The sequence below is a fragment of the Spinacia oleracea genome, chromosome 5 (assembly GCF_020520425.1).
Source record: "Spinacia oleracea cultivar Varoflay chromosome 5, BTI_SOV_V1, whole genome shotgun sequence".
Lineage (NCBI taxonomy): Eukaryota > Viridiplantae > Streptophyta > Magnoliopsida > Caryophyllales > Amaranthaceae > Spinacia > Spinacia oleracea.
Genome location: NC_079491.1, coordinates 32,737,830 through 32,882,008, shown reverse-complemented (window position 1 = coordinate 32,882,008; position 144,179 = coordinate 32,737,830). Strand labels below are relative to the sequence as shown.

The 144,179-nt window shown below is 37.4% G+C and overlaps 9 protein-coding genes and 3 long non-coding RNA genes across 15 annotated transcripts; 10 read left to right on the top strand and 2 right to left on the bottom strand.

Moving 5' to 3' along the window:
- Positions 1-680: 680 nt before the first annotated feature.
- Positions 681-3,105, top strand: LOC130461916 (uncharacterized). Its single transcript, XM_056830214.1, has 2 exons — positions 681-2,533; positions 2,770-3,105. The coding sequence occupies exons 1-2, from the start codon at positions 2,092-2,094 to the stop codon at positions 2,805-2,807; spliced, it is 480 nt and encodes a 159-aa protein (XP_056686192.1). The 5' UTR covers positions 681-2,091; the 3' UTR covers positions 2,808-3,105.
- A 20,893-nt stretch (positions 3,106-23,998) lies between these two features.
- On the top strand, positions 23,999-27,323 carry LOC110799754 (uncharacterized). The gene is made up of 4 exons (XM_056829505.1): positions 23,999-24,310; positions 24,415-25,944; positions 26,136-26,484; positions 26,584-27,323. The coding sequence occupies exons 1-4, from the start codon at positions 23,999-24,001 to the stop codon at positions 27,255-27,257; spliced, it is 2,865 nt and encodes a 954-aa protein (XP_056685483.1). The 3' UTR covers positions 27,258-27,323.
- A 5,982-nt stretch (positions 27,324-33,305) lies between these two features.
- Positions 33,306-35,394, top strand: LOC130461193 (uncharacterized). Its single transcript, XM_056829183.1, has one exon. It carries the CDS (start codon positions 34,546-34,548, stop codon positions 34,987-34,989), a length of 444 nt encoding a protein of 147 aa, XP_056685161.1. The 5' UTR covers positions 33,306-34,545; the 3' UTR covers positions 34,990-35,394.
- Positions 35,395-44,730: 9,336 nt separating this feature from the next.
- On the top strand, positions 44,731-45,909 carry LOC110798234 (uncharacterized). The gene is made up of 2 exons (XM_022003409.2): positions 44,731-45,664; positions 45,764-45,909. Exons 1-2 carry the CDS (start codon positions 44,731-44,733, stop codon positions 45,907-45,909), a joined length of 1,080 nt encoding a protein of 359 aa, XP_021859101.2.
- A 5,536-nt stretch (positions 45,910-51,445) lies between these two features.
- Positions 51,446-67,199, top strand: LOC110798239 (zinc finger protein GIS2). Of its 2 annotated transcripts, none has more exons than XM_056829208.1 (4): positions 51,446-51,632; positions 51,907-52,549; positions 57,825-57,917; positions 66,101-67,199. In XM_056829208.1, the coding sequence occupies exons 2-4, from the start codon at positions 52,458-52,460 to the stop codon at positions 66,660-66,662; spliced, it is 747 nt and encodes a 248-aa protein (XP_056685186.1). In that variant the 5' UTR covers positions 51,446-51,632; positions 51,907-52,457; the 3' UTR covers positions 66,663-67,199. The 2 variants fall into 2 exon arrangements, with proteins under 2 accessions (XP_056685186.1, XP_021859106.2); XM_022003414.2 differs by having other exon boundaries at positions 51,447-51,632; positions 52,439-52,549.
- Positions 67,200-67,485: 286 nt separating this feature from the next.
- Positions 67,486-84,331, bottom strand: LOC110798240 (uncharacterized). The gene is made up of 4 exons (XM_022003415.2): positions 84,077-84,331; positions 82,897-83,008; positions 68,172-68,243; positions 67,486-68,012 (listed from the first exon to the last, which is right to left on the bottom strand). The coding sequence occupies exons 1-4, from the start codon at positions 84,241-84,243 to the stop codon at positions 67,932-67,934; spliced, it is 432 nt and encodes a 143-aa protein (XP_021859107.1). The 5' UTR covers positions 84,244-84,331; the 3' UTR covers positions 67,486-67,931.
- Positions 84,332-89,836: 5,505 nt separating this feature from the next.
- LOC130461411 (uncharacterized) lies at positions 89,837-90,385 on the top strand. Its single transcript, XM_056829504.1, has one exon. The coding sequence runs from the start codon at positions 89,837-89,839 to the stop codon at positions 90,383-90,385; it is 549 nt and encodes a 182-aa protein (XP_056685482.1).
- A 15,141-nt stretch (positions 90,386-105,526) lies between these two features.
- Positions 105,527-107,774, top strand: LOC110798242 (probable aquaporin PIP2-1). The gene is made up of 4 exons (XM_022003417.2): positions 105,527-105,929; positions 106,745-107,040; positions 107,132-107,272; positions 107,361-107,774. The coding sequence occupies exons 1-4, from the start codon at positions 105,632-105,634 to the stop codon at positions 107,478-107,480; spliced, it is 855 nt and encodes a 284-aa protein (XP_021859109.1). The 5' UTR covers positions 105,527-105,631; the 3' UTR covers positions 107,481-107,774.
- A 549-nt stretch (positions 107,775-108,323) lies between these two features.
- On the bottom strand, positions 108,324-111,592 carry LOC110798241 (putative Peroxidase 48). The gene is made up of 4 exons (XM_022003416.2): positions 111,120-111,592; positions 110,540-110,737; positions 109,293-109,458; positions 108,324-109,174 (listed from the first exon to the last, which is right to left on the bottom strand). Exons 1-4 carry the CDS (start codon positions 111,432-111,434, stop codon positions 108,702-108,704), a joined length of 1,152 nt encoding a protein of 383 aa, XP_021859108.1. The 5' UTR covers positions 111,435-111,592; the 3' UTR covers positions 108,324-108,701.
- A 16,911-nt stretch (positions 111,593-128,503) lies between these two features.
- On the top strand, positions 128,504-129,517 carry LOC130460827 (uncharacterized). The gene is made up of 2 exons (XR_008920936.1): positions 128,504-128,640; positions 129,319-129,517. It is a non-coding gene; the product is annotated as an uncharacterized lncRNA (long non-coding RNA).
- Positions 129,518-129,828: 311 nt separating this feature from the next.
- LOC110802984 (uncharacterized) lies at positions 129,829-132,876 on the top strand. Of its 2 annotated transcripts, XR_008921262.1 has the most exons (5): positions 129,830-130,353; positions 130,464-130,509; positions 130,632-130,729; positions 131,241-131,304; positions 132,261-132,876. It is a non-coding gene; the product is annotated as an uncharacterized lncRNA (long non-coding RNA). The 2 variants fall into 2 exon arrangements; XR_008921263.1 differs by having other exon boundaries at positions 129,829-130,353; positions 130,464-130,729.
- Positions 132,877-137,362: 4,486 nt separating this feature from the next.
- On the top strand, positions 137,363-140,236 carry LOC130461047 (uncharacterized). 2 transcript variants are annotated; one of them, XR_008921351.1, is made up of 4 exons: positions 137,363-138,068; positions 138,179-138,444; positions 138,956-139,019; positions 139,976-140,236. It is a non-coding gene; the product is annotated as an uncharacterized lncRNA (long non-coding RNA). The 2 variants fall into 2 exon arrangements; XR_008921350.1 differs by having other exon boundaries at positions 137,363-138,444.
- The last annotated feature ends 3,943 nt before the right edge of the window (positions 140,237-144,179 follow it).

The following is a 144,179-nucleotide window of genomic DNA, read 5'->3' as shown; positions in this document are numbered from 1 at the left end:
AAAACCTTTGCACCACTTGAAATTATCACAAGGATCACACTTGTAGTAAAGCTTTTGCGGATTTTTAGCCGTTTCCGAGCTCCTAATTGCAAACCTTCTCCCACAATTGCAGTTTTTATTTGGAACTCTTAGGTATGACAAATTTGGGATGGAAGAGGATCCGGTTTTTGAATTAGAACTCATGGCTATTTAGGAAATAGAGGGCTAAACATGGAGCAAGTCAAGTGAACAACAACCTTACTTATAGGCAGCATGAACATAACGGCTATATTGTATTAAAACTAGCCGTTGGATTCAAATTATGAAGTTTGGGTATTTGGTGCAAAGAACTTTACAAATAGGTGTATACTATGCAAAACCTTTATATTTAGGTGCATTTTATGAATTTTAAACATGACTTAACGGAGGACTAACGGAAAGTCACAATAGGGGTATTTGGTGAACAGTTTTGAGTAAATAGGGGTATTTTATGAATTTTGAAACGCGCAGGTGTATTTGGTGCATTATTGCAAACCTCAGGGGCATTTCATGAAAAAACCGTATTATTATATATATATAAGTCTCAGGCACCCATATTAGGGTAAGCCGTATCATTATATTCACATGGTATCAAGAGCGTAGGTTTTCCTATAGATCCTAACCCTAAAATCTGTTTTCTTGAGTATACAAATAATCACCGATTAATATCAATAATCACCGATTAACCCCATTCAGTTTTCTGGTTTTGTGTGCATAATCAATATCTCAAAAGTCAGATTTTTGCTTTGGTTTTCGTGAGAATTTCAACTCTCCAATCACATAATTGGTTTTGGTTTTTGTTTCGTGAAAAGTCAGGTTTTTATTTGGATTTTGTTTCTTTGTTAAACCCAGTTCTTTCGCTTCCGCTCATTAATTATGGAGAACACAACTCTATTATCAACCTCGGCCGTGGACATTCCGGCGACCCCTGCCACCCCTGCGCAAGAATCGACACCTTTGCAGCAACTATCCGGCAACCACCGGCCAATCCCTTCCGGTTCGCAGCCAACAACATCTACTGGCGCACCACCCACCTTCACCTGGAAGCCGGCAAACACCATGCCCCGCCGCCTATTTGAGGGAAACTCCATACAGACTGGTCACGTTGGCAATTTGGGTCATTGTCCTGTTACAGGAACAGGAAATTTGGGCTCCTTGAGTTTCGGTTCTTACGGAGTAGACTATGACTCTTATGGATTTTCTCAGCATCCTCCCCCCCAGGGTCACACGCAGGGTGCTTTTGGTGGACCCACATTCGTGGGCAGTCAGGGACTGTCACCTCCTGTCTCAACGCCGAGTGGTTTCGGCCCACCACCCGGATTTTATCCTTACGGTCCGACTTTGTCTCAATTGTCGGGAATTTGGTAACTTCAACATCTAATGTTAAAAATATAGTTACTACTGTTCTTACTACTGTTGAAAATTATTTACCTTGGCGTACGCAGTTTGAATCTTTTTTGGTTTCTCCTGGCCTGTTAGGCTTCATTGATGGTTATATTACTATGCCTAATATGTTTGTATTTGATAATCAAAACCGACAACCTATGAATCCTGATTATTATCATTGGCTAAGAATAGATCAAACTTTACGTTGTTGGTTATTTGCGACTTTCTCTCAAGATATGCTTGTTGAGGTGCATGAAGTTAAGTTTTTTGCATTTGCTTTGGGAGAGACTTCAATCTCGTTTTATGCATGCTAGTATGACCCGTTCTATGGAGTTGAAAACTTTGTTACAACATGTTGCTAAGCAAGAATATCAATCTATGGAGTCATATTTGCGTGAAGTGAAAATTCTAGCTGATTCTCTGGTTGCGATTAACTCTCCAGTTTCTACTCATTACTTGATTTTTCACACTTTGATGGGTCTTGGTCAAGATTATGATGCCATGACAAGTCAATTTCTAAAATTTAGTGGCCACATTCCTTTTACTGATGTTCGTCGGGCTTGTTAAGTCACGAGCAACTTATTAAAGGTCGTCAGGCTAGGGAACAAGGTTTTGCCACACATCAGGCATTCTTGGCTAGTACTCGTTCTGTCTCAAATCGATCGGACAACAACTCCACTTCCACTAATGCAAGGAATAATTCTGAGGGATCTCGTGGCAACAATGGGGGTCGTGGGGTGGAAAATTAAAGGTCGTGGAAAAGGTTGTGGTGGTCGTGGAAAAGGCCGTGGTGGGGGTGCAAACCAAACACAAGCCCAAACACAAAATTCAGGAGGTACAACTTTATGTAATTCTGTTTTGTCATCTGATTGTGTTGTTGTTGCTCTTGCGTCCTGCGGTACTAATAATTTATTTGCAGGGAATTCTAATGTAGAGGGTGTGTTTGGTCCTAGTCCTACCAATATAGTCTGTCAAATCTGTTTCCATCCAGGTCATTCTGCAATTGCTTGCCTATCTTGTTATTATCAGAATTCGAATGCCGCTCTGGCTAGTCTTCCCACAAGAGAGCATAATGAGACTACTTGGTTTCCTGATTCCGGAACATCTTCTCACATGACTAACGACCTCGGTATGTTATCTGACAAATCTATTTATGCTGGTCCTGTTCATGTTGAAGTAGCGAATGGTACTAAAATCCCAATAAAACATGTTAGCAAGGTCACATTAAACTCAAACAGTCGTCCTTTGGTTTTAAACAACGTTTATCACTGTCCCGATATTAAATTTAATCTAATGTCGGTGCAAAAGTTAGCTAAAGATAACAATTGTACTGTGAGTTTTAATGGTTCTCATGTTTTTGTAAAGGACAACCAGTCGGGGGAGGTGCTTCTCAAAGCTTCTAGTCAAGGCAGTGTCTATCCCATCACCCTTACCAACCAACCTAGGAGATCCGTGGCTTTTGCGTCAATCACAGCTCCAGGTCCTACGTGGCATCGTCGTCTTGGTCATTGTGGTGATAGAGTATTAGGTGCTCTTAAGAGCAATAAGGCAATTGTTTGTGCTAGTAGTAATGTGTTTGATTGTGTTTCATGTTGCTTAGGAAAGTCTCATAGGCTACCGTTCCAAGATGTAATACACTCGTTTGATAAACCTTTGCAATTAGTTCATTCGGATTTGTGGCAATGGCCTGTTTTGTCAAACCTTGGTTTTAAATATTATGTTTGCTTTGTTGATGATTTCTCTCGCTATACTTGGATTTATCCTTTAAAACGAAAATCGGATGTGCATGATCGATTTATGGATTTTCAAAAATTAGTTGAGAATTTATTTGACTGCAAAATTAAATATTACCAAAGTGATGGGGGTCGGGAATTTGATAATGCTCCTTTGCTTGATCATTTTCGAAAATGTGGAATATCCTTTAGAAAATCTTGCCCAGACACCTAACAACAAAATGGTGTTGCTGAACGAAAGCATCGACATGTAATTGAACTTGCTCGAACGATGCTCATTGAGTCTTTGCTTCCTGGTCAATTATGGGTCGATGCTGCGTATACGGCAACGTATATTATAAATCGATTGCCAACCCCAGTTTTGCAAGGTGTCTCTGCATTTGAAAAATTATTTTCAAAGCAACCTGATTATTCGTTCTTACGTGTATTTGGTTGTGAGTGTTTTCCGAACTTTATTGCGAAACCGTCAAATAAGTTGACTCCACGGTCAGTTCAATGTGTTTTTATTGGGAATGCTCCGGGCTACAAGGGTTATAGATGTTATGAACCAAAGTCGAGTCGTGTTTATGTGAGTCAAAATGTAAAATTTCATGAGTCGGTATTCCCGTACAGAAATCTAGTGTCGTCTCGTCCTTCGTCGTTGGTCAATTCTAGTGATACAGATCCCTCCCTCCTCCTATTACCATCGTCTTTTCCCACTAGCGTCGCCCAAGCACCGTCTAGCTATCCCGTTGCATTACCTATAGATGATAACCTTGCCTTACCTCGCGTTGGGTTAGACCAGCCTTGCCCACAACCTGACCGTGGCAAAAATAGCAATGCCACAGCCAGGCCGCGGCCTACTCTGACTGGCGTTGTTCATTCAAGCCTGCTGCAGCATACCTGTGGTGAGACAAGCCCAGCCACAGGCACACCGCGGCCCAGCCTGCCTTGCTCCATTTCTATGCCTTGCCAACAACTCCCAGGCCCAAGACAATTGGCCCAACTAGAAACATCATCAGTACCTACTCCACAACACCCACCCACGTGTTCCCCTTCCCCACACCAGCATGTCCCCACACCGATGTGTTCCCCTTCCCTACACCAGCGGGTCCCACTCCCTTTGCAGCAAGAAAAGGCATCATCTCCCTTGGCCCATTCCCCTCCCTTGGCCCAAATGCTTATGGACCCCATTGACCCATTATTGTCATCATATCAAATCCATACTACACCATCCCAAGCACCTCCTTCGAGTGGTAGTTTTCCGGCTCCTTCTACGAGCAATGTTCATGGCATGCGAACACGTGCTAAAGATGGAATTTTTAAACCAAAATCAATATTAAATCTCAGTACAGTTGAAAAAGAAAAAGCACCAACTTGTTTTTCAAAAGCTAATAAAATTCTGAAATGGCGTGAAGCTATGGCGGAAGAGATTAATGCAATGCTTGTCAACAAAACTTGGGATTTAGTACCATTTAATGCGTCAAAGAACTTGGTTGGTACAAAATGGATTTATACGATAAATACTGACGAAGATGGTCATGTGATTAGGCCTAAGGCTCGTTTGGTTGCTCGTGGGTTCGGACAACAAGAAGTTATAGATTATTCTGAGACTTTTAGCCCTGTTGTTAAATCAACTACTATTCGGTTGGTTTTGTCTTTAGCCATTTCCTCTAATTGGGACATTCGTCAATTAGACGTTAAAAATGCGTTCTTACATGGTGATTTAATTGAGGAGGTATACATGAAACAACCTGCAGGTTTCATTCATCCTGATTTTCCTAACCACATTTATCGTCTTAGGAAAGCAATCTATGGTTTGAAACAGGCTCCTAGAGCTTGGTATCTTTGCTTCAGCAGTTGTTTGTTACAACAAGGCTTCTTTTGTTGTCAATCAGATAATTCTATGTTCATCTTTCGTTGTGACAAATTCATTATTTATCTTCTTCTTTATGTTGATGACATCATTGTCACAGGCAACTCGGCTCATTTGATCACCAAATTCATATCTCTTTTGTCTGCCGAGTTTTCTGTGAAAGATCTAGGTGATTTACACTACTTCCTAGGAGTCCAGGCGATACGTACTTCCAAAGGTTTATTTTTGTGTCAAAAGAAATATGTCCATGATTTACTTCTAAAATTCCATCTCCACACTGCTAAACCTGTGCGTACCCCTCTTCCTAGTCGTACCACACTTTCTATTACAGGCGGTGATTTATTATCCGATCCTACTGAGTATCGCAGTATGGTTGGGGCGTTACAGTACTTGACTATGACAAGACCTGATATTACATATGTTGTGCATTTAGTTTCCCAATTTATGCATGCACCCCGCACATCTCACTTGTTGGTTGTTAAGCGTAAATACAGGTACTTGCAGGGTACTTTAGACTACGGTCTATGGCTTCGCCCCGCCCCAGACATGTCCCTCATGGTTGCCTACTCAGATGCGGATTGGGCAGGTTGTTCTAATAGTTGCCGTTCCACCACTGGTTAAGCGATTTTTCTTAGGGGCAACCTAATTTCCTGGCGCTCGAAGAAGCAACCCACTGTCTCCAAATCTTCCACGGAAACAGAGTACCGCGCTGTGACAGGCTAAATCGCACTCCTATCAAAGATAAACCTAACGTTCACCAACTAAAAATATAGTAAGGGAAGCAGGGATCGTATCCACAGGGAAACAATGTTCTTTCTACTATTAATTAACTAATCTAGACTACTGGTAACAAAGAGTTGGATTGGTTTGTATATTAATCTAAAGCAAATAATCAAATCGGAAAATAACAATATTAAAGGAATCTAGGGCAACAGTTCACCATAAATGCAGAGCGGGATTGGACAACGGACAATAACAATCAATGAACAATCATAATTAGGAAAACATGCATCTCTCGAATCTTATGAATTCCTTAGGATAGAACAACTAGCGGGCTCTCGATACGTACTAGAAATAATTCCTATCTAATAGCCACAGACCAAAAAACATCATATTTATACCTCTCGGCGCATAATCTAAGGTTAATCAAACTCAAATCAAAATAGTCCGGCCGAACAGAATTGACGAACAATAATAATAAGCTATAGAAATTATAATCAATCAATCAATTAATCAAGTCCACATATAATCCCAATCATGCATTCATGGATCCCCTAAACCCTAGAAATTAAACTACTCACTCATGATAATAAATAACAAAGCAATTAACATAATAGAAAACATGATCAAGCAATAAGATAAATTAAAGCAAGAAACAATACCGACTTGAAGAACAATGGAATAATAAAGCTTGAATCTTTGATTAAAATTAAAACTAAGTGTTTGGAGAAAATAGAGAGAACTAAAATAGACTAAGTAATTAGAAAACTAAAATAAAAGGTGTCACTAAAAATATAAGGGGCTAGTATTTATAGTTTGCCCAAAATAGAGCCCAAAATCGGAAATAAAATCTCGCGAAATACGCTGGAGGTTGGCGTGGCCCGATCGGGAGACGCTTCGCCCGATCGGGCGACGCTTCGCCCGATCGGGCGATGTGCTCGACAGTCGGCCCGATCGGGCGAAATTCCGCCCGATCGGGCGGTTGCAAAATGCCCAGAACAGCGCCCAGAATGACCGCCCGATCGGGCGCGTGTTAAACTGCACGATCCTCTATCTTCAAAACGTCATATCTCCTTCGTTATTCGTCGAAATTAGACGAGTGACAACTTGTTGGAAAGATATTGAAGTCTATAATCCAACCCAATTGGAATTACATCATTTGGAGTTGTATAACTTGAGTTATGCTTAAAATAGTGGACTATAGTCATTTTTGTACTTCCTTCGTTATTCGCTTTGCTTCAAAACTCTTCAAACTTAATGTTTGTGCTCTCGAAAGTATATAATCTCTTGTATTGATTCAAATAAGTAGGAAATGCACAAAAATATGTTAATTCCTACAATGATGAACCTGAAACTACAAACACACTACAAGGAGCACATTAGTACTAAAAATCGCTCCGAAGAGCTCATTTGAGATCAAAAAGTACTAAGGGACGGGGGTAAAAACTCTATATAAAACGCATATATCAAACTCCCCCAAGCTAGATCCTTGCTTGTCCCTAAGCAAGGAAATCATCGATGAATACAAGACCAACTTCACCCCCACCATATTTCAAAATGAAAAACATAATTCAAGGCAAAATCTAACGAGCATGCATCAATGTCAACCAATCAAATCCACCCAACCACAAATCCTCCCTAACAATCGTCACGCAAAGCGAACCACAAGTGCACAATGGAATTCAAGACTAGTGCTCACACACTCATCACTCATTTATGTGGCGGGTAAAAGATGTACCCGTTCGCTCTCCTCCCAACATATAAGTGAACAATGCCCTCACACTCGTGTGTCTAGAAAAACATACACTCAACCTAGTAGTCGACTTGAAATGTGTCATGTCATAACTTGCATTGATAAACAACTATTTTCACATAAGTACGACTCTATGCACAAAGGTCGGAAGGTCTTCAAAGCTTGAAATGTTAGGCTTAGGTATGGGTGCGGTAAATTTGGGTATAATGTGAGCTTTAAAGCCTTGGCTTTGGGGAGCATAAATCCTATAAACAACCGTGATCAATCAACATAATGACCATAATCTCCCACTCAACACATGACAAAACAACAAATAGCCAACACCATACTTTCTTGCATTTTTTTCACAATTGTAACCAATCACTCATAAGGATATGAATTTGCAGAACTTGATTGAAACAACACTTTGAACTTTTTTATGAGAGTAATAGATTTTTCTCTTTCTTTTCCTTTCCAATCTCTCTTTTTTTCTTTCTTTTTAGAAACCTTCACATTTGTTTTGTTCTTTCATCTCTTTTCATTTTCAACTCATTTTCAACAACAAACATGATAAGACGAACTCCTTTTTCAATACCTACTTTGTGCTCAAAATGTAGCACATTACAACTCCCTCACCTCACTACTATTAGCTCCCCCAAGCTAGGCTTGGGACTAGTAACCAATGGGGTTTTTCATGGGCTTGTAATATGGCTAGTCACCGAATAAAAGGGCACAAGCAACAACATGGGTAGAAAAGGAGGGGACAGATGTATCTAATTTTATCTGAAGGCTACCTAAATAGAAAAATGCCTTCGTCCTCCACAATGTGCATGTATATGAGTCATAAAACACTACTAATAGTTGCAAATCAATACTCAAAATCAATGACACACCAGGAAGCTATCACACATCCTAACCAAATCAACTAGTCAAGCACCAAGTCGACAAATAGTTAGTCGGAGTTGACTCATGTTAAGGCATCAAAGCAATCGAATATCAAATCATGGCTAACACATCTACATTGCCCATCATCAAATACCAAGAATCAAAACAATTTTCGTTCAAGGGGCACAGGGAAGCATGATATTGTATTCATCGGAACGTATTTTTGTATTTTTTTTTTTCAAAGCAATAAACTACTCTAGAAAACATTAAACACACCAAAATAAACACACAAAAATAAGTAAATGCAAAAATAAAAGGAAAAACATACCTAATATGTACAAGTGAGTGAAACACCCCCCAAGCTAAATCAGACAATGTCCTCATTGGCTCAAGGGGTATCATGAGGAAAGTGAGCAAACCGTGGCTTATTTGTTGCTGATTCGCAAATCGCCCGATCGGGCAGCAGATCGCCCGATCGGGCGAATTTCGAACCTTTCCGTTGAATCTGTGCGCGCCCGATCGGGCGCACCTCGCCCGATTCGGATCGGGTGAAATGCAATGCCTTGTTTTATTGACTTTTCTCAGCCCACAATCCTTCCTTGACCTTTCTACGACGTCATCATCAACCGCCCGATCGGGCGGAATTTCGCCCGATCGGGCATTTCACTAGCCTTTTGTGTGGATCGGGCAACCGTCGCCCGTTCGGGCGATTTTCCAATATTTTCCTTGAATCGACACGCGCCCGATCGGACGCTCCTCGCCCGATCCGGATCGGGTGAAACGCAGACTACTCCGTTTCAGCTTGAATTCAACTTTTTCGAACTTGGAGCCTTAGACCTGCACAGCATTAAACGTCCAAACCGTAAAATACCCTCTTCTCACCTCTCTAACACCAAAAACTACAATGAAACACACACTTGCTCAAAAATTATACTAAAACACACAAACAAAAGCGAAAAATACACTACGAAAAGCAATAAATGGATAGTGAAATACTCATCCCCTATTAGATTGATGCAATGTCCCCATTACACAATCTTAGTTTATGTACAGACAACGAAAGGAAGGGGATGAGAGCCACGACAACTCATCGAATGGGGGCACCAAAGATGGTGCCATCTGGTGTCGAATCAATTGCCTTGGATGAGCTATGTGGCGCGGGAAGTGACAGACCACGACCCCGATCATGAATACGGTGCCCACCGTTCACCGAGCGCGTGTTGAAACTGCACGATCCTCTATCTTCAAAACGTCATATCTCTTTCGTTATTCGTTGGAATTAGACGAGTGACCACTTGTTGGAAAGATATTGAAGTTTATAATCCAACCCAATTGGAATTACATCATTTGGAGTTGTAGAACTTGAGTTATGCTTAAAATAGTGGACTATAGTCATTTTTGTACTTCCTTCGTTATTCGCTTTGCTTCAAAACTCTTCAAACTTAATGTTTGTGCTCTCGAAAGTATATAATCTCTTGTATTGATTCAAATAAGTAGGAAATGAACAAAAATATGTTAATTCCTACAATGATGAACCTGAAACTACAAACACACTACAAGGAGCACATTAGTACTAAAAATCGCTCCGAAGAGCTCATTTGAGATCAAAAAGTACTAAGGGACGGGGGTAAAAACTCTATATAAAACGCATATATCACGCTGTTGCATACACGGTACAGGATACTCTTTGGATTCGTTCCTTGTTAGCTGAGTTGGGAATCGTCATTCGCGCATCCGTGAAGCTCTTTTGCGATAATATTTCTACATCCTATCTTGCGGTGAATCCGGTTCAGCATGATCGTAGCAAGCATATCAAAATAGATTATCATTTTGTTCGGGAGCGTGTTGCTCATGGTGATTTAGTTGTACGTTATGTCCCTACTGAGTTACAAATCGCTGACATTTTTACGAAAGTTTCATCTGGTTTGCGTTTTGAGTTTTTAAGGTCCAATTTGCACGTGGGTCCCCCTGCACAGATTGAGGGGGTGTAATAGAGGATACTAAGGGTATACTCGTAATTGTACTATTTTACGATATTATTATATATATGAGTCCCAGACACCCGTATTAGGGTAAGCCGTATCATTATATTCACAACTCTGTTTCTTAGTGGTTGGTGGTGAAGTTGTTCGCTATTGTTGGTCGTGGCTGTTGATCAATATCAAGGAGAAATCTTAAAAACTAAGGAGTACGTAACATTTGCATAAGTCTAATCCCGGAAAATCGTCTATTAGTTAATTTTAATATTTGCATAAGTATAAATTTAGTGACTTAGATTCCACTAATTTTGTTTTAGTTAAATAAAAGAAATAAAAATTTGTTTTTTTTCACAAAAATAAAATAAAAACGGAACTAAAAGGGGGAAAAGAATATTTTCTTTTCAAAAAATGATTTAAGTGAAAAAACTTTAGAAAACTTGAAATTTTAATATCTTTTATGCACCACAAAGACCATAATTTAGTTGCAAACTCACGTAAATTCCACAAACGGGCACCAATACTACACAATTTGCCAATGCTCACAATGAATTAAAAACCCCCAAATTGATTTCAAAAGTTAGGGTTTTAAATTCATGAACAAAACATGGTGAATATGGGAGATTGGAGAGGAGAAGAGAGGGCTGGTGGTGAACTGGTGTGCGCGGGGGGTGCGATGGTTGTGGGTGAGAGAGGACCGAACACGAGGGAGGGAGGGAGGTAGGGCGGCGCTGGTGGTGCGGCGCCGGCATAACTGCCGGTTGGGTGATGGTGGTCGGACTGGGCGAGAGAAGGTGGCAGGAGGGAGATGGTTGTGCGAAGGAGGCTGCGTGTGGTTGTGGGTGAGGGAGAAAGCGAGGAGGGAGGGGGGTGGCGCGCTGACTGCCGGTGGTGCGCTGGCAGGTGTGCGGGCTGGTGAGGGAAACAGGAAGGGGGGTAATTGTGATGGGGTGAGGGAAGGTGTGCAGGCTGGTGCGCCGACTGAGTTAGGCGCGGCAGTTCGGTGCCGGCGTAACGCCGGTGAGGTGATGCGCCGCCGGCTGTTGGGGAGTGGTTGAGAGAGAGAGAAGTCGAAGGAAGGAGAAGCGGGTGAAGGAAGGTGGCTGAACTGTGTGCGCGGGGGTGGTGGCTGGGTCGTCGGGGGAGGTGGTGTTCGTGTCTGGGGAGTTTCAATTTATTTATTTATTTGAATCAGGTGGGGGGCGGGAAATCCAGCGAGGGCGCTGGTTCGCCAGCGGGCAAGGTAGAAGATGCAGTTGTGGAGGGGAAAACGGCCAGCGAGGCCGCTGGAGGGACGCTGGCTTACGCGCTCAACAGAAGGGCTGAGCCAGCGTGGTCGCTGGTTGGAGCGCGATGCACATTCGTGTGCACAACAGATTGGTGATGCTTGCCGTTGTAAAATCGTGGCTCGCTAGAACTTGTCGATGCATTGAAATTTGCGGACTTAATTCGATCTTGCACCTACAAATCCCTAAGAAAAATCATGCACCACTAAACTCAAAAGTTAGAATTGTTAGTAAAATTAAACGCAAAAAAAATAAATAATAAAAATAAAAATAAATACGATGAACGAAAAACTAATCTAAAAATAAAAGAAAATTATGAATTCAAGTGAACTCAAAGGAAAATAATCGCTAGTAAAATTAAACGCAAAATAGATAAATAAATAAATAAATAGATACAATTAACGAAAACTAATCTAAAAATAAAATAAAATTATGAATTCGAGTGAACTCAAAGGAAAATATTTTTGTGCTTTTGTTGTTTTTTATATTTTTTTTATTTATTTTTCAATAGATTAAACATATAGAAATAAAATACTAAATTAAAATGGAAATAAATGAAGAAAATTGAAATGAAGGAAAGTTAGGAATCGGGTTGCCTCCCGATAAGCGCTCGTTTTAAGTCATTAGCTTGACTCCACTCAAATTGTTAATCAGAAGAATCCAACGCCTTGAGTAATTTATCAAATGCCCCTACAAACATGTCATTGAGCACTACGTATGGCTTGAGTAAAACCAAATTCATCCTCGCAAACAGGGTATTAGATAAATAAACATAAAAAATAAAACCAAAAGAAAAAGATTCAGAACTAGAGGAAAAATCAAAAGAAAAAGAAAAAGGAGAATATTTACAACTTCCCTCTAATTGCTCCTCGGGCAATGTAAATGTTTTAGAATGAGCATCAAGGTCGGCAAGGTCAATTGTATCATGGAATGGAGGCCTATTGATAAAGTACGAAAGACTTAACATGGGCGATGAAGGAACAAGATCAAGCCTCCGCGAGAACGGGACATAGGCGGGAGGAGATATAGGCTCAACATTAATGTTTTTACCTACAATTCCACCCTCGTGAATAAACTTGTCACTAAAACCTTCAACCAAACGTTTTGCAACCAATGGTTTCTCAACCATCGATTCTACAACCATTAGTGATTCTTTATCCTCCAAAGTCTCCGTTATATCCAACTTTTCCTCATCAGTACCAAAAGTCAAATGATAACCTTCCTCTAATTAACTAACATTCTCAACAAATCCATCATCATCATCATCATCATCATCATCATCATCATAATCATTATAAAGGATTTTCATGTCGCAATAAGATGGTTCGAGTTGAAAATTTTGCATATCAAATCGAAGGAAAGGGTTGACAGTACTAACATATGACTCGTTATAGGGAGAAAGAGAAGTATCATGGTCATGACAATGACAACAAGAACAATAATACAGGGGAGGGGGGGTGAGTTTGAGGAATAGGAAAAGAGAAATTTTGCAGAGTAGGTTCAACAAACATTGTCATCTCCCAGTCATATGTATCTCTAGCTAATTGCTCAATCAAATCCCAACACTCTTCTGGAGTCTTCTCCACAAATATATAACTACTCATGGAATCCAACACCAATCTTGTATCTTCATTTAATCCCTCATAAATCACCATACATAGTTCCCATTGTTCAAAAAGATGATTTGGACCAAGAAAATCTCCGAGCCTATAATAATACCTCCAAAATACTTCATTCTCAAATTGAGGAAAACAAATAGAAGCCATAAAATAAAAAACATAAAAAAATATTTATACACAAACGAAAAAAATATATACAATGTAGCCTGATATGTGTGTTTTATGTAGAGTTTTTACCCCCGTCCCTTAGTACTTTTTGATCTCAAATGAGCTCTTCGGAGCGATTTTTAGTACTAATGTGCTCCTTGTAGTGTGTTTGTAGTTTCAGGTTCATCATTGTAGGAATTAGTATATTTTTGTGCATTTCCTACTCATTTGAATCAATAAAAGAGATTATGTACTTTCGAGAGCACAAACATTAAGTTTGAAGAGTTTTGAAGCAAAGCGAATAACGAAGGAAGTATAAAAATGATTATAGTCCACTATTTTAAGCATAACTCAAGTTCTAAAACTCCAAATGATGTAATTCCAATCGGGTTGGATTATAGACTTCAATATCTTTCCAACAAGTGGTCACTCGCCTAAATCCGACGAATAACGAAGGAAATATGACGTTTTGAAGATAGAGAATCGTGCAGTTTCAACACGCGCCTGATCGGGCGGGCTTCGCCCGATCCGGATCGGGCGGTCATTCTGGGCGCTGTTCTGGGCATTTTGCAACCGCCCGATCGGGCGGAATTTCGCCCGATCGGGCCGACTATCGAGCACATCGCCCGATCGGGCGAAGCGTCGCCCGATCGGGCTACGCCAACCTCCAGCGTATTTCGCGAGATTTTATTTCCGATTTTGGGCTCTATTTTGGGCAAACTATAAATACTAGCCCCTTATATTTTTAGTGACATCTTTTATTCTAGTTTTCAATACTTAGTTTATTTCTAGTTTTCTCTCCAATTATTCAAATACTTAGTTTTTAATTTCAAGTAAAGATCCAAACTTTATTATTTTATTTGTTCTTCAATTCGGTATTATTTCCTACCTTAATTTATTTTGTTGCTTTAATCATGTTTTCCATTATGCTAATTGCTTTGTTATTTATTATCATGAGTGAGTAGTTTAATTTCTAGGGTTTAGGGGATCCATGAATGCATGATTGGGATTATATGTGGGCTTGATTATTGATTGATTGATTATAATTTCTATAGCTTATTATTATTGCTCGTCAATTCTGTTCGGCCGGACTATTTTGATTTGAGTTTGATTAACCTTGGATTATGCGCCGAGAGGTATAAATCTGATGTTTTTGGTCTGTGGCTATTAGATAGGAATTATTTCTAGTACGTAGCGAGAGCCCGCTAGTTGTTCTATCCTAAGGAATTCATAAGATTCGAGAGATGCATGTTTTCCTAGTTATGATTGTTAATTGATTGTCATTGTTCGTTGTCCAATCCCGGTCTGCATTTATGGTGCACCGTTGCCCTAGATTCCTTTAATATTGTTATTTTCCGATTTGATTATTTGCTTTAGTTTAATATACAAACCAATCCAACTCTTTGTTACCAGTAGTCTAGATTAGTTAATTAATAGTAGAAAGAACATTGTTTCCCTGTGGATACGATCCCTGCTTCCCTTACTATATTTTTAGTTGGTGAACGTTAGGTTTATCTTTGATAGGAGTACGATTTAGCCTGTCAAATTTTGGCGCCGTTGCCGGGGAAACGGTTTAATTTTCTGCTACTAATTTTATGATTTAGATTATTTTCTTGAGTCTCATAGAACTTCCTGTTCTTTGAGACCATGTATATATTTTATTTTCTTTAGTTTATTTTTTTATTAATTTTTTTTTTTAATTTTTTTAATTTTTTTTTCCCCTTAAAAAAATGGATTATTATTCTTTCCCTCAATTCTTAAATGAGCCCTTTTGGGTTTATTTCGATAGGCTAAATGATTTTATTGGTTACCACAATTTTAATCTTTGGGATTCTTGTGGTTTTTCTTATGGTGGTTTAAATGAGTATACAAGGAATGTGATAGAAAGTAGATTTAATGGTGATTTTCGAGCCTTGTCTTTGGATGATATGTGGGATTACTATATGTGGTTTGCAAGGGATTTGTATGAGCGTGAAATGGCGATTCATGTTACATGTGCTAATCCAAATTATGAGCATAATCTACATGTTTCTACCCCCTCTCCCTTGAATGCTTGTTATAATGAGGTGCATTCTAATGTTTATGATAATCATGTATATTCTAACGACTTATCTAACCCTTGCATGGATATCAATGTTTTGCCTCATGATTCCACTGTTGCTTCTCCCGTGTATTATTGTGAACCCTTGCTCAATCCTGTTCAACCCGAATCAGAAAGCAGAGATAGCTTCTTAGAGGAATTAAGAAGATTAAACTCCGAGATTGAGATTCAGTGTACTAGATCTCAAGAGGCTACTAATGAGATTATTAAAGCTAGTAAGGCTACTCTTGAGAGATTTAGAAAAGTTCAAGAAATTATTGAAAATAATGATTCGAGTTGTGTTGGGGATTGGGGTCAACTGAGTGAACCCATAGGCAACCAAGAGTGGGAGGAGCTTATAACAGAGGCTGAGGATGAGTGGGAGGATGATGATTTGACTGTTGGATCAATGGATGAAGGATTTGTTGAAACTGAAAAGCCATATGTCATAGAGCAAGTCCATGAGGAAGTTGAAGTTGATAAAACCCTTGTTGTTGTGTCAACCCCTACCCCTCATATTCCAAGTACAAGAAGGGTTATTCTTAGCCCCGTTTACACCGTCTCACTCCCCTTCTCTTTCCCCATAAAACCTTTACTTGAGGATCTTCCTCCTCCCCATGAAAATCAAAAGCCCAATGACCCAATAGAGTATGTTCCTCTTTGTGAATCTTTCGCAGGTACTTACAATACTTACAAAGAAGAGGTGGATGCTTTGCAGAGAGCTCTATATGGTGAAGAGCCTATCCACCATGAATTCCAAAACACAGAGAGAGCTATTTCATTGATCATTGAGGTTGAAGAATCAATAGTCCGTAAAAACAACTTCCATAAGGAGAGTATGCCTACTTTCTCTTTTCCTTCCTTTTCTTATTCTTCTTTTATTGTTGTTTTTTCTTTTTGTTCTTCTTCCTTTAGGCATCCTACTCCTTACTGGCATAGAGTTCATTCGGACTTTATGCAAATGTTGTTGTTGATTATCGTGCATGTCTTGTTGCACGAAAGTTGTGCGAGTGCGCATGACAAGCTTCTGCGTTCGTTCGTTGGTTATTTACTAACCAATCTCTTTGCGGGAGGCACGATTTGATGATGTTGAGACCCGAAAGGCCGAAAGCTCGGTGAACGGTGGGCACCGTATTCATGATCGGGGTCGTGGTCTGTCACTTCCCGCGCCACATAGCTCATCCAAGGCAATTGATTCGACACCAGATGGCACCATCATTGGTGCCCCCATTCGATGAGTTGTCGTGGCTCTCATCCCCTTCCTTTCGTTGTCTGTACATAAACTAAGATTGTGTAATGGGGACATTGCATCAATCTAATAGGGGATGAGTATTTCACTATCCATTTATTGCTTTTCGTAGTGTATTTTTCGCTTTTGTTTGTGTGTTTTAGTATAATTTTTGAGCAAGTGTGTGTTTCATTGTAGTTTTTGGTGTTAGAGAGGTGAGAAGAGGGTATTTTACGGTTTGGACGTTTAATGATGTGCAGGTCTAAGGCTCCAAGTTCGAAAAAGTTGAATTCAAGCTGAAACGGAGTAGTCTGCGTTTCGCCCGATCCGGATCGGGCGAGGAGCGCCCGACCGGGCGCGTGTCGATTCAAGGAAAATATTGGAAAATCGCCCGAACGGGCGACGGTTGCCCGATCCACACAAAAGGCGAGTGTAATGCCCCATCGGGCGAAATTCCGCCCGATCGGGCGGTTGATGATGACGTCGTAGAAAGGTCAAGGAAGGATTCTGGGCTGAGAAAAGTCAATAAAACAAGGCATTGCATTTCGCTCGATCCGGATCGGGCGAGGTGCGCCCGATCGGGCGCACAGATTCAACAGAAAGGTTCGAAATTCGCCCGATCGGGCGATCTGATGCCCGATCGGGCGATCTGCTGCCCGATCTGGCGATCTGCTGCCCGATCGGGCGATTTGCGAATCAGCAACAAATAAGCCACGGTTTGCTCACTTTCCTCATGATACCCCTTGAGCCAATGAGGGCATTGTCTGATTTAGCTTGGGGGGGTGTTTCACTCACTTGTACATATTAGGTATGTTTTTCCTTTTATTTTTGCATTTACTTATTTTTGTGTGTTTATTTTGGTGTGTTTAATGTTTTCTAGAGTAGTTTATTGCTTTGAAAAAAAAAATACAAAAATACGTTCCGATAAATACAATTTCATGCTTCCCTGTGCCCCTTGAACGAAAATTGTTTTGATTCTTGGTATTTGATGATGGGCAATGTAGATGTGTTAGCCATGATTTGATATTCGATTGCTTTGATGCCTTAACATGAGTCAACTCCGACTAACTATTTGTGGACTTGGTGCTTGACTAGTTGATTTGGTTAGGATGTGTGATAGCTTCCTGGTGTGTCATTGATTTTGAGTATTGATTTGCAACTATTAGTAGTGTTTTATGACTCATATACATGCACATTGTGGAGGATGAAGGCATTTTTCTATTTAGGTAGCCTTCAGATGAAATTAGATACATTTGTCCCCTCCTTTTCTACCCATGTTGTTGCTTGTGCCCTTTTATTCGGTGACTAGCCATATTACAAGCCCATGAAAAACCCCATTGGTTACTAGTCCCAAGCCTAGCTTGGGGGAGCTAATAGTAGTGAGGTGAGGGAGTTGTAATGTGCTACATTTTGAGCACAAAGTAGGTATTGAAAAAGGAGTTCGTCTTATCATGTTTGTTGTTGAAAATGAGTTGAAAATGAAAAGAGATGAAAGAACAAAACAAATGTGAAGGTTTCTAAAAAGAAAGAAAAAAAGAGAGATTGAAAAGGAAAAGAAAGAGAAAAATCTATTACTCTCATAAAAAAGTTCAAAGTGTTGTTTCAATCAAGTTCTGCAAATTCATATCCTTATGAGTGATTGGTTACAATTGTGAAAAAAATGCAAGAAAGTATGGTGTTGGCTATTTGTTGTTTTGTCATGTGTTGAGTGGGAGATTATGGTCATTATGTTGATTGATCACGGTTGTTTTTAGGATTTATGCTCCCCAAAGCCAAGGCTTTAAAGCTCACATTATACCCAAATTTACCGCACCCTTACCTAAGCCTAACATTACAAGCTTTGAAGACCTTCCGACCTTTGTGCATAGAGTCGTACTTATGTGAAAATAGTTGTTTATCAATGCAAGTTATGACATGACACATTTCAAGTCGACTACTAGGTTGAGTGTATGTTTTTCTAGACACACGAGTGTTGTGAGTTTGGGAGGGCATTGTTCACTTATATATTGGGAGGAGAGCGAACGGGTACATCTTTTACCCGCCACATAAATGAGTGATGAGTGTGTGAGCACTAGTCTTAAATTCCATTGTGCACTTGTGGTTCACTTTGCGTGACGATTGTTAGGGAGGATTTGTGGTTGGGTGGATTTGATTGGTTGACATTGATGCATGCTCGTTAGATTTTGCCTTGAATTATGTTTTTCATTTTGAAATATGGTGGGGGTGAAGTTGGTCTTGTATTCATCGATGATTTTCTTGCTTAGGGGCAAGCAAGGATCTAGCTTGGGGGAGTTTGATATGTGTGTTTTATGTAGAGTTTTTACCCCCGTCCCTTAGTACTTTTTGATCTCAAATGAGCTCTTCGGAGCGATTTTTAGTACTAATGTGCTCCTTGTAGTGTGTTTGTAGTTTCAGGTTCATCATTGTAGGAATTAGTATATTTTTGTGCATTTCCTACTCATTTGAATCAATAAAAGAGATTATGTACTTTCGAGAGAACAAACATTAAGTTTGAAGAGTTTTGAAGCAAAGCGAATAACGAAGGAAGTACAAAAATGACTATAGTCCACTATTTTAAGCATAACTCAAGTTCTATAACTCCAAATGATGTAATTCCAATTGGGTTGGATTATAGACTTCAATATCTTTCCAACAAGTGGTCACTCGCCTAAATCCGACGAATAACGAAGGAAATATGACGTTTTGGAGATAGAGGATCGTGCAGTTTCAACACGCGCCTGATCGGGCGGGCTTCGCCCGATCCGGATCGGGCGGTCATTCTGGGCGCTGTTCTGGGCATTTTGCAACCGCCCGATCGGGCAGAATTTCTCCCAATCGGGCCGACTATCGAGCACATCGCCCGATCGGGCGAAGCGTCGCCCGATCGGGCCACGCCAACCTCCAGCGTATTTCGCGAGATTTTATTTCCGATTTTGGGCTCTATTTTGGGCAAACTATAAATACTAGCCCCTTATATTTTTAGTGACATCTTTTATTCTAGTTTTCAATACTTAGTTTATTTCTAGTTTTCTCTCCAATTATTCAAATACTTAGTTTTTAATTTCAAGTAAAGATCCAAACTTTATTATTTTATTTGTTCTTCAATTCGGTATTATTTCCTACCTTAATTTATTTTGTTGCTTTAATCATGTTTTCCATTATGCTAATTGCTTTGTTATTTATTATCATGAGTGAGTAGTTTAATTTCTAGGGTTTAGGGGATCCATGAATGCATGATTGGGATTATATGTAGGCTTGATTATTGATTGATTGATTATAATTTCTATAGCTTATTATTATTGCTCGTCAATTCTGTTCGGCCGGACTATTTTGATTTGAGTTTGATTAACCTTGGATTATGCGCCGAGAGGTTTAAATCTGATGTTTTTGGTCTGTGGCTATTAGATAGGAATTATTTCTAGTACGTAGCGAGAGCCCGCTAGTTGTTCTATCCTAAGGAATTCATAAGATTCGAGAGATGCATGTTTTCCTAGTTATGATTGTTAATTGATTGTCATTGTTCGTTGTCCAATCCCGGTCTGCATTTATGGTGAACCGTTGTCCTAGATTCCTTTAATATTGTTATTTTCCGATTTGATTATTTGCTTTAGTTTAATATACAAACCAATCCAACTCTTTGTTACCAGTAGTCTAGATTAGTTAATTAATAGTAGAAAGAACATTGTTTCCCTGTGGATACGATCCCTGCTTCCCTTACTATATTTTTAGTTGGTGAACGTTAGGTTTATCTTTGATAGGAGTACGATTTAGCCTGTCATAGCCTCACCAAAAATAAAAGCTAAAAAGAAAAATAAAAATGTCTCCCCGGCAACGGCGCCAAAATTTGATAGGTTGTCGTACACCCGTCAAAAATAAAATCATAACGAAACCTCCTAACAATGTAGTAGGGTAAGCAGGGTCGAATCCACAGAGAGATGGCTATTTAAATATAGCTTTCAAGGTATGGTGAAACTAACAATGTCACGAAATTTAGGATTGAATGTTTAAACTAAAAGAAATAGAAAAATATACTAAAAGATCTAGGGCAACGGTTAACCATGTTCATAGTTCAGAATCAATCAAAACATCATCAACAATTCAAATATTATCTAGAGCATAAGTTAATCCTACGATCGGGTCTTAACACTCTCAATTCAACATATGCAGTACGATCGCTAACATAATCAGAAATGCTAGTTGTAGGTAAGCCTCTAAAATTCGATCTTTCGATTCTAAATCCTATTAGCATGATTTAATCAAACAATTGATCAGATTGCAAAGATTAACAATATAAACCTAGTCAACTAGAAATATCAACGAATAATCAAACCATCAACAATAATAGTAAGGACTCAATATAAACATGGATTCCCAAACCCTAGAAAGCAAACTATTCAATCATGAAATAATATGAAACTTAAGTCTAGGAATGCAAACATAATTAAAAGCGATAAATAAAACAAAGAGAAAAATCAATAATACCTCAAAGAGTTACATTAATGGAGTATGAAGAAAATCTAGGGTTCATGAAAAAGAAAAGAGAGAAAAGGAACGTGAAATAGAATTCTCAGGGAATTAAAAAAAACATTAAGAAAATAAAGCATAAGGGATAAAAGCATTCCCTTGGAGTATTTATATGCTTCCTAAATTCTAAACAAAATAGGAAAAAATAACAATTACATATGCTATGATTTAATTGGACAATCACGAAGACGAAAGAACGCGCGGAAATCACTTGGGCGTAGAAACCAGCGGGCCCACTGGTCCGTCGCTGGTTTTCGCGCCCAAGGAGTGGAATCGGGCCATCGTTTTGGGCTGCGGGCGAATTGGATAGTCGAGCCACCTCGTTTATGCCATAACTCTTGTTCTACAATGCCTATAGGGACGTGTGACCTATCGTTGGAAAGCTCTTGAAACCTACTTTCTAGCCCAATCAAAATCATCTCATTCTGACATGTAGAACTTGAGATAACATCAAAAGAGTAAACGCTTGTCCGTTTTTATGCTTAGAAAAATAGCGTTTAGCTTCGTTGTTGACTCAAAATTATCCCTAGAGACATGTAATGATCCTCGAGTCACCATCCCATCCGTTCATTATCCAAATCAACTCATAACACTCCGAAAGCATCCAAATAACCGTAAAATCACCTTTAACGTCAAAGAAAACACAAACGGGGCGTAATAGAGTACGACAACGATAACTTATGCAAATGTGACCCTAAATGCAACTAAAATGATATAAATGCCTAATAATGCAACCTAAATGTGCCTAAAATACCCTATACAAATATGATTCATCACAAAGCAAATGGCTAAAAGGCGACGACGGTTACAGGATGGAATGGCATGGCTTAAATCATGGAGCCGGGTCAATACATTTGTATTAATCATTGTTTTACGTTACAAGTTAGGTAATGATGTATAAATTGATCATTGTAAGGCTCGTTGTGCTCAATAATATGCTACTCTCATTCTCTCAACTTGCTTCTTGCCATCTTAGTGTATCTCGCTTGTTCAGATCGTTAGCACCTCCCCTCGACGAGTTCAACCCTAGGTAGAATTCGTCCAAAACACACACCCGTGAAGCTCTTTTGTGATAATGTTTATGCATCATATCTTGTTGTAAATCCGGTTCAACATGATCGTAGCAAACATATCAAAATAGATTATCATTTCGTTTGGGAACGTGTTTCTCATGGCGATTTAGTTGTACGTTATGTCTCTACTAAGTTACAAATCGCTGACATTTTTAAGAACGGTTTGCCAGGTCAGCATTTTGAGTTTTTAAGGTCCAATTTGCATGTGGTCCCCCTGCACAGATTGAGGGGGTGTAATAGAGGATATTAAAGATATACTCGTAATTTTACTATTATACGATATTATTATATATATATATATGAGTCACAAACACCCGTATTAGGGTGAGCCGTATCATTATATTCACAAATTGAGATGATGATGGCAATTTTACTTTGCGTGTGTATGTGCGCATTGGTGTAGGGGGCTGAGCTCATGAGCAAGTATATTAAATTAGAATTTGAGGTCCTGCGCTTAAGCCATGAAGTTACTACTTCGTACATACACATACACTATATTGTCCTAAAGTAGAGTAATCATAAAGAAGCCCATTAGTTACCCAAAACAATTTTGTTTTGTCCGAGTGCAACTGTGCTTGGAAGCAAACTAAGTTGGAAATAGCAGAAGGATTTGGAGTTCGGAGATTGTGTGGTTGAATAATTTAATATACGAAATTACGAAGTAATAAAACATGTAGAGAGTATGTAGTTGTACTAGTCTTTAGAGCTTTTATGCAAGTTTTTAGTTATAGTTGGACCGCAAAAGCTTATAGTTACTATAGCTATTATCTGTCAGCAATATAAAGATGTGATGTTTGTGTAGGCGCGTAGTTAATAATAATACGGATTTTTCATGAAATACCCCTGAGTTTTCACGAAATTCACCAAATGCCCCTCGACTTTCAGAAATTCACCAAATGCCCCTCACTCTCACTAAAATACCCAAACTACCCTTACACTTAACGGACGTTAAGTCGCCGTTAGCTGCACTTTACTGTTTTGCCCTTATTTGTCTTTTGGGCGCCATTACCCCTCTAACCCCACTCCCTTCTTCATTACAGTTCAAAAAAAAAACCCGATTCTCAAACTGCCCCTCTCTCTCTCCCCTGTTCTTCAACCTTCAACCACCATAACTGCATCATCAATCACTGAAAAAGCTTCAAAATTTTGCTGCGCGTTGTGTTGCTGAAGTTGTGTCCTGGGTTTTCAACCCCAACTGATTTCTTAGAAAGGGGGTTTTGCGAATTGCAGTAGGAAGTTGAAGAGGTGCAAGTCCAATTCTGAATTTCGTGTTCGTAGTAAACTCGCGCATCGTTTAAGGTATGTATTCACAATCGCACCTCATTTTTTTCGATTTTTCAAAGTTCTGTTGCGCAATTTTAGGGTTTAGGGTTTCTGACAATTTGATGTTGGAGATGAGTTTTATGTTTGTGTTTTGATGAAAATAAGTAGGAATTAGTTGTATGATGTTATGCATGTCAATTTTTTGATCAAAATTTAAGTTTTTTTCTTGATGATTTGCTTGTGGTAGGATGTCTGCTACCTGGTTGTTGCTTCATTATAAAAGTCATGACTTTGATGTGAGGGTGTTGGACACTGATAAGTGTCAATTGATTGATATATTTCTGGATATTTTTGAGGAGTCAAGGAAGCAAAATGTGTTTTTGCCTGAGAAGTTTAGGTTGTACACTGACTCACCCACTGGGAGGGTAGAATTGGTTGATGATAGTGTTATGATTAGAATGTGGGGGTGGAATATGGGCAAGGACACAGTAGAATTGTGGATAGAGGATTCAGATTCTCCAGGGCTAGCTTTTAGGTCTGCTGTAGCTCTACTTGATATGCAAAGGAAGGAGTTGGAAAAAAAGTTAAGGGAGAGACAGGAAGAGCTCTTGAGGATGCAAAGAGAGGCTGAAGAACAGAGGAGGAAAGAAGAGGAAAAGGAGAGGGTTAGGTTGGAACTTGAGGAACAAAAGAAGTATACAGTGGCTATGGAGGTCCCAGTGGTGGATGTTGAGAATGATGGGGTTGAGTATGTGAGGGTTATTACCACAGAAGATGCTGATGAGGTGTTTCCTGGCCAATCTCAACCACAACCACAAACACAAGACTCCCCCCCCCTCCAAAGAAACCTACAAAGTCTAAACCTAGGAAGAAATTGACTCCTAAAAAGAAGAAGACACCAAAAAATGCCCCCCCAAAACCAACTAAAACCACCACCACCCCAGAATCAACAACACAAACACCTCCACCCCCTCATGAGTCAAGACAACAAACACCTCCACCCCCTCCTGAGTCAAGACAACAAACACCTCCACCCCCTCCTCAGTCAAGACAACACACACCTTCACCCCCTCCTCAGTCAACACAACAAACACCTTCACCCCCTCCTCAGTCAACACAACACACACCTTCACCCCCTCCTCAACAAACACAAACTGAAAATGCTGCACCAACTGAACCACAGGCAAACATACCTGAACCTAGTGTTCCATCCAAACCAAAAAAGACAGGGAGAGCTAGACCTAAGGGGTTTAGGGTGGGAAAACCAACACTGGTAAAACTGGGAACATATGTTGCTAAAACCAATGCTAGTAAGGTTAAGAGAGGTGCTGGAAGGGCATGTAAAGGCAAGGGTGTTGCTGTGTTATCTGATAATGAGGATGATGAGGACAGTGAGGATGATGATTATGAGGGGGAGGTGAGTGATGATGACAGTGAGGATGAGGAGGACATAGGGGATTTCATTATTGCTGAGGAAGGGTTAGAGGACTTGCAGGATGATATCCCTGAGAAAACATTTGAGGATTGTCTTGATGGTAGTGCTAGGATGGACAGGAATTACAAAAATGGGAAGGTTTATGTTGAGCAACCATATGGTTCTATTAGGCTAGAGCCCTGGCTAATATTTAAAGATAGGGAGTCCTTTATGAATGTCCTTATGGACTACTGCATTCAGGAGGGGTTTGGCTTGAGTGTGGAGAAGTCAGACAACCTGAGATACACTGCTGTTTGTGCAATTGAGGGCTGTGATTGGAGAATTCATGCCTCAAAGATGGTAGACAAGTTCAGTTGGGCAATAAAGTGTATGAGTGGGGAGCACAAACTGTGTGGTAGGCTTGAGGTCAACCCAATAGTGACCACCAATTGGTTGGTGAGGAAGTTGTTGCCAGACATTGAGGCAAACTTAGAAATACCAGTGGTCACACTGCAGAGGTATGCTCAGGAGAGGTTCCAGATTGAGGTGAAGCTAAGGCTATTCTATAAGGTGAAAGCAGTGGCTAAGGAGATCATCCATGGTAGTTTTAGTGAGTCATATGCACTCCTACCTAGGTATGCAGAGATGATCAAGGAGACTAACCCTGGGAGTTATGCACTGGTCACATGGCATAGTGTTTCTGGGGATGTGCAACCAAAGTTCAAGGCCTGTTTTTTCTCATTTGCTGCACAGTTCAGGGGATTTCTGAATGGGTGTAGGCCCATTATTGGAATTGATGGCTCTCACCTAAGTGGGTATTTCAAGGGAATTCTTCTGGCTGCTTTGGGGATTGATGGAAACAATGAGATTTTCCTGCTAGCTTATGGAGTGGTGGACACTGAAAGTCAAGAGAGCTGGAACTACTTCATGAGGAACCTAAGGGCAGTGTTTCAGCAAGAAGGATGCAACAGGGATGACTGGACCTTCATCAGTGACAGAATGAGGGTAAGTTATTTCACCAAATACCCTCTTGCATATTTAAATTTCACCAAATACCCTCATAACATAAATTAATTTCACCAAATACCCTCATACCAAAATTTATTTTCACCAAATACCCCTATAATTAGCATGTTAATTTCATCAAATACCCTTTTAATTCACTGACTGACTTTGTTGTTTCATTCACTGATTAGGGGGTGGATTTAGCTGTGCATGAGAACTTCCCAAGGGCCACCAGAAGGTGTTGCAGTCAACATCTATACATGAATTGCAAAAATGGTGGTTGGAGTGGAGAACTTTTCCACAAGTTATTCTGGATAGCTGCAAATGCCTTCAACCCCTATGTTTTCAACAAGGCAATAGAGAAGATCGCTGACTTTGATCCCAATGCAACAAAGTACTTGGACACATATACTGAGCAGTGGTCCAGACATCAGTTTGACCCAGAAGTTTGTTGTGATCATAACACAACTAACTTTGTGGAATCATTCAATGCTCTGACCAAGCCTTACAGAGATTTACCAGTTTTGACCCTGTTTGAAGGTAATGCCTCTGTTTCTATTCTACTCTCCTTATTCTGTGTTTTTATTACATGGTCTCTGCATCTTATGATTCCCTGGTTGTTTCCTATTTGATTTACAGCAATAAGACAATGGGCTATGCAGAGAATTGGGGTCAGATTTGACAAAGCTGTCAACATGGAACCTCACCAATTAACCGAGTATGCCAGACAGGAACTTGAGCTCAGAGGTGCAGAGTCCAGGTTTTGCTACTCTACTCCTTGTGGAGGTGGGGAGTATGAGGTGAGGGATGGAAATGTGCACTTCCCAGTGAGGATTGACACCAGGAGATGTGGATGTGGGGTATGGCAGGTCTCTGGAATCCCTTGCAAACATGGTTTGAGGGTGATTTACAACCAAAGACTTAGCCCTGAAGATTTTGTGTCTGGCTATTTCAAGGGTGCTGCCTATAAGCAGACATATGCAGAGCATATGCACCCAATGCCTGACCCCAGTCAATGGCCAGAGTACTCCCTTCCCACCATTAATCCCCCTGGGATCAAGAGGAGTGCTGGAAGACCCCCTAAACAGAGAAAGAGGAATGCCATGGAAGCTAAGAAGAGGAAGAGGCATAGCTCAGTCAAGTGTGGAAAGTGCAAGGAAATGGGCCACAATGCAAGGACTTGTAAGAATGGTGCTGGAAGTTCCAAGGCTCCACCAAAGCAGAGAGCTCCTACAAAGAAGAGGAAGGCATCATCTGATGGTGCAAGTACATCCAAGGCACCACCCAAGGGGAAAAGGTCAAAGCAAGCATGAGGCAGTGTGAATTTTGGGGGGTAGAATGACTTTTTGATTTGGATTAACATAGAAAACAACAGCACATGTAAATGATGCACATATTTTTTGTAAAGTAAGCTAAAACAGGAATGCTTCCCAAATGTGGGTTTTTTGTGCATATGTAATTATGCAAAAACAAGTAGTTGTTCTTAGATTGTTTCACTTCATTATTACAAAAAGTAAGATTACAAACATCAATATTCCCATTTGAATTACAAGATTCACTACTTTCTGTTGTTGTTTAAGCTTCTTCTTCATTTGCTTCAATTCTTCTTGCATCTTACTTTTCCCCCGATTTTCAACACTTTCTCCTTCATCAATGTTTCCCCTGTTTTCTTGCTCAACTCTACCCTTACACCATCTAAGAATGTTGCATGGATCGCACTTGTAGTATAGCCTTTGTGGGTTGAGTGTCGTATCGGAGCTCCGGATTGCAAATTTCCTCCCACAATAACAAAATTGGTTAGGAACTCTAATATATGTGGACTCATTGTGTGTGGATGAAGATTTTGATTGAAAACTCATGACTAAAATGGGATGAAACTACAACAAACACTCAGACCAGCCTTATTTATAACAAAACAACAAGCAACGACTACTTTTCAAATCCCAAAACTAGCCGTTGGACTTTAAATAGCTATTTTTCAGTCTTGGGTATTTGAAGAATTAAGTTTATATTTAGGGGTATTTGGTGAATTCAATTAAAATATAGGGGCATTTGGTGAATTATAAAGTAGGCTAACGGCGGACTAACGGCGCGTTAGTAGTAAGGGTAGTTTGGGTATTTTAGTGAGAGTGAGGGGCATTTGGTGAATTTCTGAAAGTCGAGGGGCATTTGGTGAATTTCGTGAAAACTCAGGGGTATTTCATGAAAAATCCGATAATAATATGCCACATTGAATATTATTTGGGTCAAAAGTCAAAGTATTGACTCAATAATTATTTGAAAGTCATTAAAATTAATAATTTGGGTGCATAAATTAATTTAGCTCATTTTAGTTATTTTAATCAAACTCGAATATTTTTAATGGTTAAACATGACAAAATAGGTTAAACTGTTATAACCGGGTCATGACTATATAACCCAATTCAAGAAGCCCAAAGCACATAAAACCCTAAAAGTTCAACCCACTCCTATAAATAGGAGTTCCCTGCCTCACTTGAAGGAGGAGGAGAAATAGACGGCAAAACCTAAACTCTCAAATATTCTCTGTCAATCAAGTCATATAAAAATCTCTCCCTAGAAGAAGAACAACATGCATTCAAATCGACGTGTCGTTCCGTTCTAGAACATCAATATTGGACGAGATCAAGCCGGGGGCCCTTATTCAAGAAGATCAAACCGGTTCGTGAGCAACACCAAATCAACATCAAGTAATCCCGTGGAAGAAGAACAACAAGCATACAAATCTGTCGTGCCGTTCTATTTCAACATCAACATTCTTGAACCAGATCAACCCCGAAGACCCTCATTCAAGTACAAACCAAATCAGTTCGTGAACCAAGTCAAATTCAATTCAAAGTGGAGATCAAATCAGAGGAGCAAATATTAGAGATTGTGCCCAGAAACTTCAAAAATTAATAAAATATATTTTGTTAACGTATTTTGATTCTTTTATTTTGCAGACTTGAAATTTGGGTTTACAGCTTGTTTTGATGCAAATGCTTTAATAAAAAATATACACATTACAATCACTAAACTACTAATGACATAAGTGCAATCAAGCATATGTTCCAAGTAATCATTATCCATGAAGCACCATTTTCCACCATTTAACTATTTATTGATTTTAGTGTTCCCTTTTTTCATCTCTTTAATGATTTTAGCTATATCATTTGCGAGTTTCTTTTTCACTCGTTTAATATAGAATTCATTTTTTAAATGACAACTTTATTGGGAAAAAAATAGCTTGTGAAATTAGTAGAATATCTTAATTAAATGAAATAATGTAGTTGTAGTGAGCAGATTTGAGTGTTATGCGGTGGTTGTGATTTAATGAATTTCTAGATGTTATGTGGTGGTTAATGGTTATGATTGAGAGTGTTTGTTCATGTCAGATGGATAGGGCTAGCAATAATTGTATGCTGTCAGACATGGACATATATGGTTTGGATGAAATAGAGATTTATCAGTCCCCTGGGAAGGAAATAGATTTTTAATGGATCCAATTGTATGTCTCCGATGCAAAGTGGAGTTGTTGGAAGCAATGAAGTAATTAAAGTTCATGGTGAAGCACCGCAGGTGGGTATGGTGTTTAAGAGGTGGGAGGAAGTGGAGGTATTTTACAAGGGGTATGCAAGACAATAAGGGTTTGGGCTCCGTTTGATAGAGCGTAAAACGTTTTCATTGTAAAATGGTTTTTCATGAAAAACATTTCCAAGGGAAAACACAATTCCAAACTAGTTTTCCTTTGTTTAGTACCTTAAAGGAAAATGAGAGAAGATGGTGAAGATTGAGGGAAAGGAAAGGGAGGTAAGGAGGAAAGAAGGAAAAGTGGTTTTCCTCCCTTTCAAATGGAAAAGGGGTTTCCATCCCTTACCCAACCAAACAATGTAAAATGATTGAAAAGGGGAAAATCGTTTTTCATGAAAACGTTTTACGCCATACCAAACGGAGTCTTGGTGCAATCAGAACGCAAGGTGCATTTGATAAGAGTAAAACACATGTACTAAATGCAGTACAAAAATCCCTAGATGCAAAATCATTTAATAACTTAAAAATAATTACAAGATAAAAATACCCTTTTATATCGTTCCGCCTTGCACCCTTCTTCTTGTTTCTCTAATTTCACTTAAGTTGAAGATGGGTAAAACAGATGCTATATCAAATGTATCAATAATAAACATTAATAAACATAAACCTAGCACAATTACAATAAAAGAAGATTAAAACAAGTGCTAAAATTCAACAAATATTAGGAAATTCCCGGTGGTCAAACCAGTTTTTTGCCTAAATTTAGCCGACGGTTGATTTAGGGTGTCAGATTTGTTTTCCGGAGGTTGAAGAGAGGTGCCGATTATCAAGCGATGTGGACTAAATCATCCGGAGGTTCAAGCATTGTCGGCTAAATCATCCGGAGGTTGCCAACGACTGCCGGCTAAATCATCCGGAGGCCTAGAAAAACCGCCGGGTAATATATCCGGAGGTCGGAATCTGGCTCCAGATTTTATCTCTGGAGGTACTACATTGGTGCCGAATTTTTCTTCGGTGATTAACCAATCAATATCTACTTATCATTGCAGAAAAAAACTTTAACGTTCTGTAGTTCATAAATGTTCATCATTTTTTTTTTTAGGTGTTAGCACCCGGTTCACCCTTAGGGCTAATCCGGATTCGGGGTGAGTTGTGGGTGGATAGGTTTCAGTCCCCTCCCAATTGTTGTTGCGGGGGATCGACACGAGTTTTCCCTACCAAGTTCAGCCAAATCACCACCGAACCAACAGAGAATTGGTATAAATGTTCATTAATTTGTACGTAGGGTGAAAGTTAAGACTTATTAGCGTTGTCAATTTAGAAGTAAAGTGATTATTGAGCTTTTGAATGAAAAAAGATACTTCCTCCGTTTTTTAATACTCGCAACGTTTGTTATTTTCACGCATGCCAATGCACAATTTTGATCATTTATATCTTAAGTTCTCTTTAATCAAAAAATATAAAAAGTTGATATTTTGAAAATAAACATTGAGATGAATCTAACAAGATCCCACATGAATATGTTTTATTTTATTAATAAAATACCAACAATAATCAAAGTAGATTATGTGAATAGTGTAAAAAATCCAAACGTTGTGAGTATTAAAAGACGAAGGAAATATAAATTAAAACAAGGGCAATTAAGAAAAAATAATATTTAAATAACTTTAAATTGTTCTGTATTTAGGTAAAATATTAACTACATTTAGTACCACCGAATAAAAATGAGAGGATTCCCTCAAAAAAAAAAAGAATAAAAAGGAGAGGAGAGGTAAAATAAGAATCTGTGAAAGATATTTAGTAAGCCCCACCGCCCACAACCCAAACCTAAACCCAATCGATCTGTTGAAGTGTTTTAAGTGTTGAGCCGTACTTTGTATGTAATACCCCGAAATTTTAAATTCGATTTATTAAAATTAAAAATATTTATCAACTTGATTTCGTTTTAATTAAATTACGAATAATCGAATTTCGTTATTTTAATCGTTTTTACGATTTATTTTAAACGACGTTTATAAACTGAAATTATTTATTTTTCGTTAACGATAATTTATTTATTTTTAAGGAATTATTTTAATTAAACATTTTTATTTTTATCAATTTCTGAAAATTAATTACAATTTCTGAATTTTGCCAAATATTGTGAAATTATTAAAAAAAAAAAAAAAAAAAAAAAGAGAAAAATTCTGCTTTATTTCCTTGCTCCCCACGCACAAACCAGGAAGACAAAAATTTCCTTCCTTCCCTCAATTCAGTCCAAATACACTCCTTGGACCCCAAGCTATGCATCTTCTTCTTCACTCTTCTTGATTTTAAATCAGACCACCAATTCCCATTTTGTTTCCTCAACCAAAATCAATTCACAAAACTGAAAATTATTCCTCCTTGTTTCTCCATCGTTCGAACCACCACCACCACCAACAACCACCTCAACCACCACTACCACCATCACTTAACTTCGCTGCAACCACCTCCCGCATCACCCTGACCACCGCCCACCGCCACACACGCACCACCGTCCCTTGCTCTCCTCCTCCCACGCAACCCCTGCCTCTCCCCTGCTCCCTCTTTCCCTTCCCCTGTCTTCTCTCCTTCCTTGCTCGCTGCGCCACCAGCACCACGCCGCCACCACACCGCAACCACCTCACCACCTGAGTGGTAAATCCCGCCTCCACCTCTGCCTTGAACCACCCTGCCTCCGCCCAAAAATCGCCCCTTTCTCTTCGGCTCCCCTGTCCTTCCTCCCCTGTTCGCGGCTTCGCGCACCCCTCCCCTTTCCTCCTTGTGCCATCGCTGCACAACCACCATCACCGGCGCCTCCCGGCGAGGTTCCGGTGCTTCTGCGCCACCCAGGACCCGAGACCATCCGTCGCCACCTTCCCCCTCCCTCCTCGTCCTTCTCCTCTTCCCTCCCCCTGCCCGTGTTCTTTCTTCCCAGAAAACCCCAAAACAAAGTTTTAATTTTAAAACTTTGGTTTAATTTTTCTTAAAACCCAATTTAAGGATTGGGCCATTTTAAATTGGGCCTTTGGGTAAGTTAAATCTGAATTATAATTTTCAGATTTTCAATGTTAGCAATATTTATAATTTAATTCATTTTTATAATATAATTATTTATTAATAAATCGTTATTATTTTTCAGGTTTAATTATCGATTTTAATAAAGTAAATTACTAGATTTATTTAATAAAAATGGAATTTAAATAATATTCAGGACAAACAACTTATGAAATAAATATATATACATATATATTTTTTGATTGAAAATTTGATTAATATTATCTTCATTAAATTTTGAAATTATATTTTTATTAAAATTCGTTATTTATAAAATTAACTACTTATAAAATTTATTAATTATAAAATATCGATTTTAGATTATTTATCGTTCAATAACTAATTCTATGATTTAATATTTTGAAAGAAATTGGACTCGGAGCTCAGAACGAACGAACCAAAGAAAATCCCTATCGAATTGAGAAATGAGGTAACGGCTATTGCTAGTACCCGCAATCCACGTATAAATGTATTATGAAATTATGACGTTATGATTGAATTTATGAATTAAATGTTTTGATGTGTTTTATGGATTGTGGGATGAAATATGATTTGATTGAATTGTTTCCTATAATATGATTTGATTGAGTTTTCTCATAAAATGATGTTTATGCAATGCTATAAAAGAAATGATATTTTTATTGATCCCAGGATCAAAATGATGATTTATGATATAGAAGGAGTTATGTTATTTCAACAGAAATACAAGCCAAGGCTTGGTAAAATTACATACAACATGATAAATGAAAGTGAAAGACCTGGTTTGTCTGGCGGTATATAAACTACCATCTTCCTATCTATCGGTCATGCATGCACCACGGACACATGTCCACCCATGAATCACGAGCCCAGGCTCCCATGGTTTATGAGCCCAGGCTCAGGGCCCAGGCCCATGTTACGATGATGAGTCCAGGCTCTTATGGGCCCAGGCCCATTGGAGAATTCCTTCACGGTTCGTACTTGCCGACAACTAGCATGTTAAGTTGCAAAGTTTATGAATGAATTAAATATGATGTTTTATTGAATGTTTTACCCATTCTATTCTCCCTGTGTTATTAAATAAAATGAATTGAAATGAATTTACGCTGCTAGAATAGTTCGTTACTGAGTCTTCGACTCACCGTTTTCGTTTTCTGTTTTAGGTACTGATGGGGACGATGGACACGAGTAGTGGCGAGGAATTTCACGTGAATAATATTCACCTAGTTTATGCTTAAAGTTTTAATAGTTTTAATTAAAGACTTTTAGTAAGTTATGCACTTTTATTTTGATAATATAAAGGATTATTATATATATTTTGGAGTATTTAAAGGCTTATGATTGATGTTAAAGGAAGTTACGGCAGGTAATGTCCCGACCAATTAGGGTAATTCCGCTGCTAATTATGCTTTAATAATTGAATTAGAGGTCGGGGCGTTACAGTTTGGTATCAAGAGCAAAGGTTCTGGACCATAAGTGCTAAACCTTACGGGTTTTCGCACGAATAGAATTCATTAGGCTTTAAGTAAAGAATTTTAAGGAATGAGTTAAAAAGAATTTTCTAAAATCTTGCTAAGTTAAAATGAATATGAGGGTGAGTGTAGGAACGGGATCAAAGGGTTTATTTTATATTATTATTTCGCTTCAATCTGATAAGATATGTTATGCAAAATGTCGACCATTGATGCTATCAACGATGTTACCAACGGAGCTCGCAACGAGCATCATGTTCACGATGATAACGACATTACTCACGAGGAGTATGTCCATGTAAATGGCCACGAGGAAAGGATGGAATGATTGGAAAATGTGAGTGCAATGTTGGCCGAATTAGTCCATGATTCTCGGAAAAAGAAAGATGTTAGTGGGAACGAGAGCGCAACAATGTTCAAGAGCTTTTCGTCACTCAACCCACCATCCTATGATGGCAAGCCTGATCCAGTTGAGTTCGAGGATTGGATAAGTCGCATTGATTAGTTGTTTCAAACCCTGCAATGCCGTGAGAAATGGAGAGTTGATTTCGCAGTGTTTTACTTGATGGGTCAAGCAGGATTATGGTGGAAAGTTAACAAGGAACGAAAGAATGGGCCTGGATTTGGTTGGAACGAACTACAAAAGTTAATGAGAGACAAGTTTTATCCACCATCCTTGAGGAAGCAAAAAGAAGATGAATTTCTACACTTGCAACAAGGAACAATGAGCGTGTTGGAATACGCAAATAAGTTCATGGAGTTGTCAAGGTTTGCACCAGACTTGGTGTCGACAGAGCAGTCCAGGATGAACCGTTTCGAGCGAGGTCTGCACCTTAAGTACCAGGATAGGTTGTCCACTCAGAGGTTTACTTCATACCAGGATATGGTTGATATTGCAGCTAACGTAGAGCGAGTGGTACTGCTTCGAGAAGCGAAGAATGTTGGGTATAAAAGGAGAAATGAAAACCAGAGTCAAGGAGGAGCAAAGAAGCCTAACCAAGGCTATTAGGGAAACGAAAGGAGGAACGATGTTGGAAACAAAGGACAAGGTTATCGTGGAAACCAGAATAATAGGGCACAAGTGTAACGCCCCGACTTTTCGGCTCCTTAATTATCGGTAATTAACCGCACTTAGCTCATTATTAGCAGCGGAATTAGGCATAATTAATTAATCCTGGGACCTGTGGGTATGGGCCCACAAATAAAATAATCCTTAAAAACATTCCATAAATAATACAACTTTCCCATAAAATAAATATAAATCAATATTCTTATAACAACCTCAATAACAGGATTTCCTTAATAAAATTCTCATCTCGATATCCCCATAATAAACTACCAACTCCAGTAATAACTTTGACTTGAGCAACTTGAGCTCCTTAATCGAACCTGTACACCGTCATAAAAATAGAAAACAGGAAAAACACAGAAAAATCCAAAAATGAGTGGAAAACTCAGTAATATTACTCCAGCCCGTCAAAACGGTTTTATTTTGAAAATCATTTGGCACATAAATCAATCATTAGCATTTATTGTTCGGAAGTAACTAACTTAATTTCGTTATCTTGAAAACTGTGTCGGCAAGGAATCATTTCCTTTACAGCTCATTGGCAAGTACAGGCTTTGGCGGGACTTTTCTTACATCTTTTCAGGGGGGAACTGTTTCCCAGACTTTAACTTTAACATGGCCTCTACCTGTAACTTGCCCATTTACTAGTTCAGTTCACTTTTCCAGGCCGACAAAAACAACATCGTATTTCTTTAAAATAACTTTATAAATATCGTCATTATTCCCGAACAAGGGCTTTAACATCATAAAATAATAACATATTATCATAATCGTACTTTTAAACATTAAATCATACATCATGCCATTAGCACATAAATCACATAATAATCATATAATCATACATAACACACATACGGGCATATAAAGCTTAAATGCTGGACATAAAAATTATATAACATATACGGGCACATAAGATAAAATGCTAGACATAATAATTACCTCGATCGTAAATCCATATGGAACTTATGCTCTCGATTTCCATAATCCTTGATAAATATTCCACTATTTAATTAAACTCCAATATTCTCCAAAAATATATAACGTAGGAGTTAGGAAATGTTCACCAAGTAAATTAAATGAAATTACACCAATTAGAACATTCACCAACTAAAACACTTACTTAGTTTTCTTTATTCTTCAAAGGCCCACCATTATATTAGTTGACTTTGGCCCAACCTCATTAACCAGTAATAGCCCTATATCCCCTCTTTTGGATCATTTATACATAACATAAAATAGAACGCAGTGGGTGGTAGCACAAAACAACGAAGAAAAACAGAGGAAGCGGAAATCAACTCCACCTCAGGACTGAAAATGGCCGAAGCATTAGAAGCAGCACCGGTGCGAAGGAGCTCCGGTGGAGAAAGGTGGTTGTCAAGGTGGCCGGAAAACGAGGCGGAAACAGCAGGCCATGGCCGCCGCAAAAATCGCGGGTAAAGGAGAGAGAAAGTGAGCAATTCGGGTTTCGGGTTTTACAATTTACGGGTATTTGAATGGGTGATGTTTATGGGTATTTTCTGTAGCATTAGGGAGTTTATATAGCTTGGCTATGGCAGCCATAACTCAGAAAATGGAGGAGAAAAATAATGATAAAATACCCCATTAATAATAGAACACTGAGATTGTTTTTGTTGAAGATGAATGAACAATTGAGTGAAATTTATAGAATTTGTTGACATGGATGAGTCATGGAAGTAAAGAAATTTATCAACATTTGGCTTGCTTCAACCATAGACACGCAAAGGAGGGGAAGAAAATTTGACTTTGCAATGTATATAGACTGAAATGTGAGACAAAGAGAAGTCAAAGAGGTTGAAGACCAAACTCCTCCATTTATTCATTACACGTATGGAAAAAGAGAAATGAATTTTTGGTCTTTTGATTGATCAAGGGCATAACCGTAATTTTCAGAATGTAAGGTTTAAAAATAAGATATTGGAATATTATCAATTGGGCTTGATAAATGGATGGCTAAACCCACGTGAAACAATGAAATATGGGTTTAAATAATTTTTGTCACAAAAAAGCTTGACAAAATAAGATTACAATTATAATCGGTAAGAAAATTTTAGGACGTAATTACGTTAACAATCGTAATTACAGAATAATAAATCAGGCTTAAAAATACGGGGTGTTACAACAAGAATGTGTCAAGTGTAGGAGAAGAGGCCACATCGAGAGTGAATGCCGTGTAGGATCGAACACTTGTTTTCGATGTGGGAGCCATGATCATTACATCAGAGATTGTCCGAAGCAGGTAACCCCAACCACGAGATGACCAGTTTCAACTAGCAACGACCGTGGTCGGAACAACAACGCAGGAGGTTCAAGCCGCAACCCACCCCGACCACCGCCAGCTGGAAGAGTTTTTGTGATGAGACAGGATGAGGCAGATGAGAATGATAATGTTATCACCGGTACCTTCTCTATCCATTCTTTAGCAGCCCATGTTCTTTTTGATTCTGGAGCTTCACATTCCTTTATTTCTCCCTTGTTTGCAAAATGTTTAAATTTAAAACCATGTTGTGACTTTCATGCTATGAGTGTTTCCCTTCCTAGTGGAGAAATTGTGAAATGTAGAACCATGTATAAGGATTGCCCTATTGTAATAGAGAAAGTTGAGTTTCGAGCAGACTTAATAGCTTTTGACCTATCTGAATTTGATGTAATCTTGGGAATGAATTGGTTGACTAAGTATGAAGCTTACCTTAATTGTTCGAGGCAAAATGTGACCCTTAAAACGCCAGATGGAGATAGAGTTTCAGTCCATAAGTTAGTAAGAAAACCAACGATTCAAATTGTCCATGCTTTGAGAGCACGTAAAATGATTGAGAGTGGTTTATCTGGTTATCTGTGTAGTGTTATTGATCTAAATATCTCTGGACCTTCCATTACCGACATACCTGTTGTTTGTGAGTACCCACATGTTTTTCCAGAAGAAATACCTAGTATGCCCCCACCAAGAGAATTAGATTTCAGCATTGAATTAATTCCGGGATCCACCCCTATTTCTAAGGCATCATATAGAATGGCACCAGCTGAGTTACAAGAATTAAAGAAACAATTAGATGAGTTACTTGAAAAAGGATATATTCGACCTAGTGTTTCACCTTGGGGAGCCCCTGTCTTGCTTGTGAAGAAAAAGGACGGAACTATGAGGCTATGCATAGATTATCGAGAGTTAACAAGATTACCATTAAGAATAAGTATCCTTTACCTCGTATTGATGATTTGTTTGACCAACTTCGAGGTGCAAAAGTGTTTTCTAAGATTGATTTGAGGTCTGGATACCATCAACTTCGAATTAAACCTGAGGATATTCCAAAGACAGCCTTTAGAACTAGATATGGTCACTATGAGTTTGTTGTGATGCCTTTTGGGTTAACTAATGCGCCAGCTGTATTTATGGATTTGATGAACCGTATTTTTAAACCATACCTTGATAAGTTTGTAGTTGTTTTCATTGATGATATTTTGGTATATTCTAAGAGTAATGAGGAACACGAGGAGCATCTGAGAAAAGTGTTAGATATGTTGATTGAAAACCAGTTATATGCTAAGTTGTCGAAATGTGAATTCTGGCTTAAGGAAATATCATTTTTAGGTCATATTATCTCTGAGAAAGGTGTATCTGTTGATCTTGAGAAAATAAAAGCAATTGTGGAATGGTCTAGACCAACTAATGTACCCGAAGTACGGAGTTTTATGGGTTTAGCTGGATACTATCGAAGATTCGTTCAAGATTTTTCTAAGGTTGCCTTACCCATAACCCGATTAGTTAGAAAGAATACCAAATTTGTGTGGAATGATGATTGTGAATGTGCATTTCAAGAACTTAAGAAACGTCTCACCACTGCCCCTATTCTTACCCTTCCATCTGGGACTGACGAATTTGTAATCTATAGTGATGCTTCCAAGAATGGGTTAGGATGTGTCTTGATGCAAAACGGAAAAGTTATAGCTTATGCTTCACGCCAACTCAAAATTCATGAACAAAATTACCCTACCCATGACCTCGAACTTGCAGCTGTTGTTTTTGCCCTCAAAATTTGGAGACATTATTTGTATGGAGTTTCGTGTCAAATTTTCACCGACCATAAGAGTCTTAAGTATATTTTCACCCAAAAAGAACTCAACATGAGGCAACGTAGGTGGTTAGAACTTCTTAAAGATTATGACCTTGATATTCAATACCATCCCGGAAAGGCTAACGTTGTTGCAGATGCATTAAGTCGGAAGTCTCACTTAAATTCTATCCTAACTTTTTCCCGAGTCAACCGAGACGATCTACAAAAGATGGAAATTGAGTTTATCAAAGGAGATGCTTGCTTGAATGTGTTGGTAATGAAGCCAACTTTGATTGATGAGATTAAGGAAGCGCAATGTAAGGACTCACAATTGAAAAGAATAAGGAGTGAAGTGGAAAATGGGAAGTCACCTGGTTTTGTCATTCAAGAGGATGGCACGTTAAGGTTTCAGGGAAGATTATGTGTGCCTAATGATGAGAAGTTGAGAAAGAGAATTTTAGAAGAAGCTCATAGTTCACCATACTCGATTCACCCTGGAGGAAATAAGATGTATAAGGATTTGAGGCAAGTGTATTGGTGGAGCAACATGAAACAAGAAGTGGCTGAATATGTGGCTAAATGTTTAACATGTCAGAGAATCAAGATCGAGCATCAAAGACCAGCTGGTTTGTTACAACCTCTGGATGTGCCAGAATGGAAATGGGATTCAGTTTCAATGGATTTTATCATAGGTTTACCAAGATCAACCAAGGGAATGAATGCTATTTGGTTCATTGTTGATCGATTAACCAAGTCAGCGCATTTCTTAGCAATGAAGAGCAATTCGAGTTTAGATCAACTTGCTGAACTATATGTGAACACTATTGTGCGATTGCATGGAGTGCCTAGTTCGATTGTTTCTGATCGTGATACGAGATATCAATCAACCTATTGGAAAGAATTGCAGAAAGCTCTTGGGACGAAACTTAACTTCAGTACTGCATTTCATCCAACGACTGATGGACAAACAGAACGCACTAACCAAATTGTTGAGGATATGTTGAGAGCATGTGTTTTGGATTTTCAAGGGACGTGGGAAAATTTTCTGCCTATGGTTGAATTTTCGTACAACAACAGTTATCAGGCCACTATTGGTATGGCACCGTACGAAGCACTTTATGGAAGGAAATGTCGAACACCATTATGTTGGAGTGATATTGATGAGCACGTGTTATAGGACCAGAATTGATTCAAGAAACTACTGACAAGATTCGTTTAATCCAATCAAGAATGATGGCAGCACAAAGTAGGCAAAAGAGTTATGCCGACCAACGCAGAAGACCACTAGAGTTTGAGGTTGGAGATCACGTGTTCTTGAAAATTTCGTCAACGAAAGGAATAATGAGATTTGGTCAAACGGGAAAGTTGAGCCCAAGATACACCGGGCCATATGAGATACTAGAAAGAGTAGGTGCAGTAGTATATCGACTAGCTTTACCAACCGACTTAGAAAAGGTGCATAATGTGTTCCACGTGTCGATGTTAAGAAAATATGTTCCTGATCCTAGCCATGTGATTACACACGAACCCTTGTTATTGCGAAACGATTTGACTTACGAGGAGAAACCAATTGAAATTCTAAAACGAAGAGAGAAACGACTTAGAAGCAAAGTAATTCCAATGGTTAAAGTCTTGTGGGCCAATCACTTGACAACTGAAGCTACATGGGAGTCGAAGCGCAAATGAGAGCGAAATATCCCCAGTTATTCGTTTAGAAACGATAAGATGTATGAATTTTAATATGATATTTGAATGATTATGTTATAATGTTATTCTGCCATGTTTGTATAGTTAATAGAACGAATAAGTATGAATTGTATGATTTCTACGAATGGCTAGTTCTACTGAGCTCCAGTTTCGAGGACGAAACTTTTTCTAAGGGGGTAAGGATGTAATACCCCGAAATTTTAAACTCGATTTATTAAAATTAAAAATATTTATTAACTTGATTTCGTTTTAATTAAATTACGAATAATCGAATTTCGTTATTTTAATCGTTTTTACGATTTATTTTAAACGACGAATTTATAAACTGAAATTATTTATTTTTCGTTAACGATAATTTATTTATTTTTAAGGAATTATTTTAATTAAACATTTTTATTTTTAGCAATTTCTGAAAATTAATTACAATTTCTGAATTTTGCCAAATATTGTGAAATTATTATATATATAAAAAAAAAAAGAGAAAATTTCTGCTTTATTTCCTTGCTCCCCACGCACAAACCAGGAAGACAAAAATTTCCTTCCTTCCCTCAATTCAGTCCAAATACACTCCTTGGACCCCAAGCTATGCATCTTCTTCTTCACTCTTCTTGATTTTAAATCAGACCACCAATTCCCATTTTGTTTCCTCAACCAAAATCAATTCACAAAACTGAAAATTATTCCTCCTTGTTTCTCCATCGTTCGAACCACCACCACCACCAACAACCACCTCAACCACCACTACCACCATCACTTAACTTAGTTGCAACCACCTCCCGCATCACCCTGACCACCGCCCACCGCCACACACGCACCACCGTCCCTTGCTCTCCTCCTCCCACGCAACCCCTGCCTCTCCCCTGCTCCCTCTTTCCCTTCCCTTGTCTTCTCTCCTTCCTTGCTCGCTGCGCCACCAGCACCACGCCGCCACCACACCGTAACCACCTCACCACCTCAGTGGTAAATCCCGCCTCCACCTCTGCCTTGAACCACCCTGCCTCCGCCCAAAAATTGCCCCTTTCTCTTCAACTCCCCTGTCCTTCCTCCCCTGTTCGCGGCTTCGCGCACCCCTCCCCTTTCCTCCTTGTGCCGTCGCTGCACAACCACCATCACCGGCGCCTCCCGGCGAGGTTCCGGTGCTTCTGCGCCACCCAGGACCCGAGCCCATCCGTCGCCACCTTCCCCCTCCCTCCTCGTCCGTCTCCTCTTCCCTCCCCCTGCCCGTGTTCTCTCTTCCCAGAAAACCCCAAAACAAAGTTTTAATTTTTAAAACTTTGGTTTTATATTTCTTAAAACCCAATTTAAGGATTGGGCCATTTTAAATTGGGCCTTTGGGTAAGTTAAATCTGAATTATAATTTTCAGATTTTCAATGTTAGCAATATTTATATTTTAATGCATTTTTATAATATAATTATTTATTAATAAATCGTTATTATTTTTCAGGTTTAATTATCGATTTTAATAAAGTAAATTACTAGATTTATTTAATAAAAATGGAATTTAAATAATATTCAGGACAAACAACTTATGAAATAAATATATATACATATATATATTTTTTGATTGAAAATTTGATTAATATTATCTTCATTAAATTTCGAAATTATATTTTTATTAAAATTCGTTATTTATAAAATTAACTACTTATAAAATTTATTAATTATAAAATATCGATTTTAGATTATTTATCGTTCAATAACTAATTCTATGATTTAATATTTTGAAAGAAATTGGACTTGGAGCTCAGGAAGAACGAACCAAAGAAAATCCCTAGCGAATTGAGAATTGAGGTAACGGCTATTGCTAGTACCCGTAATCCCCTTATAAATGTATTATGAAATTATGACGTTATGATTGAATTTATGAATTAAATGTTTTGATGTGTTTTATGGATTGTGGGATGAAATATGATTTGATTGAATTGTTTCCTATGATATGATTTGATTGAGTTTTCTCATAAAATGATGTTTATGCAATGCTATGAAAAAAATGATATTTTTATTGATCCCAGGATCAAAATGATGATTTATGATATAAAAGGAGTTATGTTATTTCAACTGAAATACAAGCCAAGGCTTGGTAAAATTACATACAACATGATAAATTAATGAAAGTGAAAGACCTGGTTTGCCTGGCGGTATATAAACTACCATCTTCCTATCTATCGGTCATGCATGCACCACGGACACATGTCCACCCATGGATCACGAGCCCAGGCTCCCATGGTTTTTGAGCCCAGGCTCAGGGCCCAGGCCCATGTTACGATGATGAGCCCAGGCTCTTATGGGCCCAGGCCCAGTGGAGAATTCCTTCACGGTTCGTACTTGCCGACAACTAGCATGTTAAGTTGCAAAGTTTATGAATGAATTAAATATGATGTTTTATTTGAATGTTTTACCCATTCTATTCTCCCTGTGTTATTAAATAAAATGATTGAAATGAATTTACGCTGCTAGAATAGTTCGTTACTGAGTCTTCGACTCACCGTTTTCGTTTTCTGTTTTAGGTACTGATGGGAACGATGGACACGAGTAGTGGCGAGGAATTTCACGTTAATAATATTCACCTAGTTTATGCTTAAAGTTTTAATTAAAGACTTTTAGTAAGTTATGCACTTTTATTTTGATAATATAAAGGATTATTATATATATATTTTGGAGTATTTAAAGGCTTATGATTGATGTTTGCCTTGTAATTTCCGAAAAGGAAGTTACGACAGGTAATGTCCCGACCAATTAGGGTAATTCCGCTGCTAATTATGCTTTAATAATTGAATTAGAGGTCGGGGCGTTACATTGTATTCCTAATTCCAACAGAAATTGAAAACTCTTCTAGTTCTATATGTTCCCTCCCACCTACATAATACTCACTTCGTATATAAACTAAGGAATTTATTGAGAGAACTATACATCTCCTTCTCTTCTGTGCACCTCATCAGATCTTATTCAATTTCGATCCTTTTAGTTTAATCTTGTTTATATGTCGGAATCTCCCTGATAAACAATCAAAACATATTATATTCGACAAGATTTTGGTGAAAATTAAACGGAAGAAATATAGATTTATATCGGGTATACTTTTCGAAATTATATGCACACAATCATCACTCATTTAGATTACGTATTAGTATGTGATTTTATTATGAAATTGAAATTGAAATCGAATTGTGTTTTCATGTTTATCAACCAGACAAGATAAACTTGGAATTGGATCTGTTTGCTTGTACTGCTTTTTACAAGGTCTGTAAATTCCAAGTGGTCCACAACACATATTTTATCTTGACAGTATAATATGTAAATAGTGTTAAAAGTCCAAACGTTGCGAGTATTAAAAATCGTACAAAGTATTCATTTGTTTAAGGGACTCATGGAATAGAACGCCTCTGAGTTGTTAAATTTATTACGGAGTACTCTCTTTCGTTCCTTAGTGTTTACTTCATACCTTTTTTTTTCCTATTAATCTTGCATTTATTTAAAATTTCAGAGAATCTTTTAATTTATTCTCAATATATAGGAAAAAGAATAATCATGTGGAATATATTTGATTATGTCAATAAATGCTTTTAAAATACGGAGTATCAAATATACATTGTCAAATGTTAATCTCTTTTTGTTCTTTATGTTTTCTTTTTTGTTATTTCAAAATATTTTTACATTTCCTTTTATATTATCACATAAATGACTTGGTATTCTATTAAAATTTGTGTTCAATTATTATTTTAACCAATTAAATTCATTGGATCATTTAATCTCACACACTTTTCTAATGGGACATTAAATTTTTCTCATTTTTCAATATCAGAATTTTGATTAAAGTGAAAACATTATAAATAAACGTAATTTATCTTGTTATAATATTGTTATTAATATTATTGTTTATTCTCGAAGGCTAGGTTAAATTTTGCAATGGCAAATTGGAGTGAACTCCCTCAAGAACTCGTGAGAAAAGTTGCAACTGAGCACGTTGAAAATGTGGAAGATTTTGAAGAAATTGGAAAGGTTTGTTCCGAGTGGAGAAGTGCAACAAAGGATGTCAACTTCTTCCCTTCAAAAAACACCCAAATTCCTTGGTTAATGATAGTTGACCCTCCTAACAGTCCACACCGCAGATTTTATAGCCTCTCCAAACACATGTTTCAAAAAATCAATTTGCCCCAAATTGACGATGACGATGACGATGATCACCGTAGGTATTTCTCTTCGAAAGGTTGGATTATTTCTGTTAGTATGAAAAACCGTAATATCACCCTTTTCGATCCCACCTCCGGCAAAGTAATCAAGCTACCAAGTGTTCCACTTAATATGCTATACGACGACAATTGGTATGATTACAGTTACTTAGGTTACTTTTACAAATTTATTATATCGGGAATACCGTCCTCTTGTGACGGCGATTTTACAGTGACAATGATATTCGACATGACCCAACAATTGGCCTTTTGGAGACCTGGTGAAGATAAGTGGACTAGACCTGTTGTAGATTTTAAAATTAGTTGGGTGTTCGATACCTGTTTTTTTAATAGAGAATTTTATTCCATTGATTATTTAGGAAAGGTTATGGCTTTCGGAAGTGAGATCGCCAAGCGCCAACCACGAATCGTTGTAGACTTAAAAGATCAAGGTGTTATAATCAAACCAACTAATGGCAAGTTTTACCTAGTCGAAGTGGAAACCAAATTATTGGTGGTATATAGGCATCATGTGTTACTTGAATATCATGAGAGATCGGAGAACAGTAATGTTGTGTATTGGACTACACGTTTTGAGATATTTGAGCTGAATGTTGATAATGGGAAAGTCAAACCAATTAAGGGTGTCGGCAATCGAGCTATTTTTATAGGTCTAAACTCTACCTTTTCGGTAGATACATCGTCGGGTTAATGTGGTTGTAAATCTAATTGTATTTATTTTACCGATGATTTTACTGAGTATTTTCAAGACGATGCTGTTCTCATGGGAGGAGGAATCGATATGGGAATTTACAGCTTAGATGAAGGAAAACTCATTGAGCGATTTTATGAAGGTCCGTCACAATTTTGTTTCACTACTCCACCTATATGGGTGGAACGACGTGGGAACTTGTAAGGTGGTAAGCCATGGGAATTCATATTTTGATTTGTGCAAAATAAAGCAACAACGAGCATTAGTTCAACGTGTGTTGTTTTGTTGGATAACCGGTTAGTCTCCCGGGCAATGCCACATAAAATAGGATAGTAGAAAAATGGATCTAAGATCAATTAGATTATTATATAATTCGTTTTAAGTCTAATTTAATTTGTTATATTACAAGATATCTTGTTTTGAGTATGTTTTAATAAATTTTATCATATAAGTATTAGCAACTCGTAAAAGTAATGATTAATTAGTGATGTCAGACTATTAAAAAATGATTCAGATCAATTTTTTTTTTATAATTATATTGACTTAATATAATTTTTTTTGATGGAACTTAATATAATTTTGAACGTATAAGAAACAAAAAAAATATAGAAATTGTGGTATAATGGTTAAAATATATGGCTAACAAATGACAAGGCAGATTTTGTATTGAAGTTACGTTCTGTTCATGAATTCTACGTGATGTATATCAAGATTTTTAGAATTTTTAAATGAGAATGCATTAATCATTTCTTCTAAATAGTTTTCTAGTTTATAGTTTATGAATTCTTAATCGTTGATCAGGTTTATAATAATCAAAGTGTGAGTGTTAGTTTTGAGTTAAGTTTAGTTTTGAGTTAAGTTTATTGGGTGATGATAAAGGTCGCAAGTTGTGATAATATTTAGTTATCGTAATCTTACATGTTCTAAATTAATTTGTACATATAGGCGCCACGTAGTCGATGCATCATCGGAATATTTTTACTATCAATGCAATATTTTTACTATGGAAAAAATATGTAAATAAGGTAGTCGATATGAACAAGAAAAAAATAAAAATATTAAGATTTTCCTACCTTTTTTTGTAACATGTAAATAGGTTATATAAGTTAAATATTTTGATTTCCAATTTAAATCATAACACATAAGCATGTCATGTTTTTTTTTTTTTTTTTTTGATAAACAAATTAATTCATTGATAAAAAGTCATACGACATCTACATAAAGATTTAAATCTAACAAATACATAACAATCGAATCAAATAAAAACTTCCTTTCACCATAGCTACGATCGTAGTATATCAAACATTCTGTATACCCTCTTTTATATCGCTGAGATTTACAGCCTTCATTGACGAGGGGGTCTATAGATCAGTTGTAGCCGTGACAAATATGATTTCTGTCTGATTCGTCTGATTGTAGTCGAAAGATTGACATCCTCTTCGATCCCGCATAAATCTTTACCAAAGAAACAACCTGAACTAAACTAAACACACAAAACTTAACTAGAAACAAACCCACCATAGGGGTACTTACTAAACTGAAACAAACAAACCCACCATAGGGGTACTTACTACACTGAAACTATGTAGTTTTATTGAGATCTAACGCAAAAACACAACAGAATTGAAAGAGAAGGGGCGGAAATAACCAAATTTCCGAAGAAAATTGGCTATTTCCGCCCTAGAAAACCCTAATTTTTATAAACCCTAAAAAGAGAGAGAAAAGAGAGAGTAGGTGTTCCCTTATTAATCATGTCATGTCATCATTGTGACACGGATTAAAAATCGCATGTTGCGACCTTTATCATTTTCGAAGTTTATTTAATTGAAAGTAGAGTGTTATTAGTAAGCAACTCTTAAGGGTGTGATGTTACAAACCCATTGTACGATACCTTACCATCGCGTAAAACAACCAAAACCAAACGTTACACGGTGTTATTAGCAGGCCCGGCTAAGGCCCTGTGCAACCTGGTCCTTAGCACAGGGCCCCCGGCAATTTGAGGGCCCAAAACTTGAAGCCCGGTTATTTTACTTAGAAAAAAGAAACGGCTTCCTTCAATGTATTCCCTGTCTCTCCCATTAATGCTGCCTTTAATCACTCAAAGCTATCCCCTAATTTCGATATTTCTCGGCACTGTCAACTCCCATAACTCAATTAATTATAATTTCCAAAGCTTCCACATTTTATTTACTTTAATCTTTCATTAATTTCTTGTTTAAACCAAAGTTTCCATTAACACTCTCACCTCAATTTCTCACCCAAGTTTCTTGTTTTCATTTTTTTGTTTTGAGAGAAAAGGAAAATCAGATACGCAGTACATAATGATATTCATTCTCTATTTCAATACTTTGTATCGATTTCCTTTTTTTTAATGTTATGTACCGAAGGACTCTTAAAACTGCAGATGAACAACCAGTAGGCAAGTGGAGAAATTGCATTTTCGCTTTTCCTTTTTTCTCTTCTAGTTATCTAATTTAATTAACTTTTGTAAATCAATGTAATTTAATCATCTACTTTTACATTTTTTAGGTTCTGTTGATTTACTTCGTATTATTTGCATATTAGTAATGGTTGAGATTATGATTTATTTCTTTAATTTTTCTTAGTATGAGATTATAATGTTTATATTATTTAAAAAATAAATGCGGTGAAATTAGGAGTAAATTCAATTTCAACATTAGTATTAGGGGCCCAATTTTTAAGATTAGAACAGGGCCTCCTAAATGTTTGAGACGACCCTGGTTATTAGCCATAAACTATATGTCCCTCTTTGTAGGCTCTTTAGCCTCCTCACTTTTGGCTAAGTTTTACTTCATTCACAAAGGCTCTAGCCGTTGGGTCTCTACATGGGTCCAATGTGCCGGATTTTCCATCCTTATTTTACCAATTTTTATTCCTTACTTCTTCAATTTACTCCAAGAAAACCCTTCAAAAAATTCACCAAAAAATTATTAATCCTATCAATAATAATTGGCTTTTTATTAGGCTTAAATAATCTCTTTGCTATTATCTTCGCAACGGTCAACTCACATGTTATGTTCCAGCATCAAAGTAATTTACTAATGTTACTCCGTAATATTTTCTAGGGAAATTCTCATTGGTAGCCCTCAACTTTTGTTACTTAGTTTTGGTAGCCTAAAAATAATAGAATTTTCAAATATGACCCTTAACTATGGTTTAACTAATTTTATAGCATTAATGCAACTTATTTAGGTTAATTTCAATTAATTGCTAACTATGGTTAACATAATATCTAGCAATAATTTAACTTTACCGAGTATAGTATAATATATAGGTGACTAGTATTAGCCTTGCGAGTGATTGTAGTGGTAATTTGATGGTTTCAAATTCATCTATTTAAGAAGCTAACAACTGAACCCAACAATAAAACATAAATTGGTCTAAAGAAACCCAAAATTAGTACAACTTTAAATCACAACAGAGCATATTAAAAGTCAACATCCACTCTCTTGTATAAACTACGACAACGTGATAAACATAAGCCAATAAAACTTAGCAAACTATATGCAAATAATTAAGTAGCAAACTACATAGGTTGATCTCACTCAATGAAATTCATAATATATTCAAGAATTAAATACAACAACAGAGCTTAAATTCATAATTTGATAAAAACCTATTGCATCAAGGAGTTATAATTAGTTTACCTCAATTGTCTCCAAACAAACACACAAAAATTAACCCAGACAATTTAACCCGTTGGCCAAATTTGAGAGCAGCCCGTAAACAATCAACCTTGTACAACCAAACCTTAATTTAGGGAGTACAATTCTGAGATTTTGAATGAGAGTATAAAGATTCAGATAACGAGGGTTTTTCAGAGGGTTTTTAGTTTTGCAGTTTGATCAAAGAGGAAGGAAATGGAGAATCGTGGGTTTTGAAGAGATTAATGTGGGGTATTTTGTTAACCATAGTTAGCAATTAATTGAAATTAACCTAAATAAGCTGCATTAGTGCTATAAAATTAGTTAAACCATAGTTAAGGGTCATATTTGAAAATTCTATTATTTTTAGGCTACCAAAACTAAGTAACAAAAGTTGAAGGCTACCAATGACAATTTCCCTATTTTCTATTATCAATAAGCAACCATTGATATTCTTTTTTGTTGGGAAAGTAAGAATTTATTTCATTAAAAGAACATGGAAAACAAACGTTAATGACAACACTTCCAAGCCAATTACGGAGTACATGCCACCCAGACGGCAAACTGCTAACTTAGTCTTCTAAGACATTAAACATTCTGAATCTGCTTAAGAAGAGACTAGAGCTATTTTGCTGCGAATTCTGAAAAATATACGCGTATATAAATATATTGAGATAAATTTAACAAGAACTCCTACGGTTTATTACAGAATAATTTATTTTTAAAAAAAAGTCAAAATAACTGAAAATGTGTCAACTAATGAAAAGACGAATGTTATTTATCCGAATGGTATTATCTTGGGCGATATGACGAAAATGTATTGTGAATAAGTACAACGAACCACAATAACTGGCAAAGATACCTAACATACTCGTTCACGAGAGAGACCTCTACATAATAAGGCCAACCAGTACCCCTAGACACCTTTATTCGCCCTACAGAATAAGGTGTTATTACTTGTTCGCGTGTAGCGTCAATGGGGGCAAAATCCCAACTTTCCTACACTACAATTCTACTAAATTGATACACAAAACTTACCAAAATCTAGATGTAGACATTCGAAGCATGTTGGTGAATGATTAAATTGAGAAAACAACAACCTTTGGAGCTTGTAATTTCTTTGATTTTGTATGAGCAGGGAAAAAAAATCGTGTTATGGGGTAGAAGAATAGAGAGAACAGAAATGTAAGTGAAATTTATTTTTTGTTATTTTTGTTAAAGGATTAGCTTTTAAGAGGAAAATTGGTGGGAAAATGGGTGTGGTTAGCCAAATTGAAGAGTCAATGGCCGGAATGTTTGAGCCACCGCCTGAAAATAGATTTTGGGTGTTTCTCGCATTTTTGTTTAGTTTTAGGTCTTTTTTTACAATGTTTTTCTTAAAAGGTTGTTTCTCACTAATTTTGGATTATAGAAGGTTGATTTTAGCAAATTTGCCTTTTATTTTCCCCAACTTTTACACTTCCTCCGTTTTTTTAATACTCGCAACGTTTTGACTTTTTACACTATTCACATAATTTGTTTTGACTATTGTTGTGTTTTATATATATGATAAAATATAAGACGGTCTTACACAAAAGACCACTTTGGTATCATATCAGTTAAGCAATGGAACCAATTAGTTAACCATTTGAACTAATTAGTTAAGCACTGAAACCAATTGGTTAAGCAAAGGAAGTAATTAGTTAATCAAGTGAATCAATTAATTAAGTAATGTAACCAATTAGTTAAAAATTTAACCAATTAGTTAAGCAACTAAAATGGTCTTTCCGATAAGGCGGTCTTACACAAAAGTTGCCGTTTATTTTCCCCAACTTTTACACTTCCTCCGTTTTTTTAATACTCGCAACGTTTTGACTTTTTACACTATTCATATAATTTATTTTGACTATTGTTATGTTTTATATATATATGATAAAATATAACCATGTTGGATCTGTTAGATTCGTCTCAATACGTATTTTCAAAATATCAATTTTTTATAATTTTTGCTTAAAGATAATTTAAGAGATAAATGATCAAAGTTGTGCATTGACATACGTAAAAGTAACCGACTCTGCTAGTATTTAAAAACGGAGTAAGTACACGAACTCATCCGGGAAATACACACTCCCAGTTCTTGCTAAAATTTTCGACGGCGACACTTTCATTGCCGATTGCACGCTCGATTATTGTACTCTTTTTAGCCACCCATCCAAGCGGCAGAGCTGCAAATAATCTGGCGGCAGACACAGCCTTCTCCACCTCTTCTATTCTCTCTCTTCGGTATTCTTTTCTCCCCTCATTCCTGTTTTTTTTTTTTTTTTTTTTTTTTTTTTTTTTTTTTTTTTTTTTTTTTTTTTTTTCAATTTTTCGATAGATTCCTGATTTTGATTATACCATCGGAATTGGAACCAAGATTCTGTCTATCTTGTTCTAATTACTCTTTTTCTTTTTGTTTCTTGAATTTCATTTTCACGTTTTTCCTAATTTTGTTGCTTGATGATTATATATGTTAGTTAATGGCAATGAATTAGTTTTTTTTATATTTATTTTACAGTGTTGTATTGTATTGAGAAATCAGCATCGAAGCTCATAACAACAGAGATTAAAGTACATTTGGGACAATTGTACTTATGAATTTGCTATAATACTCTAAAATGATTGCTCAATTAGATTATTGGTGTTTAACTACCTGAACGCTTCTATAGTTCGTGAATTGTGGCGATAACCTTGTAATGGTATTGGAAAACTTATAAATAGTGATAATTGGCTGTGAGAATATTAGCAATTGGCTATGTGTTGTAGGCTGCAGGCTGCTTACCGTCAGTGACGGACCTTGAACGGTTTTACGAGGGGAGCCGGTAAAAAAATTAAGCAATATACTATGTAATTATACAATTATACACAAATTTTAGGGGGGCCGTAACTAAAATTACACTACAAAATTTTTCGCCCAGGCTGGCTACCATTTACGTCTTTCGAACCATTAAGTCGTATCATGGATAATTATGAATGAAACCGGAAACATTACTTAAACATTTAAGCATAGAAGAGGTTCTGATCTATGTCGATGAATGATATATCGCTAGATTGTTGTCTTGGTACGTTATGGATGCAAACAAAGATTCAAGGGGTAGAGTTTTCCGAAACAAGGAACGGCCATCATATGCTCCATACGAAAAGGATCGCAAAGGTTTCAGGTAATCTCTCTCCATTATTTTTGTTCTTTTTTTTTGGGGGGGGGGGAATCGGGGAAGGTGGGAAGGCTAGCTCGCTCTATACGTGTATTTACAAATGTATTTTATGTTATTGTTGAAATTTTTTGATGTGAGTATAGGAATAAGGGAGTTTTTATCTCGTGGGATCTGTATTGAACTTGCGTAATGAGTGTTAGATGCACTGTTACCTGATTCTCTAGTATGAGATTGGGTACGGGTTCTCAATTCGCTACCTAATTTGCTAAATTAAAACAAAAATATACCATTTTCATGTTGTAAATTGCTTTTCCGGTTCTCGGTTCGTGGGGTGATTAGGGAATTAGGTAACATTGGTTAGATGTATTGTATATTTGTATGCATGTACATATTTGTTTTTTTTCTCTGTGTTGAGTTGGTGTCATGCTATATGGATATAATGCTTACTACTCTTGAGTACATGACGTGGTTAAATAAAAAATAGGAGGGAAACCACCATTTGATAATACTCTTTTAATGGCTAGCCTTACAATTTGGGGATGCTTCCTCCGACTCCACATGTTAGAGGCTTTTCTTCGTTTGGGTATCAATGATTGTAGGAAATTTAACGTTTTTCTTAAAAACCATTTTTTTTGGAACTAGGGGAGTATTCCGTATGTACTAGGACGGATTACCTAACATATGCATATAATGTGCATGTTTGTTTGTTTTTCTCTATGGCTCCTTTTAATTTGGCGTAGAACATTTTCGATGAAAAATGATTTTCCATGGAAAAACACAATTTTAAACCAGTTTTCCTTTATTTGGTTCTTTGCAAGAAAATTCACAGGAAAAAGAAAATGGGAGAAGATAGGTGAAGATAGATAGGAAGAAGGAAGAGGGAGGTAAGGAGGAAAAGTGATTTCCCTTCCTTTCAAATAGAAAAGGTTTTTCCACCTTAAAGAGAGATGAAAAGTTGTTTTCCATCCTTGCCAAGCCAAACCACGTAAAATGGGATAGTTTTTTTCATGATAACGTTTTACACCAAACTAAATATTCCTTATGTGTTGAGTTTAGTTTTAAAAACGCCTAGGCTCAAGGTGCAGATCATGCGCCTAACCATTAGCCATGAACACGATCAGGCACCCTCCAAAAGGCGCGCACCTTTGCGCCTTTTCTCAAGCTCAAGGTGCAACGCCTTAAGCGCCTTATGGTAGAAGGCTCCAATTGTTGACAAGTAATATTTTCTTTTAACAAATGGCCAAAATCACGTGACTTTAGTGCAGTGTATAAAGAAGCGCAACACGCACTAAAGCGATATGAGTCCTAGAGCTTAAGCGCAAGGCGCGCTCTTCATCGAAGTGAAGCACACTTTTTAAGTATTAAAGATTTTTCTACTATTATGCATATATATCTCACTAAAATAACCACAAAAATATATATACTCTTTGTTTTTACAAAAATAAAGCATATAACATATTGTTTATCAAGAAGCTAGGGACAACTGTTGTGACTGTTGTCTTCTTCTTTTTCCTTTTCTTTTGGGCTCCTGGCCTACTTTCTATTGTTAAGGATTAATAGGGTGTGGTCCATAACACAACAACAATATATAAAAGAGCTTTCAACGTAAAGTGATTAAAAAAAAGAAGAATTTCAACGAAGCGCCAAAAAGCGCGCTTTGGCGCGCTTAATCACAAAAGTTTCGCTCAGCCTAATTAAGCGCTTTGCCCTTGAGTTTCGCGCTTCAGAGCTTAAGCGCGCTTTTTGAAACACTGCTTTGGTGTCTCCCTAACGGTCAAAATTTACTATATTGAAAAGAGGAGAGAGAAACGCTAAATTTTTCTATTTTTCCCTTGTCTCTCTTAAAGTAATCGTTTTATGTAAGGTGTGGTGAACTTTTTTTTGATAATCTAAATATTTAGCCCTTGACTAAATAGTTACTTAAACCCTTTTTGTTTGGTTTTTTTCCCTCAAAAGGCTTTTAATTGTATTGTAATTACTTTATCCCTTTGTGACAAAAGTAATATTTCCTCTGTTCATAAATACTCGCAACGTTTGGTATTTTACACTAATCACATATTCCACTTTGACTATTGTTGGTGATTTATATGTCAAATAAAACATAGTCATGTGTGATCTTGTTAGATTCGTCTCAATACGTATTTTCAAAATATAAATTTTTATAATTTTTGCTTGAAGAGAATTTAAGATATTGACGATCTAAATTGTGCATTGGCATGCGTGAAAGTGACAAACGTTGCGAGTATTTATGAACACAGGAAGTACTATTTTGAGTTTTTTTCCGAAAATAAATATCACAAAAAAGTTTTAACAAAAATTTGTGCCTTGCGTGCGAAAGGCTCGCCCCTTCGTCTTGTGCCTTGCGCCTCAGCCCCAAGGACAAGTCCTCCTGGTGCGCCTCGCACCTTTTAAAATCGAGGTGTTGAGTTGGTGTCATGCTTTTATCAGGGACACATGCTATGGAGAAAATGCTTACTACTCTTGATCACATGATGTGGTTAGTTCAGAAAAAGAAGGAAGGAAACCACCAGTTGATTATATTCTCTTTTTAATGGCTAGCCTTACAACTTTGGGATGCTTCCTCCGTCCTCGAAACTAGGGGAGTATATGCTAGCACGGATTACCTATTATCTTGTCAGAAATCAGTGCAACATTTGGAGCGTGGGGGAGGGGCACAAAATTATTCAACACTTATTATTTTCTCTCGGCTCCTCTTCTAATTAGGTTTCCACATTCATGCATGATGTGCACAGAGCGCCAGTCTGACAACCGTTTTATGTAGCTTACAACACCTTCCTGTTGGTACTTGAAAAGTCATCTCCAACTTAATTAAAATGAGGTCTTTAGAATTTAATCTCCTGATAGTGGCATCAATAATCATGCATATAAGTTTGGATGAAAAGGTGTTTCCAACTCTTCCAAGTATGATTTTTCCTGTAGATCTTTCTTGGATACACATTGTTGCAACTTTTTGGGTCGGAGCGTAGACAGGCGCAACGCCTTATGCCCCTTATGGTATAAGGCTCCAATTGTTGACAAGTAATATTTTCTTTTAAAAATGGGCAAATCACGTGACTTTAATGGCTCTCCAACACCTAAATGTTTATATTTCTCCCATGTCTCTTTTAAAGTAATTGTTGTATGTAAGGTGTGGTGCACTTCTTTTGATAAGCTAAATAATTAGCCCGTGACTAAATAGTTACTTTAACCCTTTCTGTTTGGTTTTTCCCCCTCAAAAAGGCTTTCAATTTTACTGTAACTACTTTAGCCCTTTGTGACAACCAGTAATACTATTTTGATTTTTTTTTTCCCGAAAATAAATACCACAAAAATTTATAAAAAATGTGCGCCTTGCGCCAAGGCCCCAAGGACCTTTGCGCCTTGGTGCGCTCGCGCCTTTTAAAACTAAGGTGTTGAGTTGGTGTCATGCTTTTCTCAGGCACACATGCTATGGATATAATGCTTACTACTCTTGATCACATGATGTGGTTAGGTCAAAAAAAGAAGGAAGGAAACCTTGATTATACTCTCTTTTTAATGGCTAGCCTTACAATTTTGGGATTCCTCCTCCGTCCTTTGTGGAACTTGGGGAGTATATGCTCGGACGGATTACCTACTATTGTGTCAGAATTCAGGGCAACATTTGGAGGGTGGGGGAAGGGCACAAAATTATTCCCCACTTGTTATTTCTCTAGGCTCCTCTTCTATTTAGGTTTCCTCACTTCATGCATGATGCGCGCCAGTCTGATGGCCATTTTATGCAGCTTACAACACCTTCGTGTTGGTACTTGAAAAGTCATCTGCAACTTAAATTAAAATGAGGTCTTTAGGATTTATGAGGTCTTTAGGATTTAATCTCCTGAGAATGGCATCAATAAGCATTTATGTAGTTGGCTTTGTTATTAAATGAAAAGGTGTTTCCAACTCTTCCAAGTATGTTTTCCTGTAGATCTTTCTAGGATACGAAGTGTGCGTGCTTTTTGGGTCGGAGTGTAGACAGGCGAGCGGGCTTTAGAGGGATTGAAACACGATGTATTCACTATTCGCTCTATGCAGATGTTGCAAATTCAATGTTGTTGGGCTTCACTCTTCCATTATGCCTTTGCCTTGATGTGTAATCTGATAGTTATCTTCAGTGATGGATTAGTCATTAGTGTTATTCCGATAATGATAAATAAGGATATTTCTTCCGGGGATGAATCCAGAATTCCCCTTCAATTTGTTGTTTGTTTTTCTACCTTTCTGGAAACAAAAGCAACTTAGAAGCTGTGCAGTAGAAGGATTCGAGGAGGTAATTTAAGGGCTTGTTCGGTATCACTGTGAGTTTCCAGTTTTTGGTTTTGAAAGTCATATGATTTAGATTGAATCATGAACTCAAAATTAGTCATATTTATAGTAAATTGTAATCATGTTGATTTTGAAAATTGACAACAAAAACTAGAAACTATTTGTGGTGTACATATTTTGGTTTTTAGTTTTGTAAAAAACAGAAAACTGAAAACAAAAAACGATACCAAACGGGATGTTGTTTAGCAAAATTTTTTGTTTTCACACAATGAATATTTTTGGCTGTTACTTTGACCATGTTTAGGATTCTCTAAGTTCTCCGGGCAGTATGTTTTTCGGAACTATTATGGACAGTAAGCTTCCAATTTATGTTTTGCCAGTGTTTAATGACACTGCTCCATAGGCTTGATAAGACATGAAGGGATGGTAAATTTTGTAGCCTGGCAGCAGATTTATGGACTGGAAGCTAACAAGCAATGTGCCTGTTTCTTAAATGGAAATAGAGGAAAGCTCAAAGTACCTTAAGATTGCATATGGGAACATAAAATTGATTTCAAATACTGAATGCAGTTTGGGAATGTTAAACTACTCATTTCAATTTCACCTTTGTGTTTTGAAGTGTGGAAGAAATTAGTACATTACTCATTCCATTTCGCTTAGTATATGCATTGAGTTGAATTATCGATATCGATTGAACAAATTGTATCACGTGGTTTCTCATTTTGTTTTCTTTGATCGCCAAACTTCATAAAACATCTTTAAAAAAATTAACAATCTTTGTCGACGGAAAATGCTTCTAACCGGACTTTTTTGTGACTTTCCTAGTTTAGGATCTATGTTTGTGACTTTTCTAGTTTCAGGATTATTTTTTAATTTTATTAGTCTTCTCTTAAAATGAGCTGTCTGCTTGTGCTTGTAACAGACTGTTTTTATTCTTGTTTTACTCCTCTGTTACTAACTACTGCTTTGCTTTGATTGTAAATTGCTCTTCCAGGCAAAATTACCTATGTAAGAACTGCAAGCGGCCTGGGCATTTTGCTAGAGAATGTCCAAATGCTTCTGTGTGCAACAACTGTGGGCAGCCTGGGTAACTTTATGAAACTTAAACTCTTAACAAGTTCATTTTGGTTTATAATGCTACCACTTGTCTACTGTTCCATTCTGCTTAAACTGAGTGCAAACAATTTCTTTGCAAAAATCGTTGTCAGATATTCATGTTATGATTTTCTTTTTATTTTTACTTTCTTTTTTGTTATTCAATGGGGAAGAGGGTGAGGAAAGGGTTTGTTTTGATGTTAATTCCAGAAAACTATGTCAATACCAGTGGCAAATAACTCCTGCCTCACCTTATCAGAACCTTGACTTGAATTTATCTTGTGGAGGAAACTGATCCTTTTTTTGGAGTTTGGTTATGAGAAGGAGGAGAATTAACATATTATGTTTGCAGGAGATTAAGTGGGTTGGAAACAAGGCAAGAGAAATAGCTCCATGGGGTTATAAGCTTTGGTATTCGGGAAAAACTAGGGGTAGGAATGGGTAGGTATCCTTATTGACCGAGAATATATTGATGATGTAGTGGACGTGTCCCGAAAGAATGATCGAATTATGAGTATTAAGCTTGTGATAGGGGATGAAGTTGTAACTATTGTGAGTGCCTATGCACCACAAGTAGGACTAGATGCTTCAACTAGACAAGAATTTTGGGAGGATTTAGAAGAAGTGGTGCAACGTGTCCCTAGAAGTGAGAAACTGATCATTGGTGGGGATCTCAACGGACATGTAGGCTCGAGTCGCGATGGATTTGAAAGCATTCATGGTGGTTTTGGGTATGGGGAGCGGAATGAAGCGGGAAACGCTATTTTGGATTTTGCATTGGCTTATGACTTGGGAATAATGAACACTTGGTTTGAGAAAAGAGACTCTCATCTAGTAACCTATAGGAGTGGAGATAATACGAGTCAAATTGACTTCTTTTTAGTAAGGAATGCTTTGAGACAGTGCTACACCAATTGTAAGGTGATTCCGGGTGAGAGTACTGCAACCCAACATAAGCTTGTGGTCCTTGATTTTCGAGGTAGAAGTTATATAAGGAGGAGAAGACCACTAGTGGAGCCTAGGATCAAGTGGTGGAAACTTCAAGGGGAGCAACAACTAAAATTCGTGGAAAAGGTGGCAAGTGAAGGTATTTGGGCCGGGGATATGGATTTGGATATAGACTCATTATGGGCAAGAATGGAGCACACCATAAAGGGAGTGGCGAAAGAGGTCCTAGGGGAATCTAAAGGAATCATGCCACCAAGTAAGGACACATCCTGGTGGAACGAAGTTGTGCAACAAGCTATAAAGAGCAAACGAGAGTGCTATAAAGAGTTGGGAAAATGTAGAAGTGATGAGAACTACGAGAAGTACAAGGAGGCTAAAAGGGAAGCAAAGAAGGCTGTAAGAGAGGCTAGAGCAAAGGTGAATCAGGATCTTTACGCAAGATTGGATACAAAAGAAGGGGAGAAAGACATCTATAGGCTTGCTCGAATGAGAGATAGAAAGACGCGAGACATCGGGAGGATTAAATGTGTGAAAGATGTTGATAAAAAAGTTTTGGTGGGAGATAAGGAAATCAAGGATAGATGGAGGTTCCACTTTGATAACTTGTTCAACGGGGACCAAGGACGCGATATTGGGGATACGAATATCCCTCGAGATATGGTTAACCTAGACTTTATGCGAAGAATTCAAAAGAGAGAAGTCGAAATGGCACTGAAAAAGATGGGACGCTGGGTCCCGATGGTATACCTATCGAAGTCTGGAGATGCTTGGGAGAGAGAGGGGTTGTATGGTTAACAACTCTTTTCAACAAGATTTGGGGAAGTAATAGGATGCCGTTAGAGTGGAGGAAAAGTACTATCATCCCCTTGTACAAGAATAAGGGTGATGTCCAGGATTGTGCCAACTACCGAGGAATCAAACTAATGAGTCATACTATGAAACTTTGGGAGCGGATTATTGAGCAAAGATTGAGGAGAACTGTGAAAATTTCGGAGAACCAGTTTGGATTTATGCCTGGGAGATCGACTATGGAGGCCATTCATCTTATAAGGCAACTAATGGAGAATTATCGGGATAAGAAGAAGGATTTACATATGGTTTTCATTGATTTGGAGAAGGCGTATGATAAGGTACCAAGAGAAATTCTTTGGTGGGCATTAAGTAAGAAAGGAATTCCGAGGAAAGTATATTGATATCATCAAGGACATGTATGAGGGAATTAGTACGAGTGTGAGGACTAGTGTTGGTAAGACCGAAGAATTCCCCATTACGATTGGAGTGCATCAAGGTTCCGCACTTAGCCCGTTTCTTTTTGCTATAGTCATGGACGAATTGACGAGGTCAATCCAAGATGGTATAACCTGGTGCATGATGTTTGCAGATGATATTGTGTTGATTGATGAAACAAAAGGAGTGGAAAGTAAGTTGGAGTTATGGAGACAAACTTTGGAATCTCGGGGTTTTAGGCTGAGTAGAAACAAGACGGAATATATGGAGTGTAAGTTTAGTGGAGTCCAAGATAGAGAGACAGGGGCGATAACCTTAGATGGGAAAATTGTCCAAGGCTCTGAAATGTTCCGTTATTTAGGATCTATTATCCAAAAGGATGGAGAATTGGATGGCGATGTGGCCCATAGAATCAAATCAGGTTGGTTGAAGTGGAAAGGTGCCACGGGGTTCCTATGTGACTCAGGCATGCCCCAAAGATTGAAGGGAAAATTTTACCGCACGGCAATTCGACCGGCTTTGTTATACGGCACGGAATGTTGGGCAGTAAAACATTGTCACGTGCACAAGATGAATGTGGCGGAGATGCGCATGTTACGTTGGATGTGTGGGCATACAAGAAAGGATCGTTTGAGGAATGAGATTATTAGGAAGAAAGTAGGGGTTGCACCGATTGAGTTTAAGATGATGGAAAATCGTTTAAGATGGTTTGGACATGTAAGCAGAAGATCAAATGATGCCCCAGTTAGGAGGATAGAATGGTGGCAAAGGGATAGAATTGCAAGGGGTAGGGGAAGACCTAAGAAAACTTGGAGGAAGGTGATTGAGCACGATATGAGCTTTCTTGGGATTGAGGAAAATATGGCGTTCGATAGGACAGAGTGGAGGGAGAGAATATACATTGATGACTTCATTTGACTTACACAACTTCAATGTTTCTTATTCTCTTTATTTGTATTTTTATTTTTATTTTACTTTTATTTTATTTTTAAAATTCTTTCAAATCTTTTTTAATTCCACATGCTATTTTGAAATGCACTTATTTTACTTATTCATTTATTTTAAATTTTACTTATTTTTATTTCTTACAATATTTCTTCTATTATATATATATATATATATATACATTTTCTCTTATCCTACTTTCATTAATTTCACTTTCTCTTCCTTGTTTTTTTCTTTTTACTTCCTGCTCCTTTCTGGTTTGATTGGTGACAATGACAATCTCCTACGACGATTCATGTTAGCCGACCCCAAATCATTTTGGGACTAAGGCTTTGTTGTTGTTGTTGTTGTTGTTGTTGTTGTTGTTGTTGTTGGTGACTGATGTGTCTAGATTCAGTAAAATCCTGAAGTCATTCTTAGCTAAGCAATCAGAAAATTAGTAGTTTAATTCCTGACTCTGCTGTTAGAGTTGGTCAAGGTTCTGAAATTGGGAAGGAATCAGATTTTATTTCAAGTATATTTAGGCTAATTATTGCATGTGATGGACTAGAAGTTCAGTACTATTGTAGTATTATCCCCGTGGTGACTACTTGAGGTTGCTAATAAAACAGATGACAGTGTCATTCCTTGAGATGGACATTATTTGATTAATACTTGTTTGCTTAAGGAAATTATAGGACTATTTTTTTAATTAGACTTGATTCGAACTTTTACCAGTGACAAAATTGAATGCCGAGGAGGGATGCCTTCTGAATGGTTGTTATGAGCAAAGTGAGTGCAGTGATTCACTAAAAAATTTGCATTTTACCCTTCTTTTTATTGCAAGAATGTGTTTGAAAGGGGTGAATAGCTGGACAGCTTAAAAATACTGCCTTATGTTTGATTTCTGTAGGCCCTGATCTGTTTATTTTCTGTAAAATTGTTATATAGTGAAATTCAACAATACTTTTATTTAGGTTAGTTTGATATCTCGCTTACATTGTTCGTTTAGACCATGCATTCAGTCCCCTGCTTGTTCGAAGCTTCTTCAGTGCCAAGAGTAAACTTGAATAGAAATCCTAACAGAGAGTCAATTATCTATGCATTGCTTCCGAAACTGAAGCTGAAAGAACCTTTTTTTTAGTTTGTCTTGGGGTGATGGGGGCTGTATTTTGAATACGAACAATGAAAACCGCCTGGACGAAAATGGCAAAGTTTGTTTACATTCTGCTGGAAAACTCTTTTAGCTAGTAATGAGAGCAGGTGATAGATACAGAGCTCTGATGTCATATACAATCAATCCATTAAGTGACCGAGGGTGACAGTGATATTGTTAATCAAGATCACTTGTCAATCATTACATAATACCGGGGACTTCAGAGTTTGGATATGATAAATGGGGCATGGATAAACTTTTCCACGACGGAAGAACACATTTGATGGCAGTAGCGCACTTTATTTCTTATATAATTGCACTTAGACGACTATAGCACTCAACTCAACACAGGACAACGATAGCTAAACTCCCATTTTCCAGCCTCCTGGACCACTGGAGAGTCGTTTTCTCCTGTAAAATATCTCCTTCATCAGTTCATCCTCTCTGACTCTCCCCTCGTATCCTTTTCTCCCATTTTCCCATTTTATGTGTACTCTCTTCCTAAATTTCACTATGCTTACATTTTTTACATTGGTAGCTCTTGAACTTATTCAAGAAAATAGGCATACAACAACAACAACTATCAAGCTTCAGTCAATGATTACGGTCGGCTAACATGAACCGTTAAAGAGAGTAGACACGAGGCACGAAAAAGAGGGAACACGAAAACAAGATAAGCTGGTTTAAAGAAGAGGCAAAAATATATTTTGGAACAATAACAAACATATGAAAAAAAGAGAACTTTGCAAAGAAAATAGAAAAAAGAGAAAGAGATGGAAAAGAAATCATGTCGAGTCGTCGACATGTCTTATCTCCCTCCACTCCATCCTATCAATGCCATATTTTCCTCAATCCCCGATAAACTTGTATCACTCTCAATCACCCTCTTCTATGTTTGTGGTCTTCTCCTACCCCTTACAATTCCATCCATTTGCCACTTTTCAATCCTTCTAACCGGTGCATTATTTGGCCTCCGTCCTACATAGCCAAACCACCTTAGTTGATTCTCCCTAATCTTTTTCTCAATCGGTGTAACCCCAACTTTCTTTCTTTTCCCTTCATTCCTCAACTGATCCTTTCTTGTATGGCTACACATCTAACAACATATTCATAGTGCATGTGCCACTTTTTTAAATCCAACATTTTGTACCATATAATAGTGCACGTATCATTGACCATATAATAGTGCACGTATCATTGACTTACGGTAGAATTTTCCCTTCAATCTATGGGGCATGCCTACACAGAAATCTTAAAGCATTCTTCCACTTCAACTAACCTGATTTAGTTGTATGGGCGGCATCTCCATCCTTTTGAATAATAGATCCCAGATAGCGAAAGAAATTTGAACCTTCTACAGTCCTCTCATCCAAGGTGATTGATTTGAACCTTCTACAGTCCTCTCATCCAAGGTGATCGTCCCTACCTCTCTGCTTCTATCACCGCTAAACTTACACTCCAATATTGTGTCTTACTTCTACTCAACTTAAAGGCACGAGATTCAAAAGTATGCCTCCATAATTCCAACTTACTTTCCACACCTTTCTTTTCACAACACAATATCATCTCCAAACAATATGCACTATGGTATACTAAATTGTACTCGTGAATTCATCCATTACTATGGCAAAGAGAAAAAGGGTTAAGTGCGGATCTTGATGCACTCCAATCATGATAGGACTCCTATGTCTTTGTCTTTCCAACACCTTTATGCACACTCGTGCTAATGATGTTAATATATTTGTGCGAAATTTCTTTCCTTGTTAAAGCCCACCAAAGCACTTCCCTCGGTACCTTATCATATGCCTTCTCCAAATCAATAAAAACCATATGTAAATCTTTCTTTTTATCCCGATAGTTTCCATTAGTTGTTTCATATTGTTTTATAAGATGAATGACCTCCATAGTTGATCTTCCTGGCATGAAGCCAAATTGGTACGCGGAATCGTCACACTTCTCCTTAACCTATGTTCAATCGCTCTCAGAGTTTCATAATATGACTCATTGGTTTGATCCCTCGATAGTTATCTTGTCTCCTTTATTCTTGTACAAAGGGATTAGCGTACTTTTCCTTCACTCCAATTCCATCTCGTTTCTTCTCCAAATCTTGTTGAAGAAAGTTGTCAATAATTAATTTTCTCTCTCCCCAAACATCTCTAGATTTCGACAGGGATGCCACCACTGCTTTCTTCAATTCTATCTTTTTCAATGTCATTTTGATTTTTCCTTCTAATTATGCTCATAAATTCACGATTGACCATATCGTGAGAGATACTTATATCTCCAGAATCTTGCTCTCTATGTCCATTAAATAGGTTATCAAAATACGATCTGCATTTCTCTTTTATCTCCTTATCTCTAACCAGACTGTTTGTTCCACATCCATTACACACCTAACCTTTCCCGGATCTCGCGTCTACCTATCTCTTATACGAGCCAATCTATAGATGCCCTTTTCTCACCTTCGTATAATCGTATCCAAGCTTGCATAAAGATCCCGATTCACCTTTGCTCTTGCATCCCGTACAACCTTCTTTGCTTCCTTTTTTGCCTCTTTATAGGCATCCTCACACATATTCATCAACCCTTTCAGAAGTTCAGTAACTCTATCTAGTCCTATGTGTGACACATCCAAAGATTATTCTTATTCAGTCGATGTTTCCTGAATAGAAAATTATATTTGTTCCTATTGTTTTCCAGTAACTTTCTACTTTTCAGATATATTATAAACTTTGGACAATGTAGTAGTGTGACTAACATGCTCAATAAGCTTGCACCAGCTGAATGTGAAGTCGTAATGTGACTAATGTGCTCAATTGGCTCGCACCCGCTGAATGTTAAGTCCCATCCTAATTTGCAACTATTTACCTACAGGGTAGACCTTCACCTCTACTAAGTCTTAAGCTTCTACTCCTTGTCTCCTTTATGACTTGTCAACCGGAAAACAAAACTTTAATTGTTTGGATGTCTTGGTGAGACTCGTCTGGGATGCCTCTGATTTCAGATTACTCTGCGACGTCTTAGAGTATGGGAACAAATAAAGGGCTGAATCTACTGATTTTTAGCCTTTCAGGTGCCTTTTAATGCATGTCCTTATTGTATCTTTGTGTCTGCACTACCTTCATCCCTGGAAAGTAGCAGACAGCACCAAGCAACATAGTAGGAGGCCTAACCTTCTGTGATCAGTTTTGTCAAACTCTTCAAACTTTTCGTTATGCTTTTTGAGGCAAGTAATTGTTCTATATGTATAATTCAGTTAGAAGTTAATACTACTAGTTGAAAGCGCGTGGTCTGGCTGGTGTCTGTTTGATGGTGGCTCCACCAAGGAGTTTCGGGATTTTGGATCGGGATAATACCAAGAGCATAGGAACCAAAATTGTCGGGCAATCTTGAGAGTTGAGGAACCTAAGCACTGCTCCTTTAATAGCAAACCTTAAGGAAGTTTACATGGGAATAATAAAGTGACAAGATATAAATACTCTCTCCATCCCTTTGTAAGTTAACAGTTTTTGTCTAATAGTTAAAACACTATATGAGTAATACTTTTAGTAATTTTTTTCTCTACATTTTGTCCGAAGTTTGGCCCACCTACCCACTTTTTGTTTTTCTCCTTGATCTGTATGTCATTCCCTGATGATATCTTTCAACTGAGACGGAGGGATAGACTCATTGGTGTTCTGTTAACTTATCATTTGGCCCCTTTAGTCCACCCCCTGTTTTTGAATGATAAATGGAAAAAATATTGGAATTATCTCAACTATGGCTGTGGATTCGAATGTTGGCTTCCCCTTTGTTACAGCCCTCACAGGTTTTCCTGCTATGCATGTTGCACAAACCTTTGGAACTTATTTATTAGTCTGGCTAACTGGCTTATCATTATGAAGGTTCTCTTGTTTAATAGTCTATTTCACGGCTTTTAGGCACATGGCAGCTGACTGTAACTCAAAAACGATGTGTTGGAACTGCAAAGAACCAGGGCATCTGTCTACGGAATGCAAGAATCAACCTATTTGCCACTCCTGTGAGAAGATGGGTCATCTGGCCCGTGAATGTCCAAAATCGTGCGATCCTAGAGTTTGCAGCAACTGTTTCCAGCCAGGGCATTTGGCAGCAGACTGTATCAATGAAAAAGCATGCAACAAGTGCCGAAAACCTGGCCACCTAGCTCGAGAGTGTCTAAATGTTCCCATTTGCAACACCTGCAATTTATCTGGACATGTGGCCAGACAATGTCCGAATCAAGCTCTCCCGCTACCATTCCAGCCACAATTTCCTTCACCACTAATGTTTGGTGGCCCGCCAATTGTTGGGGGCCAGTTGTATAATATCTACTGTAGAAATTGTGGATGTCCGGGGCACATAAGTCATCAATGCATGTTCATGATCATGTGTAGTGTCTGCGGTGACCGTGGTCATCAGCCATTTGAATGCCCATCTGGTCCTATGCTTGATATAAATCATATGATCCATCGTCGATTTTGACAGTTGACTGAAACTAGAAGAGTTAACATATACGGAGTACTTCATTTTGGTCTTTGCTCTGATAGTATAACTGGTACCGAGCTGTAAATTTGGTCTTTACAAAGAAGTTATGGTCAATCCATCTCTCTAAATCCACCAACTGGGCAGCTTTGCTTGGTCCTTTTTGTACATGTCTCTTTTTGCGTTTACACTATCATCTTTGTTTAAATTCTTGCTACTTATTGTCACATTCAAATTCTTGTGTAGCAATAGTAATACTATGTCATTCAAAACTGTGACTAATTAAACATGGTGCAGAAACAGAGGCTGATAGACATTCATTTTAGGGACGGAGAGAGTACGTTGTAACTTTGCTAGCAGTTGTGGTACATCCTCGTACTCTGTAATTCTCTAAAAGAACTTTAGTGTTCTTTTGTAGGATAATTAAACTCTGTATATAGTTATATTGACATTTATTTTGAGATAGAGAAGTATGAAATTTGTGTCGAACACGATGGGTATTTGATAGTCGAGAATAAAGATATTGATAAATGAAAATATTTGCTTTAGGTCTATATACAAGAATTATTTTGCGGCTTTATGAAGCGTAATGTCATGGACTGACGTTTTTCCCTAATGCATGGTGCAACTAGTTTATCAGGTAAGCTTAGCTGAAATTACACCCAAATGCAACAGTTTTAAGTTCAAATCACTTGGAAAATACCTTAGGCATCTGCTGAACGATGCTACACCTCTCAAGCAAGTCTATGTTACTCGGGTAACCGAAAGAAGACGGTTAAAATCAATCAGCAGAGCCTTGTACTGGAGCAGGTATGATAGTGTGTTAGTGTTGTAAACAAAAATACAACTTCAATCAGAAGTGTATATGTATGTACATGTGGATGAATTTCAACTTTGAATGTCGGGTAAAATCACGGTCAAATAGCATATCAGCCTATCAGGTGAGCTAGCTGACATTTTTACAATGCTCAACAATGATATGATATTTGGTTACATACAAAAAGGAATTCTCACAAAACCCATTTCATAACAACTGAGACCCATCTTCATGAGAACAAGCCTGAAATTAACTCACACTGGAACAGGGCAGTTATGTTGACTCGCTCAAAATCCACCATTGGTAAATTTACTAACAGGCATCACATACCAGCTGAAACAACTGTTCGTTTCGAACAAGAATTGTGAGCACTACTCCAGAATGGTGAAATTTCAAAATAATCCTAAAGTTCTGATACTTGTTTCTGGACAAAGCTCTGGTATGCACTAAATCTATTGTGACTTGCATTTCAACTTCTCAGTTTCAAGCTCCCTCTTCAAAGATTCCAACCTTCCAAGCAATTCTATGTTTTCCTGGTAACAAAACAGAGAATCATGACACCAAAAACTCTACATGAGAAGCTTAGGGGCAAGGAAACAAACACTCCACTGCATTACCCAATTAGGTTAGCGAGCTAGAACTTGAGGCAGAAGTGCCATTAAGAGAAGTGAAACTCAAATCATACAAATTACCTTTTTCAGCCTTTCAACTCTTTCATCAACACTAGGCATGTCCTTTGCTAACTTACCACGGGATAACTTTACCTGCCAAAACGATGCATAATCACTAATCAACTACACTACTCATGTGATACACAAATTCTGTAAAAGTTATTAATCAATAAAACATGTTGCTTCGTTTGGTTTGGCAGAAAACATTTTTAGTGAAAAATGATTTTCAATGAAAATCAAAATTCCAAACTAGGTTTTCTTTGTTTGGTTCCTTAAAGAGATTCTCATAGAAAAAAAAGAAAATAGGGGTAGATGTGTGAGGATTGTTGAGAAAAGAGAAAGGGGGTAAGGAGGAAAAGTGAAAAGGTGAAAAAGTGATATCCCTTCCTTTTAAATGAAAAATGTTTTCCTCCCTTGAGAGAGTTACTGAAAAAGTGTTTTACACGCCTTGCCATAGCAAACAACGTAAAATGATTGAAAAGGAAAATATTTTCTAGGAAAATGCTTTACACCAAACCAAACACTCCCCTAGTTATTAATAATTAAAATGGTCTGTAAACTTGTAAAGATCCTACATAATTATGTAGAAAACCGGCATGGCTAATTCCTAGATAGGAATATAAGGCAAACTCACAATAAAAATATAAAAGAAAAATAATTCTCTTGGTAGTCTAGTACTCTAGTCTCCTTAACAATTGGGTACAACCGTACAAAGTACCAATAAATGATGATCTAGGTTGCACGGAAACGAGTACGAGGACGAGTTTCGAGACGGGTACGGGGACGGAAAACGGCAAAATCAAAATTGCAAAATACGGGTACGGCATGGATTCGGTAAAAAAATAATTAATAAAGAAAAACAGTGATTGGGTGAATTAGGAGTTATACCAAGAAAATATGAGTACAGTAAAATGTATCACGTGGAAAGAGAAATTGATAAAGTAAAGTCATGACTCATGTAGCATGTGCCAGTTCCAAAATACCCACTAATTAAATTTCCTTTATTTTTAAAAGGAAAATTGAGGACCCTTCATTTTCATGTGTCAGTTTCCAAAATGGGTACTAATTGAAATTCCTTTATTTTAGAAAAAAATTTGAGGACCCTTCATTTTCCTCATTTTTTGATTGAAGACAGTCAAGACATGCCATTTTTTCTGTTCAACTGCGACTGGAATGCCGCCTCCGACCGGCGAGATGAACGTCGGAGACGATAATGTTCACTCTGTTGGACTCGCCTCAACCTCGCGAGCAAAAGGCCCAGCATCTTGCGGATGAAACTCTCATCTTTCACCTTCAATTTCTAGATCTATGTTTTCAGATTACAGGGCCTCTGATTCAAACACCATTTATTCCGAATGCACCAGTGTTCTCGCTCGCACCACTCAGGCGTGCCTTCCTCCTAAGAATGGTACCCAGCCCGTCCCCGACTTCACCTTAGCCGTCCCCAAAAGTAGCCCGCGTACCCGGCCCTTTGGATTCGTTCTGGGTACGAATCCCGGGCGAATCTGTCACGTACCCGGTACGGGAAACGGCGCCTGGGAGGCGTACCCATGCTTCATAGATGATGATCCTTGCAAAGATACTAAACCACTAATGAGAATTTTTCAGTTGGGTAAAAAAGACATTTAAGAAATTTGTCTTCTATTGTACCAGAGCTTCATTGTACCATTTCTCTTGTCCTCCATCAAAAATGCTTTGAACTTTGAAATGGCATATTTCGAGTTCATGTTGTACAGTTTTACTCTTATTCTTATTTACTTCTAAGGGCATGGATCAGGTATTTAACATAACAATCGCAACTCCCTAGTATCTCAACACAAAAAAAACCCGACAATCAACTAACTAGCGTCTCAAACACAAAAATACACAATGCCAATTGCACTACCACCCTGACAATGTCGCCCTTGCTTTGTTGATGCCTCTTAATGACTCCTTGGCCTCATTATCTGTTGTTGTCTTTGTCTTCTTCTGGTGTAGGTGATTGTCCGGGTCATTACATTCCCCGCCCCCCCTCAAAAAAAATAAACACCATGTCTTCAAGGTGGAAGGTGAGAAAACTTTCGTGGAGGAGTTTTGCATCTTCCCATGTTGCCTCAAACGTGGCATCCCGTGCCACTTGATCAGCACCTCCAACCTTGTCTCTTGGCCCTCCTCCTTGTATCTAATCTCCAATAGTTCTTCCGGTTCAACAACCAACTCCAATTCCGATGTGATTGTTTAGTATAGTGGCAGCTCTTTTGAGTGGTGAAATGTGGAAAACAAGGTGTAACCAGAGTAACCTGGTTCGTGGTTCGTTTCGGTACGAGGTATGGGTTTGGGTTCGCGGTAGCTGATTTTAGGTCCGCGAGAGGGGTATGGATTTATTTTTGTGTGTGTGTGTGTGTAGTTACATACTTACATTTTAAAGTATGAAGTGCAATATGCGATAAAAATAAAATAGTACTTCCTCCCTCCATAAATATTGCACCATCTTGTTTTTTACACTATTCACATTAGACCTTTGGTCATTTTTTGTGATTCATACCTAAGAAAAATTGTAGTCATGTGAAATCTTGTTATATTCGTATCAATATATATTTTGTAAATATAAATTTTCATAATTTTTATTTATACATAATTCGAATTATTAAGAGCTAAAATATGCGTTGGGAAGCGTAAAGTCAACCATTGTGCAATTTAAGGAACGGATGAAGTATTAAAGTTGATATGGTATTCATTGTGGCTAATTACACAACCGTTAGCAAAATGACGTGAAAAGGCAGAAGTTAATTGGCAAAAAAAAAAATACTTAATAAAATAATGGGACACCACACCATGACCTATGTGCAGACACAAAGTATAATACTCCGTCATAAGACAAAAAGTACAAAACAAAGTAAAAAAAAAAAATACAACCCATCATCTTCATTCTTCACCATCGAGTTCCAGAGTTCCCGTCTCTCATCCATGGTGTTTAGATTCAGCAACACGAAAGAACAACAAAAATAATAATTGACGATCGCAATCAACGCGTATGTCCTTTTCAAACAAAAGCCCCAAACATATTTTATCTTCTATCGCCTTCTCGGACCTTAAATCCTTAAAACTAGGGTTTTGGTTTGGTTCGCAAAACATCGCGGATTGGATCGCCGGCGAACCGCGAATTGGTACGAGCGAACCAGTTCGAGATTCGCGGGGGTTACCCGCGAACTAGGTAACGCTGGGTGTAACATGTAACTTACATGTTGGTGGAAGCTTGAGCTTGTAAGTTACTGTCCCTATTTTCTGGAGTACCTCAAACGACACATAGAACTGGGCGGCCAATATTTCAAACGACCGTTGGCTACTAAGGATGTCTCACAATATGGTTGTAATTGAGATAAACTTCATCCCCTACCTCAAAATTTTCATCCCTCCTATTTAACTCAGTGTTCTCTACATCACTTGTTGAGACTTCAGTAATTCATATCACCCACAAACGGATGGGAAAAACGAGACAGTTAACAAGAGTCTAGAGACATACTTGAGGTGCTTTGCTTCGGAGAAGCCTAAATCATGGGTGAAGTGGTTACCGTGGAATATTCGTACAACATATCCACTCACTTTTCGACTAATATGTTTCCTTTCAAAATTGTATACATCAAGACCCACTCAAGTTACTTAAGGTCGAGGGTCAGACGCAAGTTGTGGGAATGGGTAATGGCTGAAGCATAGTGTGGAAGTAACAGCCGGGGAAACGGGTAATGGCTGAAGTAATGCGGCGGGACTGCATTTCAAAAGCTTGCATTGTTGACACACCACACAATCTTACACGAACAAAGCCACTTCCTTTTCCATCCCTTGTTGAAACCATTCACCAGCAATTCTGAGATACGTCTTGACTTTTCCCGAATGACCACCCACCGAACAGAGTAGTATTCATTCAATATGGCCGGAATTAATGAAGAGGCTTACAAGAGTACAATTTGCCCATTGCAAAAGAGTCCCATTGAGAAGCCTTTGTGTGTCTTTGCCCCTACCTCTAACTCCTCCTTATTTTGCTTTCCTTATCACTATTATCCCAATCAATACTCGGAATCGAGGCCAAGGCACCCAACTCACTTCACCATCACCTTTCTTAGATAGAGCGTATGCCACTCTATTAGAGACCCCCGGTTTGTATTAAATGTCAAAATCAAAGCCAAATAATTTTTTACCCAATTTTGGTAATCGACTTTGATTTCTCGTTGTTGAGTGATGAAGAGTAATTTGTTGGTATGTGCAAATAATGAAGCATCTTCCTAAGAGGTAGTGCTTCCATTTTTGAACCGCTAAACATCGCCATATCTTTCTCGTATATAAATTTGTCACGAGCTCAGACCCCCTAACACACGACTGTAAAACGCAATGGGTCGATCCCCTTGTATCAAAACAACTCCCAAGCCAAATCCGGGTGCATCGGTTTCCATCCAAACGGCTGCTGAAATCGGGCATGGCCAAAACAGGCGCCTCCACCATTGATGCCTTCATCCATTCAAAAGATGGAAGCAACCAACCATAATGATCTTTTCCCTTATCAGTAAGAGGATGAGCCATAGGGGCGTAATTGGCCACAAACTTCTGATAATACCCCGTAAGCCCTAAAAATCTTCTTAAGTCACACAAGTTTAATGGAATAGACCACTCGACAATGGCTTTGATTTTGTCTTGATCCACCGCAAACTCCCTTACTCGAGACGACATGGCAAAATAAGCCACCTCTTCCTTCCCAAATTCACATTTTTTTAAGTTAGCATATAACTGATGTTCATACAATTTATCTAAAAGTGACCTCAAATTCTCCTTGCTCCTGTTGTACACAAGAACATCGTCGAAGAAGACAAGCACTAACCTCCTTAAGAATGGTGGGAACACATCATTCATCAAGGATTGGAATGTCGCGGGCGCATTAGTCAACCCGAAGGACATGACTAGAAATCCATAGTAGCCCTCATGAGTACGGAAAGACGTTTTGTGGGTGTCTCCTTGTCTGACCAAAATCCGGTGGTAGCCACAAGAGTCAAGCTTAGAAAACACGCAGGCACCGGGAGTTCGTCTATCATGCGAGTGGGGTATTTATCGGATACGTTTCTTTGTTCAATTCCCAATAATCAACAAAGAACCTCCACGAACCATCCTTTTTCTTTACAAGCAACACCGGGCTCGAGAAGGAACTCATAGAAGGGTCAATAATTTCAGCTTGTAACATCTCCCGTATTAGCTTTTCTATCTCATTCTTATGGGATTGAGGATACTGATAAGGGCGTACACTTAACGGGTAGTGCCCTCTTAGTAGAATAATGGCGTGCTCGTGCCCCCTTGGTGGTGGAAGTCCTACTGGATCCTAAAATACCCCTCCAAAATCTCGATGATCTTCCGTGGAAACTTGCCCCGCTTCTCCCCTCATCTCTTCCAATTGGTTCAGTTCCACTAACACCCTCGTACGTTCTTTGCAAAGCACCCGAATCATGACTTTGAGGGAATCTAAGAACGAGAAAATGAGGGATTTCCCTTTAAAGTTACCGGTGAACTGGTAGCGTATTAGTTGAGTTTTCCAGTTGGTAGTCACTAAACCCCTATTTTTCTAACCATTCCCAAATATGACATATGAATTCCCCAACTCCAATGGCAGAAATTCCTCCAACCCCTCCACAACATCCCCTAATAGAAGTCGAATTCCCTTACAAACACCCTTATCTTGAATAGCCTCTCCGTTTCCCAGCGCCACCCCAAACCCAAACCCAAACCCAGACCCAAGCGACTCGTCGCCGGAATTCCCAAATCTTCGACGGCCTTTAACGACACAAAATTGTGAGTAGCTCATGGGTCTATCATCACCACCATGATGCCCCTTTAATGGTTCCTTGAAGTTTCAAGGTCTTCGGGTTGGTTAACCTCACCATCGAGCAAAGAGAAATTTTAGTCGGTATTTCCTCCTTCCCCGCAAGTCCGCAACACCTTCATACATGTACTCCTCCACGAATTCAGCCTCAGAGTCTCACACCCGTTGGGTTCTTCTTCAGCCACCAAGAGAACACTCAATTCCCTTCGTTGACACTGATGGTCGATCCCCCATCGTTCATTGCACTTGAAAGTCCTTTTGCCCTTTTCTCTTGGAGTTCACGCTCGGTTAAGCGTTTCATCTCCCTTGTTCCCTTTGATGCCGTAGTGGATCTAAGGGGATGGTTAGATACTTGTGAGCCCACAAATCCGATCTTGACCCGACCCACAGTGTCGTGACACCACTGGAGAGGGGTTATGTTGAGTGTACGCTCCATGAGATGAAATATAATTCAAATTGGGCACCTGCGTATTAATGAAAAGGACCCCGACTTTGGGCTGGCCCACGAGGCATTCTTTCTCAAGTTAATAACTCTGTTTTTCTCTTCTACCCTAACAGTTAATTCCATAGTTTGTTCAGGTTAAATGGCTTAAGCATTTTAACTTCAGATTTAACCTCAGCTTTGAGCCCATTAGCGAATTGACTCATTAAGAAACTCTTTGAAATTTCTTCAAGAGGTGTTGCAAGATCAATGAATTTCTGACGGTAATCCACTACCGTGGTGGTTTGTGACGTTGACAACCATTGTTCATGCAACGTCCCTGCGTTGAAGGATCGAAATTCCAGCACAACCCTTCCTTCAAATTCCTCCACCCCTTAACGGGTCGCGGATGATTTTCGAAATGAAACCACCTTAAGGCGTCTCCCTCCATGGAAACCACTGCAGCATCAAGTTTCTCTTCCTCGGTGAGGCGATAAATGTCGAAGAACTTCTCTCCTCTCAATATCCAACTAGCGAGGTCGCTCCCATCAAAGAGGGGCATTTCTAAACGCATGTATTTCCATTTACCTTCATTTCTTCCTTGACCACCACCATTCCCGAAGAGTCCTACTCGTTCAAAATTTTGTTTGTCCTCCATAAACCTTGTTTCTTATTCTCTCCGACTCTGGGCTCCCTCTTCGAGATAGTGTCGGTGGCTAGCCTCATCTTCGACATGTCGTTCCTTTCTGCCTTGCCATCAAGGTGAGAAGTTCCTCTTTTAATTTTTCTTGTGTGTTTTTAAAGGAAGCCATGGTCTGAACCTGCTCCTCCCTAAATCGGTTTATCCTCCATTCAAGTTTTGTCGTGGCTGTCTCCATTACCTTTGCAATTTTCCTCGCCTTCACTTCTCTAGCGGCTTAGAACTATCCGTTTGCTACTGCGGTAGCCACCATCTGTTGGGGGTTACTTTCAATGCCCTCGAATCTGGACCCAGCCATTGATGCCCTCTTCCCAGGTTTCAATTCCTTTTGGCGACTAATCGACTATGACTGGTACCGCTACTGCTCTGATACCAAGTGTAATAAACCCACAACTCACTATATGAATCAAGAAGCAATTAGAGGAAAGTTAGTAATTTCGATTAATGGAAGTGGTATATACAAGAGAGACCCGGATACAAAATACAGCTTAGAGATTGTTAATCTCCAATTGCAATGACTGTAGGCCACAATTTTCTAGTGTCTCAGCACAAAAATACACAATGCCTACTGCACTACCTTTCCCCCTCTTTTAATTGCATTACACTACCAAACCCCTAACAATGTCGCCTCTGACCTTGCTTTGTTGTTTCTTAATGACTCCTTGTCCTTATTCCCTACTATTTGCCTTCTCCTGGTATTGGTGATTATAACCAGAGCTTAAGGAAAATAATTTGGTGATTGGTTCACTGCTCCAAGAGTTAAAACCATATTTTGCACTCCATTCGATAGGGAACAGAGTCATTGTTACTCCATACCACAAAACATAAATTAATTAGATAGTCTTTAACCAATATATCAAATACGAAAGCTAATTCCAACAGTAGCTTTCACTAGGATTTATAAGGGAACAAGAATGTAAATATATAACGAAGGAACATTTGTCAAAATCTTCCTTTTCTAACAGCTACTTTGTGAGGAACTGCCTTTCCAAAAAAAATGTGGTGAGCTACCCTCTTCAGTGCAAATGTTGCACGTCCAATACCTTAAAATACTGTGGTGGAATGCGTTAACATTCCAGTGTTGACTTGCATGTGTGGGACATATGACTTCATTTTCACCCAACTCTTCCTCACTCCATGAATTTACTACTTCCTCACTCCACGAATTTACTACTTCCTCATTTGCTTTGCTTTGTTTAATTCGTTCACCTTCATAAACTTTTCAACAAAGCTCAATCTTCGTTAAAAAATAAAATTCAACAACGTGAAAGGAAAATCTTAAATCGAGTAAGGTGAGATTCGTATCACAGAGAATTTCAATTTCATTGCTCCATTTATGTAAATTCCTTTGGAATATTATGAAACTGTGGATAAATTTGTTGTAATTAGCATGGGGCTTTTATTAACTTCAGACAAAATTTGTAGATAAATGACATCAGTTTTCATAGTTGGTGAACATATGACCTCTAAGGTTCTAATATACTTGCCAGTGGAAGTCTTATGTCCTCATTGTTATTATAATAAGTTTTTGCAAAATAGTTTGTGATGGAAACATTTCACCAATTTCAAATTTGGCCCCTCTAAAATAGTCTTACGAAAGCCATAAATTTTTTTCACCATTAAACTATCAGAAACCCAGAGAAGGCAAGATGCAACAAAATTATATTTAAGGAGATATCATGAGATGAATTATTCATCTTCCAAACATCACACATGATTGCAGTTATTTGTTGGGCACTTCTGTACTTGATAATGTACACTTGATAATGTACAGCTTACTTCAACTTTCTCAAAAGAAGCACACTATTTTAAGAAGAATTATTAAAAAAAAAAACACTAAAGCTCTAGTTACCCTAAACTTACATTGGTTTTTCAATTGCCTTTTATATCCTCCATTTGATCCGAATATATGTTCTTAGGCATGCCATGATCGAAGACATTAAACCATCATTATCATATCATGTAAAAAGCTTAGTGGTAAAACGTGCTTGCTCAACCCTTATGTAGTTTCAACAAAACTGTGACATACAAAATGGCCAATGACCAAGGAAAATTTCCTCTTCTAAGTCACCATCACCGTCAATACTCTTACCTTTGATCTAAGTTTCAATCATACTATTAAAGTAAAAAAACACACTCAGTCTTCTACTGTTTCCTAGCATCAGAGTATCAGACACAATAAAGTATACTAGCTTTTGTGTACAAACTTCAAAGTGCACGACCCAATATCTTTGATTCATTACCATCCACATTTCAAATATGGAAATAAGTTCGAAGACATAGGTTTTGATTACTAATGGTTTCTATTCCTATAGAAACTGCACCACTAAGTATCAACTTTATGCATATACCAAAAAAAAAAAAAGAGTGAGGGGAAAATACCCTCTAGAAAGTTAGCTAAAATGCTCTAGACATAGCTAGAGCTCCTAGGAAGAGGAAACAGTAGTCGTGGAGGTTTGAATCGTCAGATTGATGGTTCAATCAGTTCTCAAGAAAGCACAGTGGGACTATTCTAGACACTCCCTCAGTTAATCAAAGTTAACAATCCATCTTCGGCTAGATCAGCTAAGGTATCTCTCAGCGGGGGATGTTCAATCCAGTCATGGTGTGAAGGTTCTTACTCCCCACAATGTGTGGACTAATCTACTTTCTGGTAATCAAAATTCAGTTGCTATCGTCATTTGTTGCTCCTTATGTGGTAGATGCAGGGCCCACAGTGGAACTGCAGAGACATGTGATACAGGATACGCTAAGTAAATGGAAAAATGCACTGTGGTATATGTTATTGGTGAAAACCCTCTTATCTCATATCCGGAGAAATATAGAGCAAAGAATTGAAGGTAAGTAGCTACACTGAGATTTATCTTCATGCTGAGGGTTTATTTTGTGGTTAACTTAAGTATTTTTGACGACCGTAATGAGATATATGAGGACCTTTAACTTTCTTAACCAAACAGATGAAGATTCAGACTTTGACTCTTGATTTAACAGAGGAATTCTTTAGAGTATTTCAACTATGGGTAAAATTCCCAAATCTCTTATTGGGTTACTGGGGAGCTGATTCCCTAGATTCATATTGCTAGTACACTGGGTAATCGACTGAATGCAGATGAATAAGCATTGAAGCGGTCTTGCATATCTTATGCTCGTGGTTTGATTGATATTTATGTTATGTAAGAAGTTCCTGAGAAAACCAAGATTAAGGACCGTAATGGAAAATTAGGAAGCAAGAAGTGACTATGGAGAGGAAACCTGAATTTTGCAAGGTTTGCATCAAGGTAGGACATGATTGTGAAAAATGGTTGAGTAGCAAAATAGAACGTCAAGCAACCTATCAACCTGCAACCCAGGTGAAAAATACTCGTAGCTCTAACACAGAAGAAGTCCGGATTTCAGACTGCGCAGTGATGGAAGAGTGCATTTCCTGTAGTCAGATCCTTGGCTATAGTACCACTTGACAACCCTATCTGCTTTACCTATAGTTGAGGAAATGGATTGTGGTGGCGAAGATTATGAGAATACTTGAATTACGTCTGTTGGTCATATTTGATGAAGAATATGACCTGGAATCTTATGGGCTTTAATAAGTCCTATAAACATAAAGAGAGTTGATTTTGGAAAGAAAATAGAGTGTAGTCTTTGCTGCTATAGTAGAAACTAGAGTTAAACCAGAGAACATGGTGAAACTAACTTCCAAAGTTGCTAGTAATTGGCAAACAGTGTATAATCTTAAATGCTCTCCTAAAGGTAGAATTTGATGTCTTTGAAATAATGGTGTTGTATAGGAGCATGTGGATTTCATTTATGAACAATTCATCCATATTAGTTTGACTAGATGGTAAAGTGTAAACTGTAAACTCATACTCACCGATGTTTGTGGTCTGCATAACATAGAGGAGGATACAAAATCAATATGGGAGGCTTTGACAGTTTGACTAATATTGGTCATCAAATTCAGAACCCTTGGCATCATGGGTGTGTAAGGATAGATTGCAAGGAAATCCAGTATCTGACGCAAAGTTTGAGGAATTCAGCAATTATAATGCTGGATTTTCAATTGGAAGAATAGCAGAACCTGGGCTCATTTAATACCTGATCCGATAAACAAGAGGGTGCTTATAAGGTCTGCAGCCATATCAAATAAGGCTAAATGCGGAGTGACTGCTTAAATAATGTACATAAAGGAATAAGAGTTATCCTCTTATGATTGATTCTGTTGATGCTATGACTTGTAAATATAATATGAGTCCCAAATTTTCTTACCTCGCAGTGACTATAATCTAGTCATTGAGCAGTCTTGAAGGCAAGACGATAATGGATCTAAAATGTTTAGAGTATGGCAGAAATTCACAAGTTTGAAAGGACCTCTAGAGCTCTTAAATTTGAAGGGGTCCCGAAATATTGAAGAGAAAATAAAGAGTGTGCACGGAATGTTCAAGTGTGCAACAGTTCAAAACATTCAGCACATCTTGAGTCCCTATACTTTAAACCACAATTTAGGCTTAACTAAAAAAAGTGGCCTTAAGTACTTGGCACAAGTGAGATTGAAGAATCTCTTCTCCAACAGAAATTTTGTGTCACAGGGCTGAAATAGAATGGAAAATCAGAAAATTAGAAATGAGGGAGAAGACGAGAATTTAGGGGGCGTTAAAACACCACCCTACAACCTGAACCACCCCATGGCTAACCCCACCACCCAACCACCATAGACCCACCAGTCCACCACGTGGAAACCACCCACCCACCAGCAGGACCTCCATAAACTATCATTCTAACATCGGAAACTACCTCCAAACACCTTGAGACCACCCCCAAACACCATGAAACTACCACAAAACCTATCAAAACCAACCCCAAACCCATGAATCCACCCGGAAACACCCCAGCAACCAAAGAAACACACGAATTCACCAGAAAATTCCCCCAAAAAACCAACCCTAAAATTTCAAAAGGAAAAAACCAATTCTAATTTAAGAATGGAAACCCTTTCTTATCTTTAATCATGTCTTTAAAAGGTCAAATTCGACCATGGAAACTCCAGATGTGGAATTTTCATGGTTGAATTTGACCTTAAAAACATCAAATTTGGCCATTTATGAAGTGAGATAACAAGAGAAGGGCGGTAGTAGCGGCAGAGAAAAAGAGAGAGGACAGCGGCGGCATAAGCATGGAGAGGGGTGGCCAAAACAGGGAGACAAAGCCGGCAATGAGGAGGAGGCAGCGGCAACACCGTAATAGGGAGGGAGAGAGTGGTGGAGCAATGATGAGAGAAGAAGAGATATGGAATGGCCAATTGCTACCAAAACAACACCTCATTACTCAGGGTTTCAGGTTCCTTTCCTCCTCTTTCCTTTCACCGATTTCATTCCCTTTACGGCCCCTTAGAGAAAATTGATATTAGATTGCATTTGATGCTATTAAATCACCAAATAGAGCATACAACCCAGCTTAAGTGACTGGACGTCGGGACACTCTCACTAAGAAATAACTGATAAAATAAAACTTTCATTAATATACATCATCCCCTTCCCTCTCAATGACCTCTTCTATACATAACCCCTAGTTGCCTTCCTCCTGAAGCTAAGAATAACTAACTTATTTGTATTACCTAAGTTGCCCCTTCCTCGCTTGCATTGCCATGAGGAAAGACAAAGATATAAAGCTAGGATTAGTAATTTCAGAAGGTAATGGTTCTAAAATTGCACTTGTATCCCTACTGTTAGCTATTTCATATGTGTCAATGATTCATACAACTAAGCCATTTGCAGCAAAGAAAGGATTAAGATAGGAGGATCCATTATACTTCCCTGTTGTTTGTCTTAGCCATCAAATTGCTAAGCAGATGTTTGGGTCAATTGAAGAGTGATGAACTATGGTCGTCATCCTCAGTGCTCCGTTTTCTAGATTAGATAATACTCAATTCTGTTTTGTAGACGGTTTACTTTTATTCTCAAGAGGTGATTAAAAGTCAATTCCGACATTATACTATGCTTTCTCCACTAATTTCCTTGAAGCCTCGGGTCAGAACTCTGAAGGCAAGCATATTGAAGAGTTAAATCTATTATTCTATTTCAATGGCATCTTCTAGTACGAAAAAGAAAAGAAAGACATTCTGGGTTTAAAAGACTAAAGAGGGCTCATCCCCTTCCGCTACTTAGGCATTCCTCTTACTTGTTAGCGGTTTGGGAAAGTTGATTGCAAAATTTGGGAAAATATCACTGAGATTTTTGTCGTACTTCAAAACTCTATACTTATGCAGGTCAAAGCCAATCAATAAAATCTGTCATCTTTGGTTTTCAGCTTTCTGGGCACACATATTTTATACTGCCGGGGGAAGTTTTGAAGAAAGTTTAAACCCTTTAAAGCTATGTGAAGAGAACCTCTGCGGGATGGTGAAACAGAGACTAAAAAGAGCACCAATTACTTGGGAGTATTTCAGCAGACCTAAGAGTGCAGGTGGGCAGAATTTCATTCATTGGTCCTGAAACTGAACAGCTATTTTAAAACTGTTTATGCTTACCAAGAAGAAAACTTTTTGACTTTAGATTAGTTGGTTAAATCGTTATTACATTAAGAATCATAATGTGTGGGAAGATAAAAGCTCAAGGATGATGACTGATAAGGTAAATTTTGCAAAGTCAGGACAATTGGAGTAGGACGGCAGAAGCTTGTCATAATGGCGGGCAAGTTTTTCCATTGAATGAGCTTGCATGGTGCTTCGGGGTGAATTAGGGAAAAGTTCCTAGGAAGTGTTTGGTTGGTGGTAATAAGGCTTCCCCCAGGGTTGTTTTCATCTTGTGGAAACGATTTCTTTCCAAATACAGGATCTTTAATTAGGTATTAGACTTCGTGGTCTTTGTAGTGCAGACTTGGAAACTAAACATGTGCATTCAGTCAAGAAGTGTGTCACGGAAAAATTAAAATGGACCGGATGATTCGAATCACTATTTCTCTGCTGCATAATTAGCTAATTGGTGATGTAGGAAAGGAACACTATCCCAGAGTTGATGAAGACGTGTCTAGCCCAGTGTTTAAAAAAGCGTGCCTACGGTGCAGGTTATCTAGGGGAAACGATTTCAAGGAGGCACACCCTAATAAAAAAATATTACTGTTCATCAGGTGCTCCTCACTTCAATGAGGCGCACTGAGGTGTACCTAAGGTGCAGGGAAATCCAGATCACCTTGATGCGAGTTGGGAATTTTTTACATTGGTCTAGCCCATACTGGCAAACAGTTCCTCGGTTGCAGGCTAGGAATATCAGTGAGCTAATTTGCATCAATCTATTGCTTGTTGTATTCATGAGATTAAATTGGCTGTGTTCCATATAGCTACTATGAGAAGATAAGTGGGTTCTGTAGAAGTAGATTAGTCTGTTTCTAGGCACTTGGGTTTCCTCCAATTCCAAGGCAATCCTTCGTAGAAGATGGGTCTTGATTTTGGCTTAATTTTCTTTGTATCTGTTTTAGGGATGTAATGGAAGTTCAGTCTTAGTGTGCTTATCTTGATAGTTGGTTAATGAAATTTTATTTACCCAAAACAAAAACAAAATAAAAATTAAAGGATGATTCACAGAAATAGCTATCACAAAGCCGAGAAATGTTGATGGCTGTTAGTAGACCACCAATTACACACCCAAAACTAAATACAACTAATAACTCCTACATAAAGAGTACCAACTACGCAAAACCATAAGATAAAGGGAAATTACAGAAAAAAGAACATTCAACAAAAGGTCCAGTTTTTTAGCCAGAAATCGAAATGCAATTCTTAAGAAATATAGCATACCGCATTAAGCTCCATCATACATTCAGTTGCTCTCTCCCGTTCTTCATCAAACCTTGACCTCCATTCTGCTGACTCATCCACTGCTTCTCTATGAGCAAGATCAAATTGTCTCCTGCACATCATGACTAACAATTCAAATTGTGGAACCTCCACTGCATAAATCAATGACTTGGCAGCAGAAAGAATTATCAACACACTTGACTACACCCAATTCCGGTAATATTCTCATTGCCCAATCAACAGCACATTGATTCTCTACGTTAATCAATAAACCAACAATTTCAAAGCTTCTTGGAGATGAACAAATCAAATATTAACTACAAATCATAGTAGTGCTTGTACATACACTCATAACACCACGAACAACCATTTAGAAATTAAAAATCTATCTATTTTTTTCCCTATGAAGCAATAAATCAACTTTTTCTTTAAAAAAAAAAAAACTATTTAATCTACATGAAACCTAATGTGAAACTCTAGAAAGGAGTCTTCACCGTACAACCAACGCTATATTTAGGGAAATGTGCTCACAAGATCCAAGCATATGGATAAAGAAATAGTCTTGGTTGTACCCTGCACAACCGGTTGTATGTAGAAAATTGCCTCGAGGAAGTTGGTTTAGGAAGCTAATTATACAGAATACACAATACTACAATAGTGACTACACTCTAGTCTATCCTATTAATAGTTAAAATGTTAAATACATTATACGGGTACTCGTAGAATCTTAACAACCTTAAACGTTTCTAAGGTTTGAATGTCTTACAAAATCATAATTCATTCTACTACTTCCATTATGTACTTTAAAACATGCCCCTAGAATCCTTTTCAGTTTCAAATCTATTGCCTCGACTCTCGACTCTCGAGTATCTACTACATTGGGTTTTTGGGTTTAAATGTCACATTACTTGTCAAAATTGCACTATCAACATGATTATTAATTCCGGACAGAAAAATGCATAAATAAAGCTCCCAATTCACATGCTTTTTAATGTTTTCATTTCCACTGATCCTAAATGTCACCAGAAATTGATAAAATAGAACAAAAAGAAGCTGAAATCCCATTAAACAACAACTTTAAATGCAAATAATAATTGAATAAGGGTTTGATTGAATACCATTCAAATCTGAAGTAGCAGTATATGAACCAGAAATGAAAGAAAAAGTTGATAGTTCATACCTAAGCAATTCAGGGTCATCAGCAGAAATCTGGTAATCAATGAACCATAATCTGAAGTAAACAATAAAACCCAAACCCATTACAATGGCTAGCCCGAGCAGCAGAGGTCTCCTGGAAATGCCCATTTTCTCTCTCCTTCTCACGCCCTGTCCATTCGTATGGGTCATGATTACGGAGCCTGTCGGAGTCTCCGAGGATGTAAGTTGATGCTGCTGTGACGGGCTGAATTACGGTTATACATGGGGATGGGCTAAACTAATGAATCACACAAATTTTTGCTACCCAAATATACCCCTCCAAAACGACTGTCGTTTTGTTTTATTCAGCATGAACATTTACGTAAATATTTCAAAAATGAATATTTACATAAACATTTCAAAAATAAACATATACAAATATCATCTTTGTATATTCTTGAAAATATGTTTTTACGCAAGTTCTTATGAAATAGATAAGTCATTAAATTTATCTTTGGCCCATGAACGTAATTGTCTAGAAACTTCTAACAATAGTCTGTTTCTATGTCGTGTTCAACAAGTAAGACCCATGTGTCTTAAATTAATCAACTTTCAAAAATTCATGCCATGGAATTTTAGAATGTTGTCTTGTTGATATGGCCGTATGACATTGCCAAAGATATGTGGAACACAAATCAAGATATTTGATTTGAACCTTCTAAAGTTTGAATGTCAAGAGATTTGATTGTTTATTAATCAATCATATGACTCTACCCATAAATGACCATTTCATTCAAATAAAAACTCAACGATTGCTTTTGTTTACTTTGAATGTGAATCTTTATGTGTCCAAACAGAAAATAGTTGATGATGATTAATGGAACAAAATGTCAATAAGTTTCAGCCTTTTGAAGGACTTTAAAACAAACAGAGGACCCTACAACTAATATAGCACAACTTTTCTTCAGTTCCCTCTTGTAGGTCAATAACCAGATTTAGCTTCCAAAATTTGAGTTCTTAACAAAAGTTAGAACCTCAAGCGGTAATCCAATACCATAGGAGTTTAATTGCTAAGCTTTTTCTCTTTAACGCATACTTTTAGATAGAAAGTGAATCTTGAATTCATTTCTTTTGTTCCCGTTTCCTATCCTTTCTAGCACATTTTCTTATAACCCCAAAAGATTTAACTCTTATCTTGATCTTCTTACTTTGTTGTGCTTACAAAGTCCATTTCCTTTTATTCATTTTGAATAACCATATCCAACGAGTCTAGTTCATTATTGGATCAAAAGGAAATTGGTTGTTAACCATTGGTATATATGAGCCTTTAACTCAATACTTCATTATTCCAAAACTACCCTGTATTTTGAATAAATAAAGTCCAATTGGTCTACAATTCAAATTTTAGTTGAAAACAACCATGAAGATCACTTATAAGATAATATTGCATCTAAGATACACTCTCAGTTTTATTTATTTAAAGAATTGCTCTCAAAACATGTTACCAATCGATCCAGAAAATATTGCAGTTCTATTATCCGAAACGCAATAAAATGAAGATGAATAATTATATGCACTATAATTCATATTCTACAAAATGAAATATCAAAGAATAAACATTTATCATATTTTAATAACTTGAAATAAAAGCATTCATGCAATTATTAAAGCTATTAAACATTTCATTCATGCAATAAATACATAGTCCAAAATGAATGAAATGAATCCAAGACCCTAGAAGTCTCTAAGTCTAAAACATGCTTTGGCTTGTCTTAATCCTTTTAAGATTTTAGGTAAGCAAAACCAATTGCTATTAATATCCAAACTACTCTTGGTTAATAAGTTAATTCCATAACTTATTCATTTGCCACAATATGTACCAATATTGCTTGAGTTACAACCACAATCAACGTGCTCCTTTGAGACGCCTTACTATCTAGGAATACTAAAATAACACCTTGTTTTGGCAGAAACCTACTACCTAAGGTTCGAAGATTTTTGTAAGTGCTTGATTTGAAAGGCAATTATTAAACTCAATACTCTTTTAAGGTAGCGGGTAGCGTTTGGAAAATTTATAGTAAAGTTCTAAACAATATTTTAGCTTATAATTTTATTTTACAACATTAACCGCTACTTTTACCAAACACTCGTATTAGTTACCCGCTATCTTAGCAGTTAATCGCTACCCGATACTATTCACCGCTACTCAACCGCTATCTGCTACCGCTAATTTTTCCGAACAAGGCCTTAATGTAGATAAGGATTCCTACTTTTTTTTAATTTAAACAATGTAAATTATGTTTATTAATAACGTTTTCACCTTTATTTAAAATATGACATTATGAAAATGTAAGAGCTTGAACGATCCAATTGGAAAGTGCATGTGAAATATTTAATGTCCAATTTATTTGGTTGATTTAAATAATCACTTGAGATGAATTTTGACATAATATTAAAAGCATTAACATAATAATATTAAAAGAAATACTCAACTGTAAAAATTAAAGTGAGAAATACGTAATGAAATACGTAAAAAATAAAAAAGGACGGAGAGAGTAGTTACGAGTATTCCGTATTTTTATTTATTTTTGAAAGGAAAATTAATTCATTAATAAAAAGTCATACGATATCTATAAGAGAAATATAGATCTAACAAATACATGACAAATTGAATCAAATAAAGGTTTCCTAGCTTAATCAAAACTACGGTCGTTGAATGAATCTTGCACTGTTGAATGCCAGTATATAACACGATTTGTTGTAGCCGCGAGGATGATTTCCACTTGATTCATCTGAATGTACTCGAAAATTTGATATTTGTTGCGATCCCGCATAAAACTTTACCAACGAATCAATTCTACATAAATCCATTGAACGACAACCACACATACTAATACTAACTTCGCCATATAGACTAACAAACAAGGACGAAGTCCGCCCATATGGTGAAAATTTATTGAATTTAGGAGACAATAACTGAATTAAATGAAGAAAAAAGTCGAAAATAGTCTAATTTCTTAGACTATTTCCGTCCTACGGCGGCCAAGAAAATAAAAGAGAGGGAGAGGATGGGAGAGCGGCAGTGATTATTGGTCTTTTACGAGTATTCCGTATTTAGGAAGGGAAGAAGTAATTGATTAAAGTATTTTGATTATATGGTCAACATTATTGCACTGCGTTGGTATTGCGTTACGTTGGTCATTGGTGGCTGCCGCTGCTGATAACATTATTGTAGTATTAAAAAATAAAAATATTTCGCATTTCTCACATGCTAATTTCTAATCTTATTGTTGTCTATCCATGTATATAAAGTCTCGGCATTTCATTAACAGAAAGAGAACTAAAAGAGCATAAATACATTATTTGTCATTCTAGCGCATCCTTTGAGAGAAAAAAAGTGCTAGAGAGAGAAAGTGAGCTTTGAGAGAAAAGAAGAAAATTTCATTTTGTCTTCCTCAACCCTATTTGCTTATGGAGGAGGAACCGCCTCCTCCCCCTCCTAATTCTAATGATGTGGAGATGCATGATGAGGATACACAAAGAGTTATTATTAATGATGGTAAGTCACCAGAAACAATCCAACCAGGAGATGATGGCAATCAAGAATTCAGTAATATATCAAAGATAACAAATAAGATAAGTGCTATATCCTTTCGAGAAGCTGTCTCCAAATCCACACAATGGTTTGATGAAGCAAAGAAGATCGTGATAGCATCGAAGGAATGGAATGATGAGGAGGATCATATGATTCCGGAAAGTGAATTTGTGGTGAAATTTGATAAGAATACTCTAAGTAGGTTAAGATCTCCATGGAAGCTTACTTTAATGGGGAAAGTTTTAGGACTTACTCCTAAACAAGCATTCATGGATTCTAGGGTAAGATCTATGTGGAGAATTAAAGGATCGTTAGAAACAATTGATGTAGGAAAAGGGATCTTTTTCTTTCGATTTTCTTTGGAGGAAGATTATGAACGTGCGCTTTTTGGGGGGCCTTGGTTCCTTCTAGATCACTATATCATGATCACCACTTGGAGGCCAAATTTTAGACCGTCTATTAATGAATTTGATAAAATGATGGTTTGGGTTCGATTTGCGGAATTACCAGTCGAATATTATGATAAGGATGCCTTATTTAGTATTTCTAAGATAGCAGGAAAACCGATAAGAGTAGATTATGCAACGGATAAATTAACTCGGGCCCGATATGCTCGGGTCTGTATAGAGATCGATCTGCAAAAACCTTTAGTCACCAAAGTTTGGGTAGGTGGGGACTGGCAAAATATGGTCTACGAAAATATTGCTACTCTTTGTTTTCATTGTGGCATTATAGGTCACACGATTTCTAGTTGTCCGATGAAAAATGGTATGGTTAAGAAAGATCTCAATCGGGAGCACACAAATAAGGATAAAAGTATTGCTCACAATTTAGATAAGGGTGATAACCATGATTTAGATAATGCTATATTATATAGCAATGATAAGACTTTGGGAAGTGAAGAAAGGAATTTAGGTTTTGATCATCAAGATTATGGGCCTTGGACGCTAGTTACTAACCGAAAAAACAACTATAAAACCAGAGTTGATAATTCTAGGAATAGGGTTACCCATTCGAGGATTAATGACTATGGAAAACCGAAATCTTTGGTTTTTAATGCAGTACGTAATAACCCTTCTTCTTCTTTGTCTGGGAAAGGTGCTCCTTCCTCCACTTCTAACCAATCCAAAGAGAGCAATAAATCAAATCTTTTTCATTTGCAGAATAATAATGACGAAGATTTGGAAGATTTCTTAACTAAGAACTGCGGAGAAAGAGTCGAAGAAACGTCGCAACACGTGGCGCATTGTTCAACTCAATTGGGTTCCTCTCCATTGGCGGAGGCCACTTTAAACCCTTCATCTCCCTTTTCTGCCTCGGTTTTAAATACCACTTCGAAGAACCCACTTCCTCAGTCTCTCTCCTCTGCTTCAGTTTCTACTGTCTCTTTTTCTTCTCAACTTTCATCTTCTTCTCAGCTTTTCTCTGTTCCTCTCTCACCACCTCATGGAACCGGAATTTCAGAAACACCAGCTGGAGAGTCGAAACTCACCATCTCCAATAACATATCAGCGTCGACCAGTAGAACTTCGGAAGAGGAAAGATCACTCAAAGAGTCCATAAACTTCAACCACCAACTTACCAGACGATCCATGGGAGATGAAGCCTCCAAAAACAATGAACTTGTTTCCTTCATCACCGATCATGACATGCAAGAACAGGGAGACGAGCTCGGCATCGTTGGAGGAATTAAAAGGAAGCTTGACCCAATTAAACACTCTCAACTACCAGGCGAAACCATTCTATGCTCATCTTCCACCTCAAGCGTTCAGCAGGAGTTTGGGACCGAAATCAACCATTGCGGTGGGTCCTCGCCGTCAATACAATCAGAAAAATTGGGAATTCTCACCACCAATGCAAGGACCAATTTTGCAAAGACAGCCGCTTCCTCCCCTACCAAAAGGAGTTCCAATAATGTCCTTGCGATTCGAAACTCTAGGTCAAGACATGGGGCATCCAGATCGCCTTACAGCAATGTACATGTCAAGGGAGGAAGTGGTGGGTTTACAGATTCAGGGTCGTTACTGGAATCCACCCCTAGCCCAGCGCCAAATATTCACGTATCTGACTCCGGTTCGCTTGGAGGACATCCCCAAACTCACGTCACCCCAGTTCTGGAAAGATTGGGAGAGCTTTCTAGTCCACCTACCATCTGATCCTAAGGGTCTGGTAAGAGTTAATTCAGCTTTAATTACACCAGATTTAAAAATGAAAATCTGCATGTGGAATGTTAGGGGGGCAAACAGGAACTTGTTTTTATCGCATGCAAAAGAAATTGGTTTTAATCAAAATCCTGATATTTTCATTTTTCTTGAAACGAAAGCTGATGGCTCTAGGGCTAGAGAAACAATGCTGGCTCTTAAATTTTCAGATTTTAGGGTGGTTAGACCAATTGGGACTAGAGGGGGTATTTGGATGTTTTGGAAAAAAACTGTTGATATGGTGCTTTTTGATGCTGAAAACACTTATTTCCATTCCCTCTTTCACTTTAAAAATTTTGGAAAAGAAGGTCTAGTTACTGCTATGCATGCCCCTAGTTCTTCCAAAGAGAAACACCATCACTGGAATTCAATCCGTTCAAATTTGCCACCAAAGAATACACCCTGGCTTGTTTTGGGAGATATGAATGAAATTACTGGCCAGTCTGAGAAAATGGGAGGTCGTCCTTTTCGTGTGAATCAAGGAAAAGATATGTTGAATTTTATGGATGAAGCTGGGCTGGTGGATTTGGGTTTTAATGGTTCTCCGTTCACTTAGACTAATGCACGAGATGGCCACAACCTCATTCAAGAGAGACTTGATCGTGCCTTAGCTAATTCTCCATGGATGGAGGCTTATCCCCACACTAAGGTTCATCACTTACCCAGAACCTATTCTGATCATGCTCCTATTTTAATTTCGCTTTCAAATATTACTGTTTCTGGTCCTTTTCCTTTTAGATGCAAAGAAGTCTGGTTATCTCATCCTGAGTTTTCTAATTTTTTTGTTAGCAATTGGTTCCCTCCAAATAATTCCTTTTTACAGGGAAGAGAAGCATTTCTAAGGTCTATTTCTGTTTGGAATCATAATGTTTTTGGCAACTTAAAAAAACAAAAGAAGGAATTGTTAGCTAGAATAGATGGAATTCAAATCGCTTTAGGTAAAAAGTATTCTGATTATTTGGTAAATTTAGAAAAGATTTTACTTCAGAGGCTTAATGATATCTTAAATAAAGAACGATTGATTTGAGCTCAAAAGTCAGGCATGAATTGGAGAAAATATGGTGACTATAATACCAAATACTTTCAGATGATTGCTAATATTAAGAAATCAAGAGGGAAAATTCTAACCTTAAAAAATAATGAGGATGTGTGGATTACAGACCAAGATCAACTTAAGACTATGGCTACTGATTATTTTCAAAATCTTTTTACTACTACTAAATTGAGTGGTAATTTATTTTGTCATACTCATAGCAATTTTTCAATTAATCATGAGGAAAACAATGCTTTAGGTTCTATAATTACTATGGATGAGGTTCATAGCAATCTTTTTGCTATGGACCCGATTAAAAGTCTGGGTCCAGATGGAATTCAACCCATTTTCTTTCAGAAACATTGGGCCCAATTAGGTCACATTATCTATGATTTTTGCAATTCTTGCTTTTGCAATGGAAAAATCCCCGAAGATATTAATCGTTCTTATATTGCCCTTATTCCTAAAAATGCTTGCCCTTCTACTATTGCTGAATTTAGACCCATTGGTTTATGCAATACTATTTATAAACTTATCACCAAGATTATATCTTCGAGATTAAAAACTATTCTAGGTCGTATTATCAGTCCGTTCCAATCTAGTTTTATTCATGGTCGTGGTATAGAAGATAATGTGATCCTCGTGAAAGAAATGGCTCATCATTTCCATAAGGTAAAGAAAAGAAATAAAATAATGGCTTTGAAATTGGATATCACTAAAGCTTATGATAGCTTAGAGTGGGACTTTATTAGGGAAACGCTTTTATATTTTCAGTTCCCTTCAAACATGATTAATCTTATTATGTCTTGTATTACTTCCCCTTCGATTTCAATTCTTTGGAATGGGGAAATCTGTAATAATTTTAAGCCTTCCAGGGGAATTCGTCAGGGAGATCCTCTCTCTTCTTACATCTTTGTATTATGTCTTGATAGATTATCTACTCTCATCGAGAATGCGGTTCATTCTAACAACTGGAAACCTATTGCTATCACTAAAACTATCAAGATCTCTCATGTTTTTTATGCTGATGATGTATTCCTTTTTAGCATTGCTACTAAGGACTATTTAGATCAGATTATGAATACATTGAATGATTTTGGTCAAATTTCTGGATTAAAAATTAGTATGAGTAAGTCCACTCTTATTTTTCCTACTAATCTTCACCACTCTATTAGAGAGGACATTGCAGGAGATTATGGTTTTAAAATTTCTTCTTCGTTTGGGAAATACTTAGGGGTGGACATTAGGCCTAACAAGTTGAAATTTTCAAACTATCTAACTCTCTTGGATAAATCTATGGAAAGAGTGAGAGGTTGGCAAGCAAAATTACTAAATATGGCAGGTAGATGTACCCTTATTAAGTCAGTGTTAAACTCGTATCCTCTTTATGCCATGCAAACTAACATTTTACCTACTTCCATTACCTCTGCTCTGGATAAATGTTGTAGGAAATTTTTATGGAACAAGGTAGATAGAAATAGATATATGGCTAGGCTTTCTTGGGATAAAGTTACCAGACCTATCAATATGGGAGGTCTGGGAATTAGAAGATTAAAAGAATGGAACTTGGCTTTCATGGCCAAATTGGGTTGGACGATCTTAACTAATTCAGATAAATTATGGGTCAAAATTTTAAAAGAAAAATATCTTAAGCACTCCAATTTCTTAAACAGTTTTGCTAATAGTTCTCATTCCCCTTTATGGAGGGATATTCTCAAAGGTCGTTCCATTCTTGAGCAAGGAATCATGATAGGAATTGGAAATGGAAATTCAACTTCTTTATGGTATCATCATTGGGTGGGTGATCAACCCTTGTATAAAACTGAGGGAGTTAGAATTCCAGAATCTAAGGCTCACTGGTTTGTGTGTCACATTATTCGTAATGGTTCTTGGTATTTAAATGATATTGAGCATCTCATTCCTCCACATATTAAATCAAAAATCCTTTCCCATCCTCTTTCAAACAATTGTAAAGAACAAGACTTTATCAGATGGATTTATTCCAAAAATGGTTGCTTCAATATTAAATCAGCTTATTATTTACAACTCAATAACAATCCTATGTCTGCTTCCAACCATATCACCTGGAAAAAAATTTGGAAAATTGTGAGTCCCTATAAATACAAGATGTTGTTGTGGAACTGTGCTCATCAAATTTTACCAGTTTCAGTCAAGTTAAATCGTGTCATCCCTCATCTTTCCCCTATTTGCTCTAGATGTCATTCTCAAGCAGAAAACCATACCCATTTATTTAGGGATTGCCCTCAATCAAGTATTTTATGGTCCTATATTTTCCAGCGTATTTGGTCTAGGTCAAGCTTTGATTTTAACTCTTTTTATAATTCTGATTGGCCTGAATGGATTAGTTTCAATTTAAACAACTCTAGTAAGTGGAAAAGTATTTTTGTTACTGCTCTTTGGCACATTTGGATCTCTAGGAACAAAGTGGTTTTTGATCTTAAAATGAAATCTGCCTTTTCCCTTTACAATGCCTTTTATGTGGATTGGAGCTTTGCTAACAACTGCTCACAGGGAAAGGATTTAAGTGGCAATCAAATTCCGGTTATAAGCAAAAAATCTTGGTTTCCTCCGAAGGAAGGAGTGATGAAATTGAACGTGGATGGAGCTTGGAAATCAAATGCTGTTGCAGGTGGTGGAGGAGTTTTTAGAAGATCAACAGGTTCGTGGTTTGTGGGTTTCTCCAGCAAATTCACAGTTCATACCCCCCTAGCTGCAGAACTGTATGCTCTAAGGGAAGGTTTGGTAATTGCAAAAGACTTCAAATTTGATAAGCTGGAAATTGAAACAGATGCTATAAACCTTAAAGTGCTGCTGGGTAAAATTAAAAATCAGGATCACCATGAACTTGGTCCAGTTCTGAGGGAAGTTGCTCATCTTCTCAGCCAGCCCTGGGTGGTAAATTTGACTCATGTCCCCAAGTTCTGCAACAAAGTAGCTCATTCCCTTGCTGCACATTCTCTGATTATGGCAGTTGGAAGTAAAATGCATTATATCATTCCATCGTGTGCTAAGGCGGATTATGAAGCTGATTTTGAAAATGCTAATCCAGAATATGTGGAGACAATGGCAAGGAATGCAAGAGAGCAAGCTATGTCCATTGTTGGAGCTAAGAGGGCTCATGACAACACAGATACTTTGGATCAGGCTGCTTCTTCGAGTTCAGCTTCTCAGTTGGTTTTTGGTTCTATTGTCACGGATATTAAAGGAGCAGTGGATAACTTAAAAAAGATGGAGCAGCACAATCAAAGCAAAGGCAAAGAAAAATCATTCATACCTTTTGTTGTTGGTGGTTCAACAATGGAGACGGCAATTGAAATTGTTGAAGTTGAAGATGGAGAGATTACCAACAATTGAAGAGCTCTATAGTTTATTTTCTCACAAGCATTTTTGCAGGAAAAATAAGAGATCGTGATGGGTGTTTACGCTTCCTTTGCTTGGAGTTTATTTAGTTCTAACTATTTAGTTTTCTTCCTTAAGGTTTTTAAAAAACGGTGTTTATTTCTACCTTTCACCCCTTTTTGGCAAGTTTTTGGGTTTGATTGGGGTATTCGGATATGTTTACTTTCGTCTTGGATTCTAGCTAATATTTCCCTCGCTCAGCGAGGCTTTTTCCTTTGTACATTATTGTAAAATATTAATATAATTTCGACGGCTTGAGTTAAAAAAAAAACATTATTTGTCATTCCGTCCATCAATTAATACACCTATGGAATTCTTCTTCTTGGTGATCGTCATATTTTTTAGCTTAGTTGCTGGTCCATTTCTTAACTCTTAATAAGCAACAACGTACAATGACTTGGGTTAAGGTACATTTTCCACCCTCTTTTTCTAGTTTATTGAGAGACGTAAAAGAAACTTGGTCCGAGGTCTTGAGTATTACTGACAAAACTTAAATTTAGTTGGCATCCAATATCCACACACGTGTTTCTTCATGTTTTTAATTTCGGCTCCCCGTTTCTTCAATATGGTAGATTGTAAATTAGTAATGAAAGCAGATGCATGTTAACCTACTTGTTGGTCAACTAGCTACGATGTTGAAGGTTTAATTTTTTGTGATGTATAGTTGTTACTCAGCCTTGTACAATGCCATTATGCTAAGGCATTGAATTGATTGATTTTCTTTAATATAAGAGTAATATTACATTATTGCCGTATCCTTTTATTAAACAAACTATGTAGTACTACGTAATACGTAGTGCATTAATCAATAAATGGCACACCGATTATGCTCACTGATTCTGCGAAGAATGTCCGATTCCCACTCCGACGGCTTGGTGGTAAGTTATAAAAAGTGAATTGTTATTTAACGCCCTAAAATTAATCAAAAACGCCCTAATTTATATTAAAATTCCCATTGTATCCTTACTAAACTATTTCTCAATTACCTCCCCTTCATCTTTTTAGTGACTCTCTCTCTCTCCACCTTGAGTTTTTTTTCCTCTCTTCACTCTCCCTCCTCACCTTAATCATACTCCGGCACCACCGTTTTGCCTGCCGCCTACCATCTTCGCTGCCCTTTGAAGCTCCCAGTTCATTACTCATGTTCTCTCCTCTTCAAAATAAGATCTCAAAAACATTGTCATATATTTCATTGAAGCAATTTCCCGTCGATTAAGGAATAATCCGGTTGTTTTCACCACCGTCGACCACCGCTCCAGCCCAACGCTACCCATCAGTCGTCGACGTCCCGTCCCCTCCTCTTAAAAAGTTTAATTTTGTTTTTGTTTTGGTTTTTTGTATTTCAATTCAATAAAGATCCTGAAATTTTGAAATTGGATATTTAGAAGGGTTCTTTCGTGGTTGTTGGAGAGGAATCAAATCTTCGGAGAAGGCACCGGAATATTGTGGTTGTCAAATCCCGTAGGTATGGTTCTAGCCCCGGAATATTGTGGTTGTCAAAGCCAGAATATTAGCAATGGTGAAGAACTGTGTTCGAGTGAGTGTGTTAGAACGAGACTAGAGATGATCGAGTCTTGCCCTAAGGCAAGACTCTGTTAGATGTAGTCTAGTCAATGGTTCATACTCAACTAACCTTAGTCTTTCCCTAGGCACTAGCTTGTTTTTGGTTGGATTCAAGATGCCCCTGATATGCCATAAGCGAAATCCAGTCCTACCTATGGATTGCACTCATTCTATGTGAGTCCTTCACTCCTTCCCGTGATATGCACTAAGTCAAATTCAGCCTAGCTTGTGGGGAAGACTAAGACAGATTCAGTTTACCCCACGGGCTACACTCACTTAGATGTAGTCTCGCCCTATTTTTCGGGAACATACAAAATTTCACAATTGAACATTACTTCGGCGCAATTTATGTTGTACGACCTTCATCTTCATCTTGTAAGTCAACTGCTTATATCCGACGAGTAAGTGTTTAAAAGGGGTTGGCATTGTGGTTGTTCTCCTATACATGGTAGAGATTGTGGATGATGTAGAGATTGTAGATGATGAGTTTGAAGAAGTTTAAATTGAAATTATGAAGAACCAAATGGGGTTGTACAGGGGAAGAGAGAGAAAGGGATAACTTACTGTAATGGGGTTGTAGATGAGTGAAAAACGGTTTACCGGATGAAGGAGGGTGAAAAATATATGTGAAAGGCACATAACTTCGTCGGACTACAACTGGACTCCATGAACCATGGTGGTGCTCCGGTGAAGTAGTGGTGGGTTGTATGGAAGGGTTAGAGATATGGTAAAAGAATATAGAAGAGATAAGAAAAAAAATGTAAAAAAACATGGTAAATGGGTAAGGGTAAAACAGGGAAGAGATGTGTAAAATAGGGCGTTTTTGTGTATTGGTAGGGCGTCAAATAACAACCCCCCTATAAAAATAAACATATAGAGAAATTACCTTCCTCTACAATAATTTGTATCTTTAATGACAACTTAATAGACTGGTCAAAAATCCCGTCGTAAAAATCTTTTTCGACGGGCTAACAACCAAACAAAGACGGGAACAACCGTCGTAAATGTCTTTTACGACGGATTAACGACACGATTTTCCATTAATGACCGCCCCCTTTTATAACGGGCTCACGACAAGAAATCCCATCACTAATCAACGATTGTTGGCCTTTAGCGACGGGATTTCCCGTCGTTAATGGTACAATTTCTTGTAGTGTTAAATATTCTCGATCATGAAAGTTAAAGCTAGGAGTCCACGCTTTCGTAATAGCCGGTTTGCCAATATCCAAGATATACATAATATAATGCAAAAATATTTCAGGTTTAACAGCACCGTGTAATTTTCGAGGTACAATCCGTTGTACTATTATCATAGTAAAACCAAGGCTATTTCTTTGTCCATATATTTGAATATGATGAGTTAAATTGTAGAATCATATTAAGACTTTGTTCTTTTCACCTAGTCTGATTTGATTTTTCTAGTTTTGGTCTTAATTATTTTCTGTAATTGATGTTTTTTTTTATATGATCGAATAACCAATAAGAAGCGGAGAGAACAAAGCCTTAGCCGAGTTAAGATTCCTAAATTTGTTAGACCTATTCTTTCAAAAATTGTTTGGAAATTATTAGACCAATCACTCTTTTCCAATTGATTAACAACATCCATTTTTTTCTGGGTCCATCTGTTGGGTTTAATGGTGGCCCAAATTCCATTAAGCCCAAACCCCAACTAAACGCCAATTGTTGGATGATGCGAACACTTTGTAATATATCGCTAACTGTTGTACCCGGGTACAGCCAGCTCTGGCTGTACCCCAAAAACGACGCGCTCATATTGTTTGTTCATTCTTGTCGACTGTTTGTTCTTTTTTATTGTACTGTTTGTTCATTCTTATTGTACTGTTTGTTCTTTCTTGTTGTACTGTTTGTTCTTTCTTGTTGTACTGTTTGTTCTTTCATGTTATTTTTTAAATTCATCATCAAATTTTCATAGTTGTTGTATTTTTTGTTCTTTCTTCTGGAATTTTATGTTCTTTTTTATATTGTTTGTTCTTTCTTGTTTATTTGTTTGTTTATAATAATCATATGGTTAATGTTCATAATTAAACTCTTCATTAATCTTTTATTCTTTCTTTTTGTATTGTTTGTTCTTTCTTGTTGTACTGTTTGTTCTTTCTTGTTGTTTTTTAAATTCGTTCATCAAACTTATTGTTGTATTGTTTGTTCTTTCATGTTGGCTTTAAAATTCATCATAAAATTGTTCATAATTGTTGTATTGTTTGTTCTTTTTTCTGGAATTTTATGTTCTTTTTTATATTGTTTGTTTTTTTTTGTTGAATTATTTGTTCTTTCTTGTTTATTTGTTTGTTCATAATAATTATCTGCTTTATTGTTTGTTCTTTCTTGTTGTATTGTTTGTTCTTTCATGTTGGCTTTAAAATTCATCATAAAATTGTTCATAATTGTTGTATTGTTTGTTCTTTTTTCTGGAAATTTATGTTCTTTTTTATATTGTTTGTTCTTTTTTGTTGAATTATTTGTTCTTTTTTGTTTATTTGTTTGTTCACAATAAATATATGGTTGATGTTCATAATGAAATTGTTCACTTCATTGGTCTTTTATGTTTTTACAAGCTCCTATATTGTTTATTTCCAAATAAATAAATAAATGTTCATTTCCAAAAATAGTAAATGTTCATTCCAAATAAATAAATAAATGTTCATTATATTTCCGAAATAGTAAATGTTCATTTTTGTAGTTTATTTCCAAATAAATAAATAAATGTTCATTTCCAAAATAGTAAATGTTCATTCCAAATAAATAAATAAATGTTCATTTCTGAAATAGTAAATGTTCATTTTTGTATCAGTATTTGTTCTTTCTTGTTTTATTGTTTGTTCTTTCATGTTGGCTTTAAATTTCATCATACAATTGTTCATAATTGTTGTATTGTTTGTTCTTTTTTCTGGAATTTTATGTTCTTTTTTATATTTTATGTTCTTTTTTGTTGAATTATTTGTTCTTTCTTGTTTATTTGTTTGTTCACAATAAATATATGGTTAATGTTTTATAATGAAATTGTTCACTTCATTGGTCTTTTATGTTTTTACAATCGCCTATATTGTTTATTTCCAAATAAATAAATAAATGTTCATTTCCAAAATAGTAAATGTTCATTCTAAATAAATAAATAAATGTTCATTTCCGAAATAGTAAATGTTCATTTTTGTAGTTTATTTCCAAATAAATAAATAAATGTTCATTTCCAAAATAGTAAATGTTCATTTCAAATAAATAAATAAATGTTCATTTCCGAAATAGTAAATGTTCATTTTTGTACCAGTATATTAATGTTCATTTTAAACAACACAAAACGACATCATTTTGGATGGGGTATAGCCAGCTTTGGCTGTACCCGGGTATAGCCAAAAATTTGCGCTTTGTAACAACGATTACTGATTTACTCATGATCATTATATACCCAAATTAGATTAGATCCCGTGTAGCAAGGGTAGACCTGGCAAAACTGACTCGGAATCGAAAAACCGACCCGATTAACCCGATTTGTGACCCGAAATTGATCCGAAGCAACGACCCGAAATTAACCCAAAAACCGAATAGACCCGATCCGAAACCGAAACCGACCCGAAAGAGATTTGACCTGAAATGACCCGATACCCGAACGACCCGAACCGAAGTACCCGAACCGATCTTCACCCGAAACCGAATTAACCCGAACCTAAAATAACTGTAAATTTTAAATCAACCCGAACCGATCCGAACCGATCCGAACCGAAAATCTAAAACTGACCCGAACCGAAAACAACTAAAATTTACCAATTAGTTTAAATATAAGTTCTTTTTAGCTTTTCATATCATAATTATTTAATTTATTATAATTATTTAATTTTCCTTTTATTAATTTATACGTAGTACTCTTTTGTGTTATAGGGAAAATGTTTCAATATTAATATAGTGTCAATGTGAAAAAACATAGAATAATGATATGTTAGTTTCGTAATTCTTATCTTCTTTTTGGCTCATATAAATAAGATTATTTAACAAATGATAAGAAAATAATGGAAATGAAACCAACATTAGCACATAGTAAAATAGATTTAAAAATCATATTTTCAAAAATTCAAGACTTTCATTTTGACATGGAATATAACTTATCAGATAAAAATTGATAAGTAACTAAGCAAATGGCCAAAGTCATAGGCAATGTTCTATTCTGACTAGCTTAAATCAAAATATTATGTCCAAAAGTTATACTAGAGTAATTAGGGAGTATAATATTTGTACATGTCTCAAGTCTAGTTTTCTCGATCATAAATTAATAGCAAAACTAGTCTCGTGTTCGGAGTATGTTACTATAACCCTCATACCATAAACTATTAAACTTCGAACTGTATACTCTTAAGGGTTTTTTTTGTAATAATAATAACATTATAAATAATAATACGAAGTAATAATATTTGACCACCAAAACTAAAGAGAAATAACATGATCAAAACTCGAAACCCAGAAAATCTGTTCCAACACGAAAAACCCGATATAACCCGATATAACCCGAAAAACCCGATCCGATATGAACCGATCTGATACGACCCGATCCGATATTGACCCGATTCGATATTGACCCGAAATTTTGACCCGAACCAGACCCGACCCGATTATAAAAAACCGAAGTGACCCGAAACCCAAACTCCATACCCGAAACCGACCCGGAAAAAATAACCCGAAATGACTCGACCCGTATAGACCCGACCCGTATCCGATCCAAACGACTCGTTTGCCGTTTGCCGGGTCTAAGCACGGGTATTAAAATAAATTATTTTACTATACAATAACAACAATAACAATAACAACAACAACAAAGCCTTAGTCCAAAATGTTTTAGGGTCGGCTAACATGAATCGTCGTAAAAGATCGTCATTATCACCAATCAAACCAGAAAGGACCGGGAAGTTATATGTATTATATATACTTTCTCCGTTCCGGGAATATCGCATCATGGTTGACTTTTACTCCTCTAATCATTACTTTGCATTTCAAATCGTGTGCAAGTAAAAATTAAAAAAAATTAATATTTAGAAAATATATATCGATACGTAAACATAAACAAATAAGTAAAAGTAAAAGTAAGAAGAGTCAAAATGGAAGTTGTATAAGTTAAATGAAGTCATCAATATATACTCTCCCTCCACTCTGTCCTATCCAACGCCATATTTTCCTCAATCTCAAGAAAGCTAATATCGTGTTCACTCACATTCCTCCAAGTTTTCTTAGGTATTCCCCTACCCCTTGCAATCCTATAACTTTGCCACCTTCTAGCCTCCTAACCGGGACATCACTTGATCTTATGCTTACATGCCTAAACCATCTTAAACGATTTTCCATCATCTTAAACTCAATCGGTGCAACCCATACTTTCTTCCTAACAATCTCATTACTCAAACGATCCTTTCTTGTATGCCCACACATCCAACGTAACATGCGCATCCCCGCCACATTCATCTTATGCACATGACAATGTTTCACTGCCCAACATTCCGTGCCGTATAACAACGTCGGTCGAATTGTCGTGCGGTAAAATTTTTCCTTCAATCTTTGGGGCAAGCCTGGATCACATAGGAACCTTGTGACACTTTTCCACTTCAACCAACCTGCTTTACCATCTTTTGTAAAATATTTTGAGTAACAAAAGATTGTTAAAAAATAAAAAGTAATACGAAGTACAAATGATTTTGCAAGTTTTCAAAAGATTAATAAAGTTATGATATACGTAATTGTACTACATATTGTACAATATTAATTACGGAGTATTATATATGTCTCGGTTACCCGTATTAGGATAAGTCGTATCATTACATTTATAACCTTATAGTTTACCGTTAAAGATGTTCTAAACGCGCCAAAAAAAATGAGTCGAATTGAGATCAAATTCTAGATCATTCATTAGATATGTGAATCTTCCAACTCAAACACGTGAAAATCGAACGTACACTCCCAAGAACAACCCCCTTCTCCCGGGATCTTGGCAATCTAATACACAGTGAATCAATTTTGCTTGTGATTGGCATCTATTGTAGTTGCAACACAAAATAAACGAGGGCTACCATAAACTTCTAGGCTTGCCATTGCCGTCCAATAAAAACAAATTAATATTCTCTTCCAATTATCATCACTTTATCATTACGTGGCGTAATTGTAACCACTTAACAAATAGCAACTAGAGCTGTAATCATGATGTGGATTTCACTAATCATATGCTTAATCATATTACAGATTTGTTTAACTTATCCCTTCAAGTTACCCGAATTAGATTATTCACAATTTTAATATACTTAGGAGTATTCAATATTAGATCAACAGTATCATTTAATTTCTACTCAAATTACTAGATTAATATTCGAACGGGACTCTAAGCTAGATGACGATATTATTTTCTATTAATAACCAATTCTAACATACCTCGTCTCTGGCACAACAAAAGTTGTTTCAAAGTGAAGGTGTTTGAACATTGAGAAATTGAAAAACGGTTCTAATAACGGTTGTATAGTAAAGATTCTCGATGATTCAATATTATAAACTAACTTAGAATCAGACTCTGATTAGTTCAACTAATTTAATTTCCAGTAAAAAGGCTGATTATAAATAGAGACTTGTAATGGGTAAGACAACGCAACTCCGTACACAATTCCATTCCATCCCATGTCATTGAATGTAATATGTTGTTTACTCTTTCCACTATAGAGTAGTTAGACATATCGTTTAAAGTCTAATTATCCCATACAAATTTATGTTTAGGACAAAATGATTAGAAGTGAGGAATGGTGAGAGCCCACAAGAAACGTGGCTGAAAAAGAGTGGTTAGAAAGAATAAAAAGGAGAAAGCTAGGCTAAATTGGCTTTGGGAATGGGCGGTGTTGTTGTGGTGCTATCAGCTATGTGATTGGGGCGGTGCCTCACAATTCACAAACTTCATGTGATTAGGACATCCTCTTTAATTTATTGATGCTCCAAACAAACACTATTCCGCCAACCATAGTCCTCTAGTATCTATCAAGTTCATCTGGATTGTGTATTGTACTAAATTGGATGTAGTCCGTATGTCCCTTTAGTGATTTGGACTAGAAGGGGCATCCCCAAGCGTGCCGCTATTACCATCCGGCCGATTTGTAGCACGTGCGCAGTGTGGTGGTGCCTCAGTTACATAGCTCACTCCACAATCTTAATGACAAAATCGTAATTGCCGCTTGATTTATGCATAACGGTTCCTTGCTTCTTGCCTATGTTTTGATTACCCAATTGAATTCTGATTTTCGGTTTTCAAACGTTTTGATTGCCTCATTAAAATCTGATTTTTGGTTTCAAAATAATGGTTGCTTTATAATCAGTTTCTTTACACCGAAAATTCTAACTCTCTCTTCTCTTCTCTTCTCTTCACCTACATTGTGAGCATTATTATGAGTTCAAATTCCTCCTTAGTTGAGTGCACATTTCGGAGGAACGCTGTGTAAAATCTTGGGGGCATCGCCGTTTCCGATTGCACCATAGTAGGGGCGAATTTTGCTTCTAAGACAGTGTTTTATAACACGTCGTAGCTTTACATACATCAAATATTCGGCCCACATTTTATTATCATTTTCGGATTTTACGGTATTATTTCCTACAATTTTGAAATCCAAGACTCATTCAAGACTCATCTCATACTCCACTTTTTTCTCCAACCAAATTAAATCAAGCTACTTCGCCACATTATCCTATCCCCTCCGTTTTTGTTTATAAGTCCTCTTTTTGTATTGTGATATTTTCTTTTATTAGTCCCTTTTAGAATAATTATTTATTTGTTCAACAATTATTCCCCTTTTAACCTTATACGAAGTATTACAATTGTAATTCCCTTTTTATCCCAAATAAATATTCAAGTGGTCTCTTTATTTTCTAATTTAACAACACTAAACACTCCACCTACCCATATTTTCTTAATTTTTTTCTCTCTCCTACCCACAGGGTGAGATTCTTTAGAGATTCACATGCAATGTGTATTTTCAATGGATTGTTCAATATTCCATAAATGACTAATAAACAAGAACGAATGGAGTACTTATCTTTTTATTAGGAATTTAGTTTAGCAATCTCACTTGCATGGACCAGGTCCATGCTATTATTAGTGTGGACCGGAGTATTTTAGTTATTTTACACCATTTAAAGATGACATGGACCAGTAATGTTCACGTGATTTAAAAAAAATGCGCGGCCCATTTAGTAACTCTTACGTTGATATAATTGTAGTTATATGTAATATAGTTATTCTACTAGTCATAAAGTAAATTTTAACAATATAATTATTAATATATGTGACATAGTTACTACTTACTACAATTATCATATAGTAACTCTTAAGTTGATATAGTTGTACTTATATGTAATACAAATACTTTAATGGTCATACAAAAACTTTTTGATGCCATTTTTTTTATAAGAATCCAATTATTTAATTATGTATATATACACAAAAATATTGATTGTTTTGTATCATATGGTAAATAGTTCTATCATATAGAAATATTTACTCTTTTATATCATATAATAACTCTTTTTAGGACAATTTGTAAAAAATAATCCAACATTTGACCGTTCTTCTAAAAACAGTACCACATTTGAGTAAATCAAGAATAATCCAAGCTTTGGGGTACATCTTCCAATAACATGTATCTTGAAAGACATATCAAATATTGATTTATACTTCCTCGACTTTTGCCTACTGATTAAAGTTGGGGACATGCATACAATTGGTAATAGATTCGAATCATGAGCATATTTTATATTTCTTATTCTATTATTTCATTAAAATGACTAATATTTAGTTGGATAACTTAAACTATCAAAAAAAATTACATCCATAATCTAAAAACGACGAATAAGAAAAATGGATGTGTAATAAATTTTCCAATCACTTGAAAATCAAGTGATTCTATTCAATGAAAATGACCAAAGTGGGCTAATATCACATGCAAGGAATAATGATATTATTTCGATTGAGATTCCAACAAAATATAATTCTGTAGCTAGGAGATCCCAAAATACAGAGTATGTAACATAGACCACAAGAAAATATATAGAAAAAGATAGGGATGAATTAATAAACCACAAATACAAGGCAAAAATGACGACACTACCCACTTTGTTTTTTTTTTTTTTGGTGTTAACACCCGGTTCACCCTTAGGGCTAATCCGGATTCGGGACGAGTTTTGAGTGGATAGATTCCAATTCCCTCCCAATTGTTATTGCGGGGGATCGAATACGAGTTATCCCTAGCAAGTTCAGCCCCAATCACCATTCACCACTGAACCAACAGGAAATTGGTACTACACTGCCCACTTTGAGTGCGCTACTAACTTTGGAAGAAGCTATAATTTATTTTTAAATTTTTTTTTTTTTTGTTTGATTTTTATTTTTCTTCTGATGGGATTTTGTAATTAAGAAATAGAAGTATTATTGTATGGTGAATGATCAAGAAAGGGGTAGAAAGAGGTGGGTCCCACTATAAATTTTAAGTAAACCACCAACAAATTCAAGAGAAGATAACTTTTCAAAAGAAAATTAAAATATAAAAAGAAACTAAAATGGGGCGGCAAAAATTAGTAAACTTTTTAATTAACTAAAAAAAAAAGGAATTAAACCTATTTTCAAACTCCAACAATAAATAGGCTTCCTCCTCCATCATATGACAAACCATCACTTCTAAGTTCTAAGAGTTCACTAGCTACCCTGATTTTCTCTTTCTCTTTCTCTCTCTAAAACATTTGTGGTTTCTCTTTCTAAAAGTTTAGAAAATGGGAAAGGACATAGAAGTAGGAGGAGATCACAGAAGAGAGTTAGCAAAAGACTATCAAGACCCTCCACCATCACCTTTGTTTGATGGAGAAGAGTTGGGGAAATGGTCATTTTACAGAGCTTTAATAGCTGAGTTTATTGCAACAATGTTGTTTTTGTACATCACAGTATTGACTGTGATTGGTCATAAGAGCCAGAATGCTACTGATCAATGTGGTGGTGTTGGTATTCTTGGTATTGCTTGGGCTTTTGGTGGCATGATCTTTGTCCTTGTTTATTGTACTGCTGGTATTTCTGGTATGTCTTAATTTCCCCTTTTATCACTTTCCAGATCCTTTAACCTCTACGTGTTTCATATTAGTTGTCACGTTGATAGTGTAACTTGAACAAATTAGTTTATTAAGAATTACAGAGTTTGATTATTATAAATTGGCACGATAGAAAAGATTTGATAATATGGTATGGTAATGATGATTACTCTTACTTTTGGACTTTTGGTATACAAAAATTAAATGGTTTAACCAAAACCACACATTATTCTCAGTAAATGCATAGGATAGATGTTGATTGTTCTGAAAAGTTATTTCTATATCAGAATAATAATGTTATACAGAGTACTGAGAGTAGTAGTATTTGTCAAAGCTTGGTTTGAATAATGTGACACGAACATTATTTTCAATAAATAACCAACTTTAGAACATACAGAATAATGTCTGAATGGCGTCTTGTCATAGTGGTAAAGATCAAGTTTAGAACCCAAAATAATGAAATATGGTTTATACACCCGGGTGCACAATGCTCACATTTTTAAAAGAACATATAGTTCAAATGCAAAGAACATATCATTCATATTCATAGAACATATACTAAATGAACATATAGTTCAAATCCATAGTACATATATTGCAAATATTTCATTTGTATATGTACATTGAAATCATTCTTCATGTTGTTTAGATACTCAATAAATGTTCTCCATGGTGCACCATGAGCACTGTGCACCCGAGTGTATAATCCAAATTGCGGAATAAGTAGGGATAATAGCACTGAACTGGTTTCAATGTTGAATTGACAAAATGACAAATGGGGTTGTTGTATTGAACAATGAACAGGTGGGCACATTAACCCAGCGGTAACATTTGGGTTGTTGTTGGCGAGAAAACTAAGTCTAGTAAGGGCCATTCTTTACATGGTGGCTCAATGCTTAGGAGCCATTTGTGGTGTTGGGCTGGTTAAAGCCTTCCAAAGCGCATACTACCACGAGTATGGAGGTGGTGCCAACACTCTATCTCAAGGTTACAGCAAGGGAACTGGTTTGGCTGCTGAAATCATTGGCACATTTGTTCTTGTCTACACCGTCTTCTCTGCCACTGACCCTAAACGCAGTGCTAGGGACTCTCACGTTCCTGTATGTTTCTTAGTCTTCTCTTCTCTATTCATTTTTTATACAAAATGGTTGATGATTTTGTAACAAATTAATTAATATTATATTATTATAGGTGTTGGCACCACTTCCAATTGGATTTGCCGTGTTCATGGTTCACTTGGCTACTATCCCAGTTACTGGCACCGGTATCAACCCTGCTAGAAGTTTTGGAGCCGCTGTTATCTTTAACAGCAAACAAGCCTGGGCTGATCAGGTATATATATATTGCTCTTACATACGAAGTATATATTATACTTGTTATCATTTTGCTTCCTTAACTAACTTGTTATCATAATGTGTAGTGGATTTTCTGGGTCGGACCAATGATTGGGGCCGCCATTGCTGCCATCTACCACCAGTACATCTTGAGAGCCGGCTTTGTTAAGGCTCTTGGATCATTCAGGAGCTCATCAAATATGTAATCGTACGTCCAACATTCTCATCTCCGATATTCCTCATCAAAAGCATGGTTTTTGGCTACCACGAGGATTATTTGGTGTGTGTTAACTCTTCCAATATGCATCAAGAGATTAGAGAGGTGTTGAGTTGAGGTATCCCAAACTTGTATATACATCTTATTTTCATTTTGGTGGGGAAGAGTTAATTCATTGTTGGTGTGTTTTCACCCTGTGTCATTTTCTATTTTACCACTTTTCTCCCTTTGTTGTACTCTCTTCTTTACTTTTAGTATGAATAAATGTTCAAGTTTATCCTAACTATATTTAGTCATTTACTATATACTCCGTACATAAAAATCAAAGCACTGGAATATTTGGTTAATTAAGATTTAAAGGGGTGGATGAAGCGTCTGGATTCTGGAATGTGCCAGCTTACTAATTTAGTGAATTTCTGGGGAATTGAATTAGGGGTTGCGTACAAAATCTGTGTTTAGGGATCTTTTGATTTTTTAAGCAACATTTATTATTTTGTAATAAAAGGTAGGTGGGCACATAAACCCAAACCCAGTATCACAGTTTGGGCTGTTCTAGCCTATAGCCCAGATTGGATCAATAATTTCATGGAAGATCATACTCGTAATATTAATATGGGTATGATATGATATTAATTAATACCTCTTCACATCACATATTTGCCAAGTGAATTTCAGACTGAACAGAAAATAACATTTATGCTAGGTAATAGATGCTCATATGATCATATCAGCTAGTAGCAGTGATGATTCAACTGTATCAGATCACGATCAATCATACCAATAAATACCGGGAGACTGACTAGTTTTAACCCTGTTTCAAACCACACGAAAATCAAACAAATACAAAGACGTATCATATGCACTTATCAACCAAGTGAATCTTAACCACAATGTATACCTGAGTTTGTATAATCTACACAGAAACGCACCTCTACAATGACTGATGAGAAACAGTACATCAAGGATTTGTACGTAATAGTTGTATCGGTTACAGTGTGGAAAACCGTATATAAATCTAGACCTGTCAGTCAGAACTAGCCGGAAATATGAACTTTTCCCAGAAGAGGCTCTATATGATCTACAAGTTACCTCTTCAAGCACATACTAAGAGTAGTAATAAGCATAAGAACTAGTTCAGAAGTTTACTGAGCAGGAGGAAATCGAGGACGCATCTTATGAAATTACTGAGATATTGGTGAACCTGCAATCATCAAAAGCTGTTTGGTAATGAACACCTGGTTCGCACCTCACCTTGAGAGCCAGTGAGATATACAAGATTGGACATCATAAGCATTGACTTGGAAAATTCTCTGCGGAAGGTTGAACCATCATCTGATGCAAAGACTTCAACCAACTTAGCAGTCCTGGGATCTGCCATCAGTTGCTGATCTACATAGAGTAAACCCCGTCCCATAAGCAAGCCCTTGTAATAATGTGAATCAAAGCCAGACCCTGAGAAAATAAATGGCGCCAGAGACTGATGAAAAGGCAGCCCAGAGGCAGATTCTATCAAATTCCTAAGTCTGGATGGAGAAGGACTGGGAGATGCATTTGGATTGCAGATTCTTTTCAGCTCAAGCAAGAAATCTTCAGGAATTGTAGGGTCAGGCTCTCCACTACCCTTGAAGTTGGAGAATCGACTTTGAATGAATTCACACCCAATCTTTCCAATGTTGTGTGCCCCTTCAAGTACCCAAAAAGTCAAGAAAGATCAACAAAGGGAAACCAAGTACATCAACTAAGAAATCATACTCTAAATTAAAGTCACGATAGAGACAAAAGGGCAATCAAGGTGAAGTACCCAGTAGACTGACAGTTTCTTTCTCATTGAAACCCTTCTGCGAAAACATATTCAGCATCTCTGTTATGTTACTGTCTGGTCCTGGTATCTCCTGATTCGCTTCATCAAAGTATGACATTTGGCTGTCTCTTCGTCCAGTGAGGATAGGGAAAAAAGGTCCTCCAGACTGCAAACCACAACAATGCACAACATTTACTTACCTTGAATTATAATGGACAAAAGGCCTCCCAATAAAATCAAGATAAGAACATCCAAAATAACAATACTGGACAAGTGAGCAGTTTTTGAGTCAGCAGGGAATATTTGTAGCACTTGACATCATTAAGAAAATATGTTTCAAGGATTAACAGCATAATTTGAATTGATCAATAGCTGAGCTTAGCCTCTATGCATGAGAAGCTCGATCACAATCAACTACAACGCAAAAGGTAAAATGTCAACAAAAACTTATACAACTATACAAGTAAATACGCATTATCACACCTCATAAAATGTAACTTCTACAAAATGAAATATGCACTGAAGAGTTTAGAAGATGAGCCAAAAGAAAAATGCCTACAACAAAGAAAGGGAACATGCTTGAACTTCATGATCCACATATTTATAAGACCATAAAGATAAAGCCCACTACTACATGCACATCAATAACAGGGGAATTTTTTTACAAAAACTGAAAAAAGATTAATATGGATGTATGCTAAATGGTTAATGACCTACAACAAATGTAAAAGGTTGACGAACAGATTGCACTGATAGAATCATATTTCACATATATACAACAGAGCATAAGATTCCTTAAGAGACACACAATCATATGACTCATATCCAAGGTAAGCTGCAAACAACTTAAGACAATCAGTGTTGAAATGCATCGAGCTGTGCTTAGTGAACCAGAAATGGGAAACAAATAGTTAGACTTGTCAACATAAACAACTTGAGAGCGGAGATAGAGAAAGTCTAGAGACTTCCTAAGCCAAATGACAGTACTGAACAGTACTGAACAGTAGACAAGTAAGCTGATATACACTTGTAGCAAACAGATCAATGAACCAACTATTTTCTAATACCTCATGAACATTCCCACAATTATCCAATATGCATTTTCATCTTCATAAACCATTAAAAGCACCAAACTGATACTCTTTCAATAACAGATCTCCAAAACACAACACAATGTTTCCAATTAGTTGCCCTATTTACACACCACGAAGATGAACTGACAGGAATTACAAGGAAAAGATGATTACCAAAATGACAGCATCTCTAGTGGCCAAAGAAATGATGTCCGAACATGACACAACACTAGGGCACTCGGTTTCTAATGCTTGTTTGATGCTGTCAATGATTTCGAGACCCTTGAGCGATTGGTTCGGAAATGCATTCCTCTCAATTGAATGACTTGGGTTCCCATTACTATCATCCAGAAGCAGAGACGCATCACAACCCTAGGCAACAATATAATCACCAAAAATTTCCAATGTCAGACTGAACGAACACAAAACGCCAAGAATTTCACATTCCACACATTGAATCTCAATTTCACATAAGATAGTAACTTCAAAACCCAAAAATTCCAAAGCGGAAGAATCAACAACAGTGGTCAAATCACAAAGCTCGATAGTCGATACCATTTCAATCATCAGGAAAACCTAACTAACAAATTATTAGTATAACAATCAAAATTCAGCACATTACACCATCTCTTACAAGCTTAACATTTCATACATCAAGAAACCCTAATTCTTCAATTAAATCGATAATTAACAAAAATAACCTCAAGAAATCGAAAATGAAACGCGAAAATCAAAGAAGATGAGACAGAAAGACCTGAATGAAGCAATCATGGAACATGAGGCGGAGAAGCTGAGCGGCGGCCCTATTATCGACGGTGACAGTATTCTGCATGAACTGGAAGACGACGCTTTCAGCATTAGGGCAACTGTACCGATAGAAGTCATAGTGAAGAATGTGTTGCTCGGGAACTTCAAGCAAGCGTCGAAGCGCGAAATGTGCGTCGATAAAGATAGGAGATGAAGAATTGACGGCGGAAGAGTTGGAGTCGAATGGTCGAAAAACGATGAAGAGAAGAAGAAGAAGAAGAAGAAGGAAGGAAAACCAGTAGAACTTGATTGGAACCGCCATTGTTGAGTGTTTTGAAAGCTTGGAATCAGTTCAAATGAAGAAAATACTGGTTTTAGGAGGGAAAGCAAAAGGCGCACTGAATAAGACTTATGTGACGAGTGACGACCATCACGACGAGTTCACGAGCCACGACTCCTAGTTCTACAGAGTACAGGCTATACAGCTAGTTTTGGTTTATTAATTTACTCCACAGTCCCACCGGGAATTGTTAAAGATCTAGGCTCTGTTCTCTTCGTCTAATCTAGTCTGATTTTTCAATTTGCTGGTCTGGTCAGGTTTGATTCATGTTGGTCTGGTCTGGTCTGATCTAGTTTGTTATGATCTGGTCTGGTATTATCTGGTCTGTTCTGGAGTTTTTTTATTACGGATTTTCCATAAGATACCCTCGATGTTTGACTTATTCACCAAATACCCTCATAGTTTCAAGTGTTCACCAAATATCCCCGAGGTTTCATTTTCTTGCATGACTTATCCCTGCCGTTAAATAGCCGTTATAAACTTTATTTCACCAGATACCCATGTATTTCATAAACTTTATTTCACCAGATACCCCTGTGGTTTCTGATGTTTTCACCATATGCCCCTATGGTATACAATATTTCACACAATTTAACTTGACAACAAAAGTTCAATACAAAATTTGTCCAATTTTTTACAATAAACAACCAGATTTAGGAACCCCTAGCAACAATGCGATCAAATGTCAATGCAACTAGATCAAAATACAATTAAAATCCATGCTTAAATGAAGCAAGCTTATGAAAAATCTAACAATTGATTCCAATTCGAATAAAAAATCACAACCAAATCATCACTAGCAACCTATACAGTTGAAGTAAAAGTACTTATTGCCTAAGAAGTAATAAAACAGGGTTGTTTATGTTAAAGAGTTCTTCACTGAACTTGGGTAGATCACATGTCTGTTGACTTGATGGTTCTTCATTGCAAAATGCGTAGAACCACTATCGAAGTAAGAAAGACTAGATCACATAATAAACAAACTCAAAAGATCTTATCATCATATCTCGAAGAACATTCGATGATGAAAAGGATATTAAGATTGGCAAAGCATGATAACTAAACCTATGCAACAAGTGAGAAGCAACACTCACATTGTAGCACTGGAAATCAAGCATAGCTTTGAATTCCATGAACTGTTTTAAAGATGGGTTTGAGGCCCATGGTTGTAAAACATTCGGGTTGAACATTTATCATATATGAAATGTATTTTCATATTCCATTTAATCTTGGTTTAGTATTAAATGATGAGTGTTTGGGCGGTAAAATAACGTCCCCGTGACGTGGCAAGGGAGACCCATTCAAAGGGTCATATGACAACCATCAAGACAGTAATAAAAGCTATGGGCATTGATCAAGGAAAACGGCTAAAGTAAATTAGCGGTTACAAACATTGGAAGCAATGGTGAAATTTAATGCAAGGCTGAAATCAAGGGGATGTTACAATCATTAAGGCTAGGGGGTTACATGCAATAACTCCTTGGTTTAATGATGGTTTTTATGATTGCAATTGAATTACTCATGTATAAATAGCATGTTATTTGTTCATTGTAGAGACGGATTCATATACATTCACACTTCATATAATAAACTACTCATCTCCCCCTTTTTCTGTAAGAGTTTCATATCCTTGTTCTTATCATCTTTATATTATCTTGCTTATTCGGATTGTTAGCACCCCCTCCCTCCGACGGATTCGAACGTAGGTAGAATTTGTCAAAAACAATTTGGCGCCCACCGTGGGGATGACAATCAAGAATAGCCTGATAATCTCATCCGTTCATTAAAAATAACCCACTTCTCCACCATGTCCGCATTCCCAATCTGATCCAATGATGTTACTCGTCGTCCTAAGGCCATGGAGCAACACATTAGCCTCCTCCAAAGGAGTATGAAGCCCTACAATCGCAGATCGGATCCGCAACCTCCATCGCCACCACTCCCCAATATGAGTACAAACCCACCTCGTCATCAAAAGATGTGTCGAGACTGTGTTGTCATCAAAAGATGTGTCGAGACCGTGTCGTCATCAAAGATGTGCCGAGACCGTGTCATCACCAAAGTACGAGTCAGTGGCAGCATGTGTACGTCGAAGGAAGATGTGACGAGACGATGTCGTCACCAAAGTACGAGTCAGTGGCAGCATGTGTTGAAGGAAATAATGCCCTTGGTCCAAGTATGCATATAATATTAAGTCTAATAAATGCGGTTCAGTATTAATTAACAAGTTAATAATTCAGTGAGATCAAGTGAGCTGAATGCCTAGCTAGAGGCCGCTTCAGTTCAAGTGGAATTAATGATATTAATCCACAGCTTACTCTTGACTAAACCCGTAGGGTCACACAAATAGTACGTAAACGGATCAAGTATTTAATGGCATTAAATACTCCATCTATGGATATTCGGAATCGACGGATCTTGGTTTCAGTGGGAGCTAAGATCGTCACAAGCAAGAAATGAATACTCCGGAAACGATGATATTGCCGGAAACGGAAATATGGATCGTATCGGAAATATAAATATTATCCAAGTCGTAGATGTTGCCGGAAACGGAAACATGGTACGTGTCGGAAAATATTATCGGAAATGGAAATATTACCGGAATCGGAAATATTGCCGGAAACGGAAATATTGTCAGAATCGGAAATGTTATCGGAATCGGAAATTAATTCCGGAATCGGAAATATTAAATATTGTTCGTATCGGAAATGAATTCCGGAATCGGCAATTTAATCGGAAGCGTATCGTACGAATTAGCATCGGACGAGGCTCGATAGACGAAGGCCCAGCACGAAGCCAGGCCATCGCCCAGCAAGCCACACGCATCACCATCACACGCCAAGCCTCGACCAGGCCCAGCGCAAGGCCAGGCCCAACCAAGGCCTTGGGCGCGCGCGCGGACACAGGCAGCGAGCATGGGCCGAGCGCTGTGCGCTCAGCGTGGGCCGCAAGGCCTGCGCGAGTGTGCGGTGCTCGTGCGATGCTCGTGTGCGTGCTATACGAATCCTAAAGCTATCAGGATTCGATATATGATTAAATCTTAATCCTAATAGATTAAGTTTATTATTTAGAGTTCAAATTGGATTCTAATTAATAAATCCAAATCCTAGTAGGATTATAATTCCTTTTCCATACCTCTATAAATAGGAGCCTAGGGTCATAATTTATAGACACAATTGAAGTATTCTAAAGGTAAGATTTTGAAGAAAAAATCAGTCATACACTTGCACCTAAAATGGCCGAAATACCTAAGCAACCTTAAGGGCGATTCTAGTTGGTCAAGCTTAAGGCGGATCCGGACGTGCTGTGGACTATCTACGGAGGGACGGCACTTGGAGTCCTAAAGACTTGTTCTTGTTCGGTTCGGGCGCAGCTAGGGAGGGCACGCAACAAAGTGTATGCATCTAAACTATGCTAAATGATTATGTGTAAATAATATGCTTTCCTGGCTTTATGGTTTTTCCGCATGATTTATGTTTTGTCATATGAATCATAACCTAACAGTGGTATCACGAGCCTCTTATTATTTTCATAATCTAAATTGCATAAACATGGTTAAATTTTACAAATTTGCAAGGAATTAAAAGGGGTGATTAATTTTCGTAATTGTTAATTAATTGCAAATTGCGTTTATTTAATTATATGTACGCAGTTTTTCGGCAGTTTCTTCGTTACTCATCCAAATCGAGTGATTTTTGTGTCAATTCCGCATGTAAAAGGCATTCTAAAATTTTGACAAAACTAGTAATTTTCGGCCGAAGCCAGAATTCCCAAATTCGAAGCCTAACTATGACTTTTCGGAGGTTTTAGTTTTTCGTACGCAAAAGTTTGTAAATTTAAGATGTTAAATTAAGTATTTGCGATTCTTGTTGATAAATCTTGAGTTTTTGATTGACCTACTGTATATGTTTAACAATTATGAATGCTTAGACTTGTTAATTATACAACCTAATTTGTAATTATGATTAATTTGTTGAAATTCGAATAATTTAGAATTGATTTGATTTTCATGATTAATTAATAATTTAATTAGGTATCCATGATTAAAATCCACCATAAAAATTGTTAATTTATGTTAAAATTTTAATTTTATGACCTAGATTTGAATCCATGTTAATCGGAAATTAATTAATTAATAAATTTTCGATTTTTCGCCCTAAAATTATGAAATTAATATGATTTATTAATTTGTCATTAATTTTGGAAATAAAAGTTTTAATTTTTATGCAATTCGCTCATAAAACTTGCACGCACAAAGCAATGTATGCTACATGTTACCCTTAAGGGGTGTTGTATAGTGCGGGCATGCGACGACGAGCAAGGGAGCTCGTCGCCCATGCGATACGAATGCAGCGAGCAAGGCGAGTAGCACGCGAGCGCAAGGCAGCAGCCCTGCCTTGCGTCGAGTGCTGCGATGATGCATGGGTGGATGGGCGAAGAAGCAAAGCGAGCGAGTAAGGCAGGCGCGCGCGCGCGGGTAGCGAGGGGTGCCTCGCAGCAACGAGCGCTGCCTCGCCCAACCTCGCCAAGCAACTGCTGCGCTACGAAGCAGCGAGCGATGCTGCGCGCAAGCGTGGCTCGGCTTGCTGCGTTTGCGCGTGGCAGCTGCTCGTGCCTTGCTGTGCGATCACTCGTGAGGGGCGATGCTGCCTCGTGGACTCGACGAGGCATGGGCGCAAGCCCATGGCCTCGTCTTGACCCGATTGATGCGTTTTGAATTTAATTTTTAATTTTCAGTTCGGAAACGATTTTAATTAATTTTAAAATTCGTAATTTAAATTGTTTTCTTGGATTTTAATTTTGAATATTATAATTATTATAAATTTTATTTATACTAATTATGTTACTAAAATTAAATCTTGAATTAATTTAAATTCGTTTAATTCAACTGAAATAAATTAAATTAATGGATTCGATTATAAATTTATATGAGCTTTAAATTTTAATTAAATTTGTATGTTTCCGGTTAGACTAGAAATACATTTTTATGTTTAAAATTAGTAAAGCATATGAATTTATTGGTTTAAGTGGGAGCATTTTTAGTCATAAACTCTTGATTAGGTCTACAAATCCTTTAAGGTTAAAAAACTTGATTAGAATTAATAAGGACTGAATAATTGGTAGATTATTGGTGCCCTTAATTAATTGCTGCAAATATTTATATGATGCATAACGTGTTTTACTAACCAGCTATGTGGGCCATTCATGATAATGAATGGGTGAATGGTATATATTGTATATGTACTGTTTTGCAGGTTATGGAGTGACTAGTATGGCCCAAATAGGATAGAAAATATGGTCTGCGTACCATTAATTTGAATGTAATTGGTCTAAAGCACCAAATTTGTTTTTCAATTCAAATATGGTCTGCGTACCATCAAATAGTTGTAATTAGTTTAATTATAGCTTATCCTATTTGAAGAAAATGGCGCCTCCCACGGTGAAATTCAAGACGAAGTTACCATTTTCGAGATAGACTTTGAAGTTGAAGCTTCAAGATGAAGTCAGGCCATACTAGATCACATTTATCTTATGCATGCTTTAAGTTATTTATTGCTTTAAATATGTCTTAATTATGCATGAGATTGTGGCTTGATTATGTTGCATGATTAAGGATTTTAGTTCACTTAAAATCTAACCAACATAGTAAGAGCCTTAAGTTCCAAACTTAAAAATTGAGTTAAAAGGTGCCATGCCAAAATAAACACTTGCTTGGATATCCTTTACATCAATCTAGTAATAGTTTTCGCTCAGCGAGGTGTTACTTATTGGTCCTAAAGGGGTAAGGTACACAAATAATTGTGAGTACATGTTAGTTTTGGTGAAACTCAACGATATAAGTAAGGAGTCCTTTTATGTCGTGGCAAAATCGACAGGTTTACCTAATAAGTTCTTAGACGTACCTATCAACCAAGAGTAGTTTCTAGACTATTAGCAAAAGGCTTTTTCTTACCTAATAGATTTTAGAATTGAGTCTAAATACATAATGTTCTTAATTCTTCAATGGATTTTAGGGTCTTGGAATCATTTTATTCACACCTGCAGGAACAATAAATTCGAATAAAATTCCAATAACTTGTTTAAATTGCATGATTGCTTTAATTTTCAAGTTATTTCTCATGATAAATGTTTAGACTTTGCCTGCTTCAATGTATGTTTTAATTATTGTTTATAATTAAATATCTTGCACTGCAGTAAATCCTTTTAGAAAGGTAACAGTAAATTTCCTCAATTGGCAGTGAATCCAAGAACGATTCACGGAAAAGAGAGAAAGTGAGCAATTTAAAATGTACGTTTCTTATAGCGACTTTTATGGTTGTTTTCGAGTATCAAAATCGAATGACAAACCAATTGGTGCTTGTGAATTCAAAATACAATGTAGTTTTGAGATCATAAAGCATTGAGTTTAAACGCTCAGCTTTACCAATGGTTAACAACCTAAAATCTTTTTCCATATAATTCTCGAATGAGTCTAGTCCCTAGACATTCGAATAAATTGATGCTTAGAGAACTTTAGAAGCTTCTGGTAAGATCATCTAGTTGAAACAAAATATTCAACATAAATTAAATGGTAAGAGCCTTGTTGGAGTGACATTGGACATGTCTAACAAAGTATAAAAGTCAACACTAAAGAATTCAATTCTTAAGACTATAAGAAAGGGTACAAGAAATAGGAAAACAAGGAACAAATGAAAGGAATTTACGATTCCGTTTATACCTATAAGTTTATGTTTAAAGAAAAGTGACCTAGCAATCAAACTTCCTTGGTATCATATACCGCTTGAGGTTCTTACTTCGATAATAACTCAAACAATGGAAGCTAGGCTACACTAATGGCCTACAAGTGGGAAATGAAGCATGGAAATGCTACATTAGTTGTAGGGTCATCTAGTTTGTTTTAAGTCCTTTCAAAGGCTGGAACTTAATGGCTATTTTGTTCCATAATCAGCATACCTAAATTTCTGTTTTCAAACACAGAAAGACTCACATTCAAGAAAAACAAAAACAATGTTTGTTTGTTTGTTTATTTGAATGAAATGGTCAATTACGGGTTGAGTCAATATGCTTGATTAAAACAAACAACTCTTTAACAATAAAAACTTTACTAGGTTCAAATCAACCCCTTGATTTGATTTCCACTAATCTTTGGCATTGTTGCTTAGACCATATCAACAAGTTAACATTCAAAAGCTCTATTTTGATGGACTTTTGAAAGTTCATTGATTTCTAGATCAATTCAAGACAAGCTAGTCTTACTTGTTGAAAGTAACAAAAGATATAAACTATTGTTAGAACGCCTAGACGATAGAGTTCAAAGCTAAAGAAAGGTTTTATGACTTTATTATTTCACACAGGTTTGAGTGAATATAGGTTTATTTACTCAATGTGATATAAGTTTGAATCTGTTTGGCTAGTTCAAAGATTCAGAAGTATAAGTCCCACTTGGCAAGAAATCATAAAGATCTAGGTTAGATCATGTTAATGATTACTTGAGACCAAATATGATCATCAATGATTGTGTAATGTAATTTCACGATCTAGCTCCATAAGATATGGCATATCTAAGTTGGAATGATCGAAGTCAATTAGTACTTGATTCGATCAATGATGAATCATAAAGAATTTTCCTATAATTTCTAAAACAAAATGCTCAACTACCACCAAACTAAACCAAATTCGTCAAAGCTATTGAAAAGTAATTTCAGAATATCTTTTCATAATATATTTAAAGAGTTCCTAAACTCAGTGGGAGCTTAGTGTTTGTTATTCAACAAACTAGGGCCCAAGTATAGATATATGTTTCATTGTGATTTATTCAAATGAGACACAAGGGTATTGTTTCTACCACGATTTTTTGAGAACATAATGTTTGTTTGCTCGAAATAATGTCCTTTTGGAGATTCGTTTCCAAAATGACAAGTGGGAGAAAATAGACCTCGAAAGTCTTCGAGGCGAACAACAAACATAAACGGACATTCCGGAGGCTTTTCGAAGTGCTTCAGAAAATCCGAGCTTATTCTTTAAGGACTTTAGAAGTGGCTTTAAAGAATAGACATCTCTTAGAAGACTTTACAAGTGCTTCAAGGAGAACAGAATACTCAAAGGACTTTCAAGTGGCTATTGATATTCTATTTGTTAATGTTCTATACTCAAGTAGGCATAGAGTTCAAGTCACTGGAACTATGGTATTCTTCTATTGGATAGTGAAGAAACATAGAGTTCGGGTCAATGAAACTATGAGATTCTTCTATTAGATAGTGAAGAAACCTACAACTTGCAGTCAAACTATTATCATGTAGATTAATAAGTTTGTGACTTGTAAGAAAGCTATGACGAAACCTAGATTCCCTAAAATGGTTAGAGGCCATATATAGACTCAATGTTTTAAATGGTTAGAGGCCATAAAACATACTCAATGTTTTGATGACAAAATTGAAATTTTGTTGATTTGCAAGAATAGTTTCACACCGATTGGTTGCAAGTTTGTTTTAAGAATAAAAACCATCAAACATGAAATTGTGTTCACACACAAAGCTAGATTAGTTGCTAAAGGTTACAAGCAAATTCACGGTGCGGATTGTGTTGAAACCTCATGCAAAATCGTAATGCTTAAGTCTATAATTCAAGCAATGATTGCATATTGGTACATATGGCAATTGGATGACAAAACGTATTCCTCAATCAAATGTTGGAAGAAACTATGTACATGGTATGTCATAGGATTTGTGGATCCAAATAAATGCTTGAAAATGAAAGCTAGCTTATGAAATCTAAGTACAGATTTAAGCAAGCAATTGGGAATTGGAATTGTATTTTAGTGAAGCTAATAAGTATTTTAGTTTCATAAAATGTACATGATTCTTATAGATATATAAGAAGTTTAGTGGGAGTACATAAAAACTTAATTGGTCCTATGTGTATCACACACATATCTCTCTATTGTGAAATAACATTCAAATGCTAATGACTTAGGTTTGAAATTATTCATCAATGATGGACCAAGGCAAAACTTAGTACATACTGGGTATTAAGATCTATTTACAAAGATCTTATGATATTGTTTTGGATTAAGTAATGGCATTTACTAAATCAAACACGAAAGACTCCATTGGAGATATTCGACCCATGTGAATAAATCTAAGTAAAGAATGTTTGAACTATGTATAAGCATTTACTAAGCTAAACATCAAAGGATCTGAATAGATTCTTAACCTATATTATATGTCAAAGAATTTAGCTGGATTTAGTATCTACTGAAACTAGATGAGCTAAAGTTACATGAATAGAATTCAATTGGGAATTATTCTGCAAAAGAAGTTATCATGTATGATATAATATGAGGATCGCCAAAAACGTATCGTATGACTTTAGGCATGACGAACATATACCAATCTCTATTGATCTAAGTGAAAATCAACTAGAATGAAATCAAGAAAAACTTATGGTACTTGAAAAGGTACATAGGATTAGTTCTTGATTCAAGGAAATAAAGATATGCTAAATATTGATGCTACACGCATAAACACTGGTAAAGGATCAATCAAGATCCCTTTGGAGTTAACCATTGGCAAGGACGAGCTATAGAGCATCGTGTTTTGAAATGGCAACATGGATTGGAGACCATGAGTTGTTGCGTGGGAAATTAAATATTAATTTCTATGTTCTAAGATACAGCTGGAAAGTCTTCCACATATCTGTGAACTGCTTGGATAAGTAAATCCAACCAAAGAATCACTAGCAACCTAAACAGTTGAAGTAGAAGTACTTATTGCTTAAGAAGCAATAAAATAGAGTTGTTTGTATTAATGAGTTCTTCATGGAACTTAGGTAGATCACATGTCTGCTGACTTGATGATTCTTCATTGAAAAATGCGTAGAACCACTCTTGTCGCTGGACAGACTAGATCACAAACATACTCAGAAGATCTTATCATCATATCTCGAAGAACATTCGAGAAAAGGATATCAAGATTGGCAAAGCATGATAACTAAACCTATGCAACAAGTGAGAAGCAACACTCACATTGTAGCATTGGAAATCAAGCATAGCTTTGAATTCCATGAATTGTTTTAAAGATGGGTTCGAGGCCCATGGTTGTAAAACATTGGGGTTGAACATTTATCATATATGAAATAAATTTTCATATTCCATTTAATCTTGGTTTAGTATTAAATGATGAGTCCCTTCAAATTTGACGATATATTCAAGATAGACTGTCAGGACCAGTCCTGTGACTAAGAAATGTCTATCAAGTGAACTTGAATGTCAAAGGTTGAAAATGGTCCCTGGTCGGAGTTTTCTATAAAGATGGACGCATAGAAAACGTTAGACGACTAGAATGCAAGATGACTAGTAGTTCTGTTTCTTGAACTATGTGGACATGGCAATGTCGTAATCGTTTGCATAGATACTTACTTTGGGAAGAGTAGTATCGGACAGACCTATAAAACTTTACTGTAAGAGATGAAAATCTGTCATAAGTAAATTTCATTAAAATTATTAGACGTTGAGATTACTTGAGTGATTTGAGATTACTTGAGTGATTTGAGATTACTTGTTTGAGAACTGGTTGCTTTGACGTTGACCAACCGTCGCACCGTATAAGGAGGCTATAAAGGCAACGCTCAGGTAGTCACCTATCAAACGAAGTCTAATCTCAAGATCGCAAGATTGGGATTGTCCTCCCATAAATCGGGATGAGATGCTTAAAAGTTGTACAAGGCCACTCGGAGAGCTAGAAACTGTAAAATGCATGGCCGTGCTCGGATGAATCATAGGCTATGATTACCTGTTTATTTGATCAGTTGAACTCTGAAACCGAGAAACACCTCTGGACATAATAAGGATGACAACTCTTACCTTATGTTCAAGAGCAAGCATCGAGCGACAAAGGAATTAAGTAATGCACACTTGTCCCTAAGGACAAGTGGGAGACTGAAGGAAATAATGCCCTTGGTCCAAGTATGCATATAATATTAAGTCTAATAAATGCGGTTCAGTATTAATTAACAAGTTAATAATTCAGTGAGATCAAGTGAGCTGAATGCCTAGCTAGAGGCCGCTTCAGTTCAAGTGGAATTAATGATATTAATCTACAGCTTACTCTTGACTGAACCCGTAGGGTCACACAAATAGTACGTAAACGGATCAAGTATTTAATGGCATTAAATACTCCATCTATGGATATTCGGAATCGACGGATCTTGGTTTCAGTGGGAGCTAAGATCGTCACAAGCAAGAAATGAATACTCCGGAAACGATGATATTGCCGGAAACGGAAATATGGATCGTATCGGAAATATAAATATTATCCAAGTCGTAGATGTTGCCGGAAACGGAAACATGGTACGTGTCGGAAAATATTATCGGAAATGGAAATATTACCGGAATCAGAAATATTGCCGGAAACGGAAATATTGTCAGAATCGGAAATGTTATCGGAATCGGAAATTTATTCCGGAATCGGAAATATTAAATATTGTTTGTATCGGAAATGAATTCCGGAATCGGGAATTTAATCGGAAGCGTATCCTACGAATTAGCATCGGACGAGGCTCGCTAGACGAAGGCCCAGCACGAAGCCAGGCCATCGCCCAGCAAGCCACACGCATCACCATCACACGCCAAGCCTCGACCAGGCCCAGCGTAAGGCCAGGCCCAGCCAAGGCCTTGGGCGCGCGCGCGGACACAGGCAGCTAGCATGGGCCGAGCGCTGTGCGCTCAGCGTGGGCCGCAAGGCCTGCGCGAGTTTGCGGTGCTCGTGCGATGCTCGTGTGCGTGCTATACGAATCCTAAAGCTATCAGGATTCGATATATGATTAAATCCTAATCCTAATAGATTAAGTTTATTATTTAGAGTTCAAATTGGATTCTAATTAATAAATCCAAATCCTAGTAGGATTATAATTCCTTTTCCATACCTCTATAAATAGGAGCCTAGGGTCATAATTTATAGACACAATTGAAGTATTCTAAAGGTAAGATTTTGAAGAAAAAATCAGCCATACACTTGCACCTAAAATAGCCGAAATTCCTAAGCAACCTTAAGGGCGATTCTAGTTGGTCAAGCTTAAGGCGGATCCGGACGTGCTGTGGACTATCTACGGAGGGACGACACTTGGAGTCCTAAAGACTTGTTCTTGTTCGGTTCGGGCGCAGCTAGGGAGGGCACGCAACAAAGTGTATGCATCTAAACTATGCTAAATGATTATGTGTAAATAATATGCTTTCCTGGCTTTATGGTTTTTCCGCATGATTTATGTTTTGTCATATGAATCATAACCTAACATGTGTACGTCGAAGGAAGATGTGACGAGACAATGCCGTCATCAAAGTACGAGACGATGTTGGAGCGCGCATCGATAGAGATGTGTCGAGATTGTGTCGTCGTCAAAGTACAGTTCGACATTAGAGTGTGGAGTGACGTCAAACATCCCAGACGTGACAAGTTCGTGAAGTGGTGTCATATATATGCAAGCTGACTAGATTGCCTTCATGAAGACGTCAATCCTTGAAGAGACAAAAAATGGGTATTGGATTCCCTTACTATCAGATTTAACTCATTGTTTCGCTTGGTTCCATTGAATTTGTGGCAGGTGGCAGTCATGACATCATCATCCACCAAGTGAGCGACATACCGGAAATGAGGGACAACTTGGAAAACACCACTTCAAGTCACGAGACATTGACGCTTGGAGATTCTTAACAGAAAACAATGCTCCTCGACGGATAATAGAGATAAGCCTCAACTCATATTCATGTTATTTTAACAACTCTCCTTAGTGTTGTTGTGAACAGGTTCGCCTTTTCAAATGACTAAGCAAACGAGATATACAAAAGACCATGTTGTCATTGTTTTTCGTCACAGATCCCAAACCAATGATGTCGTCAGAAGGGTTAATGTTGCGACACCCATAAGTCGTCTCTTGATGCCAACTCCATGTCGAGGCAGTGCTGGCTCAACATCAACTAGCTAGTGACGTCTCTGCAAAAGAAAGTTTGGAAAGAGGATCATGACGATGTGATTGACTGACAACGACAAGATGACGTCAACGACATGAGGATGACACAACCAGAATGTCAAGAACATAGGGATAATTCATCACGGCGTTACAAATATCCGGCATCAGATATTGGCACGCGACATCTTATTTGTGGCTAACTCCAACTCAAATACTTTCTTGAAGTTGCCACAGGGGGACGAGATAGTATACTTTACTCATATTCATGATCTTAAATGTTGATCATAATGCTACAACTAACAATGCAATTATATGATTTATTTTTCGTGATAATATCGCACACAAGACTTTGATTGCAGGTATAAAATTGATGACGTCCGCCGACACTGCCGATGACGTCCGACGACATTGTCGATGATGATTGACGACACTGTCAATGACGACAACACTAGCTTGGAATACATCAAGAAGCTTGTCGAGATCAACAAAAGCATAGCAGACAGAGACGGAAAACTCTTTCCAAGAAAGTGGAACACGCGACATACGCAAAACTGTATATCTTACACTCTTTTTCATCACACAAGTCATTGCTCCCATGTTACAATTTTATTTTTTATTTGTATATACAACACTAACGTGGAAATAAGGAGAACGTTAAAAGATGTAACCACATAGGCAATAGCCTAACATCTTAAACGCGATAACACACAAAGGTGAACAGATTGACGACTTCATGTGGTCAACATGGATCGACAACATACCCGACAAATGCAAACTATTCTACGACATACTCAGGAAGAACGGGACAAGGAGGAGCTGCAGTTATATCTCGCAGTCATAGGTCGACAATCCGCATAGTCCTTGCACGAGATGATGACGGTAAGAAACTACTAGTCTTCTACTTCAGTAAGTCGTTACTTAGCGCCGAACCAAGGTACTCACATCTTGAAAAACTTGTACTTGCATTACTTGTAACATCTACTAAATTACGCCATCATTTTGAATGTCATCCTATAATTGTGAGAACTAACTATCCCATGAAGTCGATCATGAGGAAACTTGAGTTACCTGGCAGGATGTCTAAATGGGGCGTACAGTTAGGGTGTTACGACATCATCCTAAATATGCAACACGAAGTCGAGCATGACGTCAACATGCTGTAAGACGACACTATCCCACCAACATGGACACTATTCACTGACGTATCCTCCAACATACGGAGGACAGGGCTAAGACTCGTGTTAAATTTGCCACAAGGGGACATGATAGTACTATCTTTCTGCTGCGAGTTTAAAGCTACCAACAACGAAGCGGAGTACAAAACCCTGATCTTAGGATTGACGCTAGCTCGCGACATTCACATTCGACGACTTGAGGTACGCTGTGATTCATTATTGATTATTAGTCAAATTAACGGTTCTTATGTAGCAAAAGATTCCAAGATGCAAGCCTACCTCGAGACAGCCAAGGCACTTGTCAAAAAATTTGATTTGTACAACCTCCAGCAAATCCCAAGAGACCAAAACACCCAAGCCGACGCACTAGCAAAACTAACATCAACTCGACCAAACTAACCCATTTTTTCTATTTTACACCTCATGCATCCAACCATCACAAAAGAGACCTTCTCAGTCAATGAACAACCTTCCACAAGTCAATTACCAACTCCCACATCATAGAGAGACCCATATATCCATTGGCTCAAACACCAACCAACACATGGTACTATGGTCCAACAGGACGACACCCAAAACAGCAACCAACCACACTCCATTTTCATTACTGTTCGGATGTGAAGCCGCGATCCCACCTGAAGTCGAGATTCCAACATCACGCTGTCAAGGATAAAATTGCGTCATACCAACGAAATATTGCAAGAAGTTACAACAAGAATGTACGAGTCATGGTGCATACAAACTGGCAGAAAGAGATGGAAAACCAATACCGAGAAGCTGGAACGCGACACACTTAAAGTTGTATCATTTCTAGTCTCTAACTCATTGTGTACAAGTATGTTTTCTTTTTTGCAAACACCCTACTTGCAGAGATGAACAAGTCACTGTTGCTGGAATCAAACCGACGACTCCGTGACGGGGGACAACACGAACCCGTCGTAATCCCTATGCAGAGGATAACAACCATGATTCCCAAACCAGCTAAGTAACTCAACAACTCGATCCTCTCTCTTCTTATTTGTCCATTTTATTACCATTATTGACTTAAGCATCGGAGGGTCGTTGGCACACTCAACGGTCAACTTTGACGCCTCTAGCTCGTCTTGCAGAACAAACAATCTTGATGATCCATCTTGGAACAACTTCAAGGCGTATACATACATTACAAAAATCCTGTTGAACCATGGGAAACCATTTACAATTACGCTTACATTTACGATTTACATCTTACAAATTGGGCCATACAAAATGCCTGGGAAATGTTGGCCAATACAAAATGCCTGGGAAACAAATTACATCTTACGACTTTACATATTACAAAACACAATTTAGGCCATGACTTGTCCCCTTGGACAAGCCCAAAACACACAAAGAGCTGCCGCCATTAAGACGAAACACAACCCTAATATTTTTTTGACCTTTTCAAAGGCCAAACACAAAAACATTGTTTAAACGAACCATTGTTTAAGAAAACACCATTGAAATTTTAATTTTTAAGGAGGGGGGACAGAGCTACTCCTGAGGATCTGTTGGACCTGCATTCTCCCCTTGTTCGCCATCGCCTGGTGCCGCCACCGTCTCGGCATTGGGGCTGGTTGCTGTTGCACCCTCCTCAACGTCTTCCTCATCGCTAACGGCACCAGGGGGGACATACTCCTCGGCGAATGCAGCATTGAACCGAGCAATATCTTCCTCTGGAGTCCAGTTCACATGTCTGCCCGCCTTAAAGTCTTCCATTATCTCAGCCTTCATTTTCCAAGTGTAGTGTAGACACCTACTTTTGTCCCCATTCCCGAAAGGGAAAGGTTCGATGATAAAAACATAGATCTCCACTTGACAACGCATCTCCTATAAAATAAACGAATCTCAATTCCCCTTTTCATTTCACCCGAAACCTGCTATTTAGGGAAACCTGCTAAAAATAGTAACTGCCGTAAAGGGTAGCTTCTAAAAGTGGCAAGTCATAAAAGATAGAAACCTGTCAGAATTAGGTGTTGCACTCCAACATAAATCCTAAATGAGATAGAAATCTGCGAGAATCCTATTCCTAATATGATTCGGAAATAAGAGTTACGTATTAATTAAAATCCTAACGAGCCTAGAGTTCGTAACGGGCCCAGACGCATTCCGTCATGAAATTGATACGCACTAAAAGACTCGATTAAGTCTCAAACACTACGGATTTCAGGAATCCGAATTTGACTAAGAAAACAGCCCAGACCCTATTTTCAACGCCTGGCTCTGGGCGCCGAAATCTTCGGCGCCCAGGCCTGGGCGCTGAAAATACCTGGGTACGTGTTTTTTCCTAATTCTTTGTGGATTAGAACTCTGCAATTCTATCTTTCCACGAACTCTCCCCTATAAATACAGCCCCAAATTCGACGTGAAAAGGACACAACACACAATTATATTTTGAGTATTGACTCCAACCCTTAGCCTAAGCCTCACGTTGCGAAACTGTTCACGCCACTAGTGGAAAAAACCCCTATTGCAGCCCCCTTGTTGAGGGGGGCATTTTAAACCGTGCCTCAACAACCACTAAGTCAACGCGGGTCAAAGACTTAATGAGATGTTGGGGCGGGTTTCTAAAACGTTCGCTTCAAGAGACTATGTTGGGGCGGGCCGTGGTGTTGTACGCCCCAACAGATTAAGGCAGTTGAATGGGGCATTGTATTGTTCGCTTCAAGAGACTATGCTGAAGTGAACATACGTGGGCTATGCCCGCCTTAACGAATTCTCCAGCCCAGAAATACTCAATCCACCTCAACGAATGACAAAGTTTAGGGTTTCTTTATATCCTAAATTCCTCTTTACCCATTATTCCCTTAGCCGTTTTTTAACATTATCTCCTCATTTTCAAGATCTTTTCTTATCTTGTCTCCTTCATTTTCTTGCGATTCTATTCTCTCTTGAAGAAAATCAACCATGGATTATACTTCCTCCACCCTCCCGTTATCTTCTCCAATTCGATATTTGCGATTCAAAAAATATGGAGAAATGTAAGCTTCGAATCGTCATCTCTATTATATCGAGATCTTAATACTAACAAGGTACCAATCTCCTTTTCGCATTAATTTTTTATTGTAATTTGTTTTTTGCCCTGTTTTTTCTTAATTTGTTCATGATTTCTTTGCTAATGTCGATTTCTTCACTAATTTTTGATTGAAATATGAAGAAAATCAGCCATGCTTCGATTTCTTCGCTAATGTTGACATTATGCTGCTTGTTCATTTAATTCGATTTTTTGGTGAAAATTGGTTGTTCTGCTTCTTGATTTAATTGGATCTTCAGCTTAATTCGATCTTCACTCAATGATGTTCGTCTCTGACGTGAGCGGTAACAAAAGGACAACGGCGTTAGGTTACCATCTGATATTCTTAGATCTAAATGAGAAAGTTTCATTGTATTGTCTTATTTTCTTCCAACAAAAAGTCATTTTAATGTTAATAAAAGTTTAGAATCTGAATATTTTTAAAAAATTAATTTTCTGATCTAGAGTTTAACTTATATCTAAATTGTTGGGTTGGTTCATTTTCAGATAATTCTTGGAAAAATAAAATAAAATTACTCTGTATTTTGTTTCTGGTTTATAATTGTTCATGAAAATTGTTTTATAATTTATTTTTCTTATCATCGCATGGTGTATATATTTCTTATTGTAAGGATCTTCAATTTCGTTTTACTGTTATTGTTCATTAGATGATGTGTTGTTTTTTTTTCTTTTGCAGGTGTGTCATGGATGAGAGATTCATTCATTAGTTAGAAGACGGAAAACATACAATGTCAATTTGTTTAGTGCAGATTTGCTTACATTACTTAGATTTATTCAACTTTGTAAATAATACTGTGTATAATGTAATAGTATAGAAACTCAGATCTATAATTCTTGTACTCCTTATTTGATTAATAATAATTATATTTTCAATATTTCAAGAATTTTGTCTCCAAAACTTTAATACTTTGTATTATGTGCGCACTTATTAACACCCAAACAATAAGAAATATAAAGTAATTATACAAAAATGCAACTTTCCCTCAATCTGTTGAGGCGGGCAAAATGTATGATACTGACTCAACAGGGCCCAATTATTATGCATAATAATGGGTTTGTAGAGGCGAACATTAGCTAACCCCCCTCAACAAGTCACCTATTGAGGCGAACAATGCCCGCCTCAATAGTTATGGACCTGTTGAAGCCCCCTCTGTTGAAGCGAACAATGCACGCCTCAACTGTAATCCCCCGTAATTTTATACATTTCATTTATATATTTTACCGTATATTTAATATATTTAAATAAGAATTTATGAATTTTGGAAATAAATATATAATTAACATATATTTATTTATTACATATTAATATTTTCAACGATTTACGAAATCGAAAATGATTTTAGAATTTTAAGTAGAAAAGAATTTGAATTACGAAAATTGATTGAATTTAGAAAACGATCCTATTCAGTTTTGGATTCGAATCATAAAAGCTAAATCCTAATTCTAGCCCACTTGGGAAAGCCCAATATTAAAACCCAAAACTCAAACCCTCCCTTTACTCTAATTCACGTAAAACAAAAATAAAAAAATAAACAAAGCCAAAACCCCATTTGAACTTCACATGAAAACGCAAAAGAGAAAAAAAAAAAGAAGCAAAACCTATCTCTCATTCAAACTCACGTAAACTAGCAAACCCTCAAACCTTGGTACTCTCTGCCCAGCCGCCAGCCACCATACACCCGCCGGACCTCCACCGTCCTCGTCACAGCCGGTAAGCTCTTCTCCGTCGTCCTTCCTTTTCTCTTTCGTTCCCCTTTTCTTTTCGTTCTTCTTTCTTCGTTTTCACCCCTCCTCACGTGATTATGCTTGAACCTCGCACAGCCCCAGCCGCCGACCACCTACCGCCGCCGCGACCGCCAGCTGCACGGTAACCTTCTTCTTCTCCTTCGTTCTTCTTCCTTTCTCTTTCGTTCGTTTCTTGCAGCTTCGCTACCCTTCTCACGATCTTTTTCGCTCTTGCTCTCCTCGCTCGTTTTGGTTTTTGCGCAGCAGCAACCGAGTCGCGCCACCCTCTCCTTGCTGTCGCCGAGCAGTGCTGCCGCCTCCGGCCGCGCCTCACCGCCTGCCACCGTCGTCCTCTCTCGTCGGTTAACTCTTAAAACCCAAAGCTAATCTTTTTATATCATATTTATTAATTTAAATATTGTTGGAGTGAATTAAAATTATGATTTTTAAGATTTATTTACTTATTTCAGATTTTAATATTTTATGATTAAATTATTAATTTTCAGATTTCATACATTGATTGAAACGAGAATTTAAATTAGTTAAAGCGGGAATTCTAAGTTTTTAATGATTTTGGATCATGGTAGAATGATTTGGAATGATTAAAACTATTATTTTTATATTCTAAGCGTGGTAATTTGGTGTTGGGGAAGTTTTTAAACAAATTTATATGCTTGAAATTTAAAGTACGATGTTTGCAAAGAATTTTCAACGAATTTCAATCACTAATTCAATAATTATGATGCTAAGAAATCAAATACTCAAGTTTTGATATTGGGGAAAGTTCTAAATATGTTTAGGATGTATTTAGAATGCTTTGTTATTGTTGTGAATGTTTAGAAGTTGATTGTGAATCCTTGTTGGTTGTTTTAGGCGGAGAATTCTCCTTAGGCGACTTTTGAATTATTAAAGTGGTCTTGCAGTTTGTTTACACAAGGTACGTACATACCTGTGTGCTTGGAATGTGTGCTAATTGTTGAAACCATGTTGAATTATTGATGAACTTGGTTATGTTGATGTTGTTGATGAACTTAGTCAGGTTGAAATTGCATGTTTGATACTGTTGGATGAACATATTAAACCTTTATTGCATTTTGAGGATTATAACATGTTAGTATGGAAGATTGATGCAAACATGTTTGATTGGGAACACTAGATTATTTAGTATATAATTCAGATCAGTTAATTGTTGTTCCCTTTTTAGCTTTTCACTACTTTATGAGGGCGGAGGACCTTATTTAGTAAGTTGAAACCTTATACCCATATTCAGGGGTTGATCAGTATTAAAGAAAAGATTGGAGTTAATTGGAATGAGTCTTGTTTGATGCCTTTGTGGTCACTTACTCAATTCCAAGATAAAAACAGTTATAAATAAATGTGAGTTGCATGCCTTATGTGATTGTTGAGTCATAACAGGGTGTCAATTTGTAAATCATGTAAAGTGAAACTGAGTAGCAATAGCTTTAGACTGTGCACGTCTAAAGTGACGGACAAACAGGAGTTGGGGTTCATGGTGGTAGCCCATGGCCTTTCATTCGGACCGGATTGATCACCGCGTCCTATTTTCAGTCAAACGTTCCTCGATATCGCAGGTCACTGAGGTTACGGAGTCGCGCCCGTACCTCGCTTAGCTAGAAAACTCGGTCCATTGCCTATTTCAATTAAAATAATATAATTGTTATAAAAGTCTAGTCCAGTCTAGCCTAGTCTAGTTAAGTATGGTCGTCAGATTATCATGCTTTGTCTGCCCTTAATTATGTTTAATAGTATCATGTTAGGATTATTATTGTTTTAGTATGTAGTACTCAGCTTTGCTGATTACGTGCTTTGTTTGTGTGTGTTGATCATGGCTATGCCTTATTGATCCTGTGATGACCCAACTTTGGTGAGCAGTCTCTAAGGATCAATAAGCGTTGCCCATCTACAGGTTTGAAGATGATGCATCATTGGGATCGGGATTAGAGAGCTTGTAGTTATATTTGTTTTATTAAGTGATTTGGGTTGTTAACTTATATTTGAAAGTTGTCGTACTATTCGTATTTCCTTATTTCCGTTAATTGGTTTTGGACTTAGTATGTAATCGATTATTTATGAACCTAAAAGTTAGTTTTATGTTTTCCGCTGCAAAATTCTGAATAAGCCGTACGTTTTCACACGGGCGATAATGCCTTGATAATTCTCTATAGTTATATTTATAAAAGGGTTGTTTTAGAAAAAGGGAATTGTCGGGGTGTTACAAAGTGGTATCTAGAAGCTAAGGTTTTACTTAACAATTTTTTAGGCGCCTAACTATCTAGTTATTTAAAATAAACTTCTTAAAAATCGAGCTTCTACGTATTATAGTGTTCAAAAATTGGTACTTTTTTTTTCGGGGGCCGATTTCCTTTTATCTTGTTTGAAAGTATATAATATTTCTTATTTAAGTTCAGAATTAACTTATTTATTCGAAACTTTTCGTTTATGTGAATTAAGTACGTTTTTCGTTATTTTCGAAATTAAATTAAATATATTCGGAAAAAAAAAAAAAAAATCTTATCCCTTAAGTATATTTATTCGTTTAATATTTATTCGTTTAATAAAAAAAAAAATTCTTATTAATTATTCGTTTGAAAATAAAAATAATAATAAAATTTCTTTATTTTATTTATTCGTTTATTATTAATTCGTTTAATAAACTTTTTCTTACTAATCGTTCTTGTTTTATTCTTTAAATTCTTCAATGTTTGACCTATTATGATTTATTATGAGAGATGGGTAATATAGGAAAGGGCATATAGGATAGAATTATATGTGCATTAGTAGTTAATTGCTAGCATAAGAAGTTAATTGCTATGTGCATATGTTAAATGTTTAAGTGTTGCATGTAAATGTGCATAAAAATTGTTTGATTACACCAAACTTATTGTTTTATTGAATTCTGATTATGCTTTGGTTGGGAAATCGTTAGTAAGATCTTAAGTTGTTTGTTTCATGAATAAAACGCTTCTTTCCAAGTACACCAACATAGGATCCTTTGGGAAGATCGACGAATACCGAGGATCTAGATTTCACTTCACAAATTTCCAAAGAAAGAACAGATAGACAAGATGCCTTAAACATTTGAAGTTGTAATAGTTAGTTTGTTCTTAAATGTTTTGGAGAATAAGTAGCAAAGCTACAACAGTTTAAAGTTAAAGCAATAAGAGTTTGAGTTATTCTTTATTCTTTTCAAGGATGTATTAAACCTTTATAGAATTAGCAATAAAAGTTAAGGCATTCGTTTCCAATGTGAAAATTCCATAATTCGCCAACAATAGTTTATGTTTATGCCATAGAACTTTTAATTTTATTTTGAGGACATGTGTGTTGTGGATATTTAGGATTGTTATTAACATTCTTTTGAGGAATAGAGTTAGATCATTGATTATCCAAAGGATCAAGAGTTTATTTTGGGCACGCAAAGAGAATGTTTTCTTCTTTTATTCTGCCTTATTATTCGTGATGATTGAATTTGTTCCTTGTTTCTCAGTTGAATGTCATGTATGCGAATATCATTCATAAATGATTGTTTATGTATGTGAATTCTGGATGCTGGTGTGATATTACATTGCTAGGATAATTTTAAGTGAAGTTTTCGAACGTAAAATAGAATATATTACGTACAGGTCGCGCTTTAGGATGGCCAACAATAATGACCTAGCTGCTGCTATTCGCCTCTTGGCGGAAAAACTAGCTCAGGAAAGAACTGAGCGCCCCAATTCTGCAGGGGACATGTTTGAAAGGTTTGCGAAAGTTAAGCCACCATACTTCAAGGGGCAAGCAGACCCGACCTTCCTAGAAAACTGGATTAGGGAGTTTGAAAAACTATTTTGGGCGGTAAATTGTCCTGAAAATATGAAAGTAGGCCAAGCTGTCCTTTACCTAAAAGATGAGGCCGATCTATGGTGGAAAGAGAATGGAACTAGGCTAAGTGTTGTTGAAGGATTTAATTGGGACTCATTTGTCGTTGCGTTGAGGGAAAAGTTTTATCCTCCTTTCATAACAAAACGAAAAGCGCAGGAATTCATAAACCTGGGGATGGGGAGTATGACCATCGCTGAATATTATAGCAAATTTATAGCGCTGTCGGAGTTTGCACCTGAGGTTGTAGCCACAGAAGAGATAAAGGCTCAGAGGTTTGAGCAAGGGTTGACCGATGAGATCCAGTTAGGATTAGGTGGAGAAACCCTTACACCTTTAGATAATGTGTATGAGAGAACCGCTCATATTTATGGTTTTCAGTCCATAAGGGACAAGAAAAATGTTGTTGGAAAGAAAAGAAAAGTGTTTAATGTCCGGGAAAACCAAGGGAATTTCAAAAAGAATATGAATGAGAATAGGAATGGGAATGGAAATGGAAATTATCGAGGAGGAAACAGTCAGGGGCACAACAATAGGAGTCAATCCGTGAGAATGTATCACTGCAAGAGGTGCAACAATAATCACCCTGGTAAGAATTGCAAAGGAGAATTAGTGACCTGCAACTATTGTCAGAAAAGGGGGTATAGGGAGTATGAGTGCTTCACTAAGCACAAAAAGGAACAAAATAGTAATGGAGATGGGAACCAAGTGAGATTTAACCAGTCTGGAGGTCAAAATTCAAAGCCTGGAGGGGCACAAAACAATCAAGAGAACTATAATAAACCTGCAAATGATAACAACAACCAGAATAAGGCTCCAGGAAAACCGTTCATGATGACTAGAAATGAAGCTGAACATTCTGCAGACGTAGTTCATGGTACTTTTTCTATTAACTCCGTGCTAGTTAAAACATTATTTGATTCGGGAGCAACCTATTCTTTCGTTTTGTCATATGTTATTAAGAGTCTGAAGTTAGTAGATTTTGAAATGATTGATTTACCTGTTAGTATACCTACTGGTGTAACCTTAAGGTGTACCAAGTTATTTAAGAACTTTCCTTTGAAGATAAAAGATTGCGTTTCTGACTTGATAGAGTTTAATGGGAAACCTAGATGTAATTCTGGGAATGGATTGGCCAAGTTTTTACAAGGCTAAGGTAGATTGTGAAATTCCGAAAGTAAGTTTAAGGAACCCTATGGGAAGGTTGACCTCATGTGAATGTTTTGAGAAGTCCAAGGACCTTTAAGTGATTTCTATAATGCAAGTGAGGAAATTGATGAATAGAGAGTGTGAACTATTTTTCTGTATTGTGCTAGATGTGAGTAAAGAAGTTGGAGTGAAGATCGAGGATGTTCCCATGGTGAATGAATTCGTTGGTGTGTTTCCGAGTGAAATTGCGAGTACGTCACCAGCTAGAGCCCTTGAGTTCACAATAGAGTTGAATCCCGGACCGACACCTATACCCAGAGCACTTGATAGAATGACACCTCCTGGAATGAGTGAATTGAAGACATAGTTTCAAGAATTGTTCGATGAGGGGTATATTAGGCCTAATGCATCACCACGAAGAGCCCTGGTGTTGTTTATTAAGAAGAAAGATGAGAGTGTGAGATTGGGTATCGATTTTAGGGAGCTAAGCAATGCAACCATCAAGACCAAGCATCCTTTTCCTAGGATAGATGACATATTGGATCAATTGAATTGGACGAGTGTGTTCTCGAAGACTGATTTGCGTTTAAAGTACCACCAATTGAGAATAGCTGATAAGGGCCTAAGACCTCATTAGGATTCGTCATTGTCATTATGGGTTTAGAGTAACGTCTTTTGGGTTAACCAATGCACCTGCATTAATTATGGATTTGATGAATGAGATTTTCTACGAATTCCGAATTTAGTTCGTTATGATGTTATTGATGATATCCCTATTTATGCATAGAATGAGAAAGAGCATGACAAACACTTGAGAATTACTTGGAGACGCCTAGGAAGAATCTAGTTTTATTAAATGAAGTATACAAATCTTGAAGTCGTATGTGTATAGTGACACCGACGGAAAAGTTAAGGACTAAATTAATTGAGAACTATGTTACGTAAGGGATTAAATTTAAGAGAAGATTTGAGTGGTCCAGGATCGTTAGAATCATTGTTGTCTGGAAAAGATGAAAAGAAATATATGAATTGGTGCAAGAGCTAAGAGTTAAGCCCAAAAGTTATACACCCATGAAAAGTGTAATGAGGTTCGGTAACAACGAAAAGTTGAACAGAAGGAGTTTATATAGATAATGCTAAGATTCAAGCTGTGAGTGAGTGACCTACTCCAAAGAACGTGTCTGATACTTGAAGTTTTCTAAGCCTAGATGACCATTATAGGAGGTTGTGAAAGACTTTTCGAAGAGAACAAAACCATTGACCAACTTGTTGAAAGAGGAATCGAAATTCGAGTGGAGTGAGAAATGTGAGAAAGCTTTCTAGATTTTAAAAGAGCGTTTGACCTCCGCACCTGTTGTCGCGTCAATTGAAACTTTATGAAACCAATTACCCTACCCATGACCTAAAGCTAGCTGCTAGTGCGTTTGTTTTGAAGATTTAAAGACATTATCTTTATGGGAAAACATTTGAGATTCTTACCGACCATAAAAGTCTGAAACATTGGCAAAAAGGTCTAGTGAATCTTGGGGATGACATTGAAAATGAGTACTACTTTCCACCCTGCGATTGATGGACAACTGAGATTACTAACGGAATATATGTTGAAAGCTTGTGTTATTGACTTTAAGGGTAATTGGAAAAATCACCTAGGTTCGATTGAATTTTCGTGCATCAATAGTTACCATGCAAGCATTACGATGTCACATGTTGAGGCACTGTATGGAAAGAATTGTAGAAGTCTTACTTATTAGAATGAGATTAGTGAGAATATTGTATTGAGGACATAATTCGTTGAGGAAGAAATACCCAAAGTTATTCCCTGAGATGAGTTACGAGGGCGTAACTCGTTTTCTTTAAGAGGGGTAGAATGCGATAGAAATTCGCGCTTTTTACCTATTTTTATAGTATTTTTATGCATTTTATGCTTATTTTTAGCAACTTATACATGTTGATGCAAGTAAATAGATTCTCCGCATAAGAAAATGTGTTTTTGAGTATTACAAGTAACTCTTAGTTGGCAAAATAATGCACAAGAGTGGCACAAAGTACTTCTACAATAAGAATAAGTTGAAAAGTTTGGAAAAATACGTGAATTTTCGTGTCAAGTTTCGGGGCGAAACTTCTTTTAAGAGGGGTAGATTGTAATCCCCCGTAATTTTATACATTTCATTTATATATTTTACCGTATATTTAATATATTTAAATAAGAATTTATGAATTTTGGAAATAAATATATAATTAACATATATTTATTTATTACATATTAATATTTTCAACGATTTACGAAATCGAAAATGATTTTAGAATTTTAAGTAGAAAAGAATTTGAATTACGAAAATTGATTGAATTTAGAAAACGATCCTATTCAGTTTTGGATTCGAATCATAAAAGCTAAATCCTAATTCTAGCCCACTTGGGAAAGCCCAATATTAAAACCCAAAACTCAAACCCTCCCTTTACTCTAATTCACGTAAAACAAAAATAAAAAAATAAACAAAGCCAAAACCCCATTTGAACTTCACATGAAAACGCAAAAGAGAAAAAAAAAAAAGAAGCAAAACCTATCTCTCATTCAAACTCACGTAAACTAGCAAACCCTCAAACCTTGGTACTCTCTGCCCAGCCGCCAGCCACCATACACCCGCCGGACCTCCACCGTCCTCGTCACAGCCGGTAAGCTCTTCTCCGTCGTCCTTCCTTTTCTCTTTCGTTCCCCTTTTCTTTTCGTTCTTCTTTCTTCGTTTTCACCCCTCCTCACGTGATTATGCTTGAACCTCGCACAGCCCCAGCCGCCGACCACCTACCGCCGCCGCGACCGCCAGCTGCACGGTAACCTTCTTCTTCTCCTTCGTTCTTCTTCCTTTCTCTTTCGTTCGTTTCTTGCAGCTTCGCTACCCTTCTCACGATCTTTTTCGCTCTTGCTCTCCTCGCTCGTTTTGGTTTTTGCGCAGCAGCAACCGAGTCGCGCCACCCTCTCCTTGCTGTCGCCGAGCAGTGATGCCGCCTCCGGCCGCGCCTCACCGCCTGCCACCGTCGTCCTCTCTCGTCGGTTAACTCTTAAAACCCAAAGCTAATCTTTTTATATCATATGTATTAATTTAAATATTGTTGGAGTGAATTAAAATTATGATTTTTAAGATTTATTTACTTATTTCAGATTTTAATATTTTATGATTAAATTATTAATTTTCAGATTTCATACATTGATTGAAACGAGAATTTAAATTAGTTAAAGCGGGAATTCTAAGTTTTTAATGATGTTGGATCATGGTAGAATGATTTGGAATGATTAAAACTATTATTTTTATATTCTAAGCGTGGTAATTTGGTGTTGGGGAAGTTTTTAAACAAATTTATATGCTTGAAATTTAAAGTACGATGTTTGCAAAGAATTTTCAACGAATTTCAATCACTAATTCAATAATTATGATGCTAAGAAATCAAATACTCAAGTTTTGATATTGGGGAAAGTTCTAAATATGTTTAGGATGTATTTAGAATGCTTTGTTATTGTTGTGAATGTTTAGAAGTTGATTGTGAATCCTTGTTGGTTGTTTTAGGCGGAGAATTCTCCTTAGGCGACTTTTGAATTATTAAAGTGGTCTTGCAGTTTGTTTACACAAGGTACGTACATACCTGTGTGCTTGGAATGTGTGCTAATTGTTGAAACCATGTTGAATTATTGATGAACTTGGTTATGTTGATGTTGTTGATGAACTTAGTCAGGTTGAAATTGCATGTTTGATACTGTTGGATGAACATATTAAACCTTTATTGCATTTTGAGGATTATAACATGTTAGTATGGAAGATTGATGCAAACATGTTTGATTGGGAACACTAGATTATTTAGTATATAATTCAGATCAGTTAATTGTTGTTCCCTTTTTAGCTTTTCACTACTTTATGAGGGCGGAGGACCTTATTTAGTAAGTTGAAACCTTATACCCATATTCAGGGGTTGATCAGTATTAAAGAAAAGATTGGAGTTAATTGGAATGAGTCTTGTTTGATGCCTTTGTGGTCACTTACTCAATTCCAAGATAAAAACAGTTATAAATAAATGTGAGTTGCATGCCTTATGTGATTGTTGAGTCATAACAGGGTGTCAATTTGTAAATCATGTAAAGTGAAACTGAGTAGCAATAGCTTTAGACTGTGCACGTCTAAAGTGACGGACAAACAGGAGTTGGGGTTCATGGTGGTAGCCCATGGCCTTTCATTCGGACCGGATTGATCACCGCGTCCTATTTTCAGTCAAACGTTCCTCGATATCGCAGGTCACTGAGGTTACGGAGTCGCGCCCGTACCTCGCTTAGCTAGAAAACTCGGTCCATTGCCTATTTCAATTAAAATAATATTATTGTTATAAAAGTCTAGTCCAGTCTAGCCTAGTCTAGTTAAGTATGGTCGTTAGATTATCATGCTTTGTCTGCCCTTAATTATGTTTAATAGTATCATGTTAGGATTATTATTGTTTTAGTATGTAGTACTCAGCTTTGCTGATTACGTGCTTTGTTTGTGTGTGTTGATCATGGCTATGCCTTATTGATCCTGTGATGACCCAACTTTGGTGAGCAGTCTCTAAGGATCAATAAGCGTTGCCCATCTACAGGTTTGAAGATGATGCATCATTGGGATCGGGATTAGAGAGCTTGTAGTTATATTTGTTTTATTAAGTGATTTGGGTTGTTAACTTATATTTGAAAGTTGTCGTACTATTCGTATTTCCTTATTTCCGTTAATTGGTTTTGGACTTAGTATGTAATCGATTATTTATGAACCTAAAAGTTAGTTTTATGTTTTCCGCTGCAAAATTCTGAATAAGCCGTACGTTTTCACACGGGCGATAATGCCTTGATAATTCTCTATAGTTATATTTATAAAAGGGTTGTTTTAGAAAAAGGGAATTGTCGGGGTGTTACATCAACAAGGCCCAAAAGCCCGCCTCAACAGGGTTTTTTTCCACTAGTGCGCGTTCTGTCGCAATCGATCCATAAATCGAACAGAACGTATCCTATCCCATAATTGAGATTCGTTAAATAAAAAGGAGAAATAGCAAAGTCAAAGTGGTTAGTTTTCTGAGAACCGTGACGCACCTCTCAAGGGTGCGTCGTAATGTGTCCCTTTTCGATGATTTAATCGCTTTCCTCGCCCTTTTTATGAACTGTTAAACTAACTAAATCTGATTGTTCTACCACGCCTAAGAAATATAATATTTTTGGGAAATTGGATTATCATGCTAGGTCCCTTAATGCTATCTAAATAAGATAATCGTGATCGATCTAGTATTATATGTTGCATATTGCTAAAATCAACTCAGATTAGTTTAATAGTTAACGCATGTCCCTTCAATTATTTATGTTGAGCTAGTAAGGATATCCTGCCTCTGGAGTTATCGACGAGCGAAGTACTCCTCTCGGTAGTTACAGTCCCCCGAACCCTCAATCTCTACCTTGCGGGTGTATGTTGAGAGATCCCCACACCAGGGATCACAAGGGAACCTACGGCCGTCGTGGTCAAACATAATTGCACTCCCTTTATGTCACGATAACCGGGTTTTGTCAGTTTTTCTCATTGTTGTTAAAAATTGAATGGTGACTCCTATATTACTAGTCAATTGGGTGTAAACTCACAGGAAATCCAATTACACTTGATTGAATAAAAAGAATCGTCACACCCACGAGGGACGAGGTCACGCATTAGCCTCGTGCTTTTTCGACCCCCTCACAGTGGTTAAAAAAATCATCATCTCGAGCATTTTTAGAGTGTTTTTCTCAAGCCCCCAATTGTAGCTACGGGGTTGGCCTGGTGCTATAATCCTTTGCATACGTCTTTATGCATTCATGGTGACATGGATCATGAATAGTTTGAACCAGACTCGTTTAGTGCGAGGTACGTTCGAGTAGTGACCTGCTACTTCTCTTGTAAATGTCGTGCTTTTTCGACCCCCTCACAGTGGTGAATCTTTAACGCCCCAGCCTGGGCGCTGAATCTTTCTGCTAGCCAAGTTTTGCCCAGATATAAAAATAAGAAAGAAATACCTATGAATCCTCGCATCGAACGAAGTAATAACCCGTGCACACCCACGCGGAAGGTGCTACACTTGTTCGAGCACCTGAACAAAGCGTGATAAAGTACTCCAATGCAAAAAATAATAATGATATCCCAACACCTGGAGGAATGTTCTAAGACACGCTGTTAGGCCACACAAGCCTACGTCGCACCATAAGTTCAACCATCCCACGGTACAAGTCTAGAAAAGAGAGTAAGGCATGTTGCACTAAAGAGCATGTGTAAAAGAGGCAAAGACTACTTATCGCCCAAATTCAAAATGCAAGCCACACAACTTCTACATTAAGGATTAAAGGTAGCAAAACATTACCTACCACGGAAGGGATGGCTCGCACCTACACGAGCGGAACCCCAAGGCATCTTTTTCAAAAGAACCTACAAAAATCGTACGCCAAAAGGAAGCATCCCAATGTGCATACTTGGGGGCTCCAAGCTACGAAATGACCATAGCAAAATTAAAAATATCGAGGGAAATGTTTGAACGATCGAAAGGGCACGATGCTTGAGCCCACCTCGTGAATAGGCCTGAACCCTACTAAGCTTCTAAGAAAACAATTCGAAATCAGTCATTGCTCAAAAAAAAAAATGATTCAAGCAAAGTGATTAATGGAACCGCACACAACGGCCATTCTATGAACGCTCGTTCGCATGTACATATCATCATTCTAAGTATCGAACATTCACGAACGCGTTTAAAAGGAAAAATATACAACAACAAGAGCGGTCAAAGTCTCACGCCTCAAGGTATGTTCCTCGGGCCATATAGACTCGCCCAACTATCGCAATGACTGTACGCCTTAAGAGCAACAGTTCCTTAAAATAATCGCCCCAAAGCGACAAGCACCGTAGTCCATCAATCGGCTACGGCTTCTCAAGAAAATCATCACGTTCTAAAAATAAAGAAAAAACAAAAGAGAAGAGAATACATAGAACTTCCAAGTGAAATAAACGAATGAACAAGAGGCCGACTGTGTCATCAAAATACCAGCCCAAACAACACTTTCAACGCCCCACCTGGGCGTGAATTATTTCGACGCCCAGGCCAGAGCGCCGAAAATGAACCCAGGCTCAAAAAAGGCCCTAATTTCTATTGGGCCCTGCCGCATCCATTTTTGCCAATTTCCTTACTGAAAGTTGCACCTCACGACTTTGTCAAGAGTAACACACCACTACGAAGATCGCTCGCACTTACGAGCACGATCCCAAACACAATCAAGGACATTACAAAATGCGTATCCCCAAAGAACCTCTTTGACAAGAACTGACCGCCAAGCACGAGTACTTGGTGGCTCGAAAGAAAAAATATATCTCAAAAAAAAGGAGTATGCAAGGTTAAAACGATTTCCCAGACTACGCTGTACGAAGTCCCATGTTTGGATAATCTTAAAAAAAAAGATAAAATCGGATTACGACCTCAAGACAAAGGTCGCCGTTGATACTTATACATATATCAAGGACCCAGGTAATGGCAAAATTGAGCCATAAAGAATAGCTCAAAACCATGAAAGAAGATGACCACAAGACAATGGTCCGTCTAAGCACGTTGTCAACCCACATTCAGGTTGCAACTAAATCCGAGCATCCCTCGAAAGAATTCGCTCCTGCAAGAATGAATGAAAAGAAATTCTCAAGAGAAATCACAAGAAAAAAATGAAATAGGGACTTGTCCACCTCAATCAGGCAAGACCGCGGCACGCGAATCCCAAATCAAAAAGACGAATTCAGGTTCGCTCACCTCCAGCGAGCGGGACGTCCACCCTTAGCGGATAGGGCTCGCCCACCTTCAGCGGGCGGGGTCTGCGTCACTAGCCGCGCAGGTCCTCAGATTTCGAAAAATAGAATCTTTAAAAAAAAAAAAAAAAGAAAAAAAAAAAGAAATAGGCTCGCCATCTTCAGCCGGCGGGGTCTACGACGCAAACCACGTAGGTCCTTATTTTCAAAAATAAACACAAGAACAAATTTCAAAATAGATTCGTTCACTTCTATCGGACGGGGTGTCCACCCTTAGCGGACAGGTTCGCCATCTTTAGCCGGCGGGGTCTACATCACAAGCCGCGTAGGTCCTTATTTTCAAAAAAAAGCAAACGAACTTCAAAACAGATTCGTCCACTTCTATCAGACGGGGTGTCCACCCTTAGCGGACAGGCTCGCCATCTTTAGCCGGCGGGGTCTACGCCACTAACCGCGCAGGTCCTTAGTCGCTGCAGCGATAACTTTTTCTGGTTTTCCCTTTTCCAAACAATTAAAAAGGATTGGTTTTCCGTTTTTTCCAAAAAAAGAGCGATGTGCTGGATTTTCCTTCGTTTTACGTCCCATAAAAACAAGGGAGTTTTCTCGTTTAGCTAGCCCTGAAAATGAGAATCTTTAAAAACATTTTTACCTCGTGATTGGGCTTGGCCAGGCCCAATTACACTTTATAGCTTTGATTTCGAAAACATCTGTAGCTACTCCCAATGACAAAGTGAGGGAGTTTCTACGCCTCTTTAGATACTTCCAATGACAAAGTGAGGGAGTATTCTATACTATCCGTTGACAAATCCCAATGACACGTGAGGGATATGTCGACATTTCAAGTGATGACCCTTAAGTCAAATGTTATCACTCGGGGGCTCGTGAGACCCTCGCAAAACAGGTCACATACACCATGGCTTGTGTGACGCACTCCGTCTAGTACTTTGACCATCGTCTTACTCCGAGACTCAGTCAAAGT

Coding starts and splice junctions, on each gene's coding strand:
- LOC130461916 (XM_056830214.1), top strand. CDS start 2,092: ATGCAAGGAATAATTCTGAGGGATCTCGTGGCAACAATGGGGGTCGTG. Junction 2,534..2,769: donor TCACATGACTAACGACCTCG/GTATGTTATCTG, acceptor GTTTTTGTAAAG/GACAACCAGTCGGGGGAGGT.
- LOC110799754 (XM_056829505.1), top strand. CDS start 23,999: ATGGGCAAGGACACAGTAGAATTGTGGATAGAGGATTCAGATTCTCCA. Junction 24,311..24,414: donor CCACAGAAGATGCTGATGAG/GTGTTTCCTGGC, acceptor ACTCCTAAAAAG/AAGAAGACACCAAAAAATGC. Junction 25,945..26,135: donor TCATCAGTGACAGAATGAGG/GTAAGTTATTTC, acceptor TTCACTGATTAG/GGGGTGGATTTAGCTGTGCA.
- LOC130461193 (XM_056829183.1), top strand. CDS start 34,546: ATGGGTCAAGCAGGATTATGGTGGAAAGTTAACAAGGAACGAAAGAAT.
- LOC110798234 (XM_022003409.2), top strand. CDS start 44,731: ATGGCAAATTGGAGTGAACTCCCTCAAGAACTCGTGAGAAAAGTTGCA. Junction 45,665..45,763: donor CAATCGAGCTATTTTTATAG/GTCTAAACTCTA, acceptor AGTATTTTCAAG/ACGATGCTGTTCTCATGGGA.
- LOC110798239 (XM_056829208.1), top strand. CDS start 52,458: ATGGATGCAAACAAAGATTCAAGGGGTAGAGTTTTCCGAAACAAGGAA. Junction 52,550..57,824: donor AAGGATCGCAAAGGTTTCAG/GTAATCTCTCTC, acceptor TTGCTCTTCCAG/GCAAAATTACCTATGTAAGA. Junction 57,918..66,100: donor AACAACTGTGGGCAGCCTGG/GTAACTTTATGA, acceptor CACGGCTTTTAG/GCACATGGCAGCTGACTGTA.
- LOC110798240 (XM_022003415.2), bottom strand. CDS start 84,243: ATGACCCATACGAATGGACAGGGCGTGAGAAGGAGAGAGAAAATGGGC. Junction 83,009..84,076: donor GATGACCCTGAATTGCTTAG/GTATGAACTATC, acceptor CATGATGTGCAG/GAGACAATTTGATCTTGCTC. Junction 68,013..68,171: donor GAGTTGAAAGGCTGAAAAAG/GTAATTTGTATG, acceptor TTTTGTTACCAG/GAAAACATAGAATTGCTTGG.
- LOC130461411 (XM_056829504.1), top strand. CDS start 89,837: ATGAAAATCTGCATGTGGAATGTTAGGGGGGCAAACAGGAACTTGTTT.
- LOC110798242 (XM_022003417.2), top strand. CDS start 105,632: ATGGGAAAGGACATAGAAGTAGGAGGAGATCACAGAAGAGAGTTAGCA. Junction 107,041..107,131: donor CTAGGGACTCTCACGTTCCT/GTATGTTTCTTA, acceptor ATATTATTATAG/GTGTTGGCACCACTTCCAAT. Junction 107,273..107,360: donor AACAAGCCTGGGCTGATCAG/GTATATATATAT, acceptor CATAATGTGTAG/TGGATTTTCTGGGTCGGACC.
- LOC110798241 (XM_022003416.2), bottom strand. CDS start 111,434: ATGGCGGTTCCAATCAAGTTCTACTGGTTTTCCTTCCTTCTTCTTCTT. Junction 109,459..110,539: donor CTAGAGATGCTGTCATTTTG/GTAATCATCTTT, acceptor TGTGGTTTGCAG/TCTGGAGGACCTTTTTTCCC. Junction 109,175..109,292: donor AGAAACTGTCAGTCTACTGG/GTACTTCACCTT, acceptor GGGTACTTGAAG/GGGCACACAACATTGGAAAG.